At 42.2% G+C, this 105,634-nt stretch overlaps 3 protein-coding genes and 1 pseudogene across 9 annotated transcripts; 3 read left to right on the top strand and 1 right to left on the bottom strand.

The window, feature by feature from the left end:
• The first annotated feature begins 2,337 nt into the window (after positions 1–2,337).
• IDH1 (isocitrate dehydrogenase (NADP(+)) 1) lies at positions 2,338–32,810 on the top strand. Its single transcript, XM_072978101.2, has 9 exons — positions 2,338–2,514; positions 11,720–11,847; positions 15,018–15,309; positions 15,777–15,882; positions 21,168–21,345; positions 24,331–24,482; positions 28,289–28,429; positions 30,610–30,772; positions 32,096–32,810. Exons 2-9 carry the CDS (start codon positions 11,726–11,728, stop codon positions 32,187–32,189), a joined length of 1,248 nt encoding a protein of 415 aa, XP_072834202.1. The 5' UTR covers positions 2,338–2,514; positions 11,720–11,725; the 3' UTR covers positions 32,190–32,810.
• A 5,863-nt stretch (positions 32,811–38,673) lies between these two features.
• LOC110072396 (uncharacterized) lies at positions 38,674–49,520 on the bottom strand. 3 transcript variants are annotated; one of them, XM_020780716.3, is made up of 10 exons: positions 49,440–49,511; positions 48,413–48,451; positions 47,462–47,626; positions 46,265–46,440; positions 45,780–45,857; positions 45,476–45,567; positions 44,403–44,689; positions 41,344–43,374; positions 39,455–39,587; positions 38,674–38,940 (listed from the first exon to the last, which is right to left on the bottom strand). In XM_020780716.3, exons 3-10 carry the CDS (start codon positions 47,604–47,606, stop codon positions 38,775–38,777), a joined length of 3,108 nt encoding a protein of 1,035 aa, XP_020636375.3. In that variant the 5' UTR covers positions 47,607–47,626; positions 48,413–48,451; positions 49,440–49,511; the 3' UTR covers positions 38,674–38,774. The 3 variants fall into 3 exon arrangements, with proteins under 3 accessions (XP_020636375.3, XP_078233441.1, XP_020636376.3); XM_078377315.1 differs by having other exon boundaries at positions 48,417–48,451; positions 49,440–49,463; XM_020780717.3 differs by lacking the exon at positions 48,413–48,451 and having other exon boundaries at positions 49,440–49,520.
• On the top strand, positions 48,598–51,420 carry LOC140703215 (alpha-parvin-like; annotated as a pseudogene). The gene is made up of 2 exons (XR_013542377.1): positions 48,598–48,667; positions 49,930–51,420. The product of XR_013542377.1 is annotated as an alpha-parvin-like (transcript).
• Positions 51,421–65,036: 13,616 nt separating this feature from the next.
• On the top strand, positions 65,037–104,473 carry C1H2orf80 (chromosome 1 C2orf80 homolog). Of its 4 annotated transcripts, XR_013537268.1 has the most exons (10): positions 65,037–69,324; positions 72,927–73,024; positions 73,784–73,865; positions 74,738–74,875; positions 76,120–76,202; positions 76,826–76,913; positions 79,177–79,254; positions 86,067–86,154; positions 90,510–90,786; positions 95,548–104,473. XR_013537268.1 is itself a non-coding variant. In XM_078377328.1 (9 exons), exons 2-9 carry the CDS (start codon positions 72,972–72,974, stop codon positions 90,581–90,583), a joined length of 684 nt encoding a protein of 227 aa, XP_078233454.1. In that variant the 5' UTR covers positions 65,037–69,324; positions 72,927–72,971; the 3' UTR covers positions 90,584–91,121. The 4 variants fall into 4 exon arrangements, 2 of the variants coding, with proteins under 2 accessions (XP_078233454.1, XP_020636380.2); XR_013537273.1 differs by lacking the exon at positions 74,738–74,875; XM_078377328.1 differs by lacking the exon at positions 95,548–104,473 and having other exon boundaries at positions 90,510–91,121.
• The last annotated feature ends 1,161 nt before the right edge of the window (positions 104,474–105,634 follow it).

The raw sequence follows: 105,634 nt of genomic DNA on the forward strand, positions 1-105,634 counted from the left end.
ATGTTTTGCCATTAAAAACATTGTTATGCGATCGCTTTTGTGATCGCAAAAACTCAATCGCTATGCAGATTCATCGTTAAATGAATTGCTCGTTATGTGGGGCACCACTGCACCTAGAAAATAACAAGGTGATTACTAGAAGCCAGCATGGGTTTGTTAAGAACAAGTCATGCCAAACAAATCTTATTGCCTTCTTTGATAAAGTGACTAAATTAGTGGACCAAGGAAAAAAGTGTACGCAGAGGATATAGTATACTTAGACTTCAGTAAGGCATTTGATAAGGTAGACCACAACCTACTTCTGTGTAAGACAGAACAAAGTGGGATAGACAGCACAACTACCAGATGGATTTGCAGCTGGCTGACCAACCGCACTCAACGTGTGATCCTCAATGGAACCACATCTACATGGAGGAAAGTGTGCAGTGGGGTCCCTTAAGGTTCTGTCTTGGGCCCAATGCTCTTCAACATCTTCATAAATGATCTGGATGAGGGGATTGAAGGAGCACTCATCAAATTTGCTGATGACACAAAGCTGGAATGATTTGCTAATACTTTTGAAGATAGACTCAACATTCAGAAGGATCTAGAGTCTAGATAGACTTGAACATTGGGCCCTATCCAATAAGATGCAGTTCAGTGGCAGGAAAAGGAAGGTCTTGCACTTAGACAGGAGAAACCAGATGCACAGGTACAGGATAGGTGGTACCTGGCTTGACACTAGTACCTGTGAGAGGGATTTAGGTGTCCTGGTGGACCACCACCTAAGGATGAGTCAGCAGTCTGCTGCAGCTGCCAAGAAAGCCAACAGAGTCCTCGGCTGCATCAACAACAGGGGAATAGCATCAAGATCACGGGTAGTGATAGTACCATTTTATACCACACTGGTGAGGCCACACTTGGAATGCTGTGTCCAGTTCTGGTTACCACAATATAAAAAAACAGGCCTTGGAAGGAGTGCAGAGAAGAGCAACAAAGATGATAAGGGGACTGAAGGCTAAATTCTATGAAGAATGTCTGAAAGAACTAGGTATGTTTAGCTTAAGGAAGAGAAGACTGAGGGGAGACATGATAGCAGTCTTCCAATAGCTCAAGGGTTGCCACAGGGAAGAGGGCATCCATTTATTTTCCATTGCGCTTGAGGGTAGGACAAAAACCAATGGGTGGAAACTCATCAGAGGGAGATCCAGCCTGAAAATAAGAAGGAATTTCCTGACAGTAGGAACCATTAAGCAGTATAACAGATTGCCTCCAGATGTTGTGGGTGCCCCAACACTGGAGGTTTTCAAGAAAAGATTGGACAGCCATCTGTCCGGGATGGTATGAGGTCTCCTGCCTTGGGCAGGGGGTCGGACTAGAAGACCTCCAAGGTCCCTTCCAACCCTACCACGATTCAATGATTCTATATTTTTACTGGGACAAGAAGCCAGCGCTCTCCACTGCTTGGAGTGTGACCAAACCCAGGAATGCGCCGCTTGCCTACCTAACTCTGGAATACAGACGCCTTTCGCTCCCACCACATGGAGAATGTGTGTGTGTGTGTGTGTGTGGGGGGGGGGGGGTGTTCTTCGTGAACCCTTTTCCTTTCTCTCCGGGGTGGGGAGGAAAAGCGCTGCAGCTGGAGACCACCTGAGGAAGGGGGGCTGCCGAATCTCGGGGGCTGACCTCCCCCCTGCATGCCTCGGAGTCTGCAGAAGAGGTCCACCGACAGCGTCGCAAGGGCCAGAGGGCTCTCCGCTTGCCCCCTGTCCCGAAAGCTTTCGCCGACTGTGCCTCATGAGGGAACCGAGCGGCAAGCCGGCTGCCTTGTTCAGAGCAAGCAGGGCCCCCACCTCGCTCGGCCAGGCGACCCTCCCTCAGGAGCCCCGCCTTAGCTCCGCAAACTCGACCACGCGGAGGTCTGCCTGCCCCACACGTCCGCCTCCCCACTGCACTGAGGGCGAAAAACGTCGCCCTCCCGTGACCGCGGGGCCAGCAACCCCGATTGACCCATTCATTCATTCTCACCCACCCACCCGTCATGAAAAAGGCACACACTTTCCCCTCTTTTTCTCCTCCCTGTTCGGGGCGTTGGCGTCCCTCCCCTCCTCCTTCTTTGTCCTCAATGGGCAGCCCGGCTTCCTCTCCTCCTGCCGCCGCCGCCACCTCCTCCTCGCCTCCCTCTTCCTCCCCTAACGTCGTGGGAAGCGCGCATTGGCGAGGCGCTTTCCTGCCTGCTCGTCTGCATTGGGCTCCGGGAGAGGCAAGGCGGGGCCGAGGCTTTCAGGCCTTGCTGGGGCCCCGAGAAGGAGGGGGGATCGAGGGCGGGAGGAGGCGTAGCCCCAGCGGGCGCCCTTTAAGCCAGCCCCTCTCCCCCAGTTCGCAACGTAACTGGGAGTGACAGGAGCCGGAGCGGCCGTTGTCGCCAAGGAGCCAGCCGTGCAACCTGCAGGGCGATCGTCGAGATCTACCTCGTCTGTCAGTTGGAGAGAAGCCACCCAAGCCGTCCATTGATTTTGTGCCCGGGCAAGAGAGGTGAGCCGACTGGATCCCACCCGCTTTTGCCTCTTCCCTTTCTTCAATATCCTTTTCCTTGCCTTTTCGGTCCAGGGTGGGTTCCTCCTTTGCTTCGTCGTGTCCTTTGCCAAAAGATCGTAAATAGGGAAGAGCCTTCTAGTTGAAAGGTTAGCAAACTTTATTCTTCTTCGAATTAAGACTGAATCCTTGGTCCCAGAAAGCAAAGACCTTCCTGTCAGTTTAAGGGTCTTTTTCTTCCTTTCGTTCCATGGTACGTACAGTGAAATGTCAAGGCTAAACTGCCACCAGACTCTTCTCAGCTGTTCTTACAACAAAGCAGCATGATTCTAGAAATCACTGATTGCTGGGGGCAAAGATCACTTTCACTTTGCTGCTAGATCTTTTTTCGTTTCTGTTACAATTTTAACAAAGGGGTTTGATTTTCATTACTGTATTTCATTGTCTACACAGCATACCCTCCAAATTGCAGAAATCAAAATGGCAGTGAAATAATAATACATTTGGATAGCTATTACAGATACCTCTTCAGTTGGGTTGGAGTTGGTGCAATATACATTTGTACTATTAACAGCATGTAATCTGTGATCTCCTACCTGTATGCTTTATGAGAAGTTTTGCAGAATTTGTTTCTGAGCAGTTGCTAGACAAAAGGTAAATTGAGTAGCACAGGAAGTAAAATCACTGTGCTTTGTTAAGAAAGGGATTACATTAGCTTGTTCCTTTTCTTTTTTGTCCAGTTTTCAGCTTGTTCTGCTAGAGAAATAGTGTCTTGTTAGCTGTCCAGTGTATCCAAGATTTTATTTGAAATAATAATTTGGCATATATGGTACAATATTTCATTTTTTGTATGATTGAGTGAATTGTGAATATTACAGACAAATCCAGCCTACATTCTATAGAACAAGATTTTCACAGTTGTATGAATTTTATCTGTGTTTGTAGCGATTAAACAAATAAGACTAAATGGATATCAAAATGAGATTCTGAAGGGAAATTAAATTAAAGCATCCACATGACAAACTTCAAGACTGTAAGTGAGGGCGGAATAATGTTTCAGTCTAAGACTATTTTCTCTGTTTTTAGCTCTAAATTCCCATAGCTGCTGAGAATTTTTTTTATTGTTATATTGAATCAAACTATTTGTTTGTTCTTACTGTCCATATACGTACTTGTCTTTGAGAATCAAGGTGAAAGGGTGAATTCTATTCCATTTTCTCAGGGCTGAAAGAAGGGATTGAGAATACTGTACAAAGTAGGATAAAGTGAAGGAACATCAATTGATTGAAAAATAACCAGCAGAGAAAAGGCCACTTGTAAAGAAAACTGTACTCTTAGAAGGAGTGAGAGAAAACTGAGAAAACCAAAACATTAGTGAAGAAAACCAGCCAGTTAGGAGATGTTCTAAAGCTGTTACCTATTTGTTGTATTGCAAATTGATCTAACTGGATGGCATAGAGAGGATATTTTTCCTCAGCTGAGGAAAAGTTGGCTGCCCTATTTTCAAAATTATCCTGTTGCTCTGGGCATAATATTCCTGTGAGGTAAAACAAGTTTTGGCAGTAGGTCAATCTTTCTTTTTAAAACTCACATAAAGGGGCAAAATTCTGGTTTATCTGTGGCAATCTAGAATCTTTTCGCCAGTAATACAGTACCTTTTTTCTTAATAGTCTCCCCATCAAACATGGGGTGAATTTCACAGTCCTTGATATTTGCAGTGGTCTATCTTGCATGTGCCACAAAGGAGTCCTATGGCATATATTGTTTTGCTGTTTTGCCAAGATACAAGTTCTTGAAAGCTGGGGGATCATTTCACAGAAGGGGCCTTGTGTCCAGAAAAGCGTGAGTTAACAACGTCTCTGTTTAAAGTTTGAGACATACTCTATGTGCTTTAAGGCTTCTCATTTTAGACATAAGAACTCAAAATCTCTGCTTGATATCAGTGTCTTCCCACTAAACCAGTCAAGTTCATTGGGCTTCATATATAATAAGGACCATAAAATAGAAACAGAACTGGATGGGTATTCTCCCCCCCCCCACCAATCATTCAGCTACTCTGGATCACACTGTCTGGTTCTGGCAATAGCATACACTCTCCTTCATGCAAAGGAGAAGCATGTTGTCTTGGGTCATTCATCAAGTGTTATGCTTCCCAGCTATTGCAGCAACCACGGCACTGCATATCAAACCACAGTTCTTGATCTGCTCACTAGACTCCATCAGTACAGTGGTACCTCGCAAGCCAAATGCCTCGGGCAACGGAAAACTCACAAGATGAAAGCGTCTTGCGAGTTTTTAGGTGCCCTGCAAGATGAAGATATTTTCATCTTGCGAGGTACGTTTTCCCATAGGAATGCATTGAAATTTAATGTGTTCCTATGGGCCAAAAAACTCTGAAAAAGTCACTTACCAGGTAGGGAGCACGATCGGAGGACTGGCGGGGGTCCCCCGCAACCACAATCACCACTTTCAGATGTCCCCTGGCAGTCATCCGATGGTGCTGGGCAAGCCTCTGAAGACTTCCCCAGCACAATTTTTGAATTTCCCGCCCTTTTCCCCTGCCTTTTTCCGTTTGGAGGCTTGCCAAGCACCATCGGAGGCAAGCCTCCAAACGGAAAAAGGCAGAGGAAAAGGACGGGAAATTAAAAAATGGTGGTGGGGAAGTCTTCAGAGGCTTCTGAAGCTGGCGATCGCAGTTGCGGGGGACCAGTCCTCCGATGGTGCTGGGCAAGCCTCCGAAGGCTTCCCCTGCACCATTGGAGGACTGGCGGTGGTCCCCCGCAACTGCGATTGCCGGCTTCAGAAGCTTCTGAAGACTTCCCCAGCACCATCAGAGGACTGCTGGGGGACCTCTGAAAGCGGCAATCACGGTTGCGGGGGACCCCCGCCAGTCCGATGGTGCTTCCCCAACTCCCTACTTTTTCAGAGTTTTTTGGCCCATAGGAATGTATTAAATAAATTTCAATGCATTCGTATGGGAAAACTCGCCTCGCAAGACAAAAATTTCACAAGCCGACAGGACTCGTAGAACGAATTATTTTTGTCTCGCAAGGCACCACTGTATTGGAGTAAATACTCTTCTTCAGCTATTGTTGTTTGCATGTACAGTGGTGCCCCGCATAGCAACGTTAATCCGTTACGGATTAATTGTCGCTATGCAAAAACATTGCTAAACGGATCGAAAAAACTTTGTTTAATGTGTTCCTATGGAGCCCAAACTCCGTTCAGCGAAGTTCCTCCATAGCGCCGCCATTTTCGCATCCTCGGTAAGCGAGGGCAGGGCGCGAAAACACTTGCAGCAGCCATTTTGGGCACCCAGCAGCCATTTTGGAACCGCCGACCAGCTGTTTTAAAAAACATCGCAATGCAAGGTCGGTAAGCGAAACACTTACCGATCATCGCAATGCGATGTTTTACCCATTAAAACATTGCAATGCGATCGCATTAGCGATCTAAAAAATTAGATCACTATGCGTATTCGTCGTTAAACGGTGCGCTTGTTAAGCGAGGCACCACTGTATTCTAATATATGTGAATTAAGAAATACCCATTCCTGAACTAATGACATGCCCATTGTTACAATTTGTGTGCAAGTAAATGGCCAATATATTACCAGAAACTCTGGAAAAATTATTGTGATAATAGTACATTCTTGAGTACTATTGCCCAGGACATGGCCGGGGAAATATGTCTTCCCATACCAACCTGCCTACCCATTAAAATCAATAACCCTGTTACAACTAGTACCTTTGTTGGAGGTGAGGTATGTTTTAATGAGAGATGGACTTGAGGTGCGGGAAGTAGTCAGTGCTGCCCCACATGTTTAATGTTCTGCCCTGGTACAATTTTGGTATTTTCTCAGTAGTATGATAAAGGATTTTTTTTAATTATTCAACTGAGAATGTAAGCATCTTGGTTATATTAGAGTCTGAATTTTTTTAAATTTATCAATTTATACAAACTTTTATGTTTCTCGGGCTGCAGTCATGGGGAGGTGAAAACGTGAATTGTTGTATACAAAGATGTAGTGAATAGTTCAAGTTCTGCAGTCACAGCTGCATGTCACTTCCAATGCTCAATTACTTTGAATGGTTTTGTTCCGACTGTAACCATGTTCTGTCTAGTTAGGCTTCTGTTTCTCCATGTGAGTACATGCACACTCACAAACTGGGCCTGGTCACAAAGACTAAACTGAATCAGTGAATGCAACCATGTATTTAGTGATTAAATGTGGGAAACCTCTGCTTAAGGTTGTAGCTGCATTCCATTTCAGTGACGTGCACACACTCCTGGCAGAAGCAGCGTTGCCAATGGGCAGAGTAACCCCTCATTCTGCCCTTTCGTTTAGAGCTAGAGCATAAGATCAAAGAGTTTCTTCAGCCAATCCAGGTTACGATTAGATAACTAGTATCCAATCTGAAGTCTCACAACATACGATGTAACTCTTACTAAGTCAATAAAAAGAGTTCTCAGGGCATTGCCTTGAGGCTCCGCTGGCTCGGACATCTGTGGTTGACTCTCTTTTGTACTTTCTCTAAGGCTAATTGCCTTCCTTTTGTTCCGTGATCACCCACACCTGGCACCCGAACAGGGACCATCAAATAAAGCCATCCAACAGAAGCTTCAAACAAACTTTTGAAAGGGAATTCAACATCACCTGAGGCAATCAACATAGCTCACCTTGCCCAGCACAGGTTACAGACACATCTTTACACCCTTTTTAGGATCCTAGGTAAAGGTTCCCCTTGACAATTTTTGTCCAGTCGTGTACGACTCTAGGGGGCGGTGCTCATCCCCGTTTCCAAGCCATAGAACCAGCGTTTTGTCCAAAGACAATCTTCCGTGGTCACATGGCCAGTGCGACTTAGACACGGAACGCTGTTTACCTTCCCACCGAGGTGGTCCCTATTTATCTACTTGCATTTGCACGCTTTCGAACCGCTAGGTTGGCGGGAGCTGGGACAAGCGACGGGTGCTCACTCCGTCATGTGGATTCGGTCTTACGACTGCTTGGTCTTCTGACCCTGCAGCACAGGCTTCTGCGGTTTAGCCCGCAGCGCCACCACGTCCCTATTTTAGGATCCTAGTGAGTAGTTAAAAAAGAAACAATGGAAAACTCCCTTACATCACTTCAAAAACAACATAAAAAAGACTTGATTAATTTGCTTCACAAACAGGGTCACCATGACGTTTCTGATTCAGTAGAGGAATTACTGCTGCAAATAAGTACAGTGATGCCTTGACTTAACGACCTTAATCTGTTCTGAAATGGTGTTCATAAGTCAAATCAGCATTTCCCATTGAAATGCATGGGAACGGGATTAATCCATTCCAGCATTTCAAAAATCTGGGAGGCAGAGCCGGGCTGGGAAGCAAGCAGCGGGTGTGGACCCCACGCCGGGAGGCAGGAACCTGGGAAATTCAAATGGTCTCCCGACCGGGCTCTAGCTCCTGGCGCAGGGTCCGTCCCTGCTGCTTGCTTCCTGGCCGGGCTCCGGCTTTCTGGCCATTTGCCGCATACAGCTGCACCAGTTTCCCAAATTAGGAGGCAAAGGAGGTTTCTGGTGGCTGCATTCCCTTTGCTGTCCCATCCCATCAACAATGCTGTGCCCTGGCATTTAGCCTGCTTGAGATCGCAAGGGCCGGCCAGTCTTTGCTGGTGGGTGAAGCCCGGGAGTCCTTCCCGCTGGGCGCCTTGCCTCCAGCTGAGGCCAGCGACGTCCCCGGGAGGCTTGCGAGAATGCAACCAAGGCAGGCTTCTCATTTGGACTGTTTTCCTCCAAGTTCACGTCTAAACCTCCCCCAAAGAGATGCAAGAAGAGGCCAGACCCACCCGGAGGCTCGCTTACTTACTACCAAGCCATTGCCGCACAGCCTGCCCACTCTCATGTGGGGAAGCCAGCCGGCAAGCCTGCCCGCTCATCCAGCAGCCTGGAGCTTTTGCTAGAACTAGCGCCCGCCGCCGCCACAATAGCAAAGAATGAAAAGGGGCTGAACCGAGCCCAGCAGCCGCATGTGGCTGGCCTCGCCACTGCCACCCCCCTCCCCTGCTCGGTGGCAAGCCACCAGGGAGAGGCTGCACTCATTGCGCCTGGGGTGTGTGTGTTCCATTTCTCACGGCCAGCGCTGCAAGCCCCAGCGGGCTCCCGCAGTGAAGGCACTGTCCCATTTCCCCCTCTCCTGCCCTCAGTGAGACGATGGCGGGGCGCCCCACGTGGGCTAGCTCACTCCAGGAGGCAGAGCCTGGCTGGGAAGCAAGCAGTGGGGATGGACCCTGCGCCGGGAAATAAACAAATAAACATTTATTAGATTCTGATAAATAGGCCTAAATTGTCAGTTAATTTTATTTTTCAAAATAATATTTCCAGTTGGATATGAAAAACAAGATTTCTGAATAACAAAAAATTGCCGAGTCATTGCTGTGTGTAAACCATCAGCAGCAAGCAAATACATGCAGGGATTATAAGTAAACCAAGGAATGTTTTAGAACAATGTTTTTATTGATAGGGATCAAGGTGCAAGTAAGAGTCATAACTACCTCCCTTCTTGCTGCTCCCTGCTGGATCGAGTTTCTAAGTGAAAAGGCTCACGTCCAGAAAGCTAATATATGGCAGGGTCCCTTTTTGCACCCAAATGAAAGAAAGGTGTGGGAAAACTCTGTTCTGGCTGTACACTTGCTATAATAGTACTCAGGTTCCTCATGGGTTGGTTACTTTCTGCAGCCTTCTTATCTCATAGGAATGGGTAACATCTCAGTTCCCATGTCAGACATGACAACTTGAACCATCTAAAAGGCTGTCTTAGAGCTCTGGATAATGTAAGCAGGTATTTTGGTGGATTTGATCTACTAGCTTGCAGATAAGCATCCAAGAAATCTTGGCAAGGGCTTATCCCACACAGAGTAGAACCATTGAATCAATGGAACATCCATGCCACTTTGACTGAACAAAGTCCATTGATTCAATTGGTGCATGTATCCTAATGAGGATTGACAATCAGATCAGGGCCTATGAGTTGGATCCAGAATCGACATCCTTTTCTCAATGACAAGTTTCTTTTCCAGCAGAGGAATCAGCTGGCACAGTGGAGGGAGACATATTTGTTTCCCTTATCTTATAATTCTCCATTGCCCTCTCCATCTCTTATGAACCATTAATAGATCTTCCAGAACAACAGAGCAAGTAGCACTGGAGACCACAAAAGGTGGGAAAAACTAGTAAAGACTGCCACCTCCCTTTTTTTCATCAATGGCAGTTTTTTGAGCAGAACTCTAAGGAAATACCCCAGCAACAGACAAAAAGCTGGATCCTGTATAAATAATGTGAAAAAAAGTTTAATGCACCTGCTTTGAAGATAACAAAATTTATTAGAACCTGTGTGAGTAGGAACAAAGCACTCTCAACTGACTCCTGGAAGCTTAATCAAAGAGCAGTAGAATTTGTGTTATCTTTCACCTCTGTTCAGAGATAGTGGTAATTCACTTTCCTTCTTGGCAGGAGATGGGAGGCAAGAAGCCTCAAAGAGGGGAGGGTGTTCAGGAGAGTGGGGCACTGAGTCCTTTCTAGGCCAAATTCTGGTCTTCCACAAGCTAGATAAAATCACTGGACATGCTTGCTCAGTGGAATAGTATTTGAGGGTGAAAGCTCATAGAAATAGCAGGCTTTAGCCTAACATACTTTACTGGACTTGTTTCCATGTGGCTGGACTCTGTATCACCCCAATATTTGAAGATTTTGTTGTTTAGTCGTTAAGCCGTGTCCGACTCTTTGTGACCCCATGGACCAGAGCACGCCAGGCCCTCCTGTCTTCCACTGCCTCCTGGAGTTGGGTCAGATTCATGTTGGTAGCTTCGCAGACACTGTCCAGCCATCTCATCCTCTATCGTCTCCATCTCCCCATGCCTTTACTCTTTCCCAACATCTGGGGCTTTTCCAGGGAGTCTTCTCTTCACATGAGATGGCCAAAGTATTGCATCCTCAGCTTCAGGATCTGTAAATCCTTCCAGTGAGCATTCAGGCTTGATTTCCTTCAGAATGGATAGGTTTGTTCTCCTTGCAGTCCAGGGGACTCTCCTTCAGCACCACAATTCAAAAGCATCAGTTCTTTGGCGGTCAGCCTTCTTTATGGTCCAGCTCTCACTTCCGTACATCGCTACTGGAAAAACCATAGCTTTGACTATGTGGACCTTTGTCGGCAAGGTGATGCCTCTGCTTTTTAAGATGCTGTCTAGGTTTGTCATTGCTTTTCTCCCAAGAAGCAGGTTCCTTTTAATTTCGAGGTTGCTGTCACCATCTGCAGTGTTCCTGGAGCCCAAGAAGGTAAAATCTGTCACTGCCTCCATATTTTCCCCTTCTATTTGCCGGGGGGGGGGGAATGGGACCAGTGGCCATGATCTTAGTTTGTTTGGTTTTTTATGTTGAGCTTCAGACCATTTTTGCGTTCTTTCGCCCTCATTAAAAGGTTCTTTAATTCCTCCTCATTTTCTGCCATCAGAGTGGCATCATCTGCATATCGGAGGTTGTTAATATTTCTTTTGGCAATCTTAATTCTGGCTTGGGATTCCTCCAGTCTAGCCTTTCGCATGATGTATCCTGCATATAAGTTAAATAAGCAGGGGGACAATATACAGCCTTGTCGTATTCCTTTCCCAATTTTGAACCAATCAGTTGTTCCATATCCACTTCTAACTGTTGCTTCCTGTCCCACATATAGGTTTTTCAGTAGATAGACAAGATGGTCAGGCACTCCCATTTCTTTAAGGACTTGCCATAGTTTGCTGTGGTCCACATAGTCAAAGGCTTTTGCATAGTCAATGAAGCAGAAGTAGATGTTTTTCTGGAACTCTCTGGCTTTCTCTATAATCCAGCGCATGTTAGCATTTGAAGAACAGCACCATGCAATTGGCAGGATCACATAAGTAATAACCACATAAACATGACAGTCTAACACAATGCAGCCAGAGATATTAAATAAAAATAAATAAATAAATAAACAAATTAGCAAAATGTAAGGAAAACATGCAAATCATTATTTACCTGACTTCAAGGACAGATGTTATGATTTTTAGAAATTTTGTAGTGTAGGAGAAGAGATATGAAAGTCATTTCTTCTATTAAATGTTACTAGCTGGAAATCCTGTTTTTACTTGTTGACATTTACCTTAATATGTATTGATTATTATGTTTGTGCTTTTGTTTCCTGTCAGGACAAAATGAGTAAAAAAATTCAAGGAGGATCTGTTGTTGAGATGCAAGGAGATGAGATGACTCGTGTGATATGGGACCTGATTAAAGAAAAGCTGATCTTTCCATATGTGGCTCTGGATCTCCACAGGTAAATACAGACCTATACGTGGGAATTAGAAAATGTTCTTCATTGTCAAAAACTAGCTAGTTTATTTCATTGTGTTTGTCAAAAATTAGTTCTTATGTCTGAGTGAGGATCTCACATGATATTTTTTCATTCTTGGGGACAGTCCTCACATGGCTGTCACCTTTTCTGACAAAAACATCAGAAAAGACATGGCTCCATATCAAGGAAAAATGTGTGTGCCACATTATAACACAGAGATTGTTCAGTAAATAGTAAACCTTCCCCATCTGTTGTCCTCCAGATGTGTTAAACTATAATTTCTGTCATCTCCAGAAAACAGAGCTGTTGGTTCTGATATCTGGGGATGGTGAAAGGTATAGTCCAGTACATCATAAGGGCACTGAACTGGGAGGGAACTTGTCAAAAATTTTAAACAGTAAATTTCTTAGTTTCTCAAAGCTGAAGTGGCCAGTGCCGTTTCCTTTAAAACGGAAGGTTCAGATAGGTTTGAGCAGAAAGTAGACCAGAAGGTAAGCACCGGGCAACTCTTCTTCATGGTTCCTTGTACCAGCAACCAGGATCCTTATTGCATCCTGCCATGTTCATGTATTTTAGGGTGGTTTATGTTTCTGTGAGTTGACTAGGAAAAATGAGTTGCCACCATTTTTTTCCTTATGTGTTCTCTCTGTCTTTTAAAACTCCATCATGGGCAGAAATCTAACAGTCTAGTCCTTCCTATAATTCCATCTCACTGGTGGGGGAAGCTCTCATATTCATATTGGTTGTTTTTTTTAACCAGCATGGGAATTCTGCAAGAAAAAAATATTAGTAATTGTATGGATAGTTGACTTTTCCCTATGAGCTAAACAGCCCTGACTCTAGTATCCCTCTCTGGGCCCTATGACCATTGGCTTGGTCCTGAGTAGCATTACTGTAGATGTGCATGTTCTGGCTACCCAGAATCCACTTTTGCTTCTATCTCATCTTTGGCATGGACTTCTAACTGTAAAGCTTCACTCTGCCAGACTACGTCCCAATTCCTAAAGCCCATGTCCATTGCACAACAGGCAACCACAGTGGTGGAAATAATGCCAGGTCATTTGCTGCTCCAAGGTTGTAGATAGAATACCAGTGAAAAGACTGCAGAAAGATAGTTTAAGTGCGTCAGTTGTAAATTAAACCCAGGAGTCCTTGACCTTTCCCCTAGTTCTCTTGCACTTTGCTTTTTTGTTCTGAATACTCAGTGACTTGCCTAACAAGATGTACTACTTTGCTTCTGCTGACACTGTCAGAACATAACCTGTAGCTGATAACATAGCTAGGCAATCCTAAACACGTGAGCCTGGACGTTTTTTCTTACTTTTTACTTGAACAAGAAGGAGTATCTCCTAGAGTCAACTTAGAATTGAACACTGTACAATATACAATTTGATGACTTAGTACACTGGGATTCCAACAGACCATGAAGTTATGCATTTGTATATGAAGTGTCTTTTTCTTTTAATTTGGTGTTTTACTTTTTACTGTTTATTTAACACAAGTGGGATTGTGTAACAAAATTGCTAAATACTATTATGCAATTTTCACTGCATAATCCGTGGTGATGTCATAAACCAGTGATGTTAATCTCCATTTTAATTTTAAAAGTTCCTATGCCCCCCCCTTTATCAGGTTCCAAGAGGAGACTTAGGACAGGGTGGAGGCAGATCCATTCCTATTGGAAGATTGCAAGAAATGCTCCCACTGCCAGATCAAGATCTCTGACAGCAAGTTCTGAAAGCAAAGGCTCTCCACTCACCCCTGTCCCTAAGCTCGCTATTTACGCATGGCAGAATTGCATAGCAGGATTGCAGCCAATGTTGAAGGTGTATGTTTGATAGGCATGTCTTATATGAACCTGTGGCTAGCTAAGTGGGCTGGAGAAACAAAAGGTAGCATCAGGGACTTATATCCTCGCTTTAACTTTGGTCTGTATTCATGCACATTAAAAAAGAGAAAAGATTCTGAAAATGTAGACATATTATCAATATGTATCTAAAAGCAGTATGGGCTATCTGCACACAGTTGAGTGCTAGGCTTTACCGGGGAGATTCAATCTATTAGTTTATTTATAATAGTCCGGTCCCATCTCAAGAAATATCAAGCAGCTTGGGTTGGCTATCTCTCAATTTGCTACTGGTTCACTAACAAATACTATGTAATAAATACCATGGAGTGGAATATATATTTCAAAGTCCAGTCTCAAGAAAGGTATTAATAAGATTGGTTTGTGTGTTAGGTACCATCAAGTTGAATCCAAATTATAGTGACTTTAATAGAGTTTGCCAGGTGTGTGAGATATTTAAGGAATGGTTTTATCATTGCCACCTCACTGAGTTTTCGTAGCTGAGCAGAGATTTGAACCCTGAGATTTGAATCTGTCATTCTATCCAATATGCCACACTGGTTCTGATAGAATTCATAGTTTTGCTTGTATCATAAAACCGCAATTCTGAATCCATTTGGTAGCCCCAGCTAGAGTTGGCTGAAGTTTCTGTTGTGCAGTTACGTAAGGGGTAATTTTTAGCAACAATTTGCCATAAGTCAAGAAATATCCATAAACCTTATCTGTTCCAATACAGCGTGCAACAAGTAAGGTCTACAAAGATTTCTTAACAGTAATTTGATTCCAAAAGTTAGGCTGTTTGCGTAACAGGATTTCAGCCACTGAATCAATGGGATGAACATAAATGTTGATTCACCAGCCAGCAGCTGATTCAGTGGTCCTATCTAGGTGAAACTGGAAATTGTATTTAGCACCCTGTACACTGAACCACATAATATGTTCAGCACCACATATCGAATTGTTGATGGGAATGTTCCTTGTTAAAAACAAGGATATATAGTAAACTTACAGTTCAGTCTCTGAATCATTATGCCAACCTTTGGGATTTTCTATATGCAAAATATCATTTTATTACCGGAGTGTTTGTGTCTGATTAATCTTTCACTGTCTGTAGGAAATAACAGATTTTTCTGCTGATTTTTTGATATCTCATAATTAAGCCATTACTTAATTGCCCATGCCATCTTCCATTCTTTTTTGTCACTAATTTTAAACAATTAGTACACAGTAGACTTTTTAAAATAATACCATAGATAGGCTGGTAAAATATTTGACTAATGATCATGTTTTGGGGACTTGTCTGCAGCTATGATTTGGGCATAGAAAATCGTGATGCAACAGATGACAAAGTCACTGTGGAGGCTGCTGAAGCGATAAAGAGATATAACGTAGGAATCAAATGTGCCACAATTACCCCTGATGAGAAGAGGGTGGAAGAATTCAAGCTGAAGCAGATGTGGAAATCTCCAAATGGAACAATAAGGAACATTCTGGGTGGCACTGTCTTCAGGGAAGCCATTATCTGCAAAAACATCCCCCGTCTGGTATCTGGGTGGGTAAAGCCCATCATCATTGGCCGTCATGCTTATGGAGACCAAGTAAGTATCTCAGGCAGTTTTGTGTTGTTGCCTGTTGTGTCAGGCAAGGGAAACTTTAACTGGGTAAGAATGCAAGAGGCAATATGAAATTAAAGAGAGAACAGGAGACACTACAGTTTATGACTGATTGTCCAAACATGTGGCAGTTCCATATTTAAAGATACAGTAGATTTGGTCAAATAGACTGAGCTATAGTTCCTGTTAATGATTATAGTCGACCGGGCCATGTCAGAATTTGTGCCAGCTGCAACTAAGGTGGCTGGCCTTAATACAGAAAGCATTTCAAAGAGGTGCTAATTTTCCTATCCACCCTCCTCACGTCTGGTAAAGGCAGAATGAAAGTAAACTGGTAAAAGGAGGATGAAAAAAACATATAGTTTGCAGAATTCCGATAGAGTGATATGTGCAGGTTGCAGGTCTTAATCCCAGCCAATGCTGCCATTTCATTTGCTGTTCTTCCTTTGCAGTACAGAGCCACAGACTTTGTTGTTCCTGGCCCTGGAAAAGTAGAGATGACGTATACACCCAAAAATGGAGGCAAACCGGTCACTTATTTGGTTCACAATTTTGAAAGTAGGTGTTCTGTGGTAAAAGAAATATTGATTTTAAAGGTATTTTGAGCATGCTAGTTCACAAAGACGCATCTAAGAAAGAGCTGTGAAGAAATAAAAGCAAAATCCTTTTGCTGGCATAACTCAAATGGCTTAACTTTTGATGGTGAATTGATGCAACTGATGAAGTTGGTTGAGGGTGTTCTTTGTAGCACACCAAATTATGTGACCGATAGACAACAGAGAGCATCTCTGTTGACTTTGTAACTTGCAGTGCGTGCAGCAGGATTTTGGCCAAGACATCTTAGTATTATCTCTTGTACAGATAAAACAGTTGGAATGTGAGTACCTAATAATTAGATAAGTAATGGCCCTCGCAACTCAAACAAGGAATTGGAAGCTAGAGAACAATAGGTCTAATCTGCTCCTCCCCCGTTGGCATATCCATGACACTCTCTCTCTCCTAAAGTAGTGAAACTAGAGAAGAGAATGGACAAGTTCTGCTGACAGCAGAGAAAAGGAATTGCTGGCAGTCCAGGGTGTTGGCTAGAAGACCCTGGTCTGCCACTGTTTCTTGCTCACTGTGGCCCTCAAGTCAAACTAGGGCAGTGGTTCCCAACTTTTTTCAAGACTCAACCCCCACTTTGTAATAGCCAAGTAACCAGCAACCTCCCCACCATATTTGCATAAAAAGCCATTTTTAATAGGGTAAAGTCATCCCTTTTCAGAAAGTAGAGACTTCTTTCTTTCTAAAGGGCCTGCTTCACACATACCCAAACACACTAGCTTTAATACCCGACTCTGAAAGGTCAAGGAAGAAATTATTTAACAGAAGCTGCAACACATATAAGGCAACCTGTGACCCCCCTCAAGAGAACATTTTGTGACTCCCTTGGGGATCACGACCCCCAGGTTAAGAAACACTGAACTTGTGATGGACCAACAGCCCACAAAGTGTGGGGGAGGGGCAAAGTAGTGTTCCTGTTCTGTGTGTTTTGTTCTGCCAACTGTTAGCATTGTTCCCACTGTCCTCTTTTTTGTCAGTGGGAATTCTGATGATCTAAGATTGCTTCATTGTTCCACAGGTACTTGCAAAACTTTCAGTGATTGTGAAATTGACTAGGGCAATTATGAAATCTGGTTGGAATTACAAGTGCTTCAGTATAGCCAGCAAAACAGTATGGTTTGTGGTAAGGTTATCATAATCATCATCTTAGAACTGCAGAGCTGGAAGGGACCCTATGGATCATCAAATCCAGTTTCTGTGAAGGAGGCAAAGTGGAGAATTGAAGTCCCAACCTCTGGTTTCACAACCAGAGACCTAAACCACTGAGCTATCTGTTGAAAGATTTAAGGAATCTTATAGACCTTGAGTCTTGGTCCCCTTTACCAGCTGGAATCAAGAAATTCTCAAGAGGAAAAGTGGATATAACTCTGAGGAACGGGCTGCAGAAATCCTGAAAAACACACACTCTCCTGTCCAGCCATTGCTGTACTTGGGTAGGCATTTTGTGCCTAGACTGGCACCCTACTCTGTGATTTCCTCTTTCATTACAAAGTGCAGCCTCCACACTTCAGATGGAAGGGAACTTGAGTAACATCAACTGCTCAGTCATTGACTCTGTGATTGTTGGCATCAGCTAGTCTAGTCTAGGCTGGTCAACATCTAGAGCACCAGGCCAGGTAGCAGCAGTTGCTCACACACAGAGATGGAGGTCACAACTGCACTTTCAGGAAAGACCAAAGTCACTTTGCAGCAACTTTGGTCATTTCAGAAGAGACAAGCCCTGGTACAGTCTTTAAAAGTAAGCCACACTGGGGCTTCCAGCTGACTGGCCAATGCTGGGAAGCTTCCCAGCTACCAATAGTGTCAGGTCAAGGCTCAGCATGTGGCAAAGCCGGAACCACTGGAGCTGCCCCCTCAGACACAGACCAGTGCTTCTGCCTAGCCAGCGCTGGGGAGGTTTCCCAGCCACCTCAGCACTAGCCAGCTGGTGACATTTGTTTGTGCTGTCAAGGAAGGCAACTCCAGTGGTTTCTTCTTCCCCAAGTGGACGAGGTTGCTCTGACCCCAGCACTGTCAGCAGTGGCGGAAAGCCTCCTTGTGTTAGCTGTAAGGATTTGGATTAAAGCGGGACTTGTTTTCAGCCAGTTTCACACCTATTTTCAGATAACCTGCAGTTTAAAAAAAGCCCCTGTATTTCTGCCCAAACCATATAGAAGCGACCTCCCCTGAGTCTCGCTTGACCATGTTTCTCTGAGTTATTATAGATTCTTTAACTAAGTCTTTAACTAAGACGCTACGATGACTCATAGAGTCATCGTAGAGACTTAGTTAAAGAGTCTTTAACTTCGTTACAGAGTTAAAGAGTCTTTAACTAAGTCTCTAGAGGAACTTTGAGCATAGAAAGCTGCCTTGTTCGGGCCATTGGCCCAATTAGTCTAATATTGTCAACTCTTAACTGACAGCTGTGGCTCTCCAGGGTTTCCAGCAGGATTCTCCCTTAGCCCTACGTGGAGATCTCTGGTGGTTGTTCTACCAAGTCCTAACCTAGCTGACCCTGCTTAGCTTCTGAAATCTATTGAGATCTATGTTCAGGGTGGTTGAAGGAAGACTTTTACTTTGGAATAGCCTCATGACTGTTGGACTATTTTCTCTGTAGTGCCAAAGCACCTACAGTGAGTAGCAGCTTGCTAGCGGCACAGGACACTTGAGATGGAGGAGGAATATCAAAGGAAGCATTACCCTTCCTCGTCGCACAGTGTCTCTTTTTATTTCCATATACTGTACATCTAGATATAAAATGCATTAAAAGGCCTAAAATTTTAAAAAAAAACATCCCTTCAGAATGTTCCCCCCAGCCACCTTGGGTCCTTTTCAAGGAGAAAGGCAGGGTAAAAATATTTTAAATAGATAAAATAAATAAACAAGGAAAAGGAAAGCATAGATGGGACTTCTGGTACATAAAAGGGAGTGATGTTACCAGTTCTCATGTTATAGCCCAAAAGTACTGTCATTATGTCTTTGTTACCCGAAGAGTAACAAAAGTATGTGACATTAGTTGTGACATGTTTCTCTCAAGATTTGTGAGGGAAAGAGGGATAGCAAAAACATTTGAGCTCATTCTGACCTACAGCCTCTCAGTCTCTCTCACTGACCTCCTCTGTATGGTGATTTTGAGGATTCTTTAGAGAAGTACAACAGTTTGAATCCTTTGACTGTATTCTAATTGATAGTAGACTCCTGTCCTCTGAAGATGCCGGCCACAGAGACCAGCAAAACTTTAGGAAGAATAACCTTCAGAACACAGCCAAAGAGCCCAAAAAACCCACAACAACCATCAGATCCCGGCCGTGAAAGCATTCGAGAATACATAAAACATACAATTCTGCAATAGATATTTGATGATTTCTGTTTGAAGATAGCTGAGACATACAACCTCCATATTCCATAAAATTATTAGGTATCTTAGTATTCTGAATGAGGGCCGAGAACCTCACCCCACATCTTGAATCAAGGCCAAAGCTGTGGAAGAGAGTTGCTAGGAAACCACGTCTGTGTCTGGAGTAACAAGAATAAATTTTGTTGTGCCCCTCTGCACACACAAGAAGATTCATTCATTTAACCTGTGAATGTAACATCTGCATCTGTGTGCTTGCTGTGGTTTCTCCCCTCACTCTGAAGTGTATGACTGTATTAATTTCATGTGGTCTTGTAATGAATGCTGTATTAAATTGTAGAGATGCATTGCCTTGGGAAATACAAACAAACAAAAATCCATACCACAGCTGGTGACTGTAATATATCTCTCAATGTGCTCTGGGGCCTAATAATGTATTCGCTCTCCGTGGTGCTACAGGCATGAATGAACAGTTGTAGGCTGTCTGCCAGCTTGCAGTCTGTGACAGGTTGAGGCTGGTGCCCACATGGAATCTTTTCTAGCATACTAAGAGTTTTTGTTGAATTCCTAGCCCATGTAATGTAATCTGCAAATCATCAGGCATATTCCAATTGCTTTTCTCTTTTTTTAAACCTAGAAAATCTTAACTAATCTATACAGTAAACCCATAAAATACACTAGTCTTATTCTAGTATATCAGAGAGTGGCTTGCCTCAGACTATTCAGAAAGTCTGGTGGCTGAATTGGAAAATGAACTTGGAGAACAATGGCCGGGTTCCTTCCTAACCATAGGCTGATAGTTTCCTTATATCTGAATATTTAGAGATTGATAGTATGATTGCACAACACCGCCCTATTCTTGAAAATGTTGTTTAAGATCCTTCTCTAATCTGCATTTAAAAATAATCTTAATAAGAAAAAGTACAGATAAAACACATGGCCAGAAACCTGTTAGCAATTTACGTGTCCATAGGTTAAATTGTATAAATTACCATGGTGAATGGCTAACTGGGCACACAGTAGTAATGCAGCTAGTTGCATTACTGAGTGCACAATAGTTACGCAGCCAGCACACTAATAGTTAATGGCAGTTCACCGCAGTGAGTTATGCAGTTTAATTTATGCATGCATAAATCTGCAACAAGATTCCAGTAGTTACACTTGAGGTTCCCAAACTTGGGACCCAAATATACTTGGACTAAACTCCCAGAAGCCCTAGCTATTGGCTGCACTTGCTAGGGCTTCTGGGAGTTGCAATCCAGGGACATCTGGAGACTGAGATTTGGGAACCACAGGAAGAATTAATCAAGGTCAAAATGTATAACATTTTTCCCTTTATAACACTATATGAAAAGATTCTGTGGTTATTTGATTCTTTTTGACCTGTTTATAATGATGGATGGTTTTTATACTCAACCAAATCCTGTGGAGTTTGTATGTGTGTTATGCACTGTAACGTCACTACCAACTGAATGGTAACCTGAATAAGGTATTCAAAGTATGTTAGATGTGGAAGAAGCGGTTTGCTGTTACCACCTCACGGTGTGTTTCCATCAACAATTGAGGAATTCAAACCCAGGCTTTCTGACCTCTACTCAGGCACTCTATACTACACTAGTTCTGTGGACATTTACGCATGATAAAAGGGTCATGATGTAACTGACCTTCTATATATGTAATTAGGACCCCAGGTGGCCAAGGGGACAATAGTACTATCTTCCCATGATGAGGAGGACATTGTCAGTGACTGGTGAGGTACAGTGGGCTGGTTGTGCTGAATTTTCAATGCTTGGAAAGACTTGGGGCAGGTGAGGAGGTTTTGTGAAACATCATGCTGTTCAAAAGCCCATGGTGTTATTACCCTAAATCCTGTGTGCTTTGCTCTGCCTTTCTTTCTGTGCTACAGACTGCGGTGGTGTGGCTCTAGGAATGTACAACCTGGACCAGTCCATCAGGGATTTTGCACACAGTTCTTTCCAGATGGCCTTGTCTAAAGCCTGGCCCCTTTACATGAGCACCAAGAACACCATTTTGAAGCGATACGATGGACGCTTTAAGGACATCTTTCAGGAGATCTATGAGAAGTAATAACATTTTGTTACATGATATATTTTCATCTTGCAATTATATCTCTGGATCAAAGAACTGTACAGTGGTGCCTCGCGACACAAAAGTAATTCATTCCGCAAGTAGCATCATATTGCAAAATTTTAGTCTTGCGAAAGCCCGGTTTCCCATAGGAATGCATTACAATGCATTCCTATGGGAAACCTCGCAAGACAAACAAATTATTTTCGTCTTGCGAGGCATCGCTCTTACGGGGGGAATATCCTCTTGCGAAGCACGGCCATAGAAAAAGCCATCTTATGAGTCACCACAACAATCGCAAAAAGTTTTCATCTTGCTAGTTTTTCGTCCGGCAAGGCATTCGTCTTGCAAGGCACCACTGTATCATTTTTTACAAGCCACAATAGCTGCTTTTTAAGACTTGGTTCTAAAGGGTCTTCCTCAGAAGTCTTTTTTTAAAAAACAAAACAAACTAGAAGTTGAATTTCTTGTGATTAAAAGCTGTAAGTGGCAATGCTGGGAGAGTTATGATTCAGTGGTTGTTGGCAAAACTACTTTTTTGGATTTAAAATCGGGACTTTGCAAAAACTACACCCAAATGAAAAATCAGGTAGACAATTGGGAGATCGAGGTGTTGCCCCCTGACTGGAAATCCTCTTTGCCTGGTTCCTTTTTCTTCTTCACAGGCTGCCATTCACTGCTGCATTGTCAATAGGAGCTAGTTTTAAAGGTGGCAAAGAATACAGTGGTGCCTCGCATTACGATGTTAATTCGTTCCAGTGAAATCGCTGTAGAACGAAAACATCGTAATGCAAAATAAAAAAGCCCATAGAAACGCATTAAAACCCGATTAATGCATTCCTATGGGCTTGAAACTCACCGTCCAGCGAAGATCCTCCATAGCGCGGCCATTTTTGCTGCCCGTGTAGCAAGGAATCCGTCCCAGAAAAGAGCGGGGAACCATGTTTTTTACCCGGCGGCCATTTTGAAACCGCCGATCAGCTGGCCGAAAATCGTCGTTTTGCGAGAATCAGTTCCAGAAGCAGGGAACCGATTATCGCAAAGTGAAATTCCCCCATATGATACATCGTTTTGCAATCGCTTTTGTGATCGCAAAAAGTTCATCGTAATGTGATTTCATCATTAAACGGACCGCTCGTCTTGTGAGGCACCACTGTACATCTATTTTACTTTTGTTACGCATATAACAAAAGAGGTGAATGTGTCCTTCATTAGGATACAGTTGTAATGTAAGAATGAAGGGAATGTTGTGAGGTCCTTAAGATTACACAAATGTAAGAGTGGGTGATACGTTTTATTGAGCCACTAAAAAAATCAAACAAATTGCAAGCTTTCATGGAGAAGATGCTTCTTCACCAGGCTAAGCACCACCACTTCATGAGTAGCACAGGAAAATTGTAAATAGTAGTTATAATGTAGTATATTTACCAACATTTTAAATAGGAAAAAGGATCTCATTAGAAGTAATGTGTTATTTGCAACTAGATACTTCCAAGGCCCAGCCTCACTCCAAGTGGAGTGAAATGGAGGTGAGCAGTTAAGGGGTATTACGAGTGAAAAAAGATTGACTAATGTCTCTGCTGCCCATGAAACTGCGAAAGAGGAGTGTGGAAGAGCCCTTTGTTCTTTGGCTTTCCTTCTTTTTTTAAGTAGTGGAATTGCCCCCATGTCACTCTGTCCAAATCGTCCTTTGCAATCCAGGGGCAAATCTTTAAGAGAAAAAGCCTTTGTACAAATTATGAAGCAGAAGCCGGCTGCTCCCACCCACAGCTCCCCATAACAGTATTCAGGGTGTGGGGTGGAAAAGCTGTTTTCCCTTTGAAAAATAAAAACATGATTTCTCACTGACTCTATGAACTCATAGAATGCTTTCGAAAATAAAAATAAAAAAGCAAGCTGTCTGTCTCAACCATGGGGAGGACAGGCGAGACCAAGAGCACAGGCAATCATTCAGTTGGTTGCCCATCTCGCTCATGGAAGACTGGACTGGTGGGCAGAGACATTGTGGGGTCTGCAGCCCTTTCTCCCTTGAAAAGACCTGAATATGGCTGGAATATACATAAGCAGTGTGCCCAAGTCCAGGTACCCTGGCATTCTGATAGCCAGGCAGCTTGTGTAATACCCTGTTTCCCCAAAAATAAGACCTAACCTGAAAATAAGCCCTAATATGATTTTTTAGGATGCTCGTAATATAAACCCTACCACCACAATAAGCCTCAGTTAAGTGAAACCCCGTCCTCTGCCATTGTGCAGCAGCCAGAAGAAGATGACATGACTGTATTTGAATAAGCGTAGATTGTTGTACATGAAAAAAAAATTCCCTGAAAATAAGCCCTCATGCATTTTTGGAACAAAAATTAATATAAAACCCTGTCTTATTTTCAGGGAAACATGGTAACAAGAACACCCCTTAATGCAGGGGTGGGTAATTAATTTCTATAGGGGAGCCACATGAAAAATCTGAACTGTGTTTGGGGGCTGAACCACCTTTCTTTAAAAGGAAATGAAACAGTGATGTTATGATTGTTTTTATTTTAAATTTGTTAATCTTCACAAATATTAAAGAGGTTTTTTGTGGTATGTTAAAGATAAGCAACTGATCAACTTTAGACAAAAAGTTATAAATGGTTTTGATGTTCAAAACTGTCAGTGGGCTGGACAGGAGCGTGGCCATTTTTGCTACCCGTGTAGGGAGGAATCCGTCCCAGAAAAGAGCGGGGAGCCATGTTTTTTACCCAGTGGTAAAAAACATGGCTCTGCCTTAATGTTTACTTTATTGGACTTTAAATGTAAACAAAAAAATTGCATTAAAGCTACAGCATATTCATGCAATGTATTTAAAATACTTTATTTGTGGTAACTCATACACCTACAATACTTACTCTTTACACAAGGTGTAAGTCTTTCTCTTTTGTTATAAAAGGTTGCATACTCTAGATCTCTAATTACCACCTGTAACATTAATTTCCTTTGCCCTCCAGGGAGTACAGGTCAAAGTTTGAAGCCAAAAATATCTGGTACGAGCATCGGCTGATTGATGACATGGTGGCCCAAGCCCTAAAATCTGAGGGAGGGTTTATCTGGGCATGTAAGAACTATGATGGCGATGTGCAATCTGACTCAGTCGCGCAAGGTATGATCCACCCCTGTGTTGTGTCCCTTTGCAGGTGCATTACAGTATGCTGGAAATTAGCCAGCTGCACGCTTGTAGTAACACACCAACTGCCTTTGCTGCAAGTGGCTTCAAATTTGTGTTAAGAAACTAGCCTCGCCTGGGGGGAAGAAGGGACTGCTTCGTGTAGTTAACATTACACGCACACTACACCTACATACTGAATGGCCAAGTTTGTATTTGGACCAAAACAGAACTTGGAGATCATAATGAATGCTTCCCCCACCCCGTGTTGAAAAAAGTAATCTGTGATGCAACCTTGATGTGATCTATTTAAAAGTTAAAGGAGAACAAAAGCTATGTGTGACTTTACATGAAGGGCTGAGGTCTCATAAATTGGCTTCACTTTTATTACCTGAGAGAAGAACCAGTGAGTAGGAGTGGTCAGTAATCATTTATTCAGCATAGGGAAGAACCATTGACATGATCCACAAGATGCACAAATCATGCCAGTTAAACACCAAACTGTTGCAAAAGTGGAGGATAATAGATGATGGGGTGTCATCCTTTAAAGTTAGACCTACCTTTAGTTTGCATGCAGTTTTTGATCAATTCACTACATAAGGGGAGCACTAACTACCCTTAGATATAACCACTTACAGTATTTTGAAATCTGGAATGCTTTTCAAACATCTGATAATTTGATACAAGCCATCAGAGGTAAGTGGTCATGGCAGTGCCAGCATGAGCTGTTCGATGGCTGTGGCATGGCCCGTGGCCCATTCCAAGGCCCAGTACCACAGATTTGTGGCCCCAACCAAGCCTTTGATTTCCTTTACAGCAGGTACCAGGCAGCAGTGGTAGCTAAAGGTGATACTGGTGGAGGAGCCAACAGTGGTGACAAACAATTTAACTTTTGTTAGTACTGTTCAGAAGGTAGCAATGGCAACCCGTTGCTAAGCTTTTCTTACCATGAAAACCCTATGATAAGATGGTCTAAAATGAAACAAGGGATAGCGGCGGAAGATGAGACACTCAAATTGGAAAGCATTCAATCAGGTACTGGGGAAGAGTAAGGACATGTATGAATAGCACTGTTGCTAATGACATGAGATATGTCTAATGGCTGACATGCACAGAAGTAGACAGAAAATCTGATGCTGCACAACACATACAGCTGAAACTTGAGAATCAAGGTAAACTGGAAACTATAGCAAGAAATGGAATGTATAAAAATTGTAGTGTTTGATGTGAATTAACTAAGGTGGACTGGTTTAAGATATTTTTAGTCAATTACAAAGTATTCTACTCTGAAAATTACAAAATTGGAAAAAATGGGGTGGCTCTAACGCTGAGTCAAGGTATTTCGGGTAGTTAGGGACTATAAGGCAAGGTTTGACCAAATAATATCAAGCAAGCCCTCTGGGAACACCTTGCAACATAACCATCATTCAAATCTTTGCTCCAGCTGCAAATACTGAAGATGAAATTGAAAGCAGTTATGCTCGCTTTCAAGAGGAAATTGATCACACACATAAACAGGACATGCCTATAATATTCAAAACAGTGCAAAAGTAGGGAACAAAGCAGAACCAAATGTTGGAAAATTTGACCTGTGGTTCCCAACCTTGGGTAACCCAGAGGTTCTTGGACTGCAACTCCCAGAAACCCTGGCTGACACAACTAATGGTGAAGGCTTCTGCTAGTTGCAGTCCACGAACATCTGAGTTACCTGAAGTTGGGAACCACTGGCCTAAGAGACAGAAAGAGTGGACTATGTCTAGATGGGCGGCATATAAATGCAATAAATAAATAAATAAATAAAAATAAAAGAAATGAAGGAGTTCTGTGAAACCAATTCATAGAGTTCTTTGAAGCCAATTATCTGTTTATTGCAAACACAAGCTTCAAGCAGCTTATGGTCAATATAGAAATCAAATAGACTATGTCACTGGAAGCAAGAGATGGAGAAGCTGTATTCTGTCTTGCAAAACAAGACCAGGAATGGCTGTGGTACTGAACATCATCCAACATTAGAGTAAAGCTGAAAATAACACTGAAAGAATTATGGTGCCAAAATACAATTTAAATAGCATTCCTGATTAATTTGAACTCCACATAAGAAACAGTGAGCCAGAGGCACTGTGGATTGAAACCAGAGATATTATTAAGGAATAATGCAAAAAGACAATTCCTGTAGTAAAAAAGAAAGAAAAATGAAGATGGATGACAGAACACTTAAAATTGTAAATGACAGACAAGTAAAAGGTGGCAGATGTAAACTCAGAACTCTGAATGCAGCTTTTTAGCAAATGTTACATGGAGACAACTATTATGATACCGTTTTTAATATAATATTGGTTTAGTTGTTTTAAAATATTTATATACTTTTTTAGCTTTTAAATGCTGTCTCTTAATTATGTAAGCCACCTTAGGTCATTTTTTAAGGAGAAAGGCAGGGTAATACATGCTGAAAGACCAAAAGGGAAGTACATTATCTGATCAGGATAAAATAAAGAGAAGGTGGAAATAGTATACTGAAGACCCATACAGAAGAGATAAAAGGGCGACGGACTCCTTTGAAGTGGAACTTTATGATGAAGAACCTGCAGTTCTAGAAAGTGACATGAAAGCTACTCTGAAAACACTAGGAAGAAATCAATCATTGGGGAAGATGGAATACTCGTAGAATTATTTCAAGCTACAGACTATCAAAATCCTAATAAGAACATGCCAACAAATATGGAAAACAAAACACAGACTGAAAACATTCAATATATATTCGTGCCCCCAAGAAAGGAGATGCCAATGAGTACAGTATCTATAGGACCATTGCTCTAGCTATTTGAGCACACCAAAGAATTACAGAAGATCAGTCTATGCTCTATAGACTACAGCATGGGTCTTCAAACATTTGAGCACGAGGGCCACATTGTATATTTTCAACAATTTTGAGGGCTGAAGGAACATGCGTGCATGAGTTTCTAACAAAACATCTTTGTTCGTTAACAACTTGTCAATTTCAACAGTAATAACATTGAAATTATTCCATCTCTTGCTTCGGGGACATGCCATTATCTCCTTTCTCATCAAACCATAATAAGTCCACCACTTCTGTCGAACACCCAATTCATTGGGTACACCTGCCATTAACGTTATTGGGAAGGGTAGAAAACCCAGGCCACCTGTAGTTCCCACACTTTCTTGCCTGGGTTCTACCTCAACCTCGATTGGAATAGATTCGCTCCATGGGGTTTCCCAGGATGGTCTGTACATGGTCTATTGTCTCAGCCTCACAAGCATTGACAATGAAGAACTTGAAATAGTGAAAAAATTTGTATACCTTGGTTCAATCCTCAATCCAAATTGACACTGCAGCCAAGAAATCAGAAGACTGAGACTAGGAAGGGCAGCAACAAAGGAACTGAAAATATCAAGTGTAAGGATGTGTCACTGGAGACCAAGACCAGAATCATCCACACTCTTGTATTCCTGATCACCACAAATCAGTGTGAAAACTGGACACTAAAAAAAGCTGACAGGGGAAAAATTTAATTTGACATATGGTGCTAGAGGAGAACTTTGTGGATACTCTAGACTGCCAGATAGACAAATAAGTGGGCCCTAGATCAAATCAACCCAGAACTATCTCAGGAGGCAAACATGATGAAGCTACTTTCCTCTCTTATCTCACACATATAGAAACTCCTGGGGGAAAATCAAGCTGGAAAAATGATTATCAAGACATACATGAATATTCACATATGACTATGCAAATTATTAAGGCTGTCAGAGGCAGGTGTTGATAAATTTATTCTCATTCCCAGGTTATGGCTCTTTGGGAATGATGACTAGTGTCCTGATATGCCCAGATGGAAAAACAGTAGAAGCTGAAGCTGCTCATGGCACTGTGACTCGCCATTATCGTATGCACCAGAAAGGTCAAGAAACCTCCACCAACCCCATTGGTAAGCTGCTCCTGATTTTCTCAGTCCTACACAGAGACCACATTAAGCAGGGGCTAAATGTTGAGCCATAATCCCAAGGCAACCTGGGAGTCATTGTCCTGTTTGTTTAGGTTTGGTCAGAAATCCATTGGGCCGTATTTATTAGTATGAGACCGTGTACTCTGTTTACCAGTAGGCCCTGGGTAAGCATGAGTCGGCTTTCTTGAACACGTGAATTAGTTGATTAGTTACCGTACTTTTCCGTGTATAAAACGACACTTTTTCCTGAAAACATTAGAGGAAAAATTGAGGGACATTTTTCTACACGGAAGGAGGCGGAGATGAAAGAGCCAGTGCTGGGGCTCACCTCCCGCTCACGGCGCCGCCTTGTCCCCTGCCTGAAGGGAGCCTAGGAGTGGCGCTGGAGGAGGAGGCGATTCTGCCGCTGGGGGCAGTAGTCAATGGGCAGCTGCGAGACTGCTAACACTGGCGGCAGAATCGCCGCCGCCTCCAGCGCCACTCGTGGGCTCCCTTCGGGCAGGGGACAAGGTGGCGATGTGAGCTGGAGGTGAGCCCCGGCAAGTCACTCTGGAGGAGGTGATCAAGCGGCGGCAGGAGGTGGAGATGCAGTCACGCTGGCCCATCCTCGTGTCTGCCCATTGACTGCTCCTCCACCTCCAGCAAGAGTCAAAATTGGGGGCCATCTTATACATAGGGGGGTCATATAGACAGAAAAATACGGTATGTGTTGTCAAGTTAGAACCAATTTATAGTGATCCTAACAGGGCTTCCAAGGTGAAATGTTTAAGGAGTGGTTTTATCAGTTCCACACACCTTCAGTCAGTTTCTATGGCAAAGCGGGGATTCAAATCCTTGTCTCCAGAGTCCTAGTGAGACTGCAAAATAGTTTTGTGACATGGTTGCAGCATACATTGCATAGCCTAAATCATAGGTTCCCAAAGTGCTCTATATGGACCCCAGGGGTCAATATTGACTTGCAGGGGGTCCGTGTCAGAGAGTGAAAAAATTGGGAGTGCACGAGATGAAAGTGGGGGTGTACATGAGCAGATCCCTTTAGGTAGATCATAATAAATATTTAGGCAATCCATAATTACACCAAACACAGATTGTGTGAACATAATATTTCATAATATTATTTAATTAAGTCCTATATATTATCTGTGGTGTGCTACATTTCTGTTTAAGTTTGTAAAATTATTGGTGAAAGTTTATGGTAAATGTCGGTGTGTTGTAAATGGGATTGATATCATTTTGTCATTTCTCATTACTAAGCTATACAGGCACACACATAGGTAGGCAGGGGGTCTACGGAAAACAAATAAGTCAGCAAGTGGTATACGGGGCAAAAAAAGTTTGGGAACCTATGGCCTAAATAGACAGGGCCACATAAGACTGAAACCTAACCTGTTCCCAGGATTGAAATCATCTGCCATTCTGTGTTAATAATGCAGAAGCCTCGTGGTGCAGTGGTTAAGCTGCTGCACTGCAGCCCAGACTGTGCTTACAATCCAGGGTTCAATCCCAGGTAGTCAGCTGAACCTTGACTCAGCTTTGTCCTTCCACGGTCAGTAAAATAAGTAGCCAGCTCACTTGGGGGGGGCAATGTGTAGCCTCCATAATTAACTTGTAAACTGCCCAGAGTGTGCTTTAAGCACTATGGGGCAGTATATAAGCAGCACACCTTGCTTTAAAAAAATACAATAATGTGTGCACAGGGTTAAACTGTTCAGCAAATGTATACCTGGCATTCTTTCATGGGGCAGAAAAGCACTGCAGGAAAATCACCAGGCTTCCAGTCGGTGAAATTTTAAATTGAGGCCAGCAATTTAGAAAAGAAAAAAAGTGGGAAACATTCAAAAGAATAGATTTCTAAATTGCTAGACTGAGATGGGTACACAGCTGAGACTGAGATGGATACATTACACCTGAGTGTCAGCAGGCTTTCCATTACAGCTTGTGGAGAGCCAAAACATCATGCAAGAAAGGATAAACAGATAATTCCCTTTACGTAGTATGATGAACAAATGAAGGATTAGATTGTTGGGTTTCCTGTGTATAAGTGGAGAGGGGGGAAAACAAATGTGGGTATTTCATCTAAGCGTGATTGCAACATCGTTAACGCTTTTATTGGTTCATCTCTCCCCTTTCTTCCTCTCTCGCGCTGCCCCAACTGCTTCTAGCATCCATCTTTGCATGGACTAGAGGACTAGCTCATAGAGCAAAGTTAGATAACAACACTGAGCTCAAGAATTTTGCCTCTGCCTTGGAGGAGGTCTGTGTAGAGACCATTGAAGCTGGCTTTATGACGAAAGATCTGTCTGCATGCATCAAAGGGCTGCCAAAGTAAGTAAGCAAGGTTATGCGCTATAGGAAAACATCAACTATTGTATAAAAATTTAGAGGTCTACAAAAAAAAAAACTCAGCCTTGAAATATTATGATGTTCGGTGAAAATATAAAGTATGCCAAGAGCATCTGTGTTTCTAAAAGAAATTAAATATGTGTACGAAATCCAAATTACATGTATGAGTTCAGTTTAAACCTCAGGTTAGACCTCAGTCAAAATTTGCCTTTCCTGATGATCCTCTTCTAAGTTTGCTTTGCAGTACAAGCAGACAGCAGAGAAGTAGTGGTTTCAGGAACGAAAAACAGAACAATATGCTGATACAAGTTAATTGTAATGTTTTTAAATTATTTGTCAGCCCCACACCTGGTTATTCTTCCTCTGCAGCTTATGAAATATTTACATCTATATCATAATCATTAAAGTCACTGCACAGGGCCAATATGAATGAAGATAAATTAAAATCCTTTCTAGTTTCTATATACATTGGAAGCCATTTATACTCTATGTGCTTTTATTTTTTAGCTAAATTAAAAGAATTCAAACTGATCCTATACTGAAGGAATGATAAATCTTTTCCTGCACAGAGAAGCCATTCATAAAACTAGCCAAATAAATCATGCAGAAGGAAAAAAAATGGAAATGAAAAGCAAGACAAAAGTATTGTGGCAGCTTTGTGGATCAGGCCCACTTCCTCTGACAGACAGACATAAATACAGTCGTGCCCCGTTTTACGATTACCCCGTTTAATGGTGAATCCACTTGACAGTGAGGTTTTTGCAATCGCTTTTGCGATTGCAAAGCGATGTTTTGAATGGGTTTTTTTCCACTGCGCGATGATCGGTCCCTGCTTCAGGAACCGATTTTCGCTTTATGACGATCAAAAACAGCTGATCGTCGGGTTTCAAAATGGCCGCCAGGTGTACAAAATGCCCCCCGCTGTGCTTAGGGATGGATTCCCCACTGCACAGGCACCGAAAATAGTTGCCCTATGAAGGATCTTCACTGGACAATGAGTTTTCAGCCCATTGGAACGCATTGAATGGTTTTCAATGCATTTCAATGGTTTTTTTTATTTCGCTTTACGTTTTCGTTCTACAGCGATTTCGCTGGAACGAATTAACATCGTCAAGTGAGGCACCACTGTACATACATCTAGTGTTCTCTGTTTTGCCCACAAAGAAAAAAGATCTTGTAGATAATAACCAAACTGTGTTTCATACCAATCCATGGCTTAGGAGTTCTCCAAACTAGCTAAACTTTAAGACCACTAATATCATACACCATTGTAACACTTGTTCTTCTTTTCTGTTTTCCTTTCAGCGTGAAACGCTCCGATTACTTGAACACGTTTGAGTTCATGGATAAACTTGCTGAAAACCTGAAGGCAAAGCTCTCTTCTCAGCCAAAACTTTAAGAGCAGGCCTCAATCTTGCTCTAGAAGGGAGGCTGCTGGCCTGCTGGAAGATTGCACTGCAGTGTGGAGCAGCACTTCAGAATATAAGAAACCAACCCCGAATTTGAAAAAAGTTTGGACTGTCACATCCAATAGTTTTTTTAAACTGGTTTCCTATATTGTCAGAGGAGTGGGAGCAGGCATGCAGCACAATCTTGGTGGCTGATTCTCCAAAAGGCATTGTTAGGTTCTTACCGTCCAAGCTGACCTCCCCCATCAAGTGTTGAACGCTTCCTGGGGGCAGGAATAAGTTCTGCAACATCTGTTTTATGAATCAGGGTTTCCTTTCTTGCTAACCATAGGCTCCTACCAAACAGTGCAGAAGATTCTTCTACCAACTGCCTCTATACATTAAGTTAGAAACTGAATTTAGCCTGTTATAGGCAAGTTTAGTCTTACTGGGGGAGTTTTTACTTGTTAATTGAAGTCTTGTCCTTTATGTAGCCAACCTGAAGTGCACTAATGACTGTCACCTGATTTCAGGTGTATGTTGTAAAGGCACAGCTCCTCAACGTATCTTTCAGCAGCCATTTGAACTTTCTTTTATTCCATAACTTGAATTAAACACTATTCCGTCCATGACATCTTTGTTTTTTGTTTGTTCTTTTGTTTATAGGGGATGCTTCTCTGAAATGAACCACTAAGATCCTTAGCAGTATGTTCTATTTTCTCCAAACTGTAGAAAGACAATTTTGCAATCTGTGGTGCAACCTTCACATCATCCTACCGCTTGAATGGGTGTGAGATACTCATATACAGCACACTGGGCAATTTGCAATCTAATCTGTAACCCAGAGATCAGCATAGCTAGGTCAGGCAGTATTACTAAATGTCAAGCTATTTTGTAGAGGCATACCGTATTTTTTGCACCATAAGACGCACTTTTTCCCCCTCCAAAAGGGGGGCAGAAAGTCTGTGCGTCTTATGGTGCGAAGGTGGTGACTTCGCACCCACTGGCCCCGTGGGGGAGAGCGTCACAAGGGTCCGAGGGAGCCTTCCAGGACCCTTGCGATGCTGCCCCACCCCCCCACGGGGCCAGCGCAGGCGAAATCGCCAGCTTCCTGGTGGGGGGAACGTTGCAAGGGTCCTGGAAGCTCACTCAGACCCTTGCGACGCTCCTCCCACCAGCAAAATCGCCAGTTTCTGGGAGTGTTTTGAGGCTTCCCAAGCCTCAAAACACTCCCAGAAGCTGGCGATTTTACCCCCCCCGGCCCCTTGGGGGGTGGGGGTAGCGTGGCAAGGGTCCAAGTGAGCCTCCTAGGACCCTTGCCAGGCTGCTCCCACCTCCCCACGGGGCCAGCCCTGGCGAAATCGGCAGGTTTTGGGAGTGTTTGGAGGCTTGGGGAGCCTCCAAACACTCCCAGAAGCTGGCGATTTACCCCCCCTGGCCCCGTGGGGGGGTGGGGGTAGCGTGGCAAGGGTCCAAGGGAGCCTCCCAGGACCCTTGCCAGGCTGCCCCCACCTCTCCACGAGGCCAGCCCTGGCGAAATCGCCAGGTTCTGGGAGTGTTTGGAGGCTTGGGGAGCCTCCAAACACTCCCAGAAGCTGGCGATTTTACCCCCCCTGGCCCCGTGGGGGGGTGGGGGTAACGTGGCAAGGGTCCAAGTGAGCCTCCCAGGACCCTTGCCAGGCTGCCCCCACCTCCCCACGGGGCCAGCCCTGGCGAAATCGCCAGGTTCTGGGAGTGTTTGGAGGCTTGGGGAGCCTCCAAACACTCCCAGAAGCTGGCGATTTTACCCCCCCTGGCCCCGTGGGGGGGTGGGGGTAGCGTGGCAAGGGTCCAAGGGAGCCTCCCAGGACCCTTGCCAGGCTGCCCCCACCCCCCCCCCCACGGGGCCAGCCCTGGCGAAATCGCCAGCTCCCAGGACCTTTTGAGAGGCTGGAAAGCTTCTCAAAAGGTCCTGGAAGGTCGCTATTTCGCCCATGCTGGCCCCGTGGGGGGATAGCGTGGCAAGGGTCTGGAAGGCCCCCTCGGACCCTTGCCACACTACCCCCACCCTCCCACGGGTCCAGGGGGGGCAAAATCGTCACCTTCTGGGGCTCTTTTGAAGCTTCCCAAGCCTTAAAAGAGCCCAGAAGGTGGCGATTTTGCCCCCTCTGACCCTCAGGGGGGCAGGGTGAGTCTCTAAAGGGTCCTGGAACACACTCTAGGACCCTTTGGAGGCTCACCCTGCCCCCCCACCAGGCTAGAGGGGGCGAAATTGCCACCTTCTGGGGCTCTTCTGAAGCTTTCCAAACCTCAAAAGAGCCCCAGAAGGTGGTGATTTTGCCCCCTCTGGCCTTCAGGGGGTCTGGGTGAGCCTCCAAAGGGTCCTAGGTTGTGTTCCATAAGACAGACCTCTCCATAAGGCTCACCAATTTTTAGGAGAAGAAAACAGATTTTTTTCCTGTTTTCTTCTAAAAATTTGGTGTGTCTTATGGAGAGGTGCGTCTTATGGAGCGAAAAATACGGTAATTCTTCTGAACTTGTACTGGTTGTTATCTCTCTAATTCCAACAATTCAGAGTACTTGCTACAAAGAATTAGGTAGCTCTTATTTCCTCTTCTAGGTAACGGAAAGGGGTTTGACAGAGGGTTATTACCCTCTAACGGTAGATGGACAAACACATAATGGGCTAGAAAGAGAACTCAAAAATATCACATTCATCCAATTGCTCCTCACTGCCGAAGCATGTGGATAGTCCATAGAATCTATATAAAATTATGTTATGCTATATAAAATGCCTTCCCACTTAAATCTCAGGGATTGTACGCAGCATTTAAAAAGTGCAAATGACACAAACAGAATAAAAGGTGCTCACTCAAATTCTGTTACATGTCCGGGCAGATAACAATCGAAAGTCCAACCCTCAGAGAGCAGGGCACCACTATCAAGAAAGAACGCTCTTTTATAAATGCTACCTTCATAGTATTTCTTCATGGCAGAAATCGCACACAGTGGACAGGCCCCAGCAGCAGATCTTTTACAAAGGAACTTTATATGTGGTTGTTGTGGGTTTTTCGGGCTTCTTGGCCGTGTTCTGAAAGTGGTTCTTCCTAACGTTTCGCCAGTCTCTGTGGCAGGCATCTTCAGAGGACAGCAAACTGTGCTCTGGGTAGGCTTGAGAGTGGGTGATTTATGGCTGTGAGAAGGCTAGTTTGTGAGATAGGCTATTGTCCTGATCAGGAGATGGTTTATTAGTGTGTTTTGTTGTGGCTGTATTGTTTTGATAAGGAGGGGAGATTATCTGTCCCTGTGGTTGATGGGTGTCATTAGCTGTTTTTTTTGTGTGCAGTAATCCCTTGACCTTGTGGCTGGGTGGAGTTCCTTAACCTTTTGCACTCTGTGTTTTTGAGAGCTGGGAGCCAGGTTTTGTTGAGTTTCAGACATTCCTCCTTCCGGTTGAAGTTTTGTTGATGCTTGTGGATTTCAATGGCTTCCCTGTGCAGTCTGACGTAATGATTGCTGGTGTTGTCCAGTATTTCAGTATTTTGAAATAGAATTTCATGTCCAGTTTGTTTTATGGCATGTTCAGCTACTGCAGATTTTTCTGGTTGTTTTTGTCTGCAGTGTCTCTCATGTTCTTTGACCCTGGTGTGGATGCTTCGTTTTGTGGTTCCAATGTATACCTGGCCACAACTGCAAGGTATCCGGTATACTCCTGCAGTGGTGAGGGGGTCCCTTCTGTCCTTTGCTGACTGTAACATTTGTTGTATTTTTGTGGTGGGCTTGAATACTGTTTGTAAGTTGTGTTTTTCCAGAAGTTTCCGCATGCGGTCTGTGACCCCTTTGATGTATGGCAGGAATACTTTGTTTGTGGGTAGCTGTTTTTCTTCTTCAGTTCGGTGTTGTTTTCTTGGTTTGATGGCTCTTGTGATTTCATTTTTGGAGTAGCCATTTGCCTGTAGGGCCCAATTCAGGTGGTCGAGTTCAGCGTTGAGGAACTGAGCTTCACAGTTAACGTTAGGAAGAACCACTTTCAGAACACGGCCAAGAAGCCCGAAAAACCCACAACAACCATTAGATCCCGGCCATGAAAGCCTTCGCGAATACATTGAACTTTATATATGCTTACACTGTGGCTGGGTCTGCCTTTTTATTATTCATGCACTCACTGTGGGGAGAAAAGTTTGGAGTTCTTCATGATCTGTTTGTGGCCCCCTTGGAAGGTTTTCTGACATCTGCCGATGCCATTGCTGCTCTGCTCACCTCATATTCCTAATAACTCATGAACATGTTCAAAAGTGCCAAGCCCAGTATAGATCCTTAGCAGAACTCACTGCTAAGATCAATAATAGGATTCTTCTTATTCACCAGTTTCCAGATTTTTGATATTTTGATCTCTGTTCCACCAGTGCTTAAATCACAATGGTAGACATGTGTCCCTGAATTATTTGTCACCGCACAGCGTAAAATCCCTATACTCTTCTTGGAAAATAAGAAGAGGAGACTGCATATCTTATTTTAAGGCAGAATTGTGCTTCCACAAACATGATTCTGGTTTAAAATAGGCTGCATGCTGCCATTCCTTCTTTTCAAATAAAAATTGTTTTTCATTTTTTCCCCCATGGTGGCACACCACCCCAAATTTAATAGGGTGCAGCAGGTCCCATGTGCAGAAGAGTTGACCACTTGTTTTAAATGCAAATGTGTTGACATAAGCATTAATTTTGGACCTCTGAACATCCCAGTATAACAGGTTCAAAGTCCAGTGTTAATACTACTGATAGCATACAGAGGAGTAGCAAACGCGTCCTACACACACAAAACACATTCCAGAAAAGCCTAGCCCTATTTAAGTCAACAGTAAATAGGCAAAGACCCTAAATAAAGTTCACCTACCTTCCTCAAATAAGTGAACTTGTGGCATCACTGTAACAGGTCAGAATCAAGAGACCCATATCCATACAAGCAGCAAATCACTATGTTGGGGAGACAGACTGCATTTTCCTAACTCACTGAAAGAAGAGGGTCACAAAGAACACGAACACTTCCTCTTTTGTCAGTTCTCCTGTTCCATCTCTTCTCTCCCGACTCCTCCCCTTCCATGACTGCCCTATGAGGCCCCCAGTTATTTAACAGGAACTGGTATGGAGTGGTTTCTTTCAAAAAAGAAAGAAGTTTTCTTTTAACAGAATGCTGCCCCAGAGGTTTGTTGTTTAGTCATTAAGTCGTGTCCAACTCTTCCTGACGCCATGGACCAGAGCACGCCTCCTGTCTTCCACTGCCTCCCGGAGTTGGGTCAAATTCATGTTGGTCGCTTTGGTGACATTGTCCAACCATCTCATCCTCTGTCGTCCCCTTCTCCTCCTGCCTTCACACTTTCCCAACATCAGCGCCAGTGGTACCCTGGTCAAATTAAGATTGCAGGTAGCATAACTGGGGTGTATTTTTTCAGTGGGCCCACTAAAGCATAAATATTTGTTTAATAGTTTGTTAGAAGGGGCAAAGAATTTTATGGGCTGCCCAAAACCCTCACTGAAGAATCTGGCAAACTACTGTTCTATCTAGAGTGCAAAGCAGAAGAACGGAGGTTTAGTAGATTAAAGACTTCATAACACTGGTAAATCAGCTGCTGGATTAGAACACATGTAAGCTCCTTTGAAATCTAGGTAGAAAGAGACACTGGTGTAGAACAGCCCTTTATTAGTCTTGCAGTTCTGTATATCTCATAAGACAATCACCTTGCATAGCTCCTGAAAAATTCATAGCAGAATTTCAAATACTTAAAATATATTTTGCATCAAAAAGAACAGCTCTCCTGAGTACAGCATTTTCCTATGTTCTGATACACTATAGGAAATATACCACATTTAAATATTTTTGAGGGTTTCGGTTTTATTCTTAACTGCACAGCAGATTCACCACCTCTGTGCCTACATCAGGTACCATGGGACAATCTGTCTTTGGCAGCAGATAAAGATTTTTATGTTATCTCAGACCTTGTTAACACCCCATTAACTTAATACAATGAAAGATTGATATTGTTCCTGTTTCTCCTTTAAATTGCACCCGTGCAGCTGTGTATAAACTGGCTCTTTATCTGGCTATAACCAGGATTAGATTTCATTCTTGTCTTGACTTTGTTTTTAACAGCTCCCTGGTCGCGTTTACATATTTTAAGTCTGTCAAGTCTTTTGTACATCACTATTCTACTATCGTGTTTCCCTGAAAATAAGACAGGGTCTTATATTAATTTTTGCTCCACAAAGAATTAGGGCTTAATTTCAGGGAATGTTTTATTTTTTTATGTACAGCAATCTACATTTATTCAAATACAGCTGTGTCATCTTCTGCATTGCTGCACAATGGTGGAGGGCGGGGTTTCACTTAAGTGTTGATTATTTTTGGGGTAGGGCTTATATTACCAGCATCCTGAAAAATCATACTAGGGCTTATTTTCAGGTTAGGTCTTATTTTCACGGAAAGGGGGTATAATATAGAGCATTAAGAAATATAAATGAATAATATTTCCAAAAGTTTTATTTTGAAGTGTTTTTATAAAAATTATACCCAAAATACAGATACACCTAGTTAAACAGCAAGCAACAAAAATATACGGGAAACTAAGAAGCAGCTATGAAATCTATAGTGGGCTGAATTTCCTCCTGTTTGATTTTCTTGCTTTTCCTGGATGTCTCAGATGTTTTAGACATCTTCTTTCTCTTAGTTTTGTAGATAGGGGATCTAAGGAAGTCTGTAACTGTATATGGGTCACCACGTCTCAGCTTGCTAGAAGAGAGAAACAAACAAGAATGCAATACAAATTGTCACATGCACAATATCAGAGAGCTTGGAAAATTACTTCTTAAAGATAATTAGTTACAGCTCCAAGACATGTCTCTATAGCTAGTTACTATTAGAGTTATAATTTTAAAATAGTTTTTAATTTGAAAGGCACTAACAGAGAAACTTAGTTACTTTAAAAAATGCTACACATATTACAGCAGAAAGCATACCCAAATGCATGGGGAAATATATGAAAATAATTAAAACAGCTACAGTTACATCACAAAGGAAGTAAAGTTATCACTTATTTATTTACCGTCATGTTGTAACTTAGGGCAATTGGCTAGTTGTAACATGTCACTTCCTAGGTCCACAACACTGGTTTGCGTTCCAGAAATCAACATCTCAAGGAAAGGACTCCCATGTTTCAAACCATAGAAGCTTACTTTAGGGAAGCGGGTGCTTGGCTTTGCCTGTTTCTTGTACAACAATACTCAATATCCAACACAAAACAAACCTGTTAAGCTTGGGTTCTGCATAGGAAACTGCCTTGTTTCTCCGTCTGCTTGGAAGCACTGGTGACGCTTCAGGGGAGACGGAACTATGGGAATGTGGGTTGGCATTAGTCACATCTTTCAGAACGTTGTTCTCTGTGGGAAAAGTGAGGTAATGAAGTGATGGTTATACCATGCTTAAAGTCCCAGTTGAATCTCTTAATTAAAGCATCAGCTGTAAATTGAGAATTAAAAACTAGTCAATACTAGCTTCCAAACATGTTTGAGACAACATTTTCCAATGAGATCTAAAAGCAAGTCAGCAGTCTTCAAGGCATCCCTGCCTGGTAATTCGGCTCCTAAAGGGATGGTGGTGCATTCCTTACATGGGGTACCACTTCCAAACAACAGCAGCTAAGCTGACCAGGCCATTAACAAATCGGAGACAGGAAAATGTTGGGCAGAACCGTCGATCTGTTCTGCATGGACAAGAGAGAGGAGGAATGGGGTCTGTCAGCTACATCACCTACATGTGTCTATCCATACAGTTTCCCATATTTCTGTCCTACAAAACCACTAATACAGCAGTATAGAAAGCTTCTGTGGACATACCCTTAATAACTAATACTGTTCCCTGTAAACACACACACTTTTGAGTCAATACAGTGGTGCCTCACTTAACGGGCGCTCCGTTTGACGACGAAATCGCTAGACGCCGATGTTTTTGCAATCGCAAAATGATGTTCCCTATGGGGGAATTTCACTTTGCGACGATCAGTTCCCTGCTTTGGGAACCGATCATCGCAAAGTGATGATTTTCGGCCAGCTGATCGGCGGTTTCAAAATGGCCACCGGGTAAGCAAAATAGCCGCCCGCTCTTTTCTGGCACGGATTCCTTGCTACACAGGCAGCGAAAATGGCCGCGCTATGGAGGATCTTCGCTGGACGGTGAGTTTCAAGCCCCTAGGAACGCATTAATCGGGTTTTTATGTGTTTCTATGGGCTTTTTAAAATTGCATTACGATGTTTTCGTTTTACAGCGATTTCACTGGAACAAATTAACGTCGTAATGCGAGGCACCACTGTACATGAATTATAAATACTATTCTGTCCTTGTTATTAAATTGCCAATTTTCTGACATTTTATTGCAATTTATGGCTGATTTGTTATTAACTATCCCAGCTGATGCACAAGCATTAAAAGGGTGCTGTATACCTTTTTCACATAAAGAAATAAATAAAAGCTGATAAAGCTGAAAAAAGCCAAAGGCAAACTTGGAAGCAGTACATAGGATTCAAAAGCAGGAAATAAAAGTTTGCATAATATCCTAAACCTGTGCTTCTCAGAGTTTGGTGATAGAAGACTATAAGAACACAAAAAACATTTGGAGGTTTCTTCATTAGATCCCTGCCACAAATTGTTCACATCAAGAAAGCAAAGCATTACATCGTGTTGTTCACTTTCTGAATTGACTGAAGGTTTGGTGGAGGAGTGGGACAGCCACCCGTTCAACCAGAGACCATTCTGCTTTCCTTGCCTGCCTTTACCAGAAACATGTCATATGTCTACCATCCATTTCAGGTACATAGCAACAAAATATCTATTAACCAACATTGAGAATATCCTACTGGAGTGGCAGGATTCTAGGTTCATGTACCAACAGCTTGGGAAGTTACTTTTATGAAGAAAAATACAATACCATGTTGGTCATAAATAACGTATGCTTTGGGCTGCTCAGTGCCATCCCCAAAACCATGTTATGCTGCTTTAGTAATTCTTTTTAAAAGTAACTTCCCACATTCTGCCATGGACACCACCACTGCACAGAGGATGCAGGCAAAGACAGCTGAGAATATTAGACAGCCCAGCCCAAACCACCACTGGTTCACATCAGCCCGTTCTATCACTCACCATTTCCTTGGGATGTTGGGTCTTGTAAGGCTTTTTCAGGAGTTGCTAACACTGTCTTTTTCCGTCCTCTTCCAGAAACCACCCGCTTGGTGTAGTTTTTCTTGAAAGTTGCTGAGGTTGGAGACAAAGTCGAGTTTCTTCCAGGGTTTGAATTGCTTTTAGCATCTCCAAGCACAGAAGGCGAGTGCCCAGAAGGACAGGAATCTGGCAATATGGTCTCAGTAGAGTCCACAGCAGAAGACCTGGGAATGCTGGGGCCTGTGGCCACGGAAACAAACTGGAATGGAGCCTCAATCACATTCCCAGTAAGCACCTCTTGCTGAGTCCTAGAAGCTGGAACCCGGAGAAAATTCCACCCTAGCTGATCCTCTTGGCTGGTTTTCCCTTCCTCTGGACTTGGTAAAGAAGAACTGGAAGCAACACACACTTCTGATAGGTTTTTTATAGTGTAGGTTGTTCTCTTGTTTAACTTTGACTTGGCGTCTACCCGTTTCTTTACATCTTTCGCCTGGCTGCTCCCACCCAGATATACATTTTGTGAGGAGCTGCTGTTTGTTTGATTCAAATAAATGGTGCTCTGAGGGCCTGAGGATCTCTGAACCTTTTGTGGTTTCTTAGTTGAATTCCTCACTATATCATCAAAAGGATCATCATCATCATCCATGGAAACTGGAGGTGCTGGCGTCATGCTTTCTAGAGTGATTGCATTTGTTTGACTCAGGGACACTGTGCTCATTCTCAAATTAGTTTTCCTTTTTTTCACTCTCGAAGCATTTTCCATCGGCTGAAATAACTCAACGCTGGTTCTGCAATGCTCTCTCTGTGTGTCACCCTTTCCTGTTTTTGCTGCTTTGCTTTTGGGACCTTTCTTCACTTTACTTTCTTCTGGCTGAGTATGGGAATGCATGTTAACATCAAAGCATTCTCCCTCTGTCTCACCAAACTTAGGCACCATATCAAGTTCTTGAGTCTTTCTCTTTGATTTGATGCGCTTCACATTCAGCCCCAGAGTTGTTTCTTGGTTAGGAATTTCCTTTTGGATATCAGTTAAGTGTTGTGGACTAAAAGCACGAAGAGGTGCCTTACTGTTTAACAAGCTTGACCGTGAATTTGGAAACAAGCTGCTCAGCTCCTCTGAGTCTTCCAAATGTTTATTTCTTTTCGTTTCATGTGCAGAGGGGCTGCAATCATTCTTATGCTGCTGGGATCCTGGATCTATCACGTATGTCCTTCTGATGCCTCTGGTTTTATTAGAACACGACAAACGCTGCCCTCTGTGGCCACTGCTCATCTCATCTTGTTGAAATTGATTGCATAAAGTGGTAGTCTCTGGATTTTGGAAATGAATTTCTATATTCTTCTTTTTCTCCGAGAATGTTCTCAAAGGATTGCAGTCATTTACGTGGCTTGGATTCACCACAGAGGATCTTCTGCAAACTGTGATCCCATCAAAGTGTTTGGAACTATGCTCCTCCTTCCGACTGCAGCCATCTAGTGCCACTGTTTCTTCCAGAGGATCCATTTGCCTTGAATCTTCAGCAAACCATGCACTCTTAGGGGTTTTTTTCTTGCTGTTATTCAGTCTGTCAGTTTCGGGTGGTCTCAGAGCATCGTTGTAACTATCAACATTTCTTTTTTCCTGGTTATCCTTTGTTCCAGCACTCACTTTCTTTAGAGCTTTGGCTTCATTAGCTTTGATCTTTCTATAGTTTTTATTTTTGGAGCTCAGGGTAAGAAGCTCACCAACTTGACTGACTTCAAGTTTCTTTTTAGCAGTAGATTCTATTTCCGTTGGCCCTTGCAGGTCATCAAGTAACACGTTATCTGATGGTTCCACCTGACAATTGCTACCACCAGATGTATCAGATAATCCTGTTCTGCGCTTCTTTCTCTGTGTTACATGCTCATGTGGTAACACCACACTGTCGCTGCATGGCCTGGCGATGTCTTTGTCTTGCTCCATGCGGGAACCTTGGCTGAGGGCAGACAGTGAGCAGTTTCTGGAATTTTGTAGTGCGCTCGGAAGATTGTCTACAGTGACAAACCATTTAGAAGATTAGCACAAACAGAACTATTAAACCAGAGCCTAGAAATATGTTTTGGACCACAGCTTCAGAAATCTTCAGCCAGTTGTAGCTCCAAAACGAACAAACAAAACCCATTTCCAAGTTCTGCAGGAAGCACATTAGCCCATTTAGATACATGAAACCTTCCACACTGGCAAAAACAGACCAAATCAACTCAAGGAGAAAATCATTTCTATCTCTCTTCCTGTCCTTCCTATTTCTACTTCGAGCTGCTCCTGCCAGAGATACGGGTATGTGAAATAGTTTAGGAAAAGTACTGTTTGAAATGGAAAGAAGGCAACCCTACCCACATTTAGTGCAGCCCTCACACTATGATGCAACATTCAGACTTCCATGATGTCTCATTCAATGAATCGCTTTCCCATTCCGCCCCCCTAGACAGCCCACAAGTATTGTCACTTGGAATGCACAGATTCTGAGCAATGGAAGAAATTTAGTTCTTCTATATTAGAACATTCACAGAATTCTAATGGAACAAGCTAAACAGGACAGACATTTATATCCAATACCCAATACTGGACAGTAAGAGAATTCATTGTTTTCCAAGTACTGTATTGCGAAAGATATTTCCTCATGGGTTAAAAAAAATATATTCAATTTTACAGGGAGATTACAGAACACCTCTCTATGTCCCTTGCTAGGCCACGTTAAGAATAACTGGCCATAATTCTGGATTGGAGATTGAAAAATTAAGTAGAAAAATACAGACATAGTGCAGATGCAATCAAGAACATCTCTGTGGCTGGAAGAAAAAGAAAACTACAGTCCTTCCTATCTCCATGAAACAACCATACAGTCTTATTCTATCCATGTTTATAAAGGAGCAAATCTCATTGAGTTGCCTTTTTCCTAAAACAGCAATGTGTGTGTGCTATGCCCAGAACATGGCTTCCCAGTTACATGCACTATCAATAAACACAGAGCATGCTATGGCCTAAGGCAGAGGAATTCAAAGATAAAGCCGTAACATACCTGCAAACACTCTGCTCAAGTCAAGTGCCAAGGTAGTGCCATCCTCTTCACTTAACATTTGAACATGATTTCCACTGCTTGCTAATGACTCTTTGTGACAAGAAGAAAAGGGCTTTTCTGCAGTAGCAGGAGGCACACTGTCCCAAGACTTGCCCAAACCAAAAGCTGCCACACCTGAAGGGCGCATTGGCAAGCTTGGGACTGTGGCCATTCCTAAGCCTCTATCCTGTTCATTGTCATCGTCATCCACATGAGAGAGGGGGATTCTCAGAGATTTTGGTGCAGCTCTGAAGTGGGGAAGATTAAAAAAGAAAAAGCAGCAGTATATTCAAGAGCTTCAGTTCAAAATATAAAATAAATAGAAGGAAGTCTTCTGTTCACCAAACATACCCTTCCCCCAGAGTGCAAAGGGGATACAGTCTCCTTATCTTCTGATTCAGTTAACTGAGCCAAGGAAGATAGGAAGCTGTAAGCCCTCTGGGTCTTATTTATTTATTTATTATTTTATTAATTAAATTATACCCCGCCCCTCTAGACCATGTCTACCCAGCAGGAAAGGATTTTTTTGTGCATGCTCAGAAAATTTCAGGACTGAGCAGTGAGGCACAGACAACCCTACACCTCTCCAGTCAGCTTTCCGCTCCATGAGCTGCCCATCCTTCTTTACTGGCAAGGATTTACTGCTTTATCCATGCTGGTGGGCAGCAGTGAAGCCAGTCTCAACTTTCTTCATTTTCAAGTTAAGTGAGAGAGAGAGAGTGCATTTCAAAACTGTTGTACTTCTAAAATTTGCAACCCCGACCATCTAGAATGCTAAGCCCAGAATCCATTTGGGTAGAACATCAACCTTTTCTCTTGCAATGTGGGTTTACTCCAGAAACTTGGAATAAATGAGAGATCTTTACATGCAGACAAGAAATGCCCAGGCAATGATCCCCATTCATGTTCTCCAAATGGTGTTAAATAACAGGTGGAAAAATGCGGCCATAAGCTAAGCTCATTTGCACATCTCATTAAAATCATAAATTTAAACTTCCTTAATTGTTCTTAGCAGAATGTGTTTCTATACATACTGAGAAAGGCAGTTGACACCGTCCTGGTTGCCTGCAATACTATCAGTCCAGTGATGTTCCTCGTCGTTCAGTAATGAAGAGGATGACATGTTCTGCAGGGTTGGGATAACAGGGGGAATATGGAAGAGACTGGTAAAATCTGCCTCTTAAACAACAACACTCAATTCAAGAGAATTAGAGGAAAGGCTGGGAGACTATGAGGAGTTCTCCCCTTCAAATGAAGGACAAACATTCTACTTCTACCCAGGAACCTGATAAAAAGAGACAGACATTCTCAACAGATGAAACTGACCAGCTCGCTCACCTCAGAAAATCTGCTCAGCTTCAAAGCAGCTTGCAAATGTCTGTTCATAAGTTGCTGCAGTTCACCTACACATTTGTTCTGCATCAGACAAAAAAAGAGTACTTTTAAAGACTACTCAGAATTTCACAGTGTCTTTTTTTAATATCAATTAAGCATGGAAAATCAAAGACCAACTGGTAAAATCTACCAAATTTTAAAGGAATGACTCTAATATACTGTACATCTAATGTTCGCATTTGGATTATTTCTTTATCCCTTAAAGTATCTATTGTATAGTACCTTGACCAAATCATAATAACCACTATTGCTAAGTCTTCAAATATATGTAAGCCGCAAAACTACACCTTCCTGAGTTAATAAAATCAAAGACTAGGTGCCTACATCTTCCTGACCATCAAATAAACAAAATGAAATCTGTACTCCACAAACATGATGCTGAAAAAAATGCACCACAGAGATACAAAGCAGGGCTGCAGATACCATACCACGGAGGAGAGCTTTTGACGCAGGCAAGCATTTTCAAAGTGGCACAGCTCCACCTCTTTCTGCAGGATCATCTTGTCATCTGTGAGCCTTTGAGCCGCTATCTTTGCAGCGCTGAGAGCCAGGGCCAAGGCTTTGTTGTTCTGCTTGAGGGTGATCTTAATGATAGAGGAGTTGTCTAGAGTGGTGAAAAAAATAAGTACATTGTCTTTGGTTTACTTCATACGCACTTTTGCTGCAAACTTGTCAGGATATGAACATAACACCAGAGTCTTACATCCTAAACTTTGGGAAATTTGAATCAACTTGTGAAAATCATCGCCTGTCCCTCCTCAAAGCTGCAGTCTACTTCTCTGGGCTCTCTGGCTCAGGAACCCCCGGCCTCTCAAAAGGTAGGCATCGGCATCTGCTCCAAAAACATTCCTCGGGAAGAATGGAAATCAGGTTGCCCCTTTTTGCCAGAATGGATGCAAGAGATTTTCTCCTTCAGCTCCACAATAATATGACTGCTCTACAGCAGTGGTTCCCAACCTTGGGTTCCTTAAATGTTCTTGGACTACAACTTCTGTAATTACCACTTTCAACTCAGAAATAATAGCTTCTCTCATACATGATGAAGATGGAGGAAGTATCTTGGCAGGGCTACATTCTGTGGGAATAGTAGGGCATTATGGTCTCCCTGCCAATTATGACCCAGACAGGGTGCTTGTCAGGAAACTACCAGACTCCACATTTACAAAAAATTAATGGATAATTAGCTAGAAATCACATATTAGGCATAAATCATTCAGATAACTGATTTATTAGGCTATGTTGTGTTTATAACTTGCCAACAGTGTTTACATGGTTGGCACTTCCAACATGAATATGTAGCATCTTAGCCAAAGGCAGCCTATATGTTGCAAGTTAGATGTGTGACTTAACCACTAATAAGATTGTCACACATACACTATGGCAATCACAGTACAAGATAATACTCGTGAGGAGTCTATGAACATTGGTTCCCAGATAAATAAGCAGTACTACTGTAGATGAATCCATCCAACAGCCTTATCTTGTACCCACAACTGATGTGCTTAGCTCAGCACTTTCCAGCATAACAGGGACCAGTTCTCTAAAATTACAGACTAAGGTCTTCATCAGCCCTCTTACTCTCAGTCTTTTAATTTTTAAAATTACTTTTAAACACTGTGACTTACTTATTGTTTTGGCTCTGATCTTGGATGCAAGAGAAACATTCAATTTTGATGTCTTTAAAACACCATGTTTCTTTTCTTTCATCCGTCCCTTAACTCCATTCACAGAAAACAGGGAGGATGTCTCTCCAGTTTCTTGGAGCGACATTTTCCAGACAGTTTTGTCAGCTGTTCAGAAAAGAAGAATCATAAACATCAGACACCTGCTTCTTTTCATACTCCGCTATGGTTATCGATACTTGCATCACCCTGCTTCAGTTTGCAAGATACTACACAGTCTTTAGCTTGTTCCACCTTTTGAGATGGGTCACAATTAGTCTAATTTCACAGAAAGTTAAAGCCACAGTGTTATAGACTGTGAACCATTATACAGAGAACCATTTCAAATGTAATGTGAAACCATGGTTTGTGCTAACAAAAATTTATAATGTATGCCATAGTTTGTGCTTCAAAACTTATAATAAGACAATAATTTAAGATTACATATATTTCTCATTTTTTTCCTTTTATCGCTATCCAATTTCAAAAGCTCTTAAATTCAATCCAAACCATAATGCAACAGCCTCTTCAAGGAAGGCAAAACTTGTCAATTCCCAGTGAAGTCTGGTGTTATTACAAATCTAAGTTTGCAAACGATATGATCTGAGACTTTGGTTTGTCAAACACAAAAAACCTTTTGTAAGCAGCATCAGATAATTTGAGACCATTTCATATTAACAATCCATGGTTTGTTTCCCACAATGTACAATCAATCAAAGTGCAAATAAAGACTTAGATTCAGCTTAACTGCACTGAGACCAAATCTGGCAAGTTCAATTTGTGGTCTCTTAACAACTGAAAAACAAAATAATTTTTCTCTGCATAATCTGATTAATAATAGGAAAGAATACACAAAAAGTTACCCCATAATTTACTTTTTATGAAGTTAAAAGACCAATGCAAGAATACATTTACCTACAGTACATCAGCTTTCATTCTTCCTCGGGCTGATATCTGTAACAGTATTTCCCAGACGTGCACGAGTTATTCAGACAAGAAAAAGATGCAGCACTTGTATTAACTAAACACAGAAACATTTAGCAGAAATTTTGAAGCCTGCACTGTCCCAATTGTGCCTTGGGGGGGCCAACTGTAACACTATGACACTTTTTCACACAACAGGTTATGCAACAGTCCCGGTGTATCCAGAGATATGCTCTGCAAGTGAAAGTTTGTAAAGTAAAACTATTTACTATGTAGCAAATTCCAATCAAGTGGACAAAAGATAACCACCATAAAAGTAGATAGGCAGCCTAGGATGGCAGGGCTGGCATGTTACATTAGGACTGGGAAGTCTAGATTAAAAACCCCTTTCAGTGCTAACAATAATTGTGTGTCATCAAGTGAATTCTGATTTACAGTAACTCTTGTTCATGGTTTCCCAGGGAGAGAGTACTGAAAAGTGGGTTGCCCTTCCCTTCTTCTGGGGGCGCCCTGGGGCTGTGCAGCTCCCCCAAAGCTACTTACACAGCTGGGGCCTTTCTCCCAAGAGAAGCCAGATACCGAGACCCCTGAGGTATCCAGCCACCTCTTCGGTGATGAAGCCCCTGAATAATCTTGGGCCAGTCATCATAACGAACCCTCCCAGGGTTGTTGTGAAAAGAAAGGAGGGGGGGGAGAGAAAGCATTAGATCCAAGCAACCCATGAATCGTAGCAAATTGATCCCCAATTATTCCAGGGAGAAACAAACGCCAGGACAGACTGTATCTGCATTTTTTTCTATGAAATAAATACGGCGTTAGTTCCTTTATTTACCTGCTGTCGTTTTTTAAGTCCGATAGTTTTTTTGGATTTAAAAGATGCAAGAAGGGAAATAAACGTGGAAGTGCCTCTTTTCATGGGAAAGACGAGGGGCTAGTTTTTTATATTCGTCCTTCCCCCCCCCCCATTATCAGTACCATTACCCGATTAAAGATGAAGGAAAAACCGTTGTCCACTTACCAGTACGCCTAAAACCGGCCAAAGCTCAAACTCACTTCGTTTCCCCCCCCCACCTCCCGCTATAATCGTTTAAACGAACACAATTTCCGGTTACCCAGAATTATGGGAAGTGTAGTTTGACTTTATTTCCGGGTGGGACTTCGTGCTTGCCGTTGTTGCTGACTGCTTTAATAAGTTATCCCTATAAAAGTTATACTAAAATGGAGGGTTTTTTTCCCCTTTCTTTTTTGTATGTTTTATTTTTTATATCATTATCTAATGGTAAAATACAAATCCGACAGCCTTCCGTTTGCTTCCTGTAGCAGCGTCACCCCGACATCATCCCTCTCTGAGTGGTTTTTTCGTTTGAATTTCGTCACGTGATCTGTTTCAAATCTCCTTTTGGTCGGAGGCTTCCGTGCCCAGCGAAGGAGGAAAGCGCTTGGCTGGGAGCTGCTGTTGTCATGACAACGGCTGCTCTTCTCCAAGGGCTCCTGACCTGTTACGCGAGAGGAAAATGAAGTCCGAAGAATCATTGATCCTAATTCAAGAAGTTATCCAAAACTGCAAGAGTGAATGAAGGTGCTACTTGACGGGATGAATGACGTATTGATAGAAGAAAAAAAATCGTTTTAAAAAGACGTGGCTGAAGACTTCTAAGAGAAGACTGTAGCACTCTTTGAAAAGCTTAAGCGCAAGAAGCTCAATGTTGCTGAAGTCGCACAGTCTGAAATTGCTCAGAAATAAAAGCTACAGACAGTACTAGAAAAAGAAATCAATGAAACTCTTAAACTTCCTCCAGGGGGCATCAAGTGGATCGCTGATTCTGTCCATGCTGGAAGTCTAATTGCAATACTGCACGTTTTGGCTGCTGTATCACAATACTTTCAGGCCCCAATCAGACTGCCAGATCATGTGGCTATTCAAGTTGTGGTGGTCCAGAAACATCAAGAATTCTCCAATCCCAACAAATCTAGGAGGCAATAAATGGTACTACTGAGGCACTGTCAGGACGGCATGAATGAGATGCATTTAACACACGGTTTGACCATGCTCCAAACAAGCCCAAAGTTGTGAAAAGACGCTCATAGCTTATGTGAATAAATACCTGAATTTGGAGATGGAATTTACCTCCTGATGGGTCTTCTTAAAACCTATTTTGAACCTCTTCATAGCTTTTTCTTGACTTCTGATAGTTTTGAACAAAAGATGCTCAATGTGTCATTTGCATTTGAATTGATTCAAGATGGGGAGTTGGGAAAACTAAAGCCAAGGGCAGAAAGGATACTGGTGATCTGTAACAGCAGCAAACAACAACAACAACAAACACTCAGCAGCTTTTTCTTCATCATTTTGTTGAGGACTGATCAACTGGTGAAAATGTAGCTGGATGCACTGTTAAAAGCCAACAGCCATAAGCAGCTTGAAGGTTGCAAGTTGCCTATGAAGGAATTATGGTTTACAGAATTAACATCAAGTCTGTAACATTTATAAAGCGGAGAGTTAACACCAAGACTCAGAACAGCTGTGAAATGTTCAAACTGAGCTTTGAGTTTGCTAGGCCTGAATATTTTGAGAATTGTGTAATGCTTAGCACCGCCATCTCCAGATAAGAGTATTGGTGGGGTCAGGATGGCCTTGAAAGCAAAGGAGAGTGAGGAGTCCTTGCACCCAGAGCAGTACTAATTAACTGGTACAGCTAGAGCCTATTAAATGCAGCCTTCTGATTGCTGGTCTCTTAGCACTGTGGTCGGAGAGATGATGGAATTTAAGAGATAGTTAGAGCGAATCACCCTCCATCATGGACTGATCATCATGACTTAGTGTGTTCACACTATGCTATCTGCTATGAAAGACTACATGTTTGTGAGTATAGCTTGGAGAGACAGATTTCATTGTTTTCTGTGGGAAATAATGCCTCTATAAGCTCTGCATATGTTACCTGGTGGTTTTTATAATCATGGCTGAAATTATTGAAACTTTTTGCTGTGCTTTGCCCTTGTGACATTTGCCACGTGGCCCCTACTTGTTTCACCAAACAAAGAGCTCACGCTATGTCATCCCACCAGCTGACACCAATTGTGACGTCCACCCCTTTGATGCACCTATGTGTTGTGTCCTCTCAAAGGTTTCAGTCTTCTCTTTTCCTCACTGCCACCAGTGGATTTCCTTTATCCACAATATAAAAGACTTTAGTCTACACTTGTCTAGTAACTACCAACAGAACTTATTTATTGAAGTATATTAAATTTAATCAGAATCACGGATGTTCTTTATTCAATGCATACAATCAAATCATCAAAATGTCATATATCTTGCCACATACCCAAACACCACCTGCTCTAAAACGCTGTACTGCAGCTAAAACTGTGCTCACGACCTGGGGTTCAAATCCCAGGTAGCCGGCTCAAGGTTGACTCAGCCTTCCATCCTTCCGAGGTCGGTAAAATGAGTACCCAGCTTGCAATGTGTAGCCTGTATAATTAAAAATTGTAAACCGCCCGGAGAGTGCTTGTAGCGCTATGGGGCGGTATATAAGTCCAATAAATAAATAAATAATATTCTCTCTCTCGCTGTCTCTCTTCAAATTCTATATCTCCCCTCCTTCATCTCTTCTGCCAAACCTTCTTATTTGCGCTGACTCTGCCCCTCCACTCCTCTCATAGACTCATGCAAATGAGATCCTGAATATGAGTGACAGGAGTGACGTGGGGCAATTGTCACAGCCACTTCTTACCTTTTAATAATATAATAAAATTTTACCTAAGCTGTAGTTTATTGAGCCAGCTGCAAAGGGGTTGAAGGTGCTAACACAGTGTCTGAGGATGCTCGAAAATTTTGAAGTTTGTGGCCAGCCCCAACCTAAGCTTGTCACTTTTTAATATAGCTTTCCTTTAAAACACTAGCCATTAACGAGAGGCGGGGCTTTGTTGCGGTGCTGCCAGTAGCTCCAGAGAAGAGCTCTCTGGGAAAAACTGGAACTGTCCGGTCCGGGATCCCCTTTTTGAAATGGGGATCGAAGGAGAGTCTAGGAGAATTCTTTCTGAAGCAGATGGTGAGCAGAAGAAGAAGAATGGGAGGCAAACCCGTACTTCTTCCATCTGAAGAAATATCCGAGGACGGATTGGAGACAGGGAGCCATAGTATTGGCACTGAGCCGTAAGTAACCCTTTACCGGGGGAGAAGAGAACAACCAATATAAGCTTAAAATATAAAACAACTAAGTAAGCTGAAGCCTTTGATTTATGAAACAGCCCATTAAGCTGGAAATAAGAATGAAAATATTTGGCTGAAAGAAGAAAAGCAGTGGCGAACCTATCTTATCAGTCTGCTTCAAAAGCATAATTAAATTGTAAACCACCCAGAGAGTGCTTGAAGCGCTATGGGGCGGTATATAAGCAGCACGCTTTGCTTTGCTTTGCTTTCTCCTTCCCAAGTGAACTCTTAATACAGCAGGCTGGTTTCAAAGCCAAGAGAATGAGACGGAAAAATAAATCTTATGTTTCTGGAAAAGAATCCCAGACGGTAATACCATCGGACAGGATTTAAGAGACTTGTGTTTTGTGAATGCAGTTTGGCTTGGACATATTTCTCTTTTCCCTTTCCTGGACTCTGTGAATTTTTAATAACAGAATCTGGTGGTTTTCTGGAGAAGAAAGAAGGAGCTGACGTGGTGGACTGGACTGAGGAGTATCAATGGGTTAATGGAAAGATCATAAGACGGGCTTCAAGGACAACTACTGGACAGTCTGAGACTCTGTGATTGTTGTTTGGTTTTTTGGACTGCATGTGAGTCTGATAATAGTAGCTTGCTAAACTCTGGAGAAGAAGAAATAATTGTGCCACGGTTCTATTTGATTTTGAATTTGCTGGGTTAAAAGTTGATTTTTATAATATTTGGATAAAGATTGGAGGGAGATCTAAGGGGAGGTTTATGATTAGGGGTTTGGATTGTTGATAAAATTGTGGAAACTGTTGAATCTAAGGGGGTGATCATTGTGGTTAAGGACATAGTATCATCTATACAAACCCCACTCATTGGAAAGCCTGAGATGGCCTCCAAAAATTTAAGACATCAAATGGAGACTTGGTCTGTTCAGTCCCAAAGTTTTGGAATAGTGGTACAAGAAATAGAAAAGGAATGGCAGATTACTATGCAAAAGACAATAATAACAGGGTTTCAGCAAGTGAATGAAGGTCTTAGCAAAATAGAAGATCTAATGAAAGAGGTGACATTAGATACCAAACAGCACTTAACTGAAGTTGTACAAACTTTAGAACTGTCCTTATCGGGCATGACACCATGTAACATAGATGGGATAGAGAGTTATCCAGTGACCTATGCAGCTTCCAAAATTAAAAAGCACTATGTTAAAAATCCCAAGAAAGCAGAGATACTGAAACAAGAGAATCTTATTGTGAAAATATGGGAAGTGATAAAAAATGGATATTCTGTCAGATGGGCTGAAGGACTGTTCAATGCAAAAGGAAACTGAACGATGGGATGTATTGTAGAAATGGCTGCAGTTACCAGATAGTGTTGGAGTAACATAGAATTAAACTAAAATTAAATGATAAGATGAAAGCAGGAGGGTAATCAAACTGTGCAAAAGCAAAAAGTTGATTTGTTATTGTAATATGAATTGATCGGATGATTGTATACTCTTGTGTTCTCCTGTCCCCCCTAACCCTTTTCCCCTCTTCCCTATTCCCCCTTACTTTTTGTATACCCTACCCTGTCCTTAAATAAATAATTAAAAAATTAGCCACACCAGATCCAGTGGTTAAAGAATGAAAAATTATATTCTCTTCATTACAAAGTGACTTCAGCTTGGGAACACATCTAAGCTTCAGTCCTTCAGTTACAATAACCCAAAAATACACCCTCTTTCTTCTGTCACACTTTTCTTTTGCCTTTTCTTCCAGCTCTCCTTCAGGCTCCAGGAATTGGCTGGCCAAATGCACCACCCAGCCAATCACCTTGCTTCCCTGTTATTAAGCAGATTAGTCAGGGTTACCATCACAAAGTGTTTTGGGTTACTTCAAGTTTTGTGGATGGGGTTGGTTTGCAACTGGGAGCAACAACCTCCTTGTGTGTATTTTCCCTGAGACAGAGACTGAGAGTGTCCTAGGGAAGGCACAGGCCTCAGGAGGCATTTTCCAACCATTAGTGTGCTGATCTCCAGGACGTAACCTATCCAGACAAAGAAGATAGTGTGTCTGAATGGTGAGAGGAACCCCTCTGTGGGTAAGTAAATACTTTAAATTGTCCATATGTGATCTGAAGTATTTTGTGTTGGTCCTCTTCTGTAGTTTTATACTTCATTTGTTATTTCAATCTCTGCCTTTTTTTTTTCTTGTTTAAATAATAGATAGTGGTGGGGAGTGGAAGCAACTTTTTTAAAAAAAGGTCCAGCAGATCATTAATGTTGGTGTGCACAGTTCTTTGTTATGTGAGTTTTAACACATGGCAGCAATCAAAATTATTGAAGATAGAATGGGAGTTTAAGAGCCGGAAAGGAAATGGAGAATTACTCTCATTCCCTCTACCTTGTGAGCCTGCTCAGATGTTAAGATTACCAGGAGAGGCCTGTCTCTTAGTCCCACCACCCTCACGGGTACATTTGGTGAGGATATGGAAGACAGCCTTCTCTGTTGCTGTTTCCAGATGTTGGAACTCCTTCCCATAAGAGGCCAGGCTCTTTCCTGACCTTCTGCAAGAAGGCCATCCTTTCTCTTCAGGCAAGTTTTCCCTGAGTGAACAGCTGCCAAGTGGTGGTTTTTTAAATGGATGCTTGCACCTTACACTGCTTTAAATGTGTTTTTGTGCTGCTTTTGTTTACTGTTTTTTTTTGGGGGGGTATCTGATCCTTTTTAGTATTTGCATATTTACTGTTTTTAGGTTTTAGTATTCTTTTAAAGATATAAGCTGTCTTGGGTCCTTCCTAAGGAAAAAGGAAGGGCTGAAGTATTTTAAATAAATAAATGCCTTTCAAAACACTAGAAACCCAAAATGTGTAACCCAGGTGAGTTTTCATGGCATTAATTCTCCTAGCATGTAGATGTCTTCCTGAAACATAATTTAAAGCAGTTGCAACAGCTTAGACTTGATTATCTACCTGTCACAGCTATTTGAAAGGCAGAAATTCAATAGGTAAAGACCTTTCTTCCTCCCAAAGCATCTCTCAAACGATGGACTTTTCCAGGGCCAAGTGACTTCAAAAAAATCATCAATTACAATCAGTTGCCAATATTGGAAGTTTTAATGTAGCAACAATTTACTTCTCTGCTTATAGTAAGTAAAAGACAATGTTCGTTATCTGAAAGAAACCATGAGAATGCTACAGGCTGCTGCCTGTCATGCCAAGCACAAGCTCCATTGTGCTCGCCTTAAAACCCAGAAACATGGGAGGCAGCAGCATTTGGAAGACAGACCTCCGCAAAATATAAATGGTAACTGCTACCAGGTAAAAAACAAAAGGAGCAAAGTTATCTCTTGTTAAATTCTAGCCGATGTCGCTTGATTATATCTACATTCATTTAGAAAGGACTTAATGGTAAATAACATGGTTTCTAATGCCTTAAAGAACTGCTGGATAGTGCCATGGTTTAGTTAGCTGGCTGGGGAACCCACTGTTGAGAGTTCGATTCCTCACTGTGCTGACTCCCTGATAGGGGCTGGGATCTAAAAGGTCCCTTCCAGCTCTGCAGTTCAAAGATATAATTCTAAGGTTTGTGCTAATCTGATTATAAGTATAATGATTCATATGACAGAAAAATGCAACATAGTGACTGAAATCCTGTTCATTACACCTGCCAATAATGTCACTGGCAAAACATTCAATGATGATTTTTTTCCCAGTTAAAAAGTTTTTGTAGGCATGCTGTAGCACACCCATTCGCTTACTTTGTTTCCAATAGAACATGCCTAGGCTGACTTACTGCCGGAATTCAGTACGTACTTAAAGTTAGGCTGATAGCGTTACACCAACAGAAAACATATGAAGTCTGCATGGCCTCTTGGTTCCTGCTCCATGTTACATGTGTACTTTTATATTGTTCAAATATTTTGATTAATAAGGTAAACAGTCAGATACCTGCTCAAAGAAATAAAATTAAGACTCAGCTGGTGGCTATCGCTGCTGATTCAAAGGAAATTCCAATGGCTCTCTCTTATTCAGCAGAAAATATTTGTTTTGGAAACAAGATGCCTATTTTTGCAATTGAAGTTGGGGATACAATGTTTCTCTGTGGGCTTTGCTCTGGTAGAGAAACCTCAGAATTGCAAAGCCAAATGTGCTTTGGCAAACGAGCAGAGCCAATAGCCTTTTAACTTTATTTTGCTCAACTTGTCAGGTTAGCCCTGAAATAACCACTGTTATTCAAACCTCCCTTTTACCACCACATATCACATTTCCATTGAGATGGAATAATTATTCTGCTTAATTATTTGAACACTGTATTTAGGCAATGTATCAAACATTGGCACCTGTAATCCAAAGAAAGAAAAGCCTAGATGGAGGAAACACTTAAAATAGTTAAGGACAGATGAGAAGCAAAAGTAAAAGAAACAGGATCACAATCCTGAATGCAACTTTTCAGCAGCTATCCCATGGGGGGTGGATAACTATAGAAGGAACCCCCATGAATGCTGAAAAATTGGAACTCTAGCATGGTCTCTGGCTCTCTCTAGTGGCCAGTTCTGGTAATGACATGGTGGAAGTATATTTCTCTTTGTTGTTCCAGTGATCCCCAACCCTTTTTGGGACTATGAACCATTTGGGGGTTTCGGGATCCATGAGCACGCTGGTTGGGGGGCAGGAGCACCCACATGCTCGCAGGTTGGCGTGTCACACTCATGGAGGGGCATGTTACACTTGTGGAGGGGTGTGTCACACTCGTGGTTGGGCGTGTTGTACTTGCGGAGGGGCGTGTCACATGTGCATGTGCATAAGCGTACCACACCCACCCGCAAACGCGACACACCCATCCACCCTCAAAATCTGCTTGGCTTCTAATTTCAGCCCAAGCAGGAGCAGCAGTAAATGCTTTGTTTTCCTGCTCTCCCCTCCTGGAAGCAGTTTTTCTGTGCTGTGGGCTGTTTTCTCTCCTTCGCTGTGGCCTGTCATGTCTCATTTTATTTTCAGATCTTTCACTCCTCTGTTGTTCCTCCTCCAGCAGTTTGCGGTCAAGTATTCAAGGGTTAAATCACCTTCTGGCATGGACTCCAGGCGCGTCACTAGCACATCAAAGTCCTGCAGAAGACTGCTTAAAATTACATATACTTTATGGGTTTCTGTAAACTCCATGTTTCTCTGCTGAAGCTCAATAAACAGGTTTTTCATCTTCTGTAGATGCTGAGACATGCTTTCGCCATCCTCAAGTCTAGCTCTATACAGCTTTCTGGTTAATGACACTTTACTTCTTGCTGTATCACGAACATAAATTCGTCTCAAAGCCTCCCAACATTCTTTAGCTGAGGTCAGTCCAGGTACATGAATCAACTGGCTGTCCTCCAAACAAAGAATTATAGTCAATAAAGCCTTTTCATTCTGTTTTTGTTCTTCCTCATCTGACGCAGCAGGGGGATTGGTAACAATCTGCCACAATTCCTCCCTTCTTAGGAACATATTGGCATTCATCGACCACGTCTGATAATTCTTTTGATTCAGTCTTGTCAAGGGAAAGCCTCCCATGCTCCCTGCCCCAAACGACTGCATGCTGCTGCTTTTCTCTCAGTTCTCTGTTCTTTTTCCTCTCCTGGGCTTTAAACGGTAGAACTCTCACCTCCCTGGACTTCTTCCACTTGCGTTTCTTGTACCCTCTTGTACTCACCGGCTTCCTTGGCGCAAGGCAGTGTATATATGCACAGATCTGCTTGTGTCCAATCACATTATGTGTTGCATCATGCATGAGTCAGCATTGCTGAGTCATTATGACTCAGTTTCTACATATCTGTTCATCATGGCTGCTCATTAATATACTTTATTCTGATCAGACCTGTAAATTTACCTTGACAGTTTCTGAGTCTGAAGGGTTCCAAAGATTATTGTGTCTGAAATATTTACCCATTTAATGTATTAATATGCCAGGATCTATTTACTTGTTCAGCTTAATAGTTCTCTTTCTGAGTTGATTTCTCTTGTATTTATTTCCATATTCATAGTGTTAATTACTTGCTCAAAATTTAAAGAGTGGTTTATAAATGTTAATACATATCACACAACTATCTTCTAGGTAAAACAACATATCTTATGGTTAGGCACTGACCAGGTAATTTAGATTTATTTTTACTACCTTCCCTTATGCAGGCCAAGACACCAACCAGGTAGGAGATCAAACCTAATTTTGGTGGTGTTGTGTGTGTTTTTTTTAACCAACTTCCCTCCTTATGCAGGTGAAGACACTGACCAGATAAGGAATCAAAACCAATTTCTGTTCATTTTTTCCATTTTAACTGCCTTCCCTCCTTATTCAGGTAAAGACATTGAGAAGTTAAGAGATGAAAATTGTAAATTTTTTTTTTTGCATTTTACCACCTTCCCTCCTTATACAGGTAAAGACACTGACCAGGTAAGAGATCAAAACTAATTTTAGTTTATTTTTTCCATTTTTACCACTTTCCCTCCTTATGCAGGTGAAGACATTGACCAGGTAAGGAATTAAAACAAATTTCTGTTTATTTTTTTCCATTTTAACTGCCTTCCCTCCTTATTCAGGTAAAGACACTGAGAAGGTAAGAGATGAAAACTAATTTTGGCTTATTTATTGCATTTTTATCAGCTTTCCTCCTTATAAAGCCCAAGACACCGACCAGGGAGGAGATCAAACCTAATTTTGGTTTATTTCTTCCTTTTTAACTGCCTTCCCTCCTTATGCAGGTAAAGACACTGACCAGGTAAGAGATCAAACCTAATTTTGGTTTATTTTTTCCCCATTTTTACCACCATCCCTCCTTATGCAGGTGAAGACACTGACCAGGTAAGGAATCAAAACCAATTTGTGTTTATTTTTTCTGTTTTAACTGCCTTCCCTCCTTATTCAGGTAAAGACACTGAAAAGGTAAGAGATGGAAACTAATTTTGGTTTTGTTTTGTTTTGTTTTTTGCATTTTTACTGCCTTCCTCCTGTGCTGTGATGTTTTTTGTGTTTTGGTGTGGTTTTTTCCCCAGCCCCATTGTGTTCGGGCTGGCTGTGTGTATGTGGAGGGTGTTTTTGTGTGTTTTTTTCCAGCCCCATGGCGTTCCACTGGGGCTGACTGTGGGGTCTGTGTGTGTGTGTTTTCCCAGCCCATCACATTCCGCTGGGGCTGGCTGTATGGGGGGTTGTTTTTGAGTGTTTTTCCCAGCCCCATAGCGTTCTGCTGAAGCTTACTGTGGTGGGGGGGTTGTGTTTTTTTCCTCAGCCCCATGGCATTTCGTAGGATCTGGCTGTGTTTGGGGACATTGTGCTTTCCCCCCCAGCCCCATAGCGTTCCACTGGGGCTGGCCGTGTGTGTTTTTTCTTCTTCTTTTTTTAGTGTTTTTTCCCAGCCCGATAGCATTTGCCTGGGGCTGGCTGTATTGTTTGTTTGTTTGTTTGTTTGTTTGTTTGTTTGTTTGTTTGTTTTGGTGTGTTTGTTGTTTGGCCCCAGGACATTCCTATGGGGCTTCTGGTGTTTTATTTTATTTTATTTATTTTTGGTATATTTTTTCCGGCCAGAACGGATTAATGGGATTTCTAGGTATTCCTATGGGAAATGGTGCTACGACTTACGACCATTTCAAGTTATGCACATCTTCTAGAATGGATTATAGTCATAAGTCAAGGCACCACTGTAGTGTGGTTGTTGATCTTGAGCCAGACATCTGGAGAGTGAAGTCAAGTGGGCCTTAGAAAGCTTGGCTAACAACAAAGCCAGTGGAGGTGATGGCATTTCAGTCAAACTATTTAAAATCTTAAAAGATGACACTGTTAAGGTATTACACTCAATATGCCAGCAAGTTTGGAAAACTCAGCAGTGGCCAGAGGATTGGAAAAGATCAGTCTACATCCCAATCCCAAAGAAGGGCAGTGCCAAAGAATGCTCCAGCTACCATACAATAGCACTCATTTCACACGCTAGCAGGGTTATGCTCAAAATCCTGCAAGGTAGGCTTCAGCAGTATGTAGACTAAGAACTCCCCAAAGTACAAACTGGATTTCGAAGGGGCAGAGGAACTTGAAAGCCAGAGAGTTCCAGAAAAACATCTACTTCTGCTTGATAGACTATGCAAAAGCCTTTGACTATGTGGACCATAGCAAACTATGGTGAGTTCTTAAAGAAATGGGAATGCCTGACTACCTTATCTGTTTACTGAGAAACCTATACATGGGACAGGAATCAACAGTTAGAACTGGATATGGAACAACTGATTGGTTCAAAATTGGGAAAGGAGTACGACAAGGCTGTATATTGTCCCCTGCCTATTTAACTTATATGCAGAATACATATATTGCGAAAGGCAAGAATGGAGGAATTCCAAGCTGGAATTAAGATTGCTGGAAGAAATATCAACAACCTCAGATATGCAGATGATACCACTCTAATGGCAGAAAGTGAGGAGGAATGAAAGAACCTCTTAATGAGGGTAAAAGAGGAGAGCACAAAAAATGGTCTGAAGCTCAACATAAAAAAAAAACTAAGATCATGACCACTGGTCCCATCACCTCCTGGCAAATAGAAGGTGAAGATATGGAGGCAGTGACAGATTTTACTTTCTTGGGCTCCATGATCACTGCAGATGGAGACAGCAGCCAGAAAATTAAAAGACACTTGCTTCTTGGGAGGAAAGCAATGTCAAACCTAGACAGCGTCTTAAAAAGCAGAGACATCACCTTGCCAACAAAGGTCTGCATAGTCAAAGCTATGGTTTTTCCAGTAGTGATGTATGGAAGTGAGAGCTGGGACATAAAGAAGTTTGACCACCAAAGAATTGATGCTTTTGAATTGTAGAGGTGAAGGAGACTCTTGAGATTCCCCTGGACTGCAAGGAGAACAAACCTATCCATTTGGAAGGAAATCAACCCTGAGTGCTCACTGGAAAGACAGATCTTGAAGCTGAGGCTCCAATACTTTGGCCATCTCATGAGAAGAGAAGACTCCCTGGAAAAGATCCTGATGTTGGGAAAGTGTGAAGGTAAGAGAAGAAGGGGACAGCAGAAGACAAGATTGTTGGACACTGCCATTGAAGCTACCAACATGAATTTGACCCAGCTCCGGGAGCCAGTGGAAGACAGGAAAGCCTGGCATGCTCTGGTCCATGGGGTCACGAAGAGTCGGACACCACTTAATGACTAAACAACAAAATAGGTTGTTGGCAGAAGAGGTAAGTAAATATTTGGGAGCAACACAAGGTCCTATCCAGACCTCCTCTCTCCCATATATACTTCACCCATTTTGTCTCCATTTCAGTTCTTAACCCAATCTTCACCCCCCACCACTCAGTCCCTACATCTGAATTCATCCACTATCACATTGACCTGCCCTCCTCACACCTCCCTCCCTCCAGCAACCAACAGAACATGTCTTTTCTCCTCCCACCCACAATCCCACATTGTTTGGACAAAAAGGATCCCACTATGCACTCCCCTCATCCCTTCCATGCCCCGCATGCCCGACAGCCCTAACCAATCTCTCACACCATTTATAACATGCCCCCCACAACCCACCCCTCAATAGAGGGGTTAAAATCAGTTAAGTGTGTTCCTAGTTAACTCCAACACTTGAGTCCATCTCTGTATTTCTGGAGCTAGTGGGCAATGTATACCTCTGCTGGCATGGATTCATACACTGGCTTGGAACTATTTTCCCCATGTCTCCTGATCTGACACAGGCAGGTAGAGGCACCAATTGGCGCTTCCCACAAGGCTGTGCTGGGGCTGGATGTTGGTGCAATTATAAGGTCCTTCTGCCCCCAGCCAGCCCTTTTTCCTTTGAGTTAACCTGCCCGCCCTGGGTCCAGTGTGGCTGAGGTGGTCGCTTCGGGGCCGGATAGGAATTTTGGGTCCATCTCACCTGATTGGCATATAAAAGGTGGGTGGATGTATTTTTGCCTATCCCACACTGTATACCCAAGGGATTCTGAGGGCTATTCTAGGTTTGAGTTACGTTTAAATAGGTCAAACTGTCAGGTAGTGCGGAAGAGAAGGTGAGTTTCAGCGAGCTTCCAAAAAGCACATGAGTTCCTACTGCACCCAGGATCACAGCAACCAGGATCTAGCGTTTCACTTGCTGGGATGAGGGATGAATACAGTATAGTTTCATCCATTGCATGTCTTAGTTCTAGACAATTGGATGGATGGCAGATAGGGAGGTTTTTCTTCCCAGTCTGTGGCCAGCTGGGTATGAGCCGTTCAGCGGACAGCTCTGACCAGGGGCTTGGGACTCAACCACTTAGGATTGGAGAGGGGGTAAGAGATACCCCTAGAGCCTGCCCTAGGGATCCACATGACGTCCAGGCCCCTCTGCAGGATGAGAGTGATTGGAAGTTAAAAGCAATAAAGCGTGGCCCTAGTTAACTCCAACACCTGTGTCCGTCTCTTTATTTCGGGAGTGGGTGGGCTGAGATTAAATAACCGTAGTGGAAGAAAACATTGAATATTAATTTAATGAACTTTAAAATATCATGTGAATAAATCTACAATGTTTTGGAAATTCATAGTATTACTGTATATTCCAAAGTGTCAATAGTCAACAAGGGACCACAGTGGAATATTTTAACTACAAAAATTCTCAAATGCTTCCCAGACAGCTTACATGTCTCCTCTACATTTTCTCTTTTGCATTCTTTTTCAACAGCTCCACAGTTCATCCCAAAAGCAGTCTTGACTGCCACTAGCACAGTTCCATCTCTCACCCCTCCAAATGTAGGATGTCCACAAGAATAATCACAAGCCTGACACTATACTGATTTCCTCCTGATTCTGCCTCTCACACAACAGGGCTCATATGATCAGCATTGCTGATTTATCAAGAAAATATCAAACTAGTGGCATTCCCATTTGGACATAAGAAAAAAAGCTCTCCTCTTTCTCTTCATTCTGAAGGATAGAGATCCAAGGGTTGGACCCTTATAAATTTTAAACAGAAGAGCTGCAGATGGAGATGGTATTTGTAGCAATCTGTGACAGATTGTAAAGGTAAAAGGTAAAATGAATGGAAGAAGCAGTGCAGAAAGAATAATCAATTATTGGTCTGGATACAACACAATAACATTGTTTAGAGTTGTTGCATGCATGGTCAGAATGGCCACAACAACATCCAGCCTCTAATAGAAAAGGGATGAGAAGACCACTGTCTCTTCAACTGGACCTGTTGGAGTAAGATATTCCTTGTTTAAAAATTGAATTTCCTTTTTTCCTCTTTCAGTCTGCATTTGGTTAGGCAGAAGGGGATGGGTGATTCAGAAGTCATGTAATGGGGAATGGAAAGGAATAGTGGAGTATTGGATGGTAGAGCTCTTTGTGGTACACATGTTCAACTATTGGGTGGCAATAACAATATATTTTTAAATATGTTGTGTTCTGCCTACATGGAAGAAACAAATATAAAATAGGCTTTGTTCTGTTCTACCTGACACCAAGATTCCTTTCCTTTTTGTTTGTTCCTTGTTCCTTGTTGGCCATGGCTCTTCGGCCCTGGCGGTGGTGGCAGTGGCGGCAAACAAGCAGCAGCAGAAAAGGAAAGGAAGAGAGAGGGAGGGAACAAGCAACAGACAGTCAAGATGGACGGATGGACAGGAATGAGCTCTCCGCGGCATGCTGCGAAAGGAGACAGGGAGGGGAGTGCGTGCGAGAAGGCTGTTCTCTCGGCATCACCCCCTCCCGCGGCATGTCTGGGCAGGGAGCGGAGGAGTGCCAGGCTGAAGGAAGGAGAAGCACATGGCCAGGTTGCAAGAGAGGCCCCTCCTTCACCTCAGCCACAAAGAGGATGAGGGAGCAGGAGCAGGAGCCTCAGGTGACCTGTGAGGAGCAGGGGTGGGGAGAGAGAGAGAGACCTAAAAGCAGAAGTCCTGGTGGTGCCAAACCCCTGAGGGAGAAGACTGCCGGGCAGGGAGAGGGCTCCCCTTCTGGACATGTGTGGGCGCTTCGGGGGGCAGGTGAGACCCAGCCCCTACAAGGCAGGGAGGAAGCCCTGTGATTGCCAAGTAGGTGTTGCCGCTGCTGCTCTCACTCCAGGTTGGGGTGAAATTAGAAGCCGGCAGATTTTGAGAGTGGATGGGCATGTTGCACTTGCGGGTGGTCATGTTGCGCTCATGCGCACCAGCGCGATATGCCCACCTGTGAACATGACACGCCCACCCGCAAGCGTGACATGCCCCTCTGCAAGTGCGACGCGCCCCCGGTGCATGCATGTGGGGTGGAGATCCGTGTCCACAGCTCAGTTAAAGGAAGCCCACAGACCAGTGCTGGGCCACAAACCGTGGGTTGACGACCACTGGTTTAGTTGTTAAGTCGTGTCCAACTCTTCGTGTCTATATTGCCTATAGTGCCTATAGTGTCTAGTGGACACCAAACATAGCATGGTCTTTCGCTACCTCTACTGGCCATTTCTGGTAACTTTGTTTTTAAGTATATATACTACTTCTAAGATTTTTCTTTTAATATTTTCAGACCATGGATAAGTGAATCAGTGGATACTGTTCCCATGGATAAGAGGTTGTGCTCTATTACAATAAACCAGTGCAATGAAAAAGATGACACAAAAGAGCAGAAATGAGGGATTTCATCCGTGAGGTAGATTGACTTCATTAGGGAAGAAACAGGCTTCAGTTTCAAATTGCAGAACAGAGTTTTTTAGGATAGAACATTTTGGAGGTCTCTCATTCATTTGGAGGTCACTCAGAGGTGACTTGACAGCACATCTGCACTAAATGTGTACTTGATTGCAAACCCTACTGGGAGAAACAAGATGGCCTCATAGCTCAAATGTCCTCTTAGCTGTTCTTTATGGAGCAACAACGGGTATGACATTTGATAGAACCAAAAGTTCACATGATGCACAGCAAAGACAATAGAAGGGGTTAAGAGGAAGATGAAAGCAAAGGTAAATAATATACCCTCAGCCCAGCTATGGATTTACCAAAATACTGAATTCCTGTCTGTCACAGAGATCCTTCTTCCTCGCATAGAAATCATCAGCCATACCATTTAGCTGTGATTTTGTGTCATCATGGAAGTGCATCAAATTGTTGTTTTTTTAATTTTATTTTTTATAACACATGCATACATACAAAACAAACAAAAACATATAAGACAATCCAAAACATATAACACAAACAAAAATATAAGCAGGGAGGTATTTCCCATTCAAGCTTATCCTTATATAATTCTGACTACAAGAGATCTTATGCCCTACTCCCATACTAAATCATACTATATCCATATATATCTACACATATTTTGTATTCCTATTTCAAATATTAGTTCAATATCTAGCCTCCTAAATTTATAATTTTTATAAATTCTTTCACTTGCATTTCCATCTATCCAATTATCATAAACATTTCTGATTAGGTTACTTATCCATCAGTAAGATCCAAACATGGCCAATACAACCATCAAAAATCACATTTTCTAAATACATAAAGATATTATATGTCTAATCTTATCTACATAGCCACTATTATAAATTCACACATATTTGATATCTCTATATACAGTGGTGCCTCGCTAGACGATGATAATCCATTCCACTGAAATCACTGTTTAGTGAAATCATTGTCTAGTGAAAAGCATTTCCCCATTGAAAACTTTAATGCGTTCCAATTGGGAAGAATCATCGTTGTCTAGCCAAGATCGGCCATAGGAAAGCTGCTTTGTGAACAGCCGATCAGTTGTTTAAATAGCTGTCTTGCGAAGCTTAGGTCCCGAAAACACCCATTTTGCGAGCACGGAGGGAGCTGTCAAATCGTTGTCTAGCGAAAATTGGTTTGCGAAGCAAGGACCAAACAGTGTCCAGCGAAATTCCCCCATAGGAATCACTGTTTTGCGAATCGCTATAGCGATCGCAAAAAGTCAATATCTAGCGAAAAAACTGTCATGCGAGGTAACTGTCTAGCGAGGCACCACAGTACATGCCTTAGAAGCATTAGGATCTAATATTATATTCATCATAAACATTTCTAAGTAAATGTGCTTGTCTACCAATACAATCCGAACATGGCCAAAATTGCTTATAGATATGTTACTGTGAAGGTTCGTTTTCTGAGGCTGTAGGCACCTCCAATAAAGGACGAGATGGTGGTAACAAGTCAAATGGTTCAGTGTTTATTGCTACATCAACATTAGGAGGGTGGGGTTTCAAAAAGGGGTTTAAAGTCTCTTGTAATTCCAAACTCGGTTTCAAAGGAGTCCACAAACTGTTAATAAACGGATTAGTGTTCTCCAGATTCCATGGTCCTGTTAAGGGCTTCACAGCACCAGGAATGGGGTTCAATTCTTCTTCCAAAACAATTAAGGGAATGGTTTCTTCATCCCCGCTCCAGTCCCCCCAAGACGACCCCTCTACATTGTCGGCCATCCATGGCCCCAGAAACCCCCCCTCCCTTTCCCCCTTTTTCATTCCATTCTCATCTTTCTGATGAGAACAGTCTCTCTCTTTGGTGATGCCATGATAATTCAGTGGTTTGTCCAGTCAATTTGTCTTTCCTCTCCGTCTTAACATAAGATCCAAGAAGTGTTGCCTTAATATCTGCCTTAGCTTCCAAGATCTGGCCCTTGATTTAATTAATAATATTCAATTGAATTTCCTGAATACAGATCTTGAAGTAATCCTCCATTGTGGGTTTAAATAGTAAGACTCAGTCTATCTCCTTCTTTCCCAGTCATAGCCATAAAAGTCAAGCACGTTAATTACTCAGATTCCTCTCATGATTTATTAGCCAGCCCGAACTCAGACTCCTGCGAAGACCACTCCAATCGTAAATCCAGCCGTAATAAAGATGTTGTTGGAGCTACAAAGGTCAATATAACTTCTGCCTAAGGTACCTTGAAGGGAGCAAGGAAACAACTGTGGTACCATCTGAAGATGCTACATGTCTTTGCCAGCCCTGATTACAGCCAGTTGTGCTGTCAACTTAAACATACAATTATGAACACAACCTTTTAAAAAGTATTTTCCTCCCATTTTATTGCTTCTCTGGAATGGATGGATACAACAGTTGGTGGGGTCAATGCTGATGGAGCTTGCACACCAGAAGTACAAAGTGCTATCATGCAAATCATCCTTATTCCATGTCAGAACTTGGAAAAGTTACTTCTTGGACTATAATTCATAGAATCCCTCAACCATTCTGGGAAATAATGGGTGTTGTATTCTAAATAATAAAATAAGATTTCCAGGCTGAGTTCCTTAAAATTCATATTGTTCAGTTCAATATCTTCTGTTTCTCCTCATGTGCAGATGCTACTTTTGATGAGGTGGGGGGGTAACCCAAAAAGCATTTAAGGTGATGTGCCCTGATCTTTCTTCATGTGGATGTCAATTTTAAAAATATATATCAGTTTCAAACATTATAGTACATTTGGAAGTTGAGCCATGGCAACTGGACTCCTTATCAGTCAACTTAATAAGAAAGAAGTCCAGTTGTCATGACTCAACTTCCAGATAACCTGCCCTAGATGACTGAGAATCTTCACAGATTGTAGTACATTATACTTTTTCTTACGTTCTTATAGAATACCATTTCAAAAGCCAGCATTTTTAGTATTCCAGAATTTATGATGGTTTTGTAAGCCCCTCTTTTATTAATTCGATTCATCAGACAAGAGTTAACATAAGCAGTGGAAACTCCTTGTCAGTCATTATTTTTCTAGGAGGACAGTTCTGAGGAACATAATAGACAATGGGAGGTCAGGTCTCCCCTTCCCCATAATAACATAACATAATAACAAGAAGTCCTGGTCTGCAGTCATTTACTCTCCCTGCTTTATGTTTACTGAGCTGGCAGCAAGCACTAGGCCAGCTGATATTCCTCAGAGTTAGGACAGATTTTGTCCTTTATTGCTAGTATATACCGACAATGTGATTGCTCATTGTTCACCCACACACCTGCCCATGCAGGCATCTGCATGCATAAATACCTGCACACATCCCCCCCATACACAGCTGTCAGTCTTTTAAGAGTCTCCTTTGGTGTCCGTGGAAGTTTTTTAAAAATTCTGATTACAGAAAGGAGGGATGACTTTGCATGTTGGACAACAGACAAGCTATCAAGCCAGATGGGGCCCTTTCATGGCCTGTCTTGAACCTATCAGCTGGCGCTTTCCTCTCCTCTTTCTCATGCAGTTAAGATGCAGAGTCAGGCACGTGTGACACCTTTGATTTCAGTGAGTATCAGAAAGATTCAAGTTCTGGAATTCCTCTGGCATTGCCTCCACCTGCATAAGATCAGGCTGCAAGTATCAACTGGCCACTCTTATCTCCTTGCTTCTTTCCAGCACAAACGATTACTGACACAAACTGTTAACATCCTCTCAGCTCTATGGCAAATGAAGGACCTGTTCTCATCTATCAACCAGCTGTCAGTGTTTTGGATAAAACGTTTAGATGTGAAATTGAAAGCCTTGGCATGTAAAAGGATCCCTCTGTGTTCCGGGATAGGAGGTAAGCTCAATGGGAGCTGCTTGTTGTCGCTCCCCTACAGACATACAGTACACGCAACCTTAAAATTTCAGCTCAGCAGTACTGTGTTTCTAAGCAACAGGCAAATGCTTCATTCTCCTGGTTTCCCTGAGCAAGTGGTTCATTCCTGTTAAGGTACTGGTGGTCAAGGAAGATGAGCATAACATCATTTGGACTGAATGCTTTTCTCATGGTATTCAGCCAGAGGAATTCCAGAACTTGAATCTTTCTGATACCCATTGTGTAAAAAGACCGGAAAAGGTAATGATTTTTTTTTTCTCATCAAGTTATGCTGAACTATGGCACATTGTATCCTCTTTAAGATCCTATTTATATGCTATTAATATGCAATTTCCTCATTTCATTTGTAGTTGAAAGATCTAGTTTAAAAAACCCAATTCAATTCCTTCAATGTTCTACGGCTGGAAAGTAATGTGCGTTTATACATGGTTGTTTTCCAAATGAAGCCCTTATAACTGCTCTGTTTATTATTATGCATACTGTTGGTTAGCTGGCTGTTTGTTGCATGGGTTTACCTGGAAATTCCTGCAAAATCCCAGACCGGATTGGGAAATACATTTCGGTTAGAGCAGAATGTGTACAGCTTATTGGACTATCACACAGCTTTTACGACAAGGAAGGATTTTGGTGATAAAAACAGTTATCTCAATGACTGCCTAAAATCGTTAACATACTTCTTGACGTGTCTTTAAAATATATTGCATTTGAAAGAAGATTTAATACAGTATGCACAAATCATTTCGTTTCATTTATGGGTAGTCTGTGCAGTGGCTCCATCCAGTGCATTGACATCATCTGTTTTTAGAAGCAAATGTCATCAACAGCTTGAATAGTCCTTCATATCTTATAAATGCATTCCTGTCTAAGGTTGGGAAAATCTCTCCTAAAAAAGAGTGGACAACATTCACTGTTGAGTCCTGGAGAACAGAGATACAAGGGAAGGAATTTGTAAGATTGCCTAAATAAAGAATTGTATGCATACCTTTTGACCTACTTAAGAAAATACAGCCCACTAACCATGTATGCTGATTGATTAGGTACTAAATAAATATTATGCTTTAAGTGAAGTACAAAAACAGAATGGTTTGTCAAATGCTTGGCAGATCACAATATAGGACTTTGTCTTGGAGGGTCACCTTAGGCATGTAAGTATCCAGATTCCCCCATAACATTTAATTTTTCAAATATGTCTTGAAAATCAAATTGATACAGCAGGGATAACTGTCTCTTTATTCTGTATTTACATTGATCATGCTGAGCAAGTGCTTTCACCTCCAGGCTTTGTCACAATAACACAAGCACAAATTATCTCAGTACTTACTGCTCTGTTGATTTCAAGATAGGCTGCAACTGTTTTAATTCCTCTGCATACGTGATACTAAAAAGCCATTTTGAGCACCCTACTAAGAACAACTCCATTTTGTCTCATTTGGGTCTCAATTTATTGCCCCTTTTCTATGGATTTCAACCCTCAATACTAGTTCAGAAAATCTACCATTTCACCCGGATTTGATGAAAAGACCAGGTATAGCTGGTTGTTACACATGTATTGGTGAGTGGTGACAGCTCACTCCACATCTCTGGATTACAAAATCCAATAATTTCATGTGTATGAAAGAGCATGAGGGTTAAAAAGAAAGCCCCTACTTACTATCCCACGTAGTAACTATCAAGGGTAGAGTTACTATCCCATATTACAACTTTCTGGAATCAACCATCTAAGTAGAACTTCTGCAATATGGTATCTCCAACTGCAGATTCACATAGCCTATTGAGAACGAGCACATTGTGGATTATATTGAAAATTACAAGATCCAGTAGGAGCAATAGGAACACAATTCTCCAACCTTATTTGTTTGTTTGTTTGTTTATATCCCGCCTATCTGACCACTCTAGGCGGCTTCCAAATACATAAAACAACATGTAAATATAACAAAAAAGACATTATTACATCAAATAATACATCAAACCCTCTCTTATTAGAGGTCAACCAATAGAAAGACCAAAAGAGTTTTGAAACTGGATGGTCATGATTTTAAAATGGGCTGGCATACGTATGTGCGCTATGGAAAGTTCAAAGAACAGGCACATTTCTCAGAACATATTGTGAGGAAAGCGTTATGTCTAGTATGGCAAAAACTTCAAATGCAAACTCATAAGAAAATTCCAATATGGGTAGCACCAATAGAGGCATTTACACTGGAAGTAATGAATCAAAAGGGGGGGGGTTGCTTACATATAAAGATTTATTAACTAAAGATCAAACTATGAAAGATAAGATCTAAAGAAACTAGTGACAGATTGATGGTCAATGCTGAAACTAGAATCAAGATATAAAAAGGACAAAAATATGGGCTTTTTTGAGGGGAAAATTCAGATGGATGAATTATGGATTTATACAAAAGAGAAAATAATCAAAAAAGTACACATACCTATTAGTATGATCTAGAGGATGAAAGGGTGAAGGAGACAATGGTAAAATGGGCACAAAACTTTGGCTATAATATTGATGTTGATGACTGGACAAAAATGTAGAAAGATAACTACAACATGATTAAACCAGTTAATCCTTAAAATGTTTCACAGATGGCATTTTACTCTGGTAAAATTGGCAAATATGTCAGGAGGGATCAGTAATGTTTATTGGAAATGTAAAAAAATAATAATCCAGGAACTTATTATCATGTATGACAGTCGTGTGAAAAAGCAACAAAATTTTGGTTACAGGTTTGTTAAATGTCACAAGAAATTGTTCACCAAAAACTAAGTTTTAAACCTGATATGTTGTTATTGAATATAATGCCAGAAATTATTGATAAGAAAATAAAATATAGTCTGCTGTATATATTTACTGCAGCTAGGTTACTCTGGGCCCAAAAATGGAAGAATGGAGAAACACCAACAATGGATGAGCTGTTAAAGAAGCTACTGGACATTGCAGAATTAAATATGCTTTCAGAGGCACTATGGGATCAATTGAGACACTTTGTAAAGGAAAGCTGGAAGCTGGTATATAGTTGGGCCGAGAAAAAGACAGGAACTTAGGGGAAGAAATAGTTTATGGCAAATCAGTGCTCACTAGAATCCTTTGATGATATTTGGATGTCTAGACCACTGGTTCTTAACCTTTGTTACTCAGATGTTTTTGGACTTCCAGAAGCCTTCACCATCAGCTCTGCTGGCTGAGGTTTCTGGGAGTTGCAGTTCAAAAACACCTGAGTAACAAAGGTTAAGAACCACTGGTCTAGATGATGGTGAAATTTCTGATCTACTATATATGTGTCGTGTGGATGTCTAGTTTTGCTGTTATTTAGTGTTATTTTTGTTTGGTTTTAGTTTTCGGTTCTGTACGTTTTAATGTATCAGATAAAAACACTATTGTAGAAAAAAAATAAAAAATAAAAAATGCAATCATAGAATAGAGGGTAAAGGAAGAAAAGAAAGAAAGACCAAAACAGTTTAATTGCAAGAGCTGACCTAAAATGCAACTGAAATAGGGTATAAATGCACACGCCAAGGTGTTTACAACCAATGTATTATTACATCTTTCAAATTTTCCTTCAGTAGTAATAATTATACGCTGTCAAGCGGATTCCAACTTAGGGGACCCTTTGCAGGGTTTTCTTGGTAGAGAGTCATCAGTTGCAGTTTACCATCCCCTTCTTCTGGGGGCACCCTGAGACTCGGCAGCTTGCCCAAGGCTACATATTCTGGCTCTTCTCACTAGGGAATCAAACTCCCCAGTCACTGAGCTATCCAGCCAGCAATATTTGTTTGTTTGTTTGTTTGTTTTCTTTCTGTGGTCATATATTTAATGTCATCTATTTATTTGTTGTACATAGCTCTAATTTAACTGGGACTCTGTGGTCCTGTTTGCAACCTGAAGAATGCCGATATCCATAGAAAGAAAACGCTTAAAAAAAGAAATTGAAAAACTCTTGTAAGTACTGGCTATAACCTGTTTCATATTCTTTGCTTCATTGAATACCAGTGTGAGCAGTCTGAGGGAACTGGAGGGAAGGACAGATCTGTTGCCCCCACCTCCCACTGGCGGCTGCATCAGATCTGAAAGGGCCATTTTCAGCCATTAAAAAAACCAAGTAAACAGGAAGTGTTCAGATTAGAACTTCAAATTAGTTGTGTTTTTGTTTGTTTCTTTAGTGAATGGAGAGGCCTTAGAAGACTCTCACCCCAATGCAATAGCCACCATTCTGGAGGCTTCCAGAAGCAGAAATGGGGATTTTTAAATAATAGGGAGCTCTGACATGGGTTTAAAGGACACAAAAATATGCTGGGGTGTGTGAGCCCAAGTGGCCGATGGTCCACACATTTCCTTCTCTTGAGGTAGACTCACATCTAGTATTTACATATTGCAGCCTGTGTTTGTTGAATCTCAGGCTTTCTAGAAGTCTTGAGCAGTAGACATCAGTCAATGACTTCAAGTCATCATAGCAACATATTGTCTCCAGTATCAGAGAGAGTGATATCTCTCAGTATCAGTTGCTGTTATTCATGAGTAGATGAGCTCATTGTCTGCCTTTGGGCTTCCTATAAACACTTCCTTGGCCCCTAGGGGAACAGAAGGCAGGTCTAGACAGGCATTTCATCTGTTCCAACATGGTCCTTGTCTTCTTGTGCATTATATCTATATATGTAATAACAGACTGGATGACTTAGATGCTTTTTTTTTTAATCACAGGGGAGATTATGTTGGTATTAAACTTCGGGAAAACGCATTTGATCCACAAGGAAAGAGGCAGACTAGCTTTTTGGATGACTTGGTAAGCTGATATTTTCTTTTTCTTGCTCTAGTCTTTTCTTCTTTCCTGAGTGTTAGAGAAAAACTGAAATATCCTGCTTTGAGATAAAATTAAGTCGTGTTTCCTGTTACCACAGGCTACTAAAAAGAGATGAGACAATAGGAGGTGTCAGTTAACATGTAGCAACCATATCCACCATTTGTACCAGTTAGACCCACACACACACACACACACACACACACACGTACGTTTGAGGAATCATGTGGATAGAGTAAAGGACACAATTACCTTGCTTACAGAGGTCACTTGGCTCTTCTTTCTGTCAGCTCCCTGTGGGTGGCAAATGTATTCACTGGACACGAGGGCTACCAGCCGAGGTGTCCAGTTTAACTCTTGCATGCAAAATTACCATTTCTTCTGGGGAAATATCAGTCAGGAAAAAAGCTCACAAGAATAATAAGGAAAAAAGATATCATGGCTGTACATATGATCAGAACAATTACAAAAATGTCCATAGGTCTAGGTCAAAACAATTCTCTAGTTGTCAGCAGTAGTATTATCACAAATTAAGTCACAAATGCAGAAGTGCAGGATCCCTCCATGAGGCCTCTCCATACTTACACATTTTCCATGTGTGGATTCTTCTTCCCTGAGCACACATATATATTCTCACCAAATCATGACTTTTAGAAGCAGCTACTAGGGGTGGGAGGAAGGAACCCTTGAGGAGGACAGAGAGAAGCTGCCATCCAGTGATCAATCCCTCTTCCACTTTCTTCTTGCCGGGATTCTGAAATGCTGAGGCCGCAGCAGCTGCCATGGCGTTTTTACTACCCCTGTCCTGTACTTACTTCTACCCTTCCTTCTTCTCCTCTTCCTCCTCCTGGGCCCAGAAGTGGAGCATTGCAACGCATGCACATACAAAGACAGGGCACAGAAATACAAGCAGCGCCCCAAGCCATCCTAATCAAGCAGGCAACCAGGCAGAGGAGAGGGTGATCTGGCTCCTGCTTCCTTGGAAGGAGAGCAAGGTGGGGCAAGATTCCCCCTCCCACCAAAAGAGATAACCATCTGAAGTGTGTGTGTGTGTGAGAGTTGAAGGAGGGTGCAGTCTGAAAAGACAGAAGCTACCTGAGGGGAAAGGATGGAGACCGTGCTCTGAGAGAGCCGATAGGGGAAGATGCCCTGGCGGCAGGCGAAGGGCCAGAGCTCTGAGTCCTCTCGGGGGTATGGCACAACACTGGTTGTCAGGAAGCACCTGGGAATGGAACCTTCCTTTCCTGATTCATCTCAGACATTGCACAGTTTAACATTATGGATGTACATGAAATATAGGTAAAATTAAAAACAAATTAAAACGTTAAGATAATTAGACTACTTTGTTTTTTACTAGAAGTGAGCTGATTCACTTGTGTTATTTTGGCCATTTGTGTTCTTCCTCTTCTGACATCAGACTTGGCCCTTTGGCTCTGATTCTCTGGCCACTCCTCTCACTGCTTTATCTTGACCAACCTTGATGCTAAGAAACAATATAGACTGTAATGCCTTCCTTTAGTGAGACTATTTAAATAAATGTAAATAAATAAATAAATTTATTGCAAGACCACTCCTATCAAGCTAATCTGCTAGGCAGTCATATGAGGCATCTAATTTTCCTGAGAATTATTACTGAGCAGGTGACGTTTCAATAGCCCCTCAAAAGGAAAACACCTCTGTCTTTCTCTATTGGAAATCCACAGAACACAGAAATCCATCCTGGCATAATTTAGCTTCAGGAAGGGAAACAAATGTTTCTGCATGAAATTTGATTTGTCTTTTTTTTAATGATTCTGATGGAGCTCCAGCTCCCTTGGCTATCTTGAGTGACATGTATTGGCCAAACTGGGCTGTAACATTCATTGTACTGTTGTAGTGTGGAAAATAAACCACCTCCCTCCTTTCGCCATGGCCAGGGTGATCTGGTAAGGTTATGGAGAAAAAGTAGATCTCCATTCCCTCGGGATTTCCTTGTCTTGGTCATGCAGTCTATAGATTGAGAAGGAAGCATGCCCCCTTTTTTTCTGGAAAGTTACTTTGTTCCTGTTTCTTTAAGTCTTGCACAAATGCACTGAATCAGGGTGACAAAGGGCTGCCTGCCCAAAACTCTTTCTGAAGGCTAAAGGTAGCTCAAACGCAAAACACAAACCTTTGTGCCAAAAGCACATGTCTGAGTAGTGATTCAAAGAACTGATGTTTGACATTACACTGTTCTTTATTTTGCTCCCCCCTCCTTCAGGCTCACTATGACTTGGCCATAAATCTTGCTTCACCTTGGCTCAGCGATTCTAAAGCCCAGATACCTTGGGAAAAAGAAAAAGTGTAAGTCCGAAGAAAACAAAGGTCAATTTAAAATGTTTGTTATATAGCACACCTGGCTGTCTGCTACCTGGTAAAACTCTATTGATCCATTTATGTTTACATTGCATAGATCCATATATATTTGTACAAATCTGTCAGGATAAGAGTCTTGTTCATTCTTGCATTGTCCTTCTGATACAAAACTCCTCACAGTTGAGCTGAAGAGGTATAAATCAACAGGAATGTGAGCCATAAGCTCACATCGTGCTGCTAGGTATCCTTTATGACATTTTGAGATGTGAAAGGAAAGAGTTTTTTTAAAAAAAAGAAAAAAAGAAATTGTCCACAGTTACTCAGATCTATTGAACACAGTGAGCAATCTTTACTTCAGACCCATGTAGCTTTGCAAATAAAAGTTATAGCTGCTTTGTTTCAAAAAACAATGTCATTTCTGAAACATAAATGGCTTTTCTATCTTTTAACTGCTTTTGATAAAAACATGGCTTCAATGTCGTATTGAGCTTGGGTTCTGTAATTCTTAATTTGATCACATATGTGTGAAGAAGAGCACAACACAGATTTCTTATAGTTTTTAATTCAGTTTAACTAACTGCCCTCTCTTTTTTCTGATTTAATCTGTATAGAAAGCTACCATTATATCACCTATGCACATATCCCAACCGAATGGAGAGGGAAGCTATGATTTTATCATCGTATGCGGGAATGCTAATGGTACTTTATTTCATTTAAATACTGCAGCATATGATACTTTGTTTTACATAGATCTCTGTCCACATGCCTTGTCATTCCAAAGATGGCAGACTCTTGGCTAAAATAACTGGGTACTAGCTGAAATCCTGTTGAGTTAACTCCTCCATAAATTCAATTGGTTCAAACAGGCCTCCTCAAGTTGCAAGTAAATCACAAGTAGAATAGACCCATGCGAATAAATGGAATGTACGGAGGAGTTGATGCACCAAATCCCCACTGATTGAGTTGAGCCTACTCTGGTTAAGACTTCCTATGCTGACCAACAGGATTTCAGTCTACATGCAATGAAATGGTTGTGTATCATCACTGTGCCTTGTTCTAGTGTTAAAGAAGAAGTGATAAGCCTCTTCCTTACTGCTTCACATCTTCTTGAGATGATTGATGGCACTGATTGCCTCTTTACTTAGACTTTTTTTAAAAAAATCAACATGCACTTAATACTTCTTCAGGCAACATAGCCCCTAAACTAGTACACATGATCCTCCTGATTAGATGACGTAAAATATGGTGCATTTCAACAACAACAACAACAACAACAACAACCTTTATTGGCATAAAGAAAAGAACAGATTAAAACATACAATTAAGTAAATAATTAAAATAGTAAGGAGGGGGGGAATGAGACCGCAGATGCTTAGGGGAGTCATTTCACCCATATGTTTTTCTCAGACTCCAATCATCCGAAGAGGCTGGGCTCCATAGAATACAAAATGGACTTTGGATCTGTATATAATTTTACTTGCTAATTTAGAGTGTTATGTATCACCTGGCTCCAGCTGTGAGTCCCAGCTACAATAGGCACACTGGAATCAGTGGGAACATGCTAAATTAAAACTTGAGTTCCATTGATTCATTAAGTCTACTCTAATAGCATCTAAGAATTGGGTTTAGGCCAAAATGTTTCAATACGTTTAGAATCTTCACATAGTAGGCCAATATGTTTCACTAGATGGATGAGCTGCTTTATTTTCTTGTGCATACAACGGTGCCTCGCATAATGAGCGCACCGTTTAACGAAAATCCGCATAGCGATCTATTTTTTGGGATCGCTAATGCGATCGCATTGCGATGTTCTGAATTGGCAAACATCGCATTGCGATGATCGGTAAGTGTTTCGCTTACCGATCTTCGCATTGCGATGTTTTCAGAACAGCTGATCAGCAGTTCCAAAATGGCCACCGCAAGCATTTTTGCGCGCTGCCCTCGCTTACTGAGGTGGCAAAAATGGCGGCGCTATGGAGGATCTTCGCTGAACAGTGAGTTTGGGCCCCATAGGGGTTTTTAGTTCTGTTTAGCAATGATTCCGGATAGCGACGATTAATCCGGAATGGATTAACGTCGCTATGCGGGGCACCACTGTACTTCCTGCCTTTACAGATTTTTCTCTTCTTTAATCTTTGATAAACTTCATTAATAAGGAAACTAAGGCTGTACGAGAGTCCTATGCTGTTAAAGTAAAGTGGTTTCTTCCATTCTTCATAGACACTCAGATCTAATAATAAGCCACAGTTGTGTAGGAAGCATGGAGAAATGCTGTGAGATTTTTTTTCAGTCAGGAAAGTAGATGTAACTCATGAAGCACCATTTAATTATTTTAAACCTCTCATAGTTCAGTATGGAAGTTAAGCATCTACTTAAATTGCACAGTTTAAAATTAGCGGGATTAAAAAAGGGAAGCACTGGTGGATTCTGTACATAATGGGGTGTAGGAACGCTCCTAAAAACAAGTACAGTATCATAAAGGGAATAGAAAGTGGAGTGGGTGTGCTCTAAAATGAAGAGTGGTTGTTTAAAGCTTATGTTGAGCCTGGTTTAGTTATCTAGTTCACTGGTTCTTAACCTTAGGTTACTCAGGAGTTTTGGACTGCAACTCCCAGAAGCCTTCACCACCAGCTGTCCTGACTGGGGTTTCTGGGAGTTGCAGTTCAAAAGCATCCGAGTAACAAAGGTTAAGAACCACTGATCTAGTTGCACAGCGAGTGGATGAGAGGTTGACATCTAGGAAGAATTCCAGCAGGATGTGGAGAAATTGACAGACACTGAAACTCTAAAAAGGTGAGCAGGGGGACAGGGAAGCAATCATCATATATACATGTGCCTGTGGTGTGGTTCCTCCAGACAAGAGGGCCCCTATGAGTGCCAGTTAAGAGGCATTGATGTGGAAATATACATGGGAAAAGATGAAAGATATTCAAAAATCAAAGCTAACCAAGTATTTCTGCAGAATACCATTCCAGTTGAAGATATCATTGGGATTTATAACACTGGACCTTCTGCAGCACACTGGCGTAATTCTGCAAAGGTAAGTTACATAGTTTTTAGTAACTTATCAACATTATCAAGTTTTTGATGTACAGTACTTCTAGTGACCTGGTATTAATTAATACAAAGTTTGATCCACTCTCCTGCTTATGTTATTGAGTTAATCACACTTAAATCTCAGTTGGGGTTTTTTTTTAACAACTGACAGGAGATCCCACCCAACATGACAGTCACCAGGCTGACTGAAATGGGATGGGAGTTTTAATTTTAAAAAAAACACGTTTGTCATTTTTTGGGTGTAGTTCTATGTGACATCTGCCAATTTCCAACTCAAGTTCAACTTCAAGCACAGGAATCTTGAGCTAGAAAATAAAAAGTTGCGGATAACAGGAAAGATGTCTGCCCGAGAACCAGTTAGAATACATTTTCTTGGTCTGATGAAGAAGTACTTTGGAGGCAGAGGTGAATAGAAAGGCAACTTCCTGTGCTTCTGTCAGGGATATCATTAATCATATACTGTTGAATCATAACTTGATGACACATAACCTGTGTTATTATGTGTCATCAAGTCAGAACTAAGTTACAGCCACCAAAACAGGGCTTTCAAGATAAGTGAGATATTTAAGAAGTAGTTTTCCAATGCGATCCCCTTAGTGAATTTCTATGGTTAAATGGAAATTTGAACCCAGGTCTTCCAAGTCCTAGTCCATCACTCTGTCCTTTACACCACACTGGATACCTAAACACACACGTACCCATGACTTCTAACATAATTTTGGCATCTGATTGTAAGTGTAACTTTTTCAAGGCCTGCTTCAACACTATAGATACAAATGATGACATAGTAAATAAGGTCTTACATGGAAATGATGCTGAAATTTTTCTATGTGTTTGAGAAATCTTAATACTCATATTTAAATTGATAATTAAATTGCCTGTCACCTTGAAAGTGACTTGCTATTGTTTCTCATTAAGTGTTCAAGAGGATTGGCTTTACTGTAGTTTTTATAATACTTTGATACAAATAGTGTTGTTTATCTTTCAGTACAGAAGAATCACCATAAATCAGAGTCAACTTAACAGCACACAATTATTATAATTTATAGTGGGCATGAAGAAACCAGCAAAGTGCCTTGTAATATAAACATTTGTACATATAAAGCCTCTTGTGTGTTTAGTCGTTTAGTCGTGTCCGACTCTTCGTGACCCCATGGACCAGAGCACGCCAGGCCCTCCTGTCTTCTACTGCCTCCCGGAGTTGTGTCAGGTTCATGTTGGTTGCTTCGCAGACACTGTCCAGCCATCTCATCCTCGGTCGTCCCCTTCTCCTCTTGCCATCACACCTTCCTAACATCAAGGTTTTTTCCAAGGACTCTTTTCTTCTCATGAGATGGCCAAAGTACTGGAGCCTCAGCTTCAGGATCTGTCCTTCAAGTGAGCATTCAGGGTTGATTTCCTTTAGAACTGATAGGTTTGTTCTCCTTGCAGTCCAGGGGATTCTCAAGAGTCTCCTCCAGCACCACAATTCAAAGGCATCAATTCTTCGGCGGTCTGCTTTCTTTATGGTCCAGCTCTCACTTCCATACATCACGACAGGAAAAACCATAGCTTTGACTATTCGGACTTTTGTTGGCAAGGTGATGTCTCTGCTTTTCAAGATGCTGTCAAGATTTGTCATCGCTTTCCTCCCAAGAAGAAGGCGCCTTTTAATTTCAGGGCTGCTGTCTCCATCTGCAGTGATCATGGAGCCCAGGAAGATAAAATTTGACACTGCCTCCATATCTTCCCCTTCAATTTCCCAGGAGGTGATGGGACCAGTGGCCATGATCTTAGTTTTTTTGATGTTGAGTTTTAGACCGTTTTTTGCACTCTCCTCTTTCACCCTCATTACAAGGTTCTTTAATTCCTCCTCACTTTCTGCCATCAGAGTGGTATCATCTGCATATCGGAGGTTGTTGATATTTCTTCCGGCAATCTTAATTCCGGCTTGGGTTTCTTCCAGTCCAGCCTTCCGCATGATGTATTCTGCATATAAGTTAAATAAGCTGGGGGACAATATACAGCCTTGCCGTACTCCTTTCCCAATTTTGAACCACTCAGTTGTTCCATGACCAGTTCTAACTGTTGCTTCCTGTCCCACATATAGGTTTCTCAGGAGACAGATAAAGTGGTCAGGCACTCCCATTTCTTTAAGAACTTGCCATAGTTTGCTGTGGTCCACACAGTCAAAGGCTTTCGCATAGTCAATGAAGCAGAAGTAGATATTTTTCTGGAACTCTCTGGCTTTCTCCATAATCCAGCGCAAGTTAGCAATTTGGTCTCGAGTTCCTCTGCCTCTTCGGAATCCAGCTTGTACTTCTGGGAGTTCTCGGTCCACATACTGCTGAAGCCTACCTTGTAGGATTTTGAGCATAACCTTGCTAGCGTGCGAAATGAGTGCAATTGTACGGTAGTTGGAGCATTCTTTGGCACTGCCTTTCTTTGGGATTGGGATGTAGACTGATCTTTTCCAATCCTCTGGCCACTGTTGAGTTTTCCAAACTTGCTGGCATATTGAATGTAGCACCTTAACAGCATCATCTTTCAAGATTTTAAATAGTTCAACTGGAATGCCATCACCTCCACTGGCCTTGTTGTTAGCCAGGCTTTCTAAGGCCCACTTGACTTCGCTCTCCAGGATGTCTGGCTCAAGGTCAGCAACTACATTGTCTGGGTTGTCCGGGATATCCAAATCTTTCTGATATAATTCCTCTGTGTATTCTTGCCACCTCTTCTTGACGTCTTCTGCTTCTGTTAGGTCCCTTCCATTTTTGTCTTTTATCATGTTCATCTTTGCGCAAAATGTTCCTCTAATATGTCCAATTTTCCTGAACAGATCTCTGGTCTTTCCTTTTCTGTTATCTTCCTCTATTTCTTTGCATTGTTCATTTAAGAAGGCCCTCTTGTCTCTCCTTGCTATTCTTTGGAAGTCTGCATTCAAGTTTCTGTAGCTTTCCCTATCTCCCTTGCATTTTGCTTCCCTTCTCCTCTCTGCTATTTCTAAGGCCTCGTTGGACAGCCACTTTGCTTTCTTGCATTTCCTTTTCTTTGGGATGGTTTTCGTTGCTGCCTCCTGGACAATGTTACGAGCCTCTATCCAAAGTTCTTCAGGCACTCTGTCCACCAAATCTAGTTCCTTAAATCTGTTCTTTACTTCCATTGTGTATTCATAAGGGATTTGGTTTAGATGATACCTGAGTGGCCCAGTGGTTTTTCCTAATCTCTTCAGTCTAAGCTTGAATTTTGCTATGAGAAGCTGATGATCAGAACCGCAGTCAGCTCCAGGTCTTGTTTTTGCTGACTGTATAGAGCTTCTCCATCTTTGGCTGCAGAGAATATAATCAATCTGATTTCGATATTGCCCATCTGGTGATTTCCATGTATAGAGTCGCCTCTTGTGTTGTTGGAAAAGAGTGTTTGTGATGACCAGCTTGTTCTCTTGACAAAACTCTATTAGCCTTTGTCCTGCTTCGTTCTGAGCTCCAAGGCCAAACTTCCCTGTTGTTCCTTTTATCTCTTGGCTCCCTACTTTAGCATTCCAGTCCCCTAGAATGAGAAGAACATCTTTCTTTGGTGTCAGTTCTAGAAGGTGTTGTAAATCTTCATAGAATTGTTCAATTTCAGTCTCCTCAGCAATGCTGGTTGGTGCATAAACTTGGATTATTGTGATGTTGAATGGTCTGCCTTGGATTCGTATTGACATCATTCTATCATTTTTGAGATTGTATCCCATTACAGCTTTTCCCACTCTTTTGTTGACTATGAGGGCTACTCCATTCCTTCTACGGGATTCTTGCCCACAATAGTAGATATGATAATCATCTGAGCTGAATTCGCCCATTCCTGTCCATTTTAGTTCACTGATGCCCAGGATGTCGATGTTTATTCTTGCCATCTCCTGTTTGACCACCTCCAGCTTCCCAACGTTCATAGATCTTACATTCCAGGTTCCTATGCAGTATTTTTCTTTGCAGCATTGGATTTTCCTTTCACTTCCAGGCACGTCCACAGCTGAGCGTCCTTTCGGCTTTGGCCCAACCACTTCATTAGCTCTGGAGCTACTTGTACTTGTCCTCCACTCTTCCTCAGTAGCATGTTGGACGCCTTCCGACCTGAGGGGCCCATCTTCCAGCGTCATATCTTTTAGCCTTTTGTTTCTGATCATGGGGCGTTCTTGGCAAAGATACTGGAGTGGCTTGCCATTTCCTACTCCAGGTGGATTGCGTTTAGTCGGAACTCTCCACTATGTCCTGTCCGTCTTGGGTGTCCCTGCACGGCATAGCCCATAGCTTCTCTGAGTTACTCAAGCCCCTTCGCCACGACAAGGCAGCAATCCATGAAAGAGATAAAGCCTCTTATGTTTGTGTAATTGACTTTCTGGGAGTCCTGAGGGGAATGCTTTGTTATTTTTCTCTCTCCTGAATAAGTTAATGCCCCAGGCTAACTTGCAGAACAAGGAAATGCAACAACAAAAAAGACAACAATCTACTTCTCATAATGGTGATAGCAGCTGATACTCATGATATAGAGAAGAGAACATTATCTCAGTTAATGTATTATGGAGAAGGCACCATTTGCCCTTTGGCACTTAAGAATTTTTAAAGAACATGAAACATCTTTCCTGCCTTTGTGAATCCACTTGAGCCAGGCTGCATTCATACACTCACCCCAGCCTCCTCTTAAACATTTTTATTAAAGCAAAGTAAAGTGTGCTGCTTATATACTGCATCATAGTGCGTGAAGTACTCTCTGGGTAGTTTAGAATTTAAATTATGCAGGCTACACATTGCCTCCACATACACCAGTGAGCTGGGCACTCAGTTTACTGACTTCAGAAGGATGGAAGGTTAAGTTAACCTCAAGCCATCTATCTGAGACCAGGATCAAATTCAGGTTATGAGCAGAGTCTTCACTGCAGTACTGCAGTTTAACCCCTCTTCCACAAGGCTCACTTAATGACACTTAGCAGCCACTTTGCTCATGGTGCTCAATTCCACCCCCACCCCCATGTGGAAGAGGTACATCAGAGATTGCCCATGGTCCAAACAGAGACGCTGCCACCCACAATCTAGAATGAAGTACCCTCCCAAGCCACCTTGATGTAGATCAGGATTGGGCAAAGTATAGCCTTCCAGATGTTGACAGAGTACAACTCCCAGCATTCCTCACTATTGCCTATGCTAGCTGGGCTGGTGGGAGTTGCAATCCAAAAATATTTAAAGGGCTTCATTTTGACTATCTCTGATCTAGATAATTCCTTAGTTATCCACAACAGAGTCACTTGGACAGCTAGGCCCACTTACCCTGTACACTACACTGTACAGGCAGTGGCATGTTTTGTTAAAATCTGAGATGCAGGTGCACATCACACGAGTTCCCACAACCACACTCCCCAGGTCTGTCAATGCAGGCAGCTGCATTGATCCACAGTAATAACCCAATTCTACCAATTTTCACTTCCACCAAGAGAGCATATTTTGTGAATCTATCTGGTCTTAAGGATCCATTCAAAAGCGAGCTATCCCAAAAAACAGGAGACAGAATATTGTTGGATATGTTGGCTTGCAGTTGTGTGAGCCAAAAATCATCCCATTCAAGACATCAGAGCTTTCTGCTTGTGCAAGAGGGTTATTGATAGTCTTGTACACAAATGGAGGGGAAAGGGGTATCAGACATGAAATGTACCATACACATGCAGGGATTAAAAAACAAGCTTTTGGCCTCAGTACTACATCTAAAAGGTTATGAAAACATTTTAGCATAAATAAAATTAGGTAGAACCTATACAGATGTGCTGTTTGTTGTAGAAGACCAGGATGAAAGATACTGTATCTAATGTTAAAATAATTAATATTTAATGGCATGTGCATGTTTATTTGCCTTTACACCCCATATCAAACACAAAAGTTTGCAGAAGGATATATTGGTTATAGGTAGAAATTTCAATGGGATTATTAACTGTAAAACAAATTGAGTAATGATGATAAAGCTAAGTGATTACCTCCGGGATTTCTAAAATCTTTATAAATGCATCAATTGTGGGATGTGTAAGGATTGTAAAATCTTTCATTCTTCTCCACACAATTCTTATTCTAGGATAGAGTCTCTCTCTTCGTTTTGTTTTGTTTTCCTTCAGATAATGGCAAAGATTCTTAGGGTTTGTAAAGGAAAGTTCATGTTCGGTGATGCCTTGGGCAGGTGAAGTTATTGCTGCTTACTTGCCCATGCTATTCTTTCTGGTGGGTGCCATTTAATCACATTTTAAAATCTGCATGGAAAGTCAACCTCAATGTTACTTGTAGCTAACATGGGGAAAGCATTGGTTCATACTTCTACAAAATGCCTGCCTGAAATCACTCTTAGATTGCCACCTAGTGTGTGCAAATATATCTGCACTAAACTTAAACATTTAATCATGTCAGGTCTATTCTGATTTACGGCAACCCTTTTCAGGATTGTCCAGGTGGAGAACACTCAGCAGTGGTTTACTATTCCCTTCTTCTGGGGGGTGCCCTGGGGCTGTGCTGCTTACTCAGTGCTTCACAGGCTGGCTATACTCCCAGGAGGCATGGGGGTGGCAGGGGATCAAACTTCCAACCTCTGGCTCTGCAGTCAGATACCTAAAATGCTGCTAACAATTATTCCAATAATCCCATGCATCTTAATGACATGGTGTGGAGTCTTGTACCAGTGCACATTACATGCTCTGTGCCAGTGTTTATTTTCTACCAAAAGAGGGCTAGCCATCATCTGGTGAAGTTATTTAAAGCAAAGGAAGGTACAAGTTTATGTGTGATTTCATTTCTCTTTCAGGGTCACTGGATTCATCCTTGTAATCTCTCACTGCATCCTTTTGCCATGCTGACAGCTCCCCAAGCTGCGGAACATGCACGGAAGCAGAGTGAGTGGGTGCTACTCCCTCCCAAGTAATTGTTAGTGGAAGCAAAAAAAACACACCTTTACTTACTTTATTTTTTCCAATAAGCAAATCCCTTTATCATGACGTTACCATCCCTAGCAGTGGCCAAGTATCAATCTCAAAGAGACTAAGAACCATTGAATCAATGAAACTGACATGAATGTTCACATACAAAATTCCTGTTAATTCAGTAGGTTAGCTCTAGTAGGCTCTAGCACTTGGATTTAGGCGGGAGGGATCACTGAACGTAGCCTGCTTTTGTTTTAGGTAGGAGATACATCTCATCGTGCAATAAGCAAGCGCTATGCAAACCAGGTTTATGCAGAACATCTTTACAAAAAACCCGGATTGACTGGATACAGCACGAAAGTGGCACGGTAGCCAAACAGGCAGGAATTAGGCAGGGAAGACTTAATTTTGGCCTAACTCACTAAATTTATATATACTGTATATCTAAAGTCAACATTTTGTATGCAGCGTTTGTGGATCTGAGGGCAGCACTTGATTCAATACCTCAAATAAGACTTTGGGGAAAAGTCTTATTCTCCTCAACTATACCGATAGAACATGAATTTTTAAAATTAAAAAATGTCCTTGAAACACTGATTGAGAGTGTGATATAGAGAACTATGGATGGACATCTCACCGTTACCGGCTAATTGCAAAAAGGGTTAAGCAAGGTTTAATTTTAGCACCTGATTTGTTTGAATTATGTATTGGTCATGTCACTGAGGATTTGACATGTCCAGTTTTTCATGTTCACCAATCAACCACAAAAGCAATTTCCATTTTATTCTAGATGGTGCTATACTGCAATCCCAAACTAAAATGGGTCTGAGAAGACTGCCTAGGGCATTTTCTGACTTACGGAAATTATAAAAAGAGAAAAGTACTGATGTTCTCCTTCTTCTTTGTTTGCGTCACACAAGCAATCCGATGGTGCTTCCAGAGTGGAAGGATCAGCTGACAGGGTGCTGTCATTGCCCAGGGGATGCCCAAGCGTGTTCATGGTCCACACTTGCTTTGGAGAGGCTCCTTCCATTTGCCTCATAGCATCCTCTAAATTTCATAGACTTCATAAATGGCCCTTGGATAAACAGCCAATCAAATAAATTGTCTTCAACCACTTGTGTCTGATTTTCCAGTTGTCAGGAATGTGGCTGGCCCAATAGGAATGTTGTGGAAAAAGCTTTATGGATTATTAAAATCCAACTGGCTGAAATCCTGTTGGTTAGTGTAATAAGTTGTATTAGAGTAGACGTATTGAAAGAATATCTTAATGAGGGTGAAAGAGGAGTGTGCAAAAAAATGGTCTGAAGCTCAACATCAAAAAAACTAAGATCATGGCCACTGGTCCCATCACCTCCTGGCAAATAGAAGGGGAAGATATAGAGGCAGTAACAGATTTTAATTTCTTGGGCTCCATGATCACTGCAGATGGGGACAGCAGACACGAAATTAAAAGATGCCTGCTTCTTGGGAGGAAAGTGATGACAAATGCAGACAACATCTTAGGCAAACATATGGTTTTTCCAATAGCAATGTATGGAAGTGAAAGCTGGACCATAAAGAAGGGTGACCGCCAAAGAATTGATGCTTTTGAATTGTGGTGCTGGAGAAGGATCTTGAAAGTCCCCTGGACTGCAAGGAGAACAAATCTGTCCATTCTGAAGGAAATCGACCCTGAGTGCTCACTGGAAGGACTGATCCTGAACCTGAGGCTCCAATACTTTGGCCATCTCATGAAAAGAGAAAATTCCCTGGAAAAGACCCTGATGTTAGGAAAGTGTGAGGGCAAGAGGAGAAGGGGATGACAGAGGATGAGATGGTTGGACAGTGTCATTGAAGTGACCAACATGAATTTGACACAACTCCGGGAGGCGGTGGAAGATAGGAGGGCCTGGCGTGCTCTGGTCCATGGGGTCACGAAGAGTCGGACACGACTTAACGACAATAATTTAATCAGTGGGGATGCACTAACTCAACTCTTCTGCAATTTCCATTGATTCAATGGACGTACTATGGTTACAACTTACTACGGTAAAGTTAGTTGCAGCTAAAGTAGGCTCATTAGAATAATGGCATGTATGAAGGAGTTGATTCACCAAATCCCCACTGATTTAATGCATCTACTTTGGTACAATTTACTGCACTAACCAGCATGATTTCAGCTGCTGTGTTCCTTCTGCACAGATGGTCATTGTGACATGGCGCTTTTGTGCCCCCAGATTATTTCACTGACCTAAAGCCCGCGCCACATTCCCTTTTATGCTGCCACCAGTTGATCTCATGTCAACAATGTTTACTTAGAAAGACTGAGGTCCATACTGCATGTAAATTTTAACAAAACAGGTTTATTAGATACAGTTCACATAAATAGGTTCCTAAAAGACTTTAAATTATTCAGTAGATTCATACTAACTTATTCCACATTTAACTCTCTCTAAGTTCCACACTCTCAACTGCCTCCCTTAACTCCTCACTCTCTAACTGACTTCTCACTTCAGACTCTCTCACTATCTAACTCTAACTGACCAACTGTTCTTATCTGCCTCACCCCTCCCTTCTAGTTTCTCTGGCTCCGCCTCCCAACAGCTCCCATTGGTGCATGCAAATAACCTCACACATGAGCCAAAGCAGGGTGATCGCGAGAGGCATTGTCTCATATCTTCTGTATTAGAAGTATACAAGTATATTGCTCTATAAGATGCAAGTGTGGGCTAATGCCAATTAAACACCATTCGAGATTGTGCAGTCAAAATTCCTTAAGCAAATATTTTCTGTTCCAGGTTATGTTCCAAATGTGCCTTTGAGACTGAAAGGTGATCCTCCCAACCCCCATTTCTATGTAGGCTTGCCTTAGGACATTTAATTACTGTTTGCAGTTGAGTCTACTGCTTTCTGATTTGATTCCTTTTATTTTATTTGATTCACCATGTGAGCAACTGGGAGAAAGCCATTAAGATTAAGACTAAGCTTTGCTCAAAAGAAGCACAACAGTTGTTCATTTTTGGTCTCAGAGAGATTTGCTAAGATAGCATCTGCACAGGACAATTTGTTTGCCCTTGGGGGTTAATGCCACTGAGATGATTGTTTTCTGCCTGGCTCCCCAAATGCAATGGCACATTACTTGCAAGATCTAGCAGCCAGTTATCTTCTTGTGGAGCTCCACTGAAGCAGCAAGAATGACTGGATGTTGCAGATTGCTGTTAGTCAAAGAGCTCTAAATTCAGGATTTGTGTGATCTCATCCCATTGCAAATGAGTCACATGGACCCCAAAATTGAAAAAAGAATGATTTAATTCCTAGCAATCCTCTAGTCATCATGCTCTGCAACAGGAGGCTGGCCAACAATTTCTAAATATAGAAGGGATTTTTCAAGTGCACAGAGGGCTCTGTTGACAAATCAGATATGCCCATGAGTCGATGGTACAAAAACAATGCGTTATTGTGTTCCTTTTAGAGAAATTTACGGAAAGAGTTAATCCCCCCTCCCCTTATGGGTTTCTGTCCAAGGTCACTCATCTGATTTGCATGTATATTTTCTTCATGAAGCTTAAAACCAATAAGTAACAACAGAATGTAGAACATTTTTGGCAGCTGTTGGGAAAATGTACTATAATACAATGAATGTTAAATTTTAATACATTTTTTGTGACGTGATTTGACCTATTTCTGTTTTGTATTGCATGTGTTTGATCTACCTTTCTTGCTGATTTGGGGAGATACTTCTATTTCTTGATTCTGTGTGGTGTATTGAAAAAGCATATACCTAACATACCTGCCACATGCAGCATCAAGGAGATTTTGGACACTTCTGAATCCAAAAGAGGTCAGGGGCTGTCCTTGAAAACAGTGAGACTACTTTCTGAGTCTCTCTGAAGCTTGGCACAAAAGGTTTGGGTCCTCAACACCTTTTCATCATAGTGCTGGGAAGGAGGACAAAGGCTCTCCACTCTTGACAGAGAGAAGCAGAATTATGTCAAGCTCAAATCATGCTTGCCTGTCAAAATTAGCCAATCACGGTGGATCGCTGGATGCAAGTTGTTCTTAGTGTCAACCAGCTTGGAATTCATAGAGATGATCAAAGGGGGCAGATTATGCATTTGATGAGGCACATTACAGTCCATAAAAACGTATACCCGATTAAATGTATTGATCCTTAAAGGTGCCACAACCTCAAGGGGAAGGAACTTTGTCAGGAATTGGAGTTCACAGAGATTACATTGAACTTTGGCAGGAACTGATTTTGATGGAACATTAGAGAAGTTCTGGACAAACTGCAGAGTAAGAGAAGGGTGAAAATGACATCCTTTGTTCTTTTTTTTTTTCCTAAGGCATCAAGTTCCACAGGGCAACTGCAAGCCGAAATGCCACCAGAACTTCAAAAAAAGGAATGGACACCAAGTAGAATCAAACCGAACCTTTATTTTCAAGAAAGTGACACACTGAAGTAATCATTTTTTTTAATCCAAAGAAGAGTAGACTTCACTTCTAAATCTTCATTGGAAAGGCCAGTCCAGAGGGAACATGGACCTCATGCTGCCTGACCCTGTGGCGGTTTTATCATGGGGCATAATACCAAGGCACCGTACACAGGACTGCAACCTTAAGGTGTGATTGGAAATGAAAATCGGTGTCAACAATTGTTGATTAAATTTGAGATGCTGAAAGAGTACAGGCAGGCAGGCAGGCTTTACTTATGTAAAGGAACTGACAGTGGGGGTTTTTATCGGGGTTTTTTTCTGCTTCAGGAACTCCTCTGGATGTTCAGCTACCACTTCTGCTATTTTGTGCACTCAGATTTCTAGTGCTTTTTCTTGGTGAACTAATGGAGCTGTTCCAGGTAGACTCCATTATTCGTCACACCATCGCTCATCACACTCAGACTCCTGGGATTTTACCATGGAGGGCAGTAAATAAAAACAAGAATTTAGTCGATATCACTACTTTGATTGTAGGTGTCTTTTCTTTCCTTCCACAAGGTTGGATAATACTTTAATAGCACCACTAAACTTGACAACAGGAGAGCTTTCAAGTCCTGCAAAACTGTTTTATTAGATTAGGCATTGCAGAGGTGGGAGTTCAGGTTAGGTGGAAAAGAAGAAACATCATCCTGGTTAGGTGTTGATAATTTGCGATCTGTAATTAAAGTAAAGTTCTAAAATGGAGGTTGCAAACAAAGAATCATCAGTCTGAAGTGTGACGGTAGTATCAGGTTTCACCATCGGTGATGTAAAGTCAATTGTTTTTCTCCATTGCTGTAGAGACCATTGTTTCCCAACCTTTCTCCAAATATCCGCCATCTTTTACAATTGCCAAGTAACCTGTGACCCCACTGCCACACTTGCATAAAAAGGAATTTTAATAGCATAAAGAAAATACATTAAAATATATTTGTTCAGAATATAATTCTAGCTTAATTAATTAATATTAATGTAATACACATTTATGGCTGGGCTGTATATCTGCCTCTACCGGATAAAATTTTAGAAGGAAAATAATGTCAGTACACTTTAAGTTTACAGTAATTTACTTTTTGGGTGTAGAAATGACTCTTTACTTTTATTAGATTTTTACCCCGCCCCCCTAGACAAATCTACTCGGGGCAGCCTACATACATAATAAAATGTCACAGACTCTGTCTTCATGTTTCTCCCCCTCCACACGAAAAAAACATCTGAGTGAAGAGCCCCTCCCCTTCAAGCCCAAATAAATACCTCCCCCCATGGCCTCCCATGTCCCCCTACACCTCCCTGGCCTTTTTACCCCACTTGCCCTTCTCCATTACTCAGGCAGAGCCCAGAAGCATCTCCCTGCCCAGGTCCCCTCTTCCTTTGCTGTGCCACTGTTGCCACACTCGGAAGAGCAGAAGACTCAGGTGAAGCAAAAGGGGTCTCTACTATAGCAGCAAGAACTTTTCAGTCCTACTGCCACCACCTTGGGTGTCAGCGTCCCGTGTTCACTGCATGCTTGCCTCATTCAGGCTTCTTTAAGCCGGTCTAATGGTCGGGTCCAAAGCCCTCCAAAGGTGGAAGTGGGGGAGCAGAGAGAAATGAGTGAGATCAGCTCTTTCAGAAGAGGAAGGAGTGATGTGTGTGCATTAAAAGAAAATCTGCCCAAAGGGTGACAGCAATAACAGAGAACTCTAGGTTGTCTGGCTCAGATTACATTTATCTGTGGGCCAACAGGATTAAAATAAAACAGCATTGCGTACACCTATTTAATATAATAAATATAAAAATAATTGCAACTAAAAATAATTGCGATGACCTCCCAGAAAACACTTTGCGACCCCTTGGGGGTCATGACTAGAGAGGGGGTTACTCATATTTATATGTGAATACAAATATCCCCGCGCAGCTGAACTTAACAAGAGACTGTCCATTCACATGTGCACTGGCAGCAGCAGCCTCACTCATCCTTCCAGTCACTCTCCGAGCGCCACTCTCTTCCCGCTCGACTGGCCACTCAGCAGCTGTGCAGGGAGACTCGTCTTCCCTCTCCCTGCCTGGAGTGGCTAGCTGAGCACGATAGAGCATTATCACTTGTAGAAGGCTTTTCAAATTAGGCCAATACTTGCAGGCCACCTACCCCTGGTCTACTGCTACATGAACGACCCTCAGGCTCATGTCCTCTGCTACACCAGCAAGGAGGCAACTGAAAAAAAAGCATGTTGTGGTTTGATCAGCCATACTTCTGGTATCATGTAAGAGTGGCAAGGAATCTGGAGAAAGGAAGCCAGGAAGTGATGGTAGCTGTCAATTGTACCTCGTTCAATATCCCACAAAACCTATCACAAGGCCTGTGATTTGTAGCTTGCCTACAAGAAAGCTTAACTGCTGAATGTAAAGGAAATAGACCTTTCCCACCATGAAGTTCAACATCTTAGTAGCCCTTTTATATATTCCTTTATTTAAAATATTTTACAATATTTGCCTTTGTCCTTAAAAAGGACCCAATGTTGTCATTAAAAGATAACAAAGCTGAAAACAATAAGTATACAACTATCAAAAAGGAACAAATACCATTCTGAGAGATGTTAAATACAAGTAGTACTAAAGACTCAATCACAGGAGTAATGCATGACAATAAATTTAAAAGTCACACTCATGTAGCCAGTCACTGAGGAAAAGCCTGCCTGAAGAGAAAGATCTTTGCCTGCCTGCAGGAAGACGGCAAAGATGGGGCCAGTCTGGCCTCCTGTGGGAGGGAGTTCCAAAGTCTGGGAGTGGCAAGAAAGAAATCCCACTCTCATGCCCCCACCAAATGCATCTGTAAAGGTGGTGGTACCAAGAAAAATGTCTCTGCTGATGGCCTCAACACTCAAGCTGGCTCATAATGGAAGACACAGTCTTTGAGATAGCTCACATTTTGCCTTTTGAGAGAAGGGGAGCATGATAGCTTTGGTCATTTCACTTGGAACTATTGCAGATTGTTTAAAAAATAAAAATAAAATTCCTATTTTAATAGCTGTGCAAATTAGCGAGAGGAAAGAGATATGAAGGTGTTCACTCCCACACCATGTCTCACTGTATACATTTTGATTTATGTTCTCATGATATCCTCAAGCAATGTTGCAGAAGGATAAAAAAAAAGTAATTCACATAAGACAATTCCACAATTTTGGCCACTGTCTGGCTGCTAGAGAAAATGATGAAACTATCATTGAGGGCCATGTGACAAACAGCAGGATGAATGCTCACCTGGTTGCACCCTTAAGTAGTATTTCCAATCCCTTCTTTGTTGCTGGACAAGAAAGCAAGGAACAGAGGAGCAGACACTCACTACTGCTCATTTCTGTAACAATAAACCATGTTTCCCCAATCTGGTGCTCCACACATGTGCTTGAGTTACAGTACCCGTCGCCCCACCCAGTATGGACACTGAGGGGATGGTCACTGTAGTCCAACACTTATGGACACAGACAGCTTGGGAAAGGCTGTGCTAAACCGTGTATTTTTCTTACATCCAAACCCAGTCATTCAAGTTCATCATTTGTTCAGGTCACTTGTGATATTATGTAGTTTCCACTGTGGTCACTAGAGGCCGTTGAAACACTTGCTTTTATGGGCAGCCATTCCGGCTGTTGTCCTTCCAACAGCGGGGACAACATTTCCCTCTTTTGTCAGGCAGCCCACACAATAATTTCCTTCTGGATTCGGTTAGGCGGCACAAATTAGTGTGTGTTCAAGCACACTTTGGAATAGTTTGCAATATCTCCACAAAATATTTTAACAATTTACTTATTTTGTATATTTTATATAATGTGCTTATTTTTGTATTTTTGGGTCTATGACCGTATAATAATAAACTAGAACTAGAGTGAAATCGCAAAATGTTATAATAAGACAAGTACATGACTCATGTTTTATACTGTTGATATATTTTAACAATTTACTTATTTTGTATATTTTATATAATGTGTTTATTCTTGTATTTTCGGGTCTATGACCGTATAATAATAAACTAGAACTAGAACTATCTCCACAAAGCCTGGTGAAGGCAGGGTGGATCAGATGGTGTCTTTGGTAAGGCCAACTCATCCATCAGGTGCCCCTCTAGTCAGAACTTAACTTTTACTAACTTTAGTTTGGAATAAATGGTCAGGCTGCATTGCCATTTACCCATGCTGTACACTCTTAAAAGCATGTTTTGGTTTTTTTGCAGGTAAGTGAGTGAGTGAGTGAGTGAGTGAGTGAGTGAGTGAGTGAGTGAGTGAGTGAGTGAGTGAGTGTGCGTGCGTGCGTGCGTGCGTGCGTGTGTAAAATATGTGGTGAAACTATTTCTGTAAAAAATAAGAGATAATAGCTCTTTAAACAATAGCTGCCTAGCTTGGTTGTTTCTTTTAAAAATAACCTTATGTGTGCTTTTAACATTTATCTAAATTCCAGAATATTTTTCTGTCTAAAATTTATTCTGAGATGGCAATGTTCTTTTACTAGAAATATGCAGTACAAACTGGGGAAAATAGCATTTTGGGATATATGCATAGCTGCTGATTTTTGCCTTATGCTTAGCATCTATCCCTTTTTTATAGAATGGCATTTTGAGGCTAATGTTACCTCAGCTTCTTTGCAATTGTTAGAAATGCATTTGTTGTTAGAAACCTATTTCTTTCAAGAGCAAAAGATGCTATTAGCATTCCCAGCAGAGTTATTTTATTAGAACCATTTTAAAAAAGAGGGGGTTACCTTAATAAGGGGAAGGCAGTCTGCCAATGCTAAGAGGTGGGTGGGTAGAATAAAGCCTGCTTACTCTTCAGATAATACGGCTCTACCCAGGGTGCCAGGATTTTTGAAATCCATGCTTGGTTACCTATCGTCATGGTACAGTACAGCCCTCAACTCTGTGTTTCGTTTTGCTGGTGCTTAGGCTTTGAACCTGTGGCATCCATCCCAATGAATGCAGTACCTCAGAGCACCTCCACAGCCTCCACAGCCTCCTTGCTGACTGAGCACTAAGTACCATACGACAAGACTGTTTCATTTCCCTGAAGTTACAGCAAGAGTGCTAATCATACTTTGCCTGTCACTTATGTTTGGGATTCAGAATCAGGTCTTCCAAAGAAGAAGGTGTGACTTTATGGAACTGTGCCCTTAAGACCTCTGATATGGGATATGGACACTGCATACCAGACATCTTTATGTTTTTATGTGCCATCAAGTCGGAACTAAGTTATGCAGCTTCTAATAAGGGCTTTCAAAGTAAGTGATATGTTTAAGGAGAGGTTTTACCAGTTCTACACCCCCACTGAGTTTCAATGTCTGAACGGGGATTCAAACCCAGGCCTCCTGAGTCCTTGTCCATCACTCTATTCATTACATCACACTGGGTGTCATTTTGATACATCATAGAAATGTATTATTAGATGAAAAATGTCGTTAAGTTCACATTTTCCATCTGTTACAGTAGACAAAATTCATAGTTTAACTGGGACCGTTAAATCTAGCTTGTCCTGCAGGTTTTACATCTTGCTAGACAAAGTCAGCTCCAGCTTTGTAGCAAGAAGGCTTAAGGCAAAGTGCCCACTGCCTTCCTCATTGATAAGTTGCATAGCTGTGGTCCCCCCCCCCATCTCTCTCTCTGAGCCCAGTCTGCGCTACCACCTAAAAGGAGGAAGCCAAGGAATGGCGATGCTTGGAATGGGCAAGGCAACAGGCTGCAAAAGCAAGAAGAAGAAATTGGGTTTTGGGGAGGGCTTGAATGATCAGCAGCAGGCTGGCTTGGCAGGTGCCCAGTGATACCATCCCCTGATGCTGGAGCGTCAGCCCTCCTGCTGAAAGCTGGGACAAGATTTCAGAAGATTCTGCACACGTGCTTCACTTCTGGGCTCATGGCTATGTCTACTGCAGTGATAGTAAAATAGTCTCATGTTTTTCCAGCAAAAAGCCAGAGGCCAGATTGGGTAGAAAATTGCCTTTGAAGGCTGGATCTATTTACAGTACCAATTTGTTTCCATATATTACTTTAGAGGGTTTTAAGCATGCAGCCTAAATCTGCACAGCATCACAAGTGCAGGAGCTGGAGGGGGGGGGGAGAGACTTGGGACAAGGCGCATCACCATGGAGATGGATAAGAGCAAATGGTTGCACCATCAAAAGGAAGGAAGGAAGCAGAGAGAAGACGCAAATAAAAGGAGAGATCTCATTAAGCCAACACTAATTTTGTAATCAGAGGAATAAAGGTACCCTTGAAAGCCTCCAGCCTGAAGATACAGCACAACAAAGAAGCACAAAAGGTTGCTAGCCGCCAGGTGTGGAGTCCATTTGGACAAGCAGCGCTCTGCTTTTCATCTGCTTTCTTCCCAGATTGTCCAGCATAATGCCAGGCTGCAGCTATCTATCTAATCATGATATTCAACTGCAGGAAACTGTGTGATTTGCCTTCCCTTATTTTGTCAGGTGGCTGAAAGAAAAGACGATGTGATGGGATCCTGAAGGAAAGGTCTGAGGAACATCATTTTCACTCTAAGGAGGTCATAAAGCAAACGGAACGTGGGAAGACCTCCTATGGGCTTTAAAAATAATTCTCTCTATGTATTGTTATCTTCTAGCAGCCATGCTGGGTGAAGCATTTGGAGAGTTGGAATAATAACCTTGCCCTTCTCTGGGTAGAATATGTGCTTTGCAAGTAAATGGTACAAGACAGTTTTGGGCTGGCCTTGTTGATGAAGCCCAGAATGGAAGCCACCAGCCCTTCCAAGACACTCGTCCCTCTCTCTACAAGGAAGTAGGGTATGCTGACTAATTGGGTGTTGCTGCATGAAGGTACCTCCCATTGTGTACAGGCAATGGTAGCTAACCTCCAACCCCTACCATCAGGCTTCTCTGAGGGAAAGGCCACTGAAGGGGGCGCCATGCTCATTGGTGAAGTTCTTGAGGCATCTTCAACCAGTAGTGCTAAAGGCACACGTACCTGGCCTTTCTTGATCCAGAGCAGGAAAGCCTGGCAGGAAGGACATGTTGCTAGTTTGAGTCTGCATTGCAAAGGCCTGCAGGTGCCTCTGCTATATAACTATCCTACAACTTCTGGCCTTCATTTGATATTTGGGGCTGGGGAAATCCCTAAACAATCTTTTATCGCTTTGGCATTTCTGAGTTGGGACAAACCCTGGTTGTTGTTTTTTTTTATCATACTGACCAGACAACACTACAGCACATTCCAGGGCAGTAGTAGCAAATGGAATGGTTGAAAGAAAGAAAGAAAAACTGGCCCCCAGACTCAGTACCTTGTATCTTCACTGGCAATCATTGTCAAGAATGCTCTCGCTTGGTGGAAGGTGTTTCCTGTGTTCTTGCTAAGGAGATGCATTTAATGCTCTGTTGATGATTTGGAAACTTGAATTGCCTGAGAACAGAGACAGGGTACCAGTCTTTGACAGCAGACATGTGCCGTCACTACAAGCCTAGCTGAGTGGAAGGCAGGATCCAATGATGAGGACATAAGGAGGTCATAGGATGCTGTTTTGCACTGATTCAGCCCCTTGGGTCCTCTGCTTGAGTACTGCCAATGCTGACTAGCAGAGACTTTTTAGGGTTTCACTCACAATGTTTTCTTTGCTTTTTCCTGGGAGTTGTACCTGGCATCTTCTTAAAGCAAAACAGGATGAGCAAACATCCCCTCTTATTCCACAAGCACTTTGCAGTGTCAGCACCAGGGGAATCTGGAATGCACATTGACGTCACTCGGGGTATAGCACAATTCTGCCTCATATTAGGTCCAGCTTTGATTAATTCAATTTCAGTGAGGACACCACACATTAAATTATTATTTTTTTAAAAAATGCTCTGACTGCTTACCAGGATCAAAGCATCCTGATGAATATTTGTTTGTTCTAGTTTTAACAAGACCTGTAAGACCTATATGATTTTGCCCTGGACATTGCCTGTTTAGAGCTAAGGAAATGCTTTATTTATATATATAAAAATACACACACACAAAAATTGTTATCTGAAATAATCAGATCCTGAAATGTAATCACAGCACTAGCTTTCCTCCCTCTCCTCGCAGGGTATAATAAGTCTTAAGGCTGCACGCTGGGGCATGCAGCACTAACAAGACAAATAGTTGCATGTAAGTAACCAAACAATGGCAGCGGGGTAAAGAACATCAATTATTTGTCAAGGCCACTGCGTGTTGCATAGTTAAACAAAAGTTGTGAAAGTATAGAAACAAAGCTAGTAAGTGCATGTTTGCTAAATGAAGGAACTCTTCCAAAGCTTAATAGCCTTTTCCTCTCCAGCATTGCATTCATTCATCCATTCACAATGGCTTGCAAACAAACACAATTGCTGATTGGCTAAATGGCATTCTTCAGCGACCTTTCCTTTTGCTGGTCTCCAGCGAATAAACCAACAGGCTCTGTGTCTATGTGTTAAGTCCACCCTGTTTCATGTTATATTTAATGACTGCCTATTTAATGACTGCCTGGCACAATGTGTATAGATACCGAGGCATAATTTGGGGAAGGCATTTTATCACTCATGTGTTCTGGGATATGCTCCTCCCTCCGCACATTCTAGAAATCTAGCATTAATTGTATTTATCAGCCATGCATACAAAAATGATATTTAGGAAACTATAAACATCTTCAGTTAAATACACCCTTTTATGCTTCTTTAGTCAGTAGCAAGTCAGCTGCTGCTGCACAAACAGCCCAAGCACTTAACCAGTGATAAGGGGTGATCAGAGCTGCCATCTAACAACATCTTGAGGGCTACATCTTCTCCATTTCTGCTTTAATGTGTTTGTGATGAGACAGAGTGATTTAGAAAGCTCCCTGTGTTGGAGAAAATAACAATCTTGCATACAACCTAACACTGGATTTCAGTGGGAAGGGGACTTCGCTGTGTAACATAAGTCTTGCCGCTATACAGTTAGCAGAGTTCTTTTTCTCACCTCTAGCTTGCCCCTCCTTTCTTCCTCTCATCTGCTTCACGTCCGGTTCTTTGCTTGCTCTTCCTCTTCCTCTTTGACTTTTGACCAGAGCAGATACGTAGCCCTATGCTCCTGACCTTTGACTATGCAGCTAGACTGTGAAATGAATCTCCCAGCATGGTTGAGACTACAATTTCTTTCTTTTCTGTTTTTAAAATTTTTTATAACTCTAGTGGTTCAGGTGTCTATGAATGCAAGCCTTGATTTCTCTGTTTGAAAGAGAGCCATAGTGGTGTTCTTTCATTTTCATTGGGGCCTAAGGCACTGAATTTGCTGCCAACTTACTAGACACACAGAGAAGCTTCCTGTATTCTTGCTTTGATGGGCAAAAGCCTGACCTGTGCTAAGATTTGCATGTGGTGTTATCATTCACAAAACCTCTTTCTGGTGTGCCATTCATAACTGTTATTCTGAGAATACATCTTTCCATGACTGTTTTTTGTCCAGACTCTTATTAGTCATTGGTAGGTTTTTCCTTACTTTCCAAACGTAATCATGATCTACCAAGAGTCATAAAGAGTAGTGTTATGTAGGGATTTAGCTTGTCCACTGGAAGACTAAAACTGAGGGGAGAACAGGAGTACCCCTGCAATGCTTCCAATGGCTCCATGCCTCCCCCCCCACACACCTTCATCATCTTTAAAATATTTAGAATTAAGTGTGCTTTCCTCCTTTAACAGTTATTTTCTATTCTGCTCTTTTGTTGCTGTTGTTGTTGTTGTTGTTGTTTTGCCTACGTATTTCATTTTAATTCAAAACTAGCACAATCTCTCGTGCCTCCCGCTGCTTCTTCATCCTCATCTACCAAGGCATACCTGTTCTTGGCTCATCCTCCCATGGACCCATCCACTGACCCAGTCTTCCTCTCCACTCAGCTGTCGTGATTCTTTTTTCCTCCTCCCAAATTCCCAACAATTACCCTTTCTTTTTCTCTCTTCTCTTTCTTTTCTCTCCCACCTCAGTTTTTCCCCTTGCAGGTCCATCCTGGGACTAACTCAGATGTTCACTCTGCTCACTCGTCTCCCACCAGGCCGCGGCAAGGTGTTTTCTCTTTTTCAACATTTGGAAGAGTTCTGTTGTAGTCCTGTCCAGGATGATGGTTTCCACTCACCTGAGGATGATCAGGGGACTGGAAACCAAGCCCTATGAGGAAATGCTGAAAGAGCTGGAAATGTTTAGCCTGGAGAAAAAGGGACTGAGGGCAGATATGATAGCACTTTTCAAATACTGTACTTGAAAGGCAGTTGTACTGAGGAGAGGCAGGATCTGTTCTCACTCATCCCAGACTGCAAGACACATGATAAAAGGCCCAGAGTACAGGAAGCCAGATTTAGGCTGAATATAGAAAAAAAAAAACTTTTAACTGTTAGAGCTGTATGACATTGGAACCAGTTACCTTGGCAGGTGATGAGTGCACCCTTGTTGGAGGCATTCAAGAGAAAAATGGCCAATCTTGTGTCAGATCTGCTTTGTCGGATTACAGCATTGAGCTGGACCCCATGGCCTTGTACATCCCTTCCAACTTCATTCTTTTATGATACTTTGATTCTATGAATTCCACAATCACATATTGTATATCACATTTTGCAATGACAGGAAGTACAACATTATTAATGTTTTATTCTAGAGGTGTTAGCACTGAATACGCTTATATTATTACTATTATATTGGGAAGCTTTGGGAATTTCAGCTCCTTAAGAACATAAGAACGTATAAGAAGAGCCCTGCTGGATCAGGCCAAGGGCCCATCTAGTCCAGCGCCCTGTATCTCACAGTGGCCCCACCAGATGCCTCTGGCAGCACACAAGACAACTAGATACCTGTCTCCTGATACCATCCCCTGCAGTTAGTATTTGGAGGTACAGTACCTTCCTTTTAAGCCTGGATATTATACATCCCCATCATGGCTTGTAACCTGCAATGGACTTTTCCTCCAGGAATCTGTCCAATCCCCTTTGAAAGGCATCTAGGCCAGATGCCATCACTACATCCTGTGGCAAGGGGTTCTACAGACTAACAACACGCTGGGTCAAGAAATACTTTCTTTTGTCTGTTTTCACTCTCCCAACACTCAGTTGGAATGGATGTCCCTTGGTTCTGGTATTGCGTGAGAGGGAATAGAGCTTCCCTCTATCCACTTCTATCTGCATAATTTTATAGTGTATTCCCCTTCTTGTGTCAGCAGGTGAGTTCAGCTGGCTGTGACTTGATTTCAGCATTTTGGTAAGGAAGCAATTTGTACAGGTATGCATAACACACTGCGTATGTACAAATGTTGACACGGGGAGTGATTTTGGAACTAGAAAACACAGTTTCTGAATCAGAAAGCACAGTCAGAACCCCATATCTGCAGGGGATTGGTCACAAGCTCCCCGCAGATGCTGAAAACTGTGGATAATAGTGAACACTATAATAACTAGCATGGTAAAAGAACAAAATCCAAGAATACGTATTTTCACCTACATCACCAGAACTGGCCAACCAAGGGAGCCAGAGACCATGCTATGTATTCTTCAACAATAACAATACCTAGTATGGTCTCAGGCTCCCTGTAGTGGCCAGTTTGGGTAAATACATTGTGAAAATACCTATTTCTAGTTTTTTTTTCTTTTAATTGTTTTCAACATTTCAGACTACAGTACAGATAAGTGAAACTGTGGATACTGATCCAGCGGATATAGGGGTCCTACTATATGTCCAGCCTGAGAGAAACGGATGTGTACCCAACTGTCTGCAGTACTTTTGCAGTAATGTAATCAATGCAGAAATGGAGACAGAAGGGAAGCACTTTGTATTTATAGACATTTTAATTGGAATCCTATTGGCACTTGCATAAGATATGAGTAACTTGCCATGGCTACCTGCAGCTGATTGATGAAGTGCTGGGGTACATCCTGGTTGCACAAATCAGGCACATGACCAGACACTCCTCAGCACCTTTCACTTAGCCAGGGCACGTTACTCAAACCTTATGCAAACACCCATACGCAAGCACCTACGTATAATAGGTGCCAGGCATCCATAACCAAAGGCCACCTAAGGCGAATAATGATGGCACCAGCAATGGAGAATGTGATGGGAACAACTTAGTTCAGAGGCTGGCAGCAAGTCTGGCATGCAGGAAGTTTCAGGTTCAATCCCTGACAGCCATGCTTCAAAAGGTGCTTGGAAAAAGGGATTTTCAGGAACAAATACCCCACTAAAAACAGTAAACAAAAGCAATGCCAAAAACGTGTTCAAAGCAATAAGGCACAACAGTCCATTCAAGATCCCAACCCAGGCAGCCAGTCTATAAGGGAAAGCTTGCCTGAAGAGGAACATCATCATCGTTGGCTTGTGGAAGGACAGCAAAGATGGGGCAAATCTGCCTTCTAATGGGAGGGAGTTCCAAAGGCTGAGTCTTTGAAACACAGCTGCATCTTTGATAGCGCAGGGATGGTGTTAAAATACTCATATCTGTTTCAAACACTTTGGGTTTTTTCTTAACGGGCCCCTTATAATATCTTTTTCATGGCAAGGGCAAGAAAAAAATGTCCAAAAAGAGGCAAAAAAACCAACAACAACAAAACCCAAAAGGGTCAAAGACTGCATTGTATGACTGTGCCCATCCTTATTTATTTATTACTTTCATTTTTCCCTCCTAGCTCAGGTCTTAGGAAAGTTCCTTTTGGTGAAAATGCTGGAAGTTAACTTTTTGGAGCACCAGCCTAGAATCCTGTCAGAAGGCCAGGAGAGTTAACAATCAAAAGGACTGGTGATACATTTATAGGACACTAATTACGTTTTTTTTAAAAAAATCATGCAAAATGCAAGCTTTTGTGGGTGAATCACATGATCAGAGGAACTGTTGACATCACCTTCAGGACTCAGCCAATCCTGAGGGTGCTGCTGCTGCCGCCTTGGGAACCCAACCCCACTCACCTGGGTCTTTGTGACCTCACAGGGGCCCCACCTCTCTGCTGGCAGATAAAAGGGGCTTGCTGGGCAGGGCAGGAGACCAGAAGGGAGGTCAGTGGCCAGAGAGCAGTCCGGCAAAGAGAGCGACAGTGGCTGCAGGGGACCCAGCCCTTCTGCCCAAGGCAAGTTCTCTCCCGAAATCAGATGAACTTGCTAAGTGGCCCGGCAAATTAGCAGCTCGAGGCTAGCAGAGATCCGTGGCTTGAAGCTGGCTGATGTCAGTGATGGACCGAGGGGAAGTCAGTGGACGTTGGCAAACAGAAGCTGTGGAATCTGCCTGCGAAAGATGGCTGAGGCCACAAGGCGGAGGCTGGCAGAGGTTGGCAGATGAAGCCGGTGGAAGTTAGCCTCCTGAAACCAGCTGGCGGAAGCTTGGTGGAGATCGGTGGATGGAAGCCCAGGCGTGTGTGTGAATGGCTGGTGGAGTGAAGGTGTGTATATGTTGGGGGTGGTGGTGGTGGAGTGTGGTTTTGTGTGTGTGTGTGTGTGTGTGTGTGTGTGTGTGTGTGTGTGTGTGTGTGTGTGTGTGTGTGTGTGTGTGTGTGAGAATGGGCTGGCTGGTGTTCCGTGGGCATGTCGCTGGGGCACGAGTGTGAGATGAACGGGTGGATATTCCTGGTGGAAGCCAGTGGATGTTGGCAGGTGGAGCTTCGGGATGAAGTTGCCAGAACATTGGTCGGTGGATACGCCTGGGTTGAAGCCGGTTGATGGCAGTGGACGAGCTCGCCCCTTAGTTGTTTTTCTCTCTCTTTCTCTTGCAGGGCCCGAAGCTTCCTCTTCCCCAGGGGGAAGCGAGGGACCAGAAGGCAGGCATCCTGCTGGAGCTGAACCAGGCCATTGTCTCCACTGAGGATAACTGTTTAGCCTCTTTTCCAAAACCAATAAAAGAATTTTTCCAGAATGATTTTGAAGTGTTGTCTTTTTTGTCAGGGGCTGTCACAGGATTATCTCCCCCATCCCCTCATTATATCTGGGGCCCAATGCCTGGGGTGGGTCTTTGTGAAGTCATGGCGTGGAGCCTTGTGATGTCACAGGAATTGGGAACATAATATTTCTCCATGCATGTGTGAGGGAGTGAGCTAGGCATTGTGGGTTCCCTGTCTCAGCTCCTAAGCAAGTATATTATGTGTCGTGTTGGACAGACACAGGAAGCCAGTGAGTCCTGGTGCCATTCGGAGAGGATTGGAGTTGGTACCCAAGCACTATGGCCACCCCGTAAATAAATATTTTTTCTACTTACAATGTTTTTAGAATAATTGTTATTAGAATATGTGCTACTGTGAATTGGGGGTGGCTCTGAGACTTGAACTACCCTCTTATGTTTTCTCTGTGCAATTGCTGTTGTTTGCATTTTAAATTTTGCTAATTATAAAGGAATTACCAATTTCCACAATACACTGCACCACATGATAACAGCCCAACAATAGTTTGATTGGCCCTAAATCATCCACCCCAGTTGTAAATGTTGTAAATAATACAAAACACCGTAGACAGTCTTTTTGCAGCATCTGCTTTTTTTGGAGAAGAAACAACTACAAAGATGTAGCGGTATTGGTATTTACTTCGGTAATAACAATCCCTGAGCATCTCCAGAAGAAGGGATGGGCAAACCACTCCTGAGTACTCTCAACATAGAAAAACTCATCCTAAATTAGAACTGACTTGACAACACACAATTAGGATTGTTATTAAGTTGAACATCAGAAAATTGGCAAACAACACAATCTGTGTTAGCCTTCAAAGCAGCTACCGTTCCTCAAAAGCAAAAAATCATGCTTTTTCACCCTTGATGAATCTCCTTTTCATGAACTAGCCACAGAACTGAGATTTCTACCCTTCATTAGCTACATTCAAAATTGCTCAACTGTTTCGTTCCCTCTTTAAACCAAGCTATTGGCAGGTATTCAATACTGTAGCTAGTACCTACCAGACATAAGCCACCAACAGTGATTCAGCAACATGGTAGCAAACAACACCCACTCAAATACCATTTTTCTTGTTCTGGGTATATTAAAACCTAGATATGCTTTTTCTGCTCACATGGTTTAACATAAGCATACATGTA

This window comes from Pogona vitticeps, chromosome 1, assembly GCF_051106095.1.
Source record: "Pogona vitticeps strain Pit_001003342236 chromosome 1, PviZW2.1, whole genome shotgun sequence".
Classification (NCBI taxonomy): domain Eukaryota; kingdom Metazoa; phylum Chordata; class Lepidosauria; order Squamata; family Agamidae; genus Pogona; species Pogona vitticeps.

Coding starts and splice junctions, on each gene's coding strand:
- IDH1 (XM_072978101.2), top strand. CDS start 11,726: ATGAGTAAAAAAATTCAAGGAGGATCTGTTGTTGAGATGCAAGGAGAT. Junction 11,848..15,017: donor GTGGCTCTGGATCTCCACAG/GTAAATACAGAC, acceptor ACTTGTCTGCAG/CTATGATTTGGGCATAGAAA. Junction 15,883..21,167: donor TTTGGTTCACAATTTTGAAA/GTAGGTGTTCTG, acceptor TCTGTGCTACAG/ACTGCGGTGGTGTGGCTCTA.
- LOC110072396 (XM_078377315.1), bottom strand. Junction 39,588..41,343: donor CCCAACATCCCAAGGAAATG/GTGAGTGATAGA, acceptor CTTTTCCCACAG/AGAACAACGTTCTGAAAGAT. Junction 38,941..39,454: donor GCAGAACCCAAGCTTAACAG/GTTTGTTTTGTG, acceptor TCTCTCTTCTAG/CAAGCTGAGACGTGGTGACC.
- C1H2orf80 (XM_078377328.1), top strand. CDS start 72,972: ATGCCGATATCCATAGAAAGAAAACGCTTAAAAAAAGAAATTGAAAAA. Junction 74,876..76,119: donor TTCCTTGGAAGGAGAGCAAG/GTGGGGCAAGAT, acceptor CCCCTCCTTCAG/GCTCACTATGACTTGGCCAT. Junction 76,914..79,176: donor CGTATGCGGGAATGCTAATG/GTACTTTATTTC, acceptor GTATTTCTGCAG/AATACCATTCCAGTTGAAGA.